General features: G+C 43.8%; 3 protein-coding genes across 5 annotated transcripts in view; 2 read left to right on the top strand and 1 right to left on the bottom strand.

The window, feature by feature from the left end:
• The window catches only part of LOC118094056 (amine oxidase [copper-containing] 3), an 8,349-nt gene extending 4,182 nt beyond the window's left edge, over window positions 1-4,167 (top strand). The window contains exons 2-4 of the mRNA XM_088669111.1: window positions 282-567; window positions 1,980-2,109; window positions 2,340-4,167. Of these exons, the coding sequence (XP_088525237.1) occupies window positions 282-567; window positions 1,980-2,109; window positions 2,340-2,624 (701 nt within the window). The 3' untranslated portion in view covers window positions 2,625-4,167. The remainder of the gene's footprint in view (window positions 1-281; window positions 568-1,979; window positions 2,110-2,339) is intronic.
• Window positions 4,168-11,291: 7,124 nt separating this feature from the next.
• Window positions 11,292-18,423, top strand: STRIT1 (small transmembrane regulator of ion transport 1). The gene is made up of 3 exons (XM_035134032.3): window positions 11,292-11,304; window positions 18,041-18,141; window positions 18,226-18,423. The coding sequence occupies exons 1-2, from the start codon at window positions 11,292-11,294 to the stop codon at window positions 18,133-18,135; spliced, it is 108 nt and encodes a 35-aa protein (XP_034989923.1). The 3' UTR covers window positions 18,136-18,141; window positions 18,226-18,423.
• A 14,860-nt stretch (window positions 18,424-33,283) lies between these two features.
• MME (membrane metalloendopeptidase) lies at window positions 33,284-107,015 on the bottom strand. Of its 3 annotated transcripts, none has more exons than XM_060274462.2 (23): window positions 106,513-107,015; window positions 93,717-93,886; window positions 91,459-91,494; window positions 79,301-79,462; window positions 76,921-77,001; window positions 74,259-74,354; window positions 74,032-74,150; window positions 72,585-72,650; window positions 69,686-69,820; window positions 68,716-68,817; window positions 66,376-66,512; window positions 66,176-66,269; window positions 60,941-61,069; window positions 58,756-58,854; window positions 57,839-57,919; window positions 57,458-57,561; window positions 55,251-55,309; window positions 49,691-49,810; window positions 48,088-48,221; window positions 45,696-45,761; window positions 42,065-42,160; window positions 40,104-40,180; window positions 33,284-35,297 (listed from the first exon to the last, which is right to left on the bottom strand). In XM_060274462.2, exons 2-23 carry the CDS (start codon window positions 93,874-93,876, stop codon window positions 35,198-35,200), a joined length of 2,253 nt encoding a protein of 750 aa, XP_060130445.1. In that variant the 5' UTR covers window positions 93,877-93,886; window positions 106,513-107,015; the 3' UTR covers window positions 33,284-35,197. The 3 variants fall into 3 exon arrangements, with proteins under 3 accessions (XP_060130445.1, XP_034988843.1, XP_034988845.1); XM_035132952.3 differs by lacking the exon at window positions 106,513-107,015 and adding an exon at window positions 94,096-94,226; XM_035132954.3 differs by lacking the exons at window positions 93,717-93,886; window positions 106,513-107,015 and adding an exon at window positions 80,571-80,680.
• Window positions 107,016-144,179: the final 37,164 nt, after the last annotated feature.

The raw sequence follows: 144,179 nt of genomic DNA, 5'->3' as shown, positions 1-144,179 counted from the left end.
TGCCACCGGCTGCTTCCCCCACCCCACCCCATATGGTGGGAGGAGAAGGAGCCACCAGCCACCAAAGCTGCACCACGCCTGGCTCCACATTTGCCCTCCTCTGCCATCTGAACATTGGGGATCATTAAAAATATTTGGGGGACACAAAGTGCCTTGGACCCTAGGAGTTGGCACTCATGGTTGCATTTCCATGTCAACAAAAGCTGCGCTTGTGTGGACATGACCAAGCAGCTGAAAAACATGGTGTCTCGACAGTTGTCTTCATTTGTTTTCTCTGCTAGGTGTGAAAAATTCCCTGGTAGCCAATGACATGGCTTTTGAGACAGTCAAGGCCCCTTGGAGCCCAGAGAATAAGATCCACCGGATGAAGATAGTAAGGAAAGTCTTGGACACTGAGAACAAGGCTGCCTTCCGCCTTCACGACAACATGCCAAGGCACATATATTTTGCCGCCAACAGCACAAACAAGTGGGGCCATAAGCAAGGCTATCGGATCCAGATGGTCAGCTTTTCTGGAGACCACCTGCCAGAAACAGATCCAATGGAGCGAGCCATCAGTTGGGGAAGGTAAGTGACTAATTTTTAGATGCTGAAACCCAAATGGGAAACCCAGGGACATAGGTAGCTGCCTTATACTGACCTTGGTTCACCTATCTCAGTATTGTCTACTGTACACTGACTGGCACGTCTTCTGGATGTCAGACGGTGTTCTCTCCCAGCCCTACCTGGAGATGCTGAGGACTGAAACCGAGGCCTTATACATACCATGGCCCTTCTTCATGAAATTGAGGCTCCTTAACTCCAAGGGTGTTGAGATTTTGAGTGCTTTGGTTTGTGTCCATCACTCTGTCTCTCTCCTGGCTCCATCTGAGTCCCTGCAAACTTTGATGATGTCTGAAACTTTACCGGGGGGGGGGGATGTCCAATGCCAGGGCTCAGCAGAATATGTAGTCATGTGGTCCAGGAAACAAAATTTAGGCCACTATGTAAGAAGTTGAAAACTAGGACGTTCAAGGTCGCTTTCTCGGAAATGCTACCTGTTCCGTGTACAGTAGACAGGGCAAGCTAGACAGGCACAGCTGAGACGTCTCAATATGTGGTGTCAGGAGGAAGGTAAAGGATTTGTTATGCTCTGGGGAATGTACAAAGGAGAGGAACCAGACTGCTGGTGTGTGATAGAGATAGATGATAGATAGATAGATAGATGATAGATAGATAGATAGATAGATAGATAGATAGATAGATAGATAGATATAGATATAAAGTCACAGAACCACTTTTATTCTGATCATGGGCTGAAAGCCAACAGAAGCTGACGAGGGTCCAGTTTGGGAGGGTGAAAATGTTAATGATTGTCCAAAATGTATAGGGGAGAACTAGACATTGCACAGGAGCACATGATAGAAGTTCAAAGCACTGCAGGGCAAAACACGCATGCCAAAGATATGTGGAGAGACACACAGTGTATATGTTTTGATACGGTTATGCTAGAAGCCTCACAGTCAAGCTGGGATGTTTGGTCTTAGATAAAGTGGGTATAATGGGAATCTGGTAGCTTAGTGTAAGCTGGTGGGACATGGTTATTATCTCTGGATACTACTCAATAGGAAGGACAGGGAAGAGCATTCTGGAGGTGGTGTTTCTGTTTGTCAAAGAAGATATGGATTCTAACAAGCTAGAAACCCCCAAAGTCGCAGGCAGCTCTAGAGAAGCTAAATTTGGGAGCCTATCCACCTTCTTGAGAGAATGACCAAAGTCAAGCACTACCACAACTGTGGGGAACCCGTGGGCTTCTAGATGTTTTTGGACTACAACTCGCTGCCGGCCATTGACCATGTTGGTTGGGGTTGATGGGAGTTGGAGCAGAACACCTGGAAGGCAGCATACTAACCACCCCTCTTCTGTAGCTTACTGCTGGATCTCCTTCTTAGGGTAGCTGGGATTCCATACAGTAGTCTCAGCTGTGAACTGCTTTTCAGGTACAAGCTGGCTGTCACCAAACGGAAAGAGAAGGAACCATTTAGCACCAGTATCTATAACCAGATGGACCCATGGACACCTTCAGTGGCCTTTGCAGACTTCCTAAACAATGAGAGCATTATCAATGAGGTGAGTCGTGATCCCTATGGGCACTGACAGATCTACGCTATCACCCTGAATCCACACAGCGACTGGAAACTTTGGATATATTTAAAAATATACAGGATGAGCAGATATCATGGGAGTGCATCAACAGCAGCTCATTTTATCTGAAGCTTCTCCTGCACCATCCTTTTCTCTCACCAGGCCTTTCCCTTGGATAACCCTTTAACATGGTTCGTTGTGTCTCCCTCTGGCAGGACCTGGTTGCCTGGATCACCGCTGGCTTCCTGCATATTCCACATGCTGAGGACATTCCCAACACTCCAACGCTTGGGAACGTGATTGGCTTCTTTTTGAGGCCTTACAACTATTTTGACGATGATCCTTCCATGGATTCTCCAGACAGCGTTTTCTTCAGCAGCCAGCAGGACCCTACTTCCTGCGACGTCAACTACCTCGCCTGTGTACCAAAAACAGCTGCGTGCTTGCCCAGCTTCCCACCTTTCACTTATGAGGGCTTCCAAAACATGACGGTGCTCTGATGCCTTCTAATTTTGGGATGGTTGGGGATGTTTTGAGTTAGGGAGAGGGTGGGTGGCTGCTGAACAGCTCAGCATGAAATCTGTGTATACCAAGAGCAGCGAATCCCAGCTCCATCCAGTGTCTTTGAAACCCAAATCTTAAGCCTTGCTTCCACACATTGCACATGTTCGCTAGTTGCATTTGCAAGAATCTTTTGCTGGGACACTGTGCTGGGCAAACAATTAGATCACCATGCATTTTACATCGCTTGCTGTTTGCCAGACAAAGCTGCAGTGTGCCTGCGGTTGTGATAGCACAAGTGACCATATTTGCCTAGCATACTATCAATTTACGATGCCATTTGCCTTCCAGTAAACTCAAGCCTATTACCAAGAAATTTAGTGTGTGGCTGCTCACAAATGGCCTGTCAGGAAGATTTATGCACATCAGTTCTGTCAGTGTCAATCCAAAACCAGATTTGTTTAGCAAAAAGCAGGGATAGGGTAGAAGGAAATGGAAGTCAAAAGTTAAGCAGTACATTGGGTTATTCTTTTTAATACACCTGAATTATATGTAATTTTTTAATTTGATATTTCTGCAAGTAGCAGTACTGATTATAGTTTTAATGGAAGCACACCTCCAAAACTCAATTAATTTGGTGTCTTTGGCACCGTTTTGCTGAATTGCTTTTCAATTTGGTAAAAGGCAGACTAGATTGCTATGCTTAAGTGAATGGGGTTTTGTAGTGTCTCATTCCACAGACGTCAGGAGAAGTCAAGCATCACTCCACCTGTCTGGCTCAAAATTTAATCCCTGTCATTTTTTTAAACACACTGGGGCACCTTTATAATGGGCACTGTCAAGCTGCCACATTGAAAGACTCAATACAGGTTTTATCAATAATTGTGTATCTGTTTCTTAGACATATGTCCACATCTCCCGAGCATTGAGAATTGCAAATGTTATAAAAAAATGTATCTCAATCATTCTTAGTGGCAAAGAATCTTTCAGCGGAGGAAATGCAGGTTTACTCCCTCTGACCGCCACTGGGAACCTGAAGACATTTTCTATTTCTGAGTTTGCAGCTTTCCCAAGACAAATATGGTACCTTTCTGGACATCTGGGCAGTCTACATCAATCTTTGCCAACCTGGTAAACATATGCATTATTTAGACACATCTGGGTTGACACCAGCATCCTGCAGTCAGGATAGAACATGAGACTTTTAATCTCAGGGTTGTGAGTTTGAGCCTCACTTTGGGTGAAACTTTCCTACATTGCAGGGGGTTGGATGGCACGACCCCTTTGGTCCCTTTTCCATTTCTGTGATTCATTGAGCTATGATCCTTTTAACCCACTAAAACCCAGTGAAAGAGAAGGTCGGACCTCTTCCCGTGCTACTCAGAATTATGTCTGAACCAGGAATTGTGCTTTGTTTCACTCAAACAAACCGTGATCAGTCAAGGTATGTTATTGGCTTAGAATTATGGTTTGGAGTAAACAAACCATGATCCCTGGTTGGGATGTAATGTGGGGATTATAGTTTCTTTCTCCCCCACATGAATTGGGAGCAGCTGCAATAGCTGCAATAGCTGCAATAGCTGCAATAGGCTAGGAATGGGAGGCTCCACCAATTTCAGTTTCTCATTTTTCCAAACTTAAATTCAGCTCTCTACATTTCCATAGCTGCCAAGTTTTCCCTTTTCTCGTGAGGAAGCCTATTCAGCATAATGGAAAATCCCTTAAAAAAGGGGATAACTTGGCAGCTATGCATTTCTGCATCAGTTTCTTTTTTAAAAAAAAGTGCTCATAAAAAAATCATTTGTTTTTTAGGGCTTATTTCTCATATTCTGGGATCCTATGGGAGGAAGGGTGAGATATAAATTTTACAAATAATAATCTAAACATTTAACAAGCCTCCCCCCCCCCCGAATCTATGCATTTAGTATGCCATTTTCACTAATACATACATTTTTGCACACATTATTTGGCTGGGAAACAGCATCACAAAAGTCAAAGAAGTGTGAATTTTGAAGGATGGCCGTGATTCGGTTCACACATGGTTTCAGGAAGCACAAATTGGGTAGATCAGCCTTTAAATGCAAACTGGAACAAATTCATCCCCTGTCCTTCCAATCAGCCCATGCACAGTAAACAACGGTTCACTCTGATGTCCAAACTTGGCCAGTGTACTTTATTATTACATTTCAATTGTATCTGATAAGATATGATTCATGGCACAATACATCCATGCTTTAAGTTTAGGACTGCACTGCTTTCCTTGTCTAGAAATTGCATGCTCACATATAGCAGGTCTTTACTTCTTTACTCATGTAGATGTCAGAACAAGTGTTTACGGTCAGGCATGCCAACTCGTAGGGGACAAGGCAGTTTTGGCCTCCCCAAAGTATTTTTTGTGGGGGCTGAGCCCCCTCAATATTCAGTTTTGGCCTCCCCAAAGTATTTTTTGTGGGGGCTGAGCCCCCTCAATATTCAGGGGGCATTTGGCTCCGCCCCCTGGCTCCTCGCAGCATCACACATGTGACATCAGGGCATCGAATGGTGTTGCACACGGCCTCCCTCAATCGTCCTAAGAAGATGGCACCTCTGTTTAGTCCAGACCACTCCGTATTTACAGAAGCTGTCCCAGCTTCTGAGAATGTCCCACTTTCCCTTTGGACGTCCCTATTTTCATCAGAGAAGGTTGGAGGGTATGGAGTTATCAGATCCCGAGCCATCTGAAGGCAGTCCTGTATAGGGAAGGGTTTTTGTTTTTTAAAAATGTTTTATTATGTTTTATGTATGTTGGAAGCCACCCAGAGTGGCAGCCCAATCAGATGGGTGGGGTATAAATAGTAAAATTCTTTTTCTTATTATTATGGAATAAGATGTCCCTATTTTCATCAGATAAATGTTGGAGGCTATGCAAGCCATTTCTGCTTCACTTTCATAACTTTCCTAAAATGGCTTGCATTATGTCCTTAAACTTTGCAAGTTCCAGGTCCGGTTTTGCTGATCTGCACCCCCCCCCAGCTTTTAACTAAATGAACATACTTAAATAAACTGCTGCTGGGAATGTTAACTCCATGCCCTTGCTCAGAACAACAAGGACTGGAAAGGAACCAATCTCAAAGGTCAACACGTCTTGTTGGGAATACATTGTTCGCGGTAGAAATTATTTCCACTAGATCAGGTGTGTGTGGTATATAATTAGCCGGAGCACAACAGATAGGGCTGGCATGGCACAAGAGCACCCTGGCCAAAGAGGTTCCTTTGACCCATATTTGACCCATATTTCTGTGTTATAAAGGGAACAGAACCATATATCTTTCTACAAGGACCTGGATCCTATTCTCTAAAGGTCTGTTATCTCCAGTGTCAAATTTAACCTGCTTATCCTTGTCTCCTGGCATGTCACAATACACCAGGCATCACTCGGCATATGTTTAGCGTGAGAACACAGAACAACAGCCAGTGATATGTTTCTCAGACTGTCTGAATTTATTCAGATTTGACCATCATTTAATTTGCCTCTGTGCCACCTCCTGTGGAGGTGAAAGCAATCATTTCATGGCCACTCCCACCATTAGTCAAAGCAGGGGCTGGGAATTTCAGGCCTGGGGGTAGACTGTGGCCCTTCAGGCATCTCTATCTGGCCCTTACAGTCCTCCCTAAGGAACACCTTTGTCCCAGACCACCCTGATCATCAGCCCTGCTCCACACCTTCTTTGACTGCTTCTGTCTGACTGAAATGTGTCCTTGGCCTGTAGTAGTGCCTCTTGCCTGCCTGAGTGAAGGCGTCTGTCTCTGTATATTTATCTATATCTATTAGGGTGATGAGCCGCAACCCCAGACTGGACCTAATGGTCAGGGGTCCCTTTACCTTTACCTTTATTAGGGTGATGACTCTATTACAACCTCATTTCCCTGTATCATAATTTGATGAGCTTTCATTAAAGATTAGATAAAATATTACTTTCAAAAAGATTTGATTAAGAAAAACCTCACGCACAAAATGATTTAAAAAATTTTATTTATCAGTTTTTTGACCATTTTTGAAGTCACTGTAAGCAGATATAAAATTGAACCCAAGCTTTAGAGTCACATAAATACAACATTATATAGGGTCATCAAACACACAAGGAAGCTTTTTTCAGCTGCAGTAACAGTATAGACGCCGCTAGAGGACGATGTTTTGCTACCTCTCCTATAGGTTCTTTTCCCAGCATGCCCGGCAGGGTCTGCTGGCTGAGTTTTGAGGTCCCAAAAAGGGGCTTTTACCTTGCGCAGGTGTGACATTTGTATACCTTATGTTGCTAAGAACACTCCCCATTGTGGAATGTGGTGTTGTGTCCAAATTTGATACAATATATATATAGAATTGTTAATACAATTTTATGAAATGGTAAAACGGCATACAAAAAAATTAAAAACGGTTTGTGCGTGACCCTTTTTAAATATTTCAATGGAATATACCTCATTTTAGTCATTAATTTGCAAAAGTTCATCCATTTGTGCTACAGGAAATAATTTTTGAGAAAAAAATATGAAAAAGTCATCACCCTAATATCTATATATTTCTGGGTGTTTTCCCCCAAGGGTGTCTCTGGCCCCACAAACTAGGGGAAGCCCAGCCAGATGGGTGGAGTATAAATAAATAAATTATTATTATTATTAGTTCCCAGAAAACTACCCACAAGGCAATGTGGTCCTTGGGTTTAAAGTGGATCGTCATCATGAGGAAGTTGGTTCAGGCAACAGATGCTTTGAGGTGGTGCTGATAACAAGAACCAGCAAGGTTTTGAAGGGCACAACTATGTGTGCTATCCAGGCTGGTCTGTTCCTCCTATGTTCCAGTGCTACCCTTGGGTGAGCTAAAGGATATTGTCCTATCACCCATGTTGAAATAAAATTCAACCAGGCCTCCTCCAACCAGGGCTTGGAATGCTGAAATAAAATTCAACCAGGCCTCCTCCAACCAGGGCTTGGAATGCTCTGCCCATCATTACCAGGTCTAGAGCTTTTTCAGTTTTGCTCCTCTGGGCTTGTGGACTTCCAATTCTTAGAATGAATTTAAGAGACTAGTAATCACCTGTGCAACAGACTTCTCTATACTTCTCTGCCTATTTCCCTGTACTGTACTTAATGCCTAATATCAACATTCCTTGCTTGCCAAGGAGATGGACATTTTATAATGTGCCTGCTTACTTCTTTTAACGCTCAAGGCGTTAAAAACTTTATAGATGTCTACTGAGGGAACCAGTCAAACAGATGTTAATGCCATTAACAGCATGAAAGTGTTTGGCAAAAGAGGATTTTGACCATTAAGGTCATAAGTTGTAACAGAATTAAAATTTTCTTGCAGAAAACAACAACAACAACAACAACAACAACAACAGGGGGGGCAGACCTTGGTCTTTCAAATTTCAATGGTGCCCTGTGTGGGGCCAAAATTTGGCTCCTCAAGTCTCGCACCTCAATTTACTATGTCATCATAGCTATGACATCTTGTGGCACCCCCAAGGCTAGGTGCCCAGTGCGGTAAAACCAGTCATACTGCCCTAAATCCAGCTCTGTTGAGGACAGGGGTGTACCCAGGATCAGAATTAGGGGGGGGCAAGGGGCAGGGGCAAGGGGCGGAAGGGGAGGGGCCACAGTGGGAATGTGGGCGGGGCTTCGTGGCCTGCGCCTCCCAGCTCTTCCGAGGAGGCGGCCCCAGGCTCCCGCTCCCGGCGCGAAGCTCCAGAGGTGCGTGGGGAACGCGAGCCTCTGGCTGCCTCCTCCGTTTACGCTCCCCGCTCCCGCTTAGCGCTCCTCAGCTTATGCTCCTCGCGCGCCTCTGGAGCTTTGCGCCGGGAGCGGGAGCCTGGGGCTGCCACGCTGCACCCCTCAGCCTTTTGCTTTGGGGGGGGGGCAATTGCCCCCTCCTGCCCCCTGCCTACGCCCATGGTTGAGGAAGGATACAATTTGTGCATCTCTCCAGGAAATAATTTTTGGATACAATTTGTGCATCTCTCCACTGGGATAGATGTGTATAACTGATTTTGCTTGAGACTGAAAGCCTTAATCAGCTGTGAATCCTGTTCCTGCTTCTGTCTGATTGTCACCTCTGAAACACCCAAAATATTACTTATTTACTCTTTTACTTATTTACTACTCCTACTCATAAATTAATAAAATTATTACCCATTGCTCACCAGCAGGTCCTAGGGAGAGTGACAACAATTCAGAATTAAAACCGTTTTACAGCCACAAGAATTTTCATTTGTTGCTAGAAATGGATCATTTCACTGATGTCTTTATCATGACAGTTTTTGAATTATTTGCAGTATAAATGTTGATATCAAACATATCCAGAGCAGTCATCAGAGGAGTCTTTTATAGAGATTTATGTACAGTACTTTCTTCCATTTTCCCCAAGTGTTTCAGTCCTCATGCAAGTCTCTCTTTGCACTTTGTGCCCAAAAGCTATAAAATAGAATTGCATATCAGATCCATTTTTCCAGATACCACACAATGTCTTGTCCAAGCTTAAGTGCTGTCAAAATACATATATATATATACACAGTATGAGAAATAGTATTTCATCTAACAAAATGTGCCAGCCCCTCTCACTAATCTTCATTTATATACAGGATCCTGCTTAGTTGTTCTAAGGCAGTCAAATCATGGATTAGATTGCTCATTAGGGCTTAAGTGTAAGAGGGAGTGGATTTTGTCCAGCATAATGAAGGTAAATCTGGGAAGCCTGAGAGGAAAGAAAATGCAATGAATGCAGTGAATTTTAAACTGAGACCAGGCAGAACTCTACATGCAGATTTATTCATTTGCTGCTTTATTCGTTTTTCTGTCTGAAGTAACCCCCCAATATCTAGGTACATAGGAACCAAGGCTAGTCAAGTTATTTTTGCATCTGAGGTGGAAAATCCTATAAGCACCTCATGTGTAAGGAAAACATAAGAAGAGCCTTGCTCCGTCAGGCTGGTGGTCCATCCATTCCTGCATCCTCTTCTCACAGTGGCCAACCAAGATGTCCATGGGAAGCATGCAAAGCAGGACCTCAATGCAGCAGCATTCTCCCCATTTATGATCCCCAGCAATTGGTATTCAGAGGTATACTGCCTCCGACAGTGGAGGTGGTAGAACAGGCTTCCTCAAACTCGGCCCTCCAGATGTTTTGAGACTACAATTCCCATCATCCCTGACCACTGGTCCTGCTAGCTAGGGATCATGGGAGATGTAGGCCAAAAATATATGGAGGGCCGATTTTGAGGAAGCCTGTGGTAGAACATACAATACAGTAACAATAAACTATATGACTAACAATCTGGTTGCTTTTCATGGTACCCAAACTCAGCTGCCTGAAATGGCCATCTCACTTTGCCTAAGGGTAGGGCTGGCCCACATAAGTACTCAAACTGAAGAATGTTGAATTCTGCACCATAGTCTAAATCAGGCACCCCCAAACTGCGGCCCTCCAGATGTTTTGGCCTACAACTCCCATGATCCCTAGCTATCAGGACCAGTGGTCGGGGAAGATGGGAATTGTAGTCCAAAACATCTGGAGGGCCGAAGTTTGGGGATGCCTGGTCTAAATCCTATGCAATTTAATGTGTGGAAAATTACATTCATATCAGACTTGGTTATATCTAATGAATTCAAGCCAGCCTTTCCCAACCTGATACCATCCAGGTATTTTGGATTACAACTCCCATCATTCCTGACCATTCCCATGCTGGCTAGGGCATGATGGGAGTTGAAGTCCAAAATATCTCAAGGGTACCTGGTGTGGTCATTAGCATTACACCAGAACAGAGGATACCTCCTAAAATAGGAACAGAAGCTTACGGCATCCAGAGTTTTGTGATTCCTTGTTCCCATAATCCCTATTCTCCTTTTGGTCCAGCTAAAGTTTATTCTGTTTTGGCCTGGTGATAAAAGTGAAATGACACTCAAGATGAAAGAGTCAAATATAAGTCCTCCACTTTGGAGCAAAGTTTTAAGCAAAGCTTCATTTAATTCAGGCATCCCCAAACTTCGGCCCTCCAGATGTTTTGGACTACAATTCCCATCATCCCTGACCACTGGTCCTGTTAGCTAGGGATCATGGGAGTTGTAGGCCAAAACATCTGGAGGGCCGCAGTTTGGGGATGACTGATTTAATTCCTAATCCCAGTGAAAAAAAGCATCAAGTTCGTGGTTATATCTGTGCAGGGATAAATTGCAGCATGACATGTTCTGTAGCTCAGGGATAGTCAATGTTGTGCCCTCTAGATGTCATTGAACTACAACTCCCATCATGCTTGACCATGCTGGCTGGGACTGAGTTGTCATCCAAGAACATCTGAAAGGCACCATTTTGGCTACCTCTGCCTTAGCTTTATTAGAGTCATTATAAAAAAAGGTACCAGAACTTCCTTGACTGACCAGTGAAAACACCACCTGAGAATTCTCCACTGCTCTACACTAATAATGGACAGAATGACCTGTAAAGTGTAAGGTCTCAAATTCCTTTCTTTTCCAACCATTGAATGCAGATAACTTACAGCTTACACTAGTGAGAGAAGCAGGTGCAATGCATTCCAGATTTTGCTCTATTTAAAGCTCCAGAAGCCTCAGAGATGTAACAGAGATGTAACAGCAGAGTCGAACATTAAATCAGTTCTGCTTAGACACACAAGAGAGGAATGGAAAGATCAGGTATGGTGAAAAGCCAAAATGTTTTAGAATTGTTGATCACATGTGTGCAAAAGTGATATATAAGCGTTTAGTCCTTCCTCTTTAAGATTGTGGTTGGGGCTCTTTTATTTTTAGGGTACTGCAATCTCATTTATTAGCAACCTAGTCTTGTTTTCCATTGGATTATTTAAAAAGTGCTTTTTATTTCTTCTGCATTACTTTATTGTTTGGTAATTCTACAAGCATCCTTTCGTAGGAGTGAGAAGCTGAATGCTTTTCCTTTCTCAACAGAAAGCTAAAGTTACTAGCTCTATGGATGAACCCAATGCATGTAATCTTAAATGGTACTCTGATTTAAACGTAGCTACCATGCTGTAAGAATTAAGTTTGAAAACGTACCCCATGTAAGCACAGTACATTATGTACCTTTCAGGAGAATTGAGCATCACAATTCTGCTTTACATTGCTTTTGGTTATCGATTAATAATAGAAATTGAAACTGTGAACAGATTTCTCTTTTAGTTTCAATAGCAAGTAAGACAGAAATTTGGCATTTAATATTTACCGACACTTTCTATACCGTTTTTGTACCACTCCCCGAGTGGAGATAAACTTAGATGAAAGTTGCAGACTAAAACATGATGCTCTGTTGTATCTTTGTCTTTATAGCATTCATTTGAGCCCCTTGCCCAGCAGCTGATGACATGCTGGGACTCTTCTGTCCCCCTGGCCTCTATCCAGCTGTGGCGGAGGTGAGGTTGGTGCAGTGCAAACACAGCAATGGAAACGCAGTGCTCCTGCTGCCACATTTGCAATATGCCAACCTTGCCACCACCAACCCTCCCCCTCTCCATCCAGGTTTGCTGCAGCAACCCCGTTGGATGGAAGTTAGTGACGCAGCCTCCCCACGCCATCCACTGCCGTCCTTGCTGCTACTAAATGTTCATCAAGAAGACAGGATCATTTTTGTTGCAACAAGCTGTCATTCATCCTCTCCCCATCTAGGCTTATTTTTGTGGTTGGCATCCATTTGTCTTGGGAGACAATGGAGGAGTATGCCTTTGGGAGTGAAGTCAAACCATCGGAGAACCACAGTGCTTGCTGTGGCTCTAGAGACTGATGCAGGAGAGAAATGTTCCGTTGCGGCTGGGGCAAATGAAGGCGTCTGGTTGTGCCACTGCAGACGCATCATGGCATTTCTTCTCTCTGCGCTCCTCCCACTGGTCATTCCTGCTCTGGTCACTGCTGTGGATACGTGACCTGCTTGTTCAAATCGTACCTCCTTAAAAAATAATCATCATTTATTTGGTTTTTCAGATTAAAATTTTACAGTCACATCTCACATCAAGGAATCTCTTGGACTCCCCTCTTCCCCTTTGTGGGTCCTATTGTAAATCATTTCCTCCTGCATCTTTTATAATAATCCAAATCTTTTATCTCTACATTGTACCCAAAATTCACCATTAAACTACAAGTGATATTCCAATCGTAGTAGCAATTTTAACTGTTTACAATGGTCTTTAAGATAAGTTATAAATTTCCCACATTCCTTATTAAAATTTTGGTTTTCCTGATTTCTGACTCTTCCGGTCATTTTAGCCATTTCGGCTGAAGTCCATTAAATTCATCCGCCATTCTTCTCTGGTAGGAACTTTATCTTCTTTCCATCTCTGGGCCAATAACATCTGTGCAGCTGTGGTTGCATACATAAATACTCTTTTCTGCTCTCTTGGAATTTCGGCACCTAGGACCCCTAAAAGGGAAGCTTCAGGTTTTGTTGCAATCATACCTCCTGTTACCTGGGAGTAAGCTCCACTAGTTTCAATGGGCTTACTTCCAAATGGGCATGTATAGGCGTGCACTGTAACCTGGTAGTCTTTATGACCATTTTAATTATTATTTTAAAAAATGCACACTTCTTCAGAAAGCTCATACCATGACAAACTTAGTTGGTCTCTAAGGTGCTACTGGAAGGAATTTTTTTATTTTGTTTCGACTACGGCAGACCAACACGGCTACCTACCTGTAACTTTAATTATTATGTTTTCGTATTGAAGTTTTGTTACCTGACAGAGAGAATGCACAAATATCATCTCTGGGATGAAGAAACCAATGAACTCATTTTATGTATTATCCTAGAGGGAGTGGCTTTGGGGGATATTTATTCTGGCAACCTGCACTGATGTCTGCCCCATGTATTTGTGTGCCATTGGCAGGCCTTCATGCCTTTAATGATTCCCCTGAAACAGTATCTCTCCCAGGCAGCTGCTCATTGCCTCATGACATATGGTGGGTGTTTCATCGTCTCTGACTCTTCCCCTTTCATTGTCTTCTGTCAGCTAAATTGGATCTTGGTTAAAGAGCATGTTTTACGGCTTTGCTCTCTTAGAACGCTTCTGCAGTTTTCCACCACCCTGTTACGGAATATTAAGTTAATAACTCTTTTTATGTTATATATATGAGTGAGCGCAAATGAATGCTACAGTGATGAACTGGTGTATGTAAGGTTTGCATATTGCAAAAATGTCTGCAAAGTGCATTGCATTTCTGGGTGCTCTATGCAGCCTCAAGCAGCAGGATCCTTCCCAATGTTGCACAGGTAACCCAAGTTTAGCCCGTGTTGCAACAGTGTCAAAAATAGTACCATTACACTGTGTCATGCAATCTTGTGATGAAATTGTTCGCTTAATGCAGAACACAAGACTGCCTAGACTGCTGTACCAGTCCCAGAGCTTCCTTCCTTCCTTCCTTTCCTTTCCTTTCCTTTCCTTTCCTTTCCTTTCCTTTCCTTTCTTTCTTTCCTTCTTTCTTTCTTTCCTTCTTTCCTTCTTTCCTTCTTTCCTTCTTTCCTTCTTTCCTTCTTTCCTTCTTTCTTTCTTTCTTTCTTTCTTTCTTTCTTTCTTTCTTTCTTTCTTTCTTTCTTTCTTTTTAAATAAATATCAAGCCCTCGTAGAATGAAAGTTATGCAACAACATGTTCAGGCAACATTCAGAGCAATTGCTTTCTGCAATATTAACCAGTTCCCTTCTTTTGTTGTATTTAACAGAGTTGTGATTGCCTCTGAAATTCCCTTCTCCAAATAATGGAGAAGGGATTTCCCAATTCATTTTGAAGCTCTTTTGGGGCTTTCCTTGCTATGTGTGACTCTAATTTTTCTCTAGATTCAAACAATGTGGTACTGCCAGGTGGAGATTAGTCTGATGCAAGACCTAATAACATGAACCTGGAGTTCTTTGCATGGTTTAGGGTTGACGGGGCCCTTGTACCTTTAACAACTTTGTGGCACACAGACATTCAAATGTGATATATATATATATATATATATATATATATATATATATATATATATATCAGAGACGGAGGATTTCTAAAGGAGCTGACACACCTGAGACACCTGACAGGGCAGCAGTGCCATTCAGACTGGATATGTGAAAATTCCAGGCAAATAACAGGCAAATAAGACAGTACCAATAAGTCCCCAGTGACTTCATGCCAGAGGAAATCAATTTCAGCTGCAGTGCTGAAAAGCACTGTCTCTCAGCCTAACCTACATGGTTATTGCGAGGATAAAGCAGAAAGGAAGAAAAGTACATCACCTTGAACTCACAGGGGTGGATGGGCTAGATGTGTAATATAAATAATAAATACACAAGGAGACCTGTGGAACGAGACTTTTTAAATCAACAGCTGTTGAATTGATGTTGGGTTTTTTTAATAAAAAAATTGCTTATACAGCTGGATGTAGCTGGGGCTGTTATGGGTGGGGAACAGGGGAGAACCACAGTATAATTGATTGTGTATTACTGTATTTGTTCCTAACGTACACTCAAAATGAATTTTAAATAAATAAATAAATAAATACAGTGGTACCTCTACTTACAAATAACTCTACGAATTTTTCTACTTACAAATGGAGCTCCGTCCGCCATCTTGGATGCGGTTTAGATAGGATTTTTTCTACTTACGAATTTTTAGATAGGGTTGCTTCGACTTACGAATTTTTTCTCCCAATGCATTCCTATGGGATTCGACTTACAATTTTTTTCGACTTACAAATGTGTGTTCGGAACGCATTAAATTCGTAAGTAGAGGTACCACTGTAAATAAATTGGCAGTCCTTTCAGTGGGCAAAAAGTGAAATCTCTTCACTGCACATAGTAATGACTATTGCTTATATCACCCACCTCTTTTAGCAACCAAACTAAGCTGCTGTTTTACCCACTATTAGCAAGCAACATGTCCGGTACAAAAACGGTGTCAAAAGGTGATTATTTAGCGCCTGAGCTCATTGTTTTTAATTGTTAGTTGTGGTTTTAAAAGTGTGGCTTTAATCGAGGTTCATATATTTACTTTGTAAAATTTATACCCTGCTGGATGGTAGAACAACAACCACCACCCATCAAAGCGGTTTACAGAAGTAAAATTACAGGTGAAAATGGTTAAAAACAACCACTTAGAAGATAAAGATCAGCAGCAAACCAAAAACAACATTCATCACCATTCCACATATCTATATATGCTGTTTATATGCTGTTTTAATTTGTTATATTGGTATGTGTGTGTTTATATGTCCCACCCTGGGACCATACAGTGAAGGTGAGGTTGTAAGTATTTGTAACAATAAGTAGATCCTTTTGGTTTCAATAGGAGAAATGTAAGCAAGTGCTTCCTCCGTGTTAGGAAACTGGGTGGATTGTAAAGTGTTTGGGTTTGTGGGGACTTGGATCAGAGCCAGCGCCAGGCTACTGATGCTCGCACAATGAAGCTGTGCAGCATTCTCCCCCTACCCCTCTTGTTCTTGCCATGGTTTCCTTGAAAAACTCCCCCCTGCCAGACCTCAAGGTAGTCGTTTTAGCAATGGGAAGGTGGTGTCGCCACTTCTGAATGTGAGCCAAGGATAGCTCCCTTTTGCAAAGGCAGCGCCTTAACTTACCCCAAATGAAAGTCCACGGACTATAGGTCAATGGAAACAACAGCTTTCATGATCTATATGGCAGGGTAATTGGAATTTGGATGCCTTAACCATCACAGTGGATGGGATGGATGCTTGGCTCCCAAAGTGGTACTTCCTTTTAAAAAATAAATAAAAAAAATCTCTTTATTTATATTCTTTAAAATATTACAAAATAGAATCAAATAAACAGAAAGAAAAGGAAAAAAAACATACAGAATAATAAAGAATAATAACAGAAACGCATAGAACATGAAATTCTAATCAAATAACATTAACAAATAATGAATAAGAACAAAGAAAAACAAACCAAAAACATAATTTACAAAGCAAATAAGACAAAACATAACAAAAACAAAAGTTGACTCCCTAAAGTTTGTACACCGCTTCTCTTTATTTAACTTTCCCTTGTATTGCTTTATCTAAATTCTTATTTTCATAGATTCTCTATATTTCCCTGCTTATCTTTCAATTTAAGCAATTTCACCAATTCAATATTCATATCTTCTTTGATCAAATAGTCCTCAACACATTTCCATTCAACTTTACACTTCTGTTTGGGGATATTCCTAATTGCAGCAGTCATTTTGGCGAGGTTCATGAACTCTTACCAGTTTTTCTTGCCATTCAAGGACCGTTGGAATTTTTTCACCCTCCCAATTCTGGGCAATGAGAAGCCTAGCTGCTGTGCAGGCATGCAAGAGTATATTTTTCCTATCTTCTGGGGCAGGGGTTCCCAACAAAATTTTCTCGAGGACCCCTCATCGAGCCGCTATTGTGACAAGGCCCCCATTAATTCCTAATCCTAAAATTAAAAAGTGAGAGCCAAATTAAGAGTCTTTTTATATTTTATATTTATACGTTTTTTACAGTTACGATTTAGGTTCAATGGACACTGACAAGATCGGTTCGAGAGTCACTGACTTACTTGCTTGAACATCAAATGCATTATCTTCCTCTTCATCTGCAGGCCTTTGTCGTTTTAACGAACCACTTTTTAACCAACGGTCCATTTTTAACTACGCGAACTGTAGCTTCCGCGAAAAACAACGCTTTGTTTACAAACACTACTGTTTTGCAAAGAGGCAGCGCACGCCAGGGAGGAGGGAGGGGAATGGAGAAGACAGGGTACCTGCGCAGTAGCGCACAAATTAAGCCGATGTGCGCAAAGCATCTTGAGGAGGTGAGCGTTAGTAGAATGTGCGCGCTGCCTCTTTGCAAAACAGTAGTGTCTGTAAAGCGCCACCTAACGGCATACAGCAGAACTACTGCCTCTATCTAATTCTAGTTTTGCGCTAGACTCTGCTCATGCAGGAAGCGGCCAAAACAAAAAATCTGTTATCATACGAAATATATTTAATATTTTTTTATTCTAATAGCATCTTGCGGACCCCTCTGGCATAGCTCGCGGACCCCTGGGGGTCCCCGGACCACCTGTTGGGAACCACTGTTCTGGGGAATCATCTAGTACCATGCTCAATAAGAATAATTCTGGCTTCTTTGCAAATGTTATTTTTAGCATCTTTTTTCAATTTTAGCAGGCGGAAGTACCCAAAGTGGTACTTCTGCCTGCTAAGGCAGAGAACAGTGATTGGTGGTACAGCTGGGTTGAGCCACAGAGAGACTCTAACTGAACTGACTGACTGCTGGTGGCTGACCTGACTGGGCTGGCTGGCTGGGAGAGGTATCCTTTTCTAAACCTTTGGTGGGTTCCCAGTCTCTGTAATCAAAATATTCCTCTTGAAGACCTTCATATGTTATGTCTCCAACCACCATGTGAATAAAACCTTCATTTTCTTCCCCCAGAGCCAATCCCGTATTCCACTTACGTTGTACCTGCCCTCCTCTTGCTTGGATGGCTTGCAGGGTGCATATTAATGGTTTGGTTTGTCTTCTCTTAAAAGAGGGTAAGTAAGTCCTCCCCTAGGTGTAGCAGAGAAGTGTTTTCAGGTCATCACTATAATTTATTAACTGTTGTTTCTGTTCTGCAGGAAAGAAGCCTTTGCAAAAGAACTTCGGGAACTGGAGGAAGAAATGCCTATTTCTTATTTAAATATACTGTGCAAACTACTGCATGTTACAATGGAGACATGACATATACTCTCTGCCTGCAAAGTGCTTAATGCAGAACTAATAACCAAAGCAATTTTGTAGCCTTTAAGAAACTTTTGTATTAAAACTGAATTGGATGTTTGGGGTTAGAATGCTATTTGTTCATCTCTTTTTTATTTTTTTTAAATATTCTTTAGTTAAACAATGGCAATTTTACAGAAAGAAAATAAAAGAAATTATCTCAAATCAAATACATACAAATCATGTATATACAACATATATAAAAGAAGGGAAAAGATATAATAATAATAATAATAATAATAATAATAATAATAATAATATGAAAAGAAAAACACAAAAACATCAAAAGAAAAAGAAGAAAAGCAAAAAGAAACACCCTCCACCCTGTGGTGACTTCCAGCCATTTCTCTATTTCGGTTTCTATATCCAAAATTCTCTGTATACCTTTTTACCTATTTCCTTCCATTTTTGTTTAAATCACTTGGGCCATTCACCTGTCTGCTAAGAGGTTAGCATTTTCCACATGGTCTGCCATATAATTGTTAAATTTTCTCCAATCTTTACCAATTTGTTGTTCTGATATGGAATGCCGTTTGTTCATCTCTTGCTACCAACTTCGTTTTTCTCGTCCACGGAAACAAGCATTCCAATGTGTGTATTCAAAGGCAGTATAAAAATTCCTCCTTTGCCCTGGTTATGGTTGGAAAAAATTGGATTGTTTGTACTTAATCCTACCACCCTATCATAGATAATTTATTTTCAGTTATTATACACAACTGGGGTGTAATTAACCCAGTCAGTAGAGCACGGGACTCTTAATCTCAGGGTTGGGAGTTTGAGCCCCACATGGGGTGAAAGATTCCTGCATTGCAGGAGTTTGGACTAGTTGATCCCTGTGTTCCCTTCTATGATTCTGATTCTGTATCTTAAGATTTGCTTCTGGCGCAGGTGGGGAATCTGTGGTCCTCCAGATGTTTCTCAGCTGCAACGCCCTGGCCATTGGCTTTCCTGGCTGAGGTTGATGGAAACTGGAGTCGAACAAAATCTGAAAGGCCACAAGTTTCTAAGGACACTTTAGGTAAAGGTAAAGGGGCCCCTGACCATCAGGTCCAGTCGTGTCCAACTCTGGGGTTGCGTGCTCATCTCGCATTATTGGCCGAGGGAGCCGGCATACAGCTTCCAGGTCATGTGGCCAGCATGACAAAGCCGCTTCTGGCGAACCAGAGCAGCACATGGAAACACCGTTTACCTTCCCGCTATAGCGGTTCCTATTTATCTACTTGCATTTTGATGTGCTTTCGAACTGCTAGGTTGGCAGGAGCTGGGACCAAACAACGGGAGCTCACCCCGTCACAGGGATTCGAACCGCCAACCTTCTGATCAGCAAGCCCTAGGCTCAGTGGTTTAGCCCACAGCGCCACCTGGGTCCTCAAGGACACTTTAGTTGTGTTCAAATGTTCAAATGTTCAAAAGGGATTCGAACCGCCGACCTTCTGATCAGCAAGCCCTAGGCTCAGTGGTTTAGCCCACAGCGCCACCTGGGTCCCCAAGGACACTTTAGTTGTGTTCAAATGTAGTTCTAGGAAACAGAGCTATTTAAAATGTGGAAGCCTGATCTTTAAAATATGACAGAGGATTCTGGGGGCATAGGTGTGCATGACTAGGTGGGAAGGGTAATATAATTTGGAATACATTTAACTAGATTTGGTTTTTGCGGATTAAAGGCTAACCAGAATAATGAATTTTAGGTAGATTAGTAAGAGAGCTTCTTCTCGTGCCCTTTGTTTCGATTGCACTTCTATCATATTCCTATGGTGTAGACTGGGAAATCCTTAAACACACCCACACTAATGCCATGGATAGGACAAGACTTCCAATCAATAATCATGATTCCACCTCACAGAAACCCCTTGCTCTTAAACTATAAGCTCATTGCCCAGGAAGACTATTTTTCTCCCAACAGAACTCCCACTATCTGGCGTTTTTGAGGAGTGCTGCCCATCTGCTGTGTTGCAGTGCATGGAGTGGAATAATCATGGAGAGAGGCTCTTCATGCCAGCCTAATCACTTGTTCCATCTCATTGTTTTCCTTTTCTTTTGTTTCAATAGCCCTCTGTGTAAAATGCAATCTGAAGTCTATTTTGTACCTAGCACAGCCTAGCCTAATTAACAGTAGTAAGTTCCAATGTACTTTCTCTGGGCACAGGACTGCATTGCAGTTTAAGACTCCAAAACACACCCTGCACTCTTTCGTGAGACTGTTGAAAATTGCAGGCCTGCCGAGATTCTTCCATTGTCACTATTTCACTTAACAGCCAACCTGAAGAAGAGTGCTGGAGGACTCAAACGTTTGCTCGGTATTTCAAGGCATTTTGTTTGGCTCTATGGCTATTTAACACCCTTCAACATTCTCCAGATGAAAATCAGGATGCACATCTTCTGGTGCCACACTGCTGCATGAGCCAGTGCCTGACGGCAGCCATGACATTGCTTCCCTGGAAACTGGAGGCAAGGGAGGAAGGGGAGGAGAAGTGAAGCAAATGCAGCCCTGTTTAGGGGAGTTTTAAATGACTGATGTTTTAATGTATTTTTAATCTTCTGTTGGAAGCTTCCCAGAGTGGCTGGGGAAACCAAACCAGATGGGCGAGGTACAAATAATAAATTATTATTATTATTATTATTATTATTATTATTAGACCATCCCAGGAAAATCATGGCACTTGAAGGGTATGATATATTAACTAGAGACAGCAGGAATTCAGCCTGGGACTTTCTGCAGGCCAGTAATGTATTTTACCATTGAATTATGGCCCCTTTCTTTAACAAGCTTTCTTAAACAAAATAAAATAAAAATCTTCTAGTAGCACCTTAAAGACCAACTAAGTTTGTCATTGGTATGAGCTTTTGTGTGCATGCACACTTCTTCAGATACCAACGAAAGCTCATACCAATGACAAACTTAGTTGGTCCCTAAGGTGCTACTGTACTGGAAGGAAATTTTTTATTTTGTTTTAACTACAGCAGACCAACATGGCTACCTATCTGTAACCAAAGCTTTCTTAAATTAAGACAATTGGACCTTCTGATCCAGTACTGTGGAAAGGATAACCAGTGTGGTGCCCTCCAGATGTTGTTGGACTACAACTCCCATCATCCATGACCAGAGCCTATGCTGGCTGAGACTAATGGGCATTGAAGTCCAACAACATTTGGATGGCACCATAAGGACATAAGAGGAACCTGCTGGATCAGGCCAGTGGCCCATCTAGTCCAACATCTCTTAGTGGTCAGCCAGATGCATGTGGAAGACCCTCAAGCAAAAAGCAGGTACAAGAAATTCTCTCCTCCTGCAGCTTCCAGCAATTGGTTTTCATAAGCATCACTGCCTCCGTGGTGTCTACCATCAATCTATGGTGACCACGACCTGCTTTTTTTATTAATTTATAGCCCGTCCCTACACATTCTATAGTAACGCAGGTGGCGCTGTGGGTTAAACCACAGAGCTTAGGGCTTGCCGATCAGAAGGTCGGAGGTTCAAATCCCCATGATGGGGTGAGCTCCCATTGCTCGGTCCCTCCTCCTGCCAATCTAGCAGTTCAAAAGCACATCAAAGTGCAAGTAGATAAATAGGTACTGCTACAGCGGGAAGGTAAACGGCATTTCCGTGCGCTGCTCTGGTTCACCAGAAGTGGCTTAGTCATGCTGGCCACATGACCCGGAAGCTGTACACCAGCTCCCTCGGCCAGTAAAACGAGATGAGCGCCACAATCCCAGAGTTGTCCGTGACTGGACTCTAATGGTCAGGGGTCCCTTTACCTTTACACATTCTATGATATAAGTTTGAACAGTACGATCTCTGACTCATGGAATATATAAGGCATTTATAGAAGAAATTGCACACCTCAAACCATTTTGCATGGTGTTTAACGAAAGACAAGATCAACACGACGCTACATTGCAGCCTTTCCCCCATATGAACGACTGGTATAGTAATCGCATTGGCCACTGTCTGCCACAGGGTGGGGCTGCGTGCTTCTAATATCACTTTTTGGAGCAATGCATCTGGAGCCTATCAACCAGTAGATGGCACTGCCTTTGCACTCATCGGCTGCTGTGCAACAATTAACAAAACGCAAGGAGGTGTTTCATTTCTCTCTGTTTTATTTATGGACTCTGGAGGCTATAATTAAAACCCCATAAACTGAAACTGAAGTGTGAGGAAAAGAGAGAAAATGTTTTGTTGATGTGAAAATGTTTTGCTTTTCGCTTATGCCCTGCTAAACGCAGGAGGGGAAACACATATCAATTTTGAAAACACACACACACACACACACACAATACCACAACAAAGGCAAAGTTCCAAAAGCAACTCCACACTCTCACATGTATGTTAACCCTTACCATGTATTCAGATCCCTCTCCTCACCCACCCGGAATTTCCATAATATATATCACCAAAACCACCTTGTTAATGGTCACACTGTCAGTATTTTGTTTTATGGCATTGCAACTGCTCATTATACATTTTTATATCCCTCGGATCACTTTTTCCTCTTTCTCCTCCCACCCCAAGCTATATATTCCTGACAATTTAGGATTACATTTCATGGCTACGATATAGAGGTCCCTAATTCAGGAGTGAGCAGACACCAAATTTGCAGGATCTTGTCTTTATACTGCAATCTCGTGGATGCTGGCCCATTTGGGTAAATGGGGAACTTCCCTACCAACTTCACTCTGCCCCAGCCAGCACCTACTTTCCTACCATCTTCCTTACAACCCATCCAGGGGGTGGAACTGGGTGCCATCTTCCTCCTCAATCTCAGTGTTACCTGAGTGAAGAATTCAGCAGGGAGGTAGATGAGGACAAAACTAGGATGAGTTGGCTCTGCCTGTCATTGGTTCTAGCCTCACCTCCTGTGGTCCTCCTGCTTTCTGCCCTACCAGTAAACAGCATATGTCAGGGGTTGGCTTTTTTTAAAAAAAGTCATTTCGATTTTCTTTGCATCAGGTGGGGCCGTAGCTATTTCTACAACACATGCCCTTCCTATTCTTCTGCCCACTAACCTGCCTGCTGAGTGACTTTTTCACAGTCAGTCCTTGTTGTGCCGGCTCCATTCTCAGAAAAGCCTACGCAAGATTCCTTATTCATAGCAAAACAACAGCATTATGTCTCTGAACACCAGTTGTTGAGAATCACTGGCAGTGGGCAGAATGCTGCTGTGTTCATGCCCATATTGCTGGCTTCCCACAGGTGTCAGGCTGGCCATGGTGAGAACAGGATGCTGGACTAGATGGGCCATTGGCCTGATCCAGCAGGCTCATCTTGTGTTCTTTATGGTGCTTCCACTTCTGAGGTCTGTAGAAGCCTGGCCTTGCTTTAACAGTTCTTCATTCTGTACACCTGCTCTGTCTGCACTGGCACTAGCTTTACAGCCTCCATCTGTGCATGAATCCTGCTACCTGCCTCGCCCAAGGCCATGTTGACTGCCTGATGGCCATAACCAAAGACATGGTTATGTTGCAATTCTCATTCAGCATCCTGATTCTGCACCACCAAATCCCAAAAGGAACTTGGCTGGCAATTTTAACAAGAGCAGAGCCTAGCCTGCTTTCGTCCTGAAAAGTGACGAGAAGTGATTCATGATGTTGAGCACCCTCAATGGTAAACAAAACTTCTTTTTTTAATGTTCAAGATTTGATCTCTCTAAGCAGGAGGGAAAAAACACCTGCAAGCATCTTTCTGACATCATGAGGCCAGTTCGCACAGGTGAGCAGCCCACCTTTCCCTCCTTCAATGCTGTTTTGTCCCCTCACAGATCTGTGTGAAGAAATGGCACGGGACCTGGCAAATTGCCCTCTTCCAAGGAGCTTATAGCTATTCCTGCTCTGCCTCACCGCAATAGGGTGGGCTAGGATGGTAGTGGGGAAAACAACTGGACCTGATTGGGCCTGATCCTTTTGTGTGATGATATGAGAACAGCTTGGGATCCAGCAGGTCCCTGGCTGTCTCATCCTTGGCCTCAGACCATCCCACTTGGGGGCCTTCCTCTGATTAGCATCTGTAGGCAGATTGCCAAGAATATCCCTGCTCACCTGCATGTTCAACCACTGGTGGAATACCTCCACTTAATCCACACACACACCCCTTAGCCTGGTATAAGCAGGGTTGGATTGATCTGTTTTTTTAAAAATCCATCTAGAATTATAACAATGCACTCATCGTTCACCGTACTAAATAGTCAGCTTGTGTATCATTATGCAGCCCAATTGGCAGGCCTCTGGGGACCACAATCAGGGCCGGCCCTAACATTAGGAAGAATGAGGTGGCCATTTTGAGTGGTGGATGCTGGAAGGATGAGGGGTGGCAATGAGGTGTCGGAGGACAGAGCTCCCTAGCTTGCTGCTTGCTCTTTAAGCTAGACTGCTGGGGTGATGTTGTTGTTGTTTAGTCGTTTAGTCGTGTCCGACTCTTCGTGACTCCATGGACCATAGCATGCCAGGCACTCCTGTCTTCCACTGCCTCCCACAGTTTGGTCAAACTCATGTTCGTAGCTTCAAGAACACTGTCCAACCATCTCGTCCTCTGTCGTCCCCTTCTCCTAGTGCCCTCAATCTTTCCCAACATCAGGGTCTTTTCCAAGGATTCTTCTCTTCTCATGAGGTGGCCAAAGTATTGGAGCCTCAGCTTCATGACCTGTCCTTCCAGGGAGCACTCAGGGCTGATTTCCTTAAGAATGGATAGGTTTGATCTTCTTGCAGTCCATGGGACTCTCAAGAGTCTCCTCCAGCACCATAATTCAAAAGCATCAATTCTTCGGCGATCAGCCTTCTTTATGGTCCAGCTCTCACTTCCATACATCACTACTGGGAAAACCATAGCTTTAACTATACGGACCTTTGTAGGCAAGGTGATGTCTCTGCTTTTTAAGATGCTGTCTAGGTTTGTCATTGCTTTTCTCTCAAGAAGCAGGCGTCTTTTAATTTCGTGACTGCTGTCACCATCTGCAGTGCTGGGGTGATATCACCCCTTTAAGAATGGTTTATGGGAATGGGCTAGAACCTCAGAAATAATGAACTTACATACAGCTGTTTCCTGTTAAGGCTTCAAGGCTGGTGTCATAAGGTAATTGGGTGGAAGAGGTGAATGCTCATGGTCTAAGTTCCCATAAAACCTGGAATGGTGGAAGCTCTTGTCAGCCAGCCAGCCAGTCAAGTGTCTATTTGGGCTTTTGATAGCATCTTGCCCCCTTGCTGAGGTTTAAGTGTAAGCGTTTATGTTAATTAGCTGGATAAGTCAGTATTTGTTATTTTCTTACCTTCTGAGCTATTTTAATCTGTGTAATCATTTGGAGTTTTCCCTCTCTTGTAGAGTTTTGTTGTAGTAAAGTCCGTGTATGATTTTATGAAGCTTGGTCTGGTCTGAGTTCATGAACCCTTCAATTTTGACGACGCTTTTTCGAGCAAGGGTCATTCACCACAACTGCTGCTTTCAGATAGGATGGGGGACAATCCCCTGCCCCCATTGTCAAAGATGCATTCAACTGTCATCCCAGTCAGCTTCTTCATTTGTAAAGGTGACACCTACTTGGCCATGGTCTCAGGGAGCAAAAAGTCTCTGGCCAGGCCTGCACATTATATATTCATTTGCAGTATGTCTTTCCTCTTAGAAAATCCCAAATTGGGCCACCTCTATGATTAGGCAGAGTGAGGCAGCTTCTGGATAATTCAACCAATGTTGGGCTTCATGAAAGGGCAGCAAATTTTTAGTTATTTAATTTGTCACTGGTGTGCTTTGATTGCCGGGGAGGGTGAGGAGTGGTGCCAAAATAAGGTAACATGAACACAAGGATGGCCCATAACAGGGCCGTCTTAAACGCCCCTGCCGCTGTGGTGCGCCGGATCTCTCCGGCCCCCTCCCGCCCGTTTCCCAGCGCGGTGGGCGGGTGGGTGCAGCGGCGGGCGGGCGGGCAGGCACAGCACGATCTCTCTGGTGCCCTCCCGCCCCGTTTCCCAGCGCGGTGGGCGGGTGGGCACTGCGCGCCATGCGGCACCCACAGGCGCAGCTGCGTGGCGGACCGGCGGATCGGCCGGCCAGCGGGCAGGCGCAGCTCGCGGCGCCTTTCTGGCGGGCCGGCGCCATGGTGCCCTGCGCCACCAGGGGTCCACCTAGAGCCGGGCCTGGCCCATAATATGTATAAAATGGTGCTATGCTGCGCTCATGAAGGTGTTAGTCCAATACGGTACACAGGGCATGTTCTGAGGGCATGGATTACGCATTGTAAGGCTTCTCTGTGGTTCCTTTCCAGACTTCCTAACATAAGGCAAATGTTAAATAACTTGCTCTTAATGTTGAAAAATGATCTGCTATCAGAATTGTTTTGTTGCTCTGCATTTTCCCAGGCAACTTGTCATTGTCGCAAAGAAACTGCGAGGTGAATGGAATAGGTGGGGGGGGGGGCTCACCTTGAACAAGTCTCCTCAAGGCACATTGAGGGGAGATCTGGGAAGCAGGACAATGGAATAAGAATGACCACCCCACAGAATGGATTCCAGTATTAAGCCAGTGTGATCTATAAACCATGCTAAAGAGGCTCATTTGAATGTTTGGAACTGATGATGGGCTGTAGTTGGCCTCTATTTTTAGATTCTGTTGAAGAGCCAGGCTCCTTTCCAAAGAGCATTTCAAGCGTTGATGCTTCCCTTGTTGATCCTTTTAGATCCCCTGTCTCTTGCGCTTTGGGCTAAGCGTAAATTTATATGCCTGGACACCACGTACAGGCTGCTTAAATAGTTCCATGCAATGAGGGCTCCCAGCAGTTGTGGACTTTTCTTTTTTGCATGTTACTAGTAGTTGTAGCTCGCCAAGGAATAATAGCTATTGCACCAAGCGATCCGAAAGCAGTTTTCGCTTGGGAGTTGAAACATGTAAGGCTACATCCACACCATAAATTTAAAGCACAGGGATTCCCCAAAGAATTATGGGAGCTGTAGCTTTCTGGGAATTGTATCTCTGTGAGTAGAGTTCCCAGGATTCTTTGGGAGGGGGGAAGCCATTTGCTTTCGACACTTGAGATGTATATTTTTAGAACCCATGTTCCTTCTGTGATTGTAAGTTGCTCTAAATTGATGTGACCTGCCTTGGGACCTTGGGATAAAGGGCAGGTTAATAATAATAATAATAATAAATCTAAATTATCTAGAATAAAAAACCGAATCACCTGCATTTGGGAGTGTGGTCACAGGCTTTATAGTCCTTAGCTCTACCCCTAGGGTCCTCTTTGACCACCTTTTGCACCCGCCCAGCCCACTTTTTCTTCTATTATAGGATTTCTAGTCCCTTTGCAGCCAAGGAGGAATTTTTTGCCTGCCCTCAAAATGGCTGAGGTGGGCAGCTTTTTTTTGCCTACTCTGTATTTGATTCTGGGAGCATAGAGGTTTAGGGGTGGATGCAGTTAAATAGGTTAATTTGGTTGCAAGATTTATTTGCCACGTTGTTGGCAGGAAGGTGTGGGAAAAGTTAATGAAGGGAAATGTATGCACGCTTAGGCCCCTTTGAAGCCAGCTGCTCTGGGCTGTGGGACCCTTAACCTGAATATAGGCTCACATGCTGTGGGGCTCCAGGAATGCATAGGGCAATAAGGCCTTCCTACTCACCATAAAGTGGGCCCCAGGCTTTGAGGCTACCTGTGTTTCTCCGAAAATAAGACACCGTCTTATATTTATTTTTCCTTTAAAACCCCCACTATGGCTTATTTTCAGGGGATGTCTTATTTTTTCTCCTCCTCCTGCCGCGACTGGCATTGCTGCTGCGCCTATCACTATGTCTTATTTTCGAGGTATGGCTTATATTCCTTGAATGCTTAAAAATCCTGCTACGTCTTATTTTATGGCTACATCTTATTTTCAGAGAAACAGGGGATACCTTGTCATGCCCCTTGGAATGGGCAGAGTTTGGCTCATTCGAGGTTGAGTTTTAAATTAGCTTCCTGCACTTCTCATTTCCCTTATTATTAAAAAAAGGTCCCTTGTTCAACCTATTGTTTGTATTTTCCCTGTGTTTATTACCGGGTCCTGTCAAGGGGAAAGTATTAGGCCTTCTCTGTCTCATAGACCTGAATGGGACGTAGAGCAACTATATTTGGTCCGTGACTTTTGGCTGCTTTCCAAAGGCCTTGGCTTGTTTGGGCAGCCCTGGTGGCATGATGAATCAAATGTCAAAACCGAGAATTGAGTGTGTAGCCTGATACAGTAACTGATCAGCTGAAGCAGCTGCGATTTCCTGGAAGTGTTTGCAAATGTGTGTGCAGAACACTGAAGATCTGGGGGTCACCCCACGCTGTAGCGCGCCTCTTCATTGGGGCACAAAATTGCATTCCCCGCTTCCTGTTGTTGTAAGAGATGCTTCTAGCAATTAAGCCTGCCATGCATTGGCCTACAAAATGCATTAGTTAGCAGTGACCTTGCTTGCTCCAAAAGGCATGAGCCAAATACCAATTACAAATGTTGAATTGCAAACTAAATTACAAATTAGGGGAATAAATCAAAGGCAGGCCAAGTCCAGTAACAACTGCATTCGCGATTGACATATTTGCTGCCATCTCTATTTATGAGAAATAGAGTAGTCTGTACCAAATGTGGCAACATACCAATGCTCACCTCCCCCCACCCCAGTCATGGGTACATTATTTGGGCACCAAAGGTACCCATCCCTTTAAATGTGTTGTTGATTATGAGACAAGGACGCTGTAGTATCACCTGACAGACCATTAGTCCACATCACGCCTTCCCACTATGGTGAGGAGGACTTCAAGTGTAGCCCAGAGCAGCAAGCAGGGGGCAAGCTTAAAAGGAGAAGGGGAACGGGAATTGCTTGGAGAAGCAATGATTGCCTTGTCTCAGGGTTCAGTCACTTGTCTCCCATGTTTGTACCTACCAGGTGCGCCAACTTTAGGGAGTGGAGGTGTCTTCAGTCCCCTCAGTATTTGTTTGAAGTGGGCCCAGACCCCCCTCCCCCTTGTTGAGGGGCCCATCGCAGAAGGCTGCACCATGGGAGACACCATGCGGACTGGCAAGGCCTGGCGTGAGGCCGCACCGACCTGCACAGCGCCTCTCTATGCTGCTGGGACTGGTGTGATTTAGCGGAAGGCTGCACCGGCCTGCACACTGTCAGCAGACGTGTTGCCTGTCACGCATATGCTCTCACCAGCACGCAACATGCGCCGGTCCCACCAATCTTGGGGGCAACCCGGCGCCTCTGGGACCTACTGCCCTGTTACAAACTCTGGATTTGACTACAAGTGCTTTTCTCGATAGGCTTATTCGTTTTACTGAAATTAACACTGCAGCCATAGCCTTTCCTTCAGCTAATTCTAAACATGGCACTGACTGTTGAGTAATTCAATGTACAGTGGTACCTTGGTTTACGAACATAATCCATTCCGGAAGTCAATTCCAAAACCAAAAGCGTTCCAAAATCAAGGTGCGCTTTCCCATAGAAAGCAATGCAAAATGGATTAATCCATTCCAGACTTTTAAAAACAACCCCTAAATCAGCAATTTAACATGAATTTTACTATTTAACAAGACCATTGATCCATAAAATGAAAAGCAATAATCAATGTACTGTACTATAAAATAAATAAAACAGTATTGTAGGTGATTTAAAAAACTAAAAAAAAACCTTACCTGCACTGATGATAGTCATTGTTTGGATGGGGGGCTTTTATCCATTTCCGCAGTCACACAATCAATCAATCAATCAATCAATCAATCACTCAATAGCTGAATTGGGATCCACACAGATCCCCCCCAATGCTCCTGTGGGAAATGCTCCCTAGAGCTACTGTGAGAACAGATTGCTGGAGTCAATGGACCTTTGGCCTGATGCTACAAGTGTTTCTTAGGTCCTTAAGTTTTGTCTGAGGTCTGAGTTCCTCAGTCACAAGGTGGATTTCTCAGCTTTTCCTGCTGTCTTGATGCATCACTGTTTTCATCTGCATAAAAATCCATCAAATCATGAAAATCCAATAAACCTGGCATCTGCACTTCAGAGCAGAATGGTTCTTAGTTTCCATATGTTGGTGGCATTTACATCTAGGGACGCAGCTACATTGGTAAAGAAAAGGCGTTTTAAATGCGTTATAACACTGTGGCACCAGATGGCGCTGTGGAGTTCCATCTTTTGGCAACGTGATTTCCGATTATGAGGGTTACAATGCATTTTCCTGAAACTTTTTTTTATGTGTCTAGATCCAGCCTAGTTCATATATGCATACATTTTCTTCATGCTGTTTTGGATGCAGATAACCAACAATGTGGAGAAAAGTGTTTATGACACTAAGTGGATTTAATTGCACAGCCAATTCTGTCTTCATGGCTTGGGGAAAATATAGTGGCAATTTCAGAAGCAGCTGCTGGCTGAGTGTTTGTGTGTGGTGGGCCACCTGCTTCACACCGGCGTTGCTGCAAATGGCTTCTGTGATTCTGTGTATGACATCATGTGGAGAAAATAAGCATGCTGAAGTCTATGAACCGGCTCTTTGTTCAAGTCCTCAACGTTGGGCTTTGAGGGTCAGTTGAAACAGAGCAGCTGAAAGGCCCAGGAAATGAAGCAAGGCTCATGTGCTCCTTCCATGTTTCCCCTCAGCAGGTTGCTTGTCCTGACAGGAACTTTTTGGACCTCTATTTTAGAAAGTGTGAACAAAGTACTCAAAGGCACTCTGAACAACATTCCCTCTGAGGTCCATCATGTCTAGGGAGAGTGGAGAGAATTGTAGAGTTGTAGAGTTGGAAGGGACCTTACTTCCAGAAAGTAATTCCTGGTGTTTGGTTGGAATCTCTTGTAATTTGAAGTCATTGGAGCAGGAGAAAACAAGCTCGCTTCATCTTGTGTGTGACAGTCCTTTACATATTTGAAGATAGCTAGAATGTCTCATCTCTGTCTCCTCTTTTCCAGGCTAAACGTACTCAACACTCTCAACCATTCCTCATAAGCCTTGGCTTCCAGAACCTTGATCATCTTGGTTGTCCTCCTCTGCATGCGTTCCAGCTTGTCATTTTGAATTCTGAGTCTGCCTTCTGCGGCATTAGCAGTTTGGTGTCACCTGCAAATTTCATGAGCACCCGCCCAATTCCTTCATCCAAGTCATTTATAAAGATGTTGGAATGGCAATGGGCTCAGGTCAGAATCCTGCAGCACCCCACTTGTTACTTTTTCTCCAGAATTAATGAGCACCCTGTGGAATGAGCACCCTGTGGAATTCAATTCGGTTGTCATTTAAATGTGAACCTATGTCATTTGCTTTACCTGATACAGGGTGCCTACCGAAACAGAACAATCCTTCAAAATTCACACTCCTCTGAATTTTGCAGTGCAGGTCTCCAGGCAAGCAATGAGTACAACAGTGATATACTAGGATAAAGTGTGCATAGAAACACATATATTCATGAAAATAACATACAAAAATGCAATATATATGGGGAAATGGCTTGAATAATTGTGCCTACTAGGCAGAATCGCATACAAAAATGTGTATGTGATGGGTGAAATTCACCCTAAAATGTTGCTGGGTTTTCATGAGAACTGTTTTTTGTTTTTTTTAATGATGTGGGAATGTGAAGAACTGAATTTAAGCGGGGGGAAATGAGAAACTGAGGGAAACCTAATTTGACAGGTTAATTTATCTTTGAGCCAATCATTCTGCCCAGACTAGTGATCAAGAAATATGTATATGATCTCTCATTAATCATTTGTTCCTCCCACACTTTTCAGTGTATTTCACTATTACTTTCCTAACCACAAAAGTTTTGGGTTTTTTAAAATAAAAAATAAAGTGGATTTTCTGTGCCAAGGTGACACAAATAATGCACTTCAATTGTGCAGATGTACAATTTTCAGCCATCCTGCCTACAAAATACTTAGAGTCTGGAGGTGACCTGAGTCCTTTCTTGGATTGAATTGAATCTAATAAATATAATTTCTAGAACTAATCCAATAAATAATTTTTGTAGGTCTTATTAGGCTGAATTGGAACAATACAGTGAGTTTCTAGGACATGTTTTACCCGATGGTTACTATAGCAATGTAATCATAAGACAATCAGCCACAACTGTGTTAAAATAGAGTTGACTTGAAATATAATTACTCACGAGGAGTTGGTCTGAAACCTGGAGGGAGGTGGGCGTTCTTAAGATATGTACCTGGTTCCCTGTGTCAACTCAATAAACTGAAGGTCATTGCATGCCAGACAGAGGTGTTAGTGGGAAGTTCCTCTGCCCATTTATAAATGCTATTTAACTCGGATGGGACTGAACTTCTGCTAAAGCAGATTACTGAAACACATTAACCCCAGTGACTATTCTGGTCTGCAAGGTGGATCCTTTGCCTTCGATCTCAGAGGGTTTCTGTCCACAGGCATGAGGATCAAACACAACAATACCAAGGTGACACAGGTACCCCTTAGAGATTAGAAAAGTTCAGACCTAAGGGTGCACCCCACCCTCAGTATTGCTGGAGAGGTGTAACATGCCAATTTGACAAAATGAGATGGCACTGAAGCCTGAAGAAGAAAATGAAACAAAAGGGCAACCATAGAAGCAGGTCACCAGACACCTTCACTGCAAGCAGAAGTCGAAATTTTCCAATTCATCACTCAATGTACATTGAAGAGATTTATGATGGCACATGGAATTTCAGCTTCTGAATCTCAGAAATCATGGCAATGAATCTGATCATTCTTCCGCCAAGGAAAGCGGTGTAAACCCATGTACAGGGCACGCTCCAAGAGCCACTTTCCTCCAACTTAATAGTGTCAAATGAGTGTGTGTGTGTGTGTGTGTGTGTGAGAGAGAGAGAGAGAGAGAGAGAGAGAGAGAGAGAGAGAGAGAGAGAGAGAGAGAGAGAGAGAGAGACCCTTCCATGCCAAGCAAAGATGTACTGCAACAGTATAAGCAATAAGGGACACGTGGCTTAAATTTAATTATCACAATGCTTTATCAGATGACAAACTTGAAAATAAAATTTTTGCACAGGCAGTCCTCAAATGCTCAGAAATGGACCCATTCGAGTCATCAGAGGTATCAAGTAGTAATTTATTTGGAAAGATCTGTGTGTTTCAGTGCCAGAAGCAGTATGTTCCTTGGCCACCTGCAGGAGGGCATTTGAAAACTATTGTAGAAGATTTAAAAGGTTTATCACTAGTAAGGGTCCACATAATGTAAATGCCTACATATGTACCATTATTACTGAAGCAAAATGTCCTGTTCGTTCAAAGGAATCACAAGCAACTTTTGTGCTACATTTGAAAGTCCTAACATTTGTAGAACCGGCTTCTAGAAGTTCTTCTCAAAACCAGTCAGTCAGTCTGTATATCTTATTAGTAGAGACTTAATCATCTGTTGAATGGTTTGTACCTTGACACTCTAACAAAACGCACCCATTGTAATGACATTTAACAATTCATGTCCGGTATAATTCAGAATTAAATATAAAAAGTATGGTGATATATATTATTACAAATACTTTTTCGTCCTCTTCTTTGGAAAAAAAAGACAAAGCTTTGAGAAAAAGCAGGAAAATCTTAGAAAAAACATGGAGTTTTTGATTACAACTGCAGTGATTACAACATATGCTAAAAAAATTCCATAAATTATCTACAGTGTAGGTTTTGGCTGGAAAGCAGCAAACAATAAATTTGGTCAACAGTTAATCCCTTAAGTAGATTACACTTTCGTCTTTGGGTTGTTCTCACGACGATGGCTTCACAAAAAAGGAAAAGGAAAAGGAACAGAAGAAAGCTTGGAGACGAGTCCATGGGGTGAAGACGTCTTGTATGGGCAAGGGTGCCATATGTAATATGTAAGTCAGAAGCGCTTTGCACCACTACCTGCCTCCCAAGAGGATGAAAACAGTAGTGAGGAAGGAGAAGATCTCCTTGGTGGCTTTGCCTTCATCCAGTGATTGTGGATGTCAAAGCAGAGCATAGGATAGTGCCAACCACAACTTCTCAAGAAACAGCACCCATAAGCAGATGTTTGCAGGCAAGCATTGCCATCTCACATATGGTTCCACATCTCACCTGTATTGTAATGCTCACCTGTTCCCTGCTGATCCTGCACGTCTTTTGTTGTAAATACAGAAATTCCTTACGTGTGACAAGCTTTCTGCCACTATGGCTGGGGCCATTGGTGTTGTCTAGATGCAAATTGCTTTTTTTTTTAAGGGTGCACTGAGTATTGAGCATTTACAAATGGCAAATCGCTAGGGTCCCTTATAAGGTTCTTTTTTCCTCCAGGCCCTGCAGTTCCCAAGGCCACGCTGGGAGACACAAGCATTTGGTAAAGCACGCAAGCCGTAATAGGAGATGTGTGAGAAACCACACCGTAGGCTTTTGGCTCACTTGACACATGTCCAAGCTAATGTGTTACTTGGTGCTCCCTTCTTTCATCTGATTTATAAATATCGGAACACCTTCACGGGACAGCAGGTCATTAAGGCTGAATGTACTTTCCTGGAAACAAGATTCACTGAAATCGGTGGGACTCACTCTCACAGAAAAAACGTGGCGATGGAAAGGGTAAAACATGAAATAGAATCTGCAGGCGAAATGGAAAGCAGGATTAAAATGGTAAGATCATTGCAGGGAAAGAAATGAAGAACGCTTAAGTACGCAGTGATTTATCATTTCCCGAGTTTTGTCAGAGTAATTGTTGGCAGTAGCTGCCTTAGCGAGGTTTTCTCCTCCTCCTCCCTTTCTATAAAATGCATCGTTTGGTATGTCTCTGTTATCGTTCCTTTTTTTTTGGTGACAAATCCACTCTGGCCATCCTCAAAACATTCTCGATTTCTGGAAAGCTTCTCCTCCTTCAAGTCCACTCTACGTAGCTTCATCACCAAACACGGCACTTTTTCACGGGATCCATGTATTCCGTATTGGTACACTTAAAGGCTTCAGAAAACTCTGCTGTGTTCTGCAGTGTTCCTAGGACCCTTTAAAACAAGAAGAGAATATGTTAGTTCCGCTTCGTAAATAACTACACCCAGGGCAGCAACTTCTGCTGCTTGCTCAGGAAGCATAGAGTTTATAGGGAGACGACTATGGTATCTTAGCACTGCGTGAAGAACATCCCAGTATCAGTCCTCAGCACCTTCAGCTAGGGCTGGGAGAGATGATTTTGAAAAATTGGAGAGCTGTTGCCAGTCACTGTAGGCAATACTGAGCTAGATGGACCAATTGTCTGACTTGGTATAATAATAATAATAATAATAATAATAATAATAATAATAATAATAATAATTTATTATTTATACCCCGCCCATCTGGCCGGGTTCCCCCAGCCACTCTGGGCGGCTTCCAACAAAACAGAAATTCTAAAACACAGAAATCCATCAAACATTAAAATACAGAGATCCATCAAACATTAAAAGCTTCCCTAAACAGGGCTGCCTTGAGATGCCTTCTAAAGGTCTGGTAGTTGTTGTTCTCTTTGACCTCTAGTGGGAGGGCATTCCACAGGGTGGGAGCCACTACCGAGAAGGCCCTCTGCCTGGTTCCCTGTAACTTGGCTTCTCGTAATGAGGGAACCGCCAGAAGGCCCTCGGAGCTGGACCTCAGTGTCCGGGCAGAACGATGGGGGTGGAGATGCTCCTTCAGGTATACCGGACCGAGGCCGTTTAGGGCTTTAAAGGTCAACACCAACACTTTGAATTGTGCTCGGAAACGTACTGGGAGCCAATGTAGATCTTTCAAGACCGGTGTTATGTGGTCTCGGCGGCCGCTCCCAGTCACCAGTCTAGCTGCCGCATTCTGGATTAGTTGTAGTTTCCGGGTCACCTTCAAAGGTAGCCCCACGTAGAGCGCATTGCAGTAGTCCAAGCGGGAGATAACTAGAGCATGCACCACTCTGGAGAGACAGTCAGTGGGCAGGTAGGGACTCAGCCTGCGTACCAGATGGAGCTGATAAACAGCTGCCTTGGACACCGAGTTGACCTGTGCCTCCATGGACAGCTGTGAGTCTAAAATGACTCCCAGGCTGCGCACCTGGTCTTTCAGGGGCACAGTTACCCCATTCAGGACCAGGGAGTCCTCCACACCCGTCCGCCTCCTGTCCCCCACAAACAGTACTTCTGTCTTGTCAGGATTCAATCTCAATCTGTTAGCCGCCATCCATCCTCCAACCGCCTCCAAGCACTCACACAGGACCTTCACCGCCTTCACTGGTTCTGATTTAAAAGAGAGGTAGAGCTGGGTATCATCAGCATACTGATGGACACCCAGCCCAAACCTCCTGATGATCTCTCCCAGCGGCTGCATATAGATGTTAAAAAGCATGGGGGAGAGGACAGAACCCTGAGGCACCCCACAAGTGAGAGCCCAGGGGTCTGAACACTCATCCCCCACCACCACTTTCTGAACACGGCCCAGGAGGAAGGCGCGGAACCACTGCATGACAGTGCCCCCAGCTCCCAAGCCCTCTAGACGGTCCAGAAGGATGTTATGGTCGATGGTGTCAAAAGCCGCTGAGAGATCCAGCAGAACAAGGAAACAGCTCTTACCTTTGTCCCTAGCCCGCCGGAGATCATCGACCAGTGCGACCAAGGCAGTTTCAGTCCCATGATGAGGCCTGAATCCTGACTGGAAGGGATCCAAATGGTCCGCTTCTTCCAGGCGTGCCTGGAGTTGTTCAGCAACCACTCGCTCAATCACCTTGCCCAAGAATGGAAGATTTGAGACTGGGCGATAGTTGGCCATATTGGCCGGATCTAAAGATGGTTTTTTTAGAAGCGGTTTAATAACCGCCTCTTTCAGCAGGTCTGGGAAGGCTCCCTCATGGAGAGAAGCATTTACCAACCCGCGAAGCCCATCGCCCAGCCCTTCCCGGCTAGCTTTTATAAGCCAGGATGGGCAAGGATCAAGGAGACAGGTGGTTGGTTTCACTCGTCCAAGCAGCCTGTCCACATCCTCGGAGGTAACAGATTGAAATTGATCCCACAAAACTTGACTAGACAGGACTCTAGCACTCCCCCGCCCCGGCCCTGCTCCCACGGTGGAGTCTACCTCTTCCCGAATCTGAGCGACTTTATCTGCAAAAAACTTTGCAAAATCATTGCAGGAGATCATGTGGCCCATACTGGGCCCGGATGGAGCAGGTGGTTCCGCTAAATTGCAAACCACCTGGAAGAGTCTCCTGCTGCTGTTTTCTGCAGATGCGATGGAGACGGTGAAGAAGGTCCTCTTCGCCGTCGCCATTGCCACTTGGTAGGCTCGAAGTTGAGCTCTAGCCCGTGTCCGGTCTGATTCAAAATGAGTTTTCCGCCACCGGCGCTCTAGCCGTCTCAATGACTGTTTCATCACCCTCAGCGCTGGGGAAAACCACGGGGCTGTCCGGGCTCCATGCAATCTGAGAGGGCGCTTCGGAGCCAGACAGTCAATAGCGCTGGTTAACTCCGCATTCCAGCGGGCCACCAGGGAATCAGCTGAAAGGCCATCGACATGGGATAAAACATCCCCTACCACTCTCTGGAAGCCAATTGGATCCATTAAGTAGCGGGGGCGGACCATCCGAATCGGTCCCACCTCCCTGCAGAGGGGAAGGGTTGCGGAGAAGTCCAATTGCACCAGAAAGTATGCAGCAGTTCCATGAAATATACCAGGGACGTCCAACTCCCAATAGACTGCGATCTACTCACAGTATTAAAAAACCGGCAGTGATCTACCCATTGTCATAAAAAAATCTAGCAGTGATCTACCCAAAGTTTTTGAGCTTTCTTGGGAAGCAAGATTTGTTTAGCTTTTGTAGGAAGCCAAAGTTGTTGTTGTTGTTGTTGTTGTTGTTGTTTTGCATTTTTTTTTTTGCTTCTTCTAAGGAATCATAGAATCATAGAGTTGGAAGAGACCACAAGGCCATGCAGTCCAACCCCCCTGCCAAGCAGGAAACAGCATCAAAGCATTCTTGACATATGGCTGTCAAGCCTCTGTTTAAGACCTCCAAAGAAGGAGACTCCACCACACTCCTTGGTAGCAAATTCCACTGCTGAACAGCTCTTGCTGTCAGGAAGTTCTTCCTAATGTTGAGGTGGAATCTTCTTTCTTGTAAGATCGCTGGGAGATCGCTGGGGGGCCAGAGATCAACCAGGATCTACCAGGAACACCCCGTGATCTACCAGTAGATCACGATCTACCTGTTGGACATGCCTGAATATACATTTTTAAAAAGCAACCATCTTCTTTGCAATGTGGCTGTCATTGCAAAACCACTCCCCCCCAGAGCTAGCTCTCACTGTGCACAGGGCAGTTTCTTGGTGGAAAGGCAACAAGGAATGGGAAGCTGGAATGTATAGCATAAAGGCAGGCCAGGAGACCTGTACATCCTTTCCCTCGCATAGATTACCAAGGAAGGCGGAAATGAATGCTGCCATCCCACAATGCATAAGTGATGATGCCCTCCTACTCACCACTAGGAATTACTACCCAGTGGTTGTAACAGTTACTATTGGCTGAATGAGTTGTCCAAAGTGGAGTGCATATATTTACAGCTATCTCGTCAGTAATGAAATGCAGTGCTTGTTACAGAACTCTAAACCGTGTCCAAACAAAAGATATACAATGATCTCAAAGAATGAATCAGCAATGCAAATGGAGAAAAGGCACACCAGGCAAATGTCCTGGGAACTGCCCCATCCAAAGCAAACACTGCAGCTGAGAAATTCAGCTGAGTGTAGGATTTTGGAATATAATTGCATCAGGGAGAAAGTCACAGATTTCCTGGAAAAACAACAACAAAGCCTTGAGAGCACACCCACATGAAAATACCATTCTGAGGCCAGCTTCAGGAACAGTTGATGCATTCAATAAATATTTGGTTATGCAGGGTATAAAGTGAGCATTTGCAAAAAAGAAAAAAAAAGGAATACTGACGAGAAGTATACCAGGTAGGTAAAAGCACAGGCTCAGAATTGTATAATAGCAGCACAAAGGCATTCACTTATCTATCACAGTATCTTTATATTTTCCATTATTAATCCACTTTGATTTTAATAGAACATTGCATTTCTCAAATGATATTTATCTGGACCACCCTGTGAACTCAGAACAGGTTGGAGAAACCGATGTCTTATGACGGGTAATCAATGTATACAGTACATTGCAAACTGGATTTTTTTTCTAACCTGTTCAGGTATGAACACAATTCTAAGGCCACATTTCCGTGTGGCTCTCCACACAACACTACTGGTGGCAGTAGTACTGTTGTGTACTGTTGAAGGGATGGAGACGATTGTTGCTCTCCCACACTATGATGAAACACAAATTGTTCCAGGAAGCAGACATTAAAAAAACATGTGGTGGAAGCCATTTGAACCTACGTCTTCTGTTCTAGAAACAAGCATCTTAGAATGCAGGGAATGTGTAAGTGGTGGACCTGGGTAATATCCGCGCCCCCCCCCCCAGCCCTTGTGCTGCCTTCCCTTGTGACGGGCTTTGGAAAGGAGGCACAAGGTTCTGGCAGGGTCCTAGAGCCTTCTTACCTTCTTCCCAAAGCTGGGAAAGTGCTAACTAGGCTTTGGGAAGGAGGGAAGAGGACTTTGTGACCCTGTCAGAGCCCTCACATCTCCTTCCCAAAGCCCTCTTGTGGGCAGTTAACAATTACTGCATGTCAAAGAGTCTTAAAGATGAACATGTTTAACTATGCTGTTGACTTTGGTGAGAAAAGTGTGCATTTGTGTGTTGTTGTTGGGTGTGTGTTTTTTTAAGTAAAAAAACTCTGCTTCAGAAAATGGATGATTTAAAATACTAACCTGAATTTGCCTGGGCTGTGGACGTCTGTTTTAATAGAGTTGACAGCATATTCCGGCCTGTATGTCCCACACCATACCTTTAAAAGAACACGTGCACACACACAAAAAAGAAATATTGCAGAAATGATTATTTAAAAGCAGTGACACATTAGTTTTGATTTCCAGAGCATTGGTCATGTTAATCTGTTGCAATTGTAGCACATGACCTGCCATAGGGTTTAAAGACTAACAAAACGTATTGTGGCATAAACTTCAGCTGTATTTTCCTGTAGTGGGGATGTAGAAAAGCTGTCCCATGCAGCTCTTCTTCTTCTTCTTCTTCTTCTTCTTAAGTGAAGTCTCTCTCTCTCTCTCTAACACACACACACACACGTGTGTGTATTCAGTGCTTATTTTTTTAATTAAAAGAAATTATTTATCTTAGAGAAGCAAAACCAGCAAGTGCATCGACTTCAGGGGTTCAGTAGGCAGCCTCTGTTATCTAGCAATGGATAGCTCAGTTGGTTAGAGCATGGTGCTGATAATGTCAAGGTTGCAAGTTCGATTCCCATACGGGACAGCTGCATATTCCTGCATTGTTGGGGGTTGGACTAGATCAGGCACCCCCAAACTACAGCCCTCCAGATGTTTTGGCCTACAACTCCCATGATCCCTAGCTAACAGGACCAGTGGTCGGGGAAGATGGGAATTGTAGTCAAAAACATCTGGAGGCCCGAAGTTTTGCTGACTTTTTCATTTTTTTCTCAAAAATTATTTCCTGTAGCACAAATGGACGAACTTTTGCCTATTAATGACTAAAATTAGGTATATTCCATTGAAATATTTAAAAAGGTCATGCACAAACCATTTTTAATTTCTTTGTATGCCGTTTTACCATTTCATAAAATTGTATTAACAATTCTATATATATTTCGTATCACATTTGGACACAGCACCACATTCCACAATGGGGAGTGTTCTTAGCAACATAGGGTATACAAATGTCACACCTGCGCAAGGTAAAAGCCCCTTTTTGGGACCTCAAAACTCAGTCAGCAGGCCCTGTCGGGCATGCTGGGAAAAGAACCTTACAGGAGAGGTAGCAAAACATCGTCCTCTAGCGGCATCTATACTGTTACTGCAGCTAAAAAAAGCTTCCTTGTGTGTTTGATGACCCTATATAATGTTGTATATATGTGACTCTAAAGCTTGGGTTCAATTTTATATCTGCTTACAGTGACTTCAAAAATGGTCAAAAAACCGATAAATATTTTTTAAAATTTTTGTGCATGAGGTTTTTTTTTAAATCAAATCTCTTTGAAAGTAAGATTTTATCTAATCTTTAATGAAAGCTCATCAAATTATGATACAGGGAAATGAGGTTGTAAAAAACGTCATTACCCTATTGGGGATGCCTGGACTAGATGGTCCTCAGGATTCCTTCCAACTCTACAATTCTATGATTCTATGTATATTCCTTCACTTCAATTAAAGGCCAGAGGAATATGTCATGAGGTAACTGTGCAAGCAGGGATGCTGCAAGGCACTGGGAGAAACTTTTAATGGAAAGAAAAACACCCACTCACCACCCTCAGCCACCTCACAGTGGAAAGGGAAGCTATGGAAATCATATAGACATTCTAAAGAGCCCCCAGAATGAGGAAGAGAAGCAGAACCATTTTCCTCTGGGAAGAAAACTTTCAGGAAATCAGAGAGCAGGTTCCCTCTCGGCACTAGTACATGACCACACGTTAACTGCGCTTTACAGACTCACCTCCTGGATGCCTCCGTGCACTTAGCTGCGATTAACTTAATCTGACAGGCCACTCTCCTCTCGGCCCCGCTGCCATGAAGGCTGCTCGATTTAGCAATTCTGCCAGTTCACATTAAAAGGAGAAAAGCCAGCCTGCTGTTTCCAACTTAGCTGTGAAATTGCAACTCAAAATAATTTCCAAAGCTTTCAGTCAAGCAGAGTATAATACCTGTGCAAAGTTCAGAAAGAACAGCTGCTTATGGTTGAAGTTGAGTCCGGGGAGCAGCTTCTCATCTCCATTCTTCTGTACAAACTTTTCGTAGGCCTGCCAAAGGAAGAGGAAGGGGAGAGAGATGATGGCCAGCTTGAAATCCAACCGAGCTCGAACTGCGATGAGAATCAAGCACAAAACTAGGGAAGGAGAAATCGTAAGATTTCTGGTTGGTGCCACCTCATGTCCTTGTCTATGGGCACCTCCAGGAACATTATGCTAACATGTTCTTGATCCAATAACCGTGCATTAGTGGTGGGCTATTATTATTATTATTATTATTATTATTATTATTATTATTAGGGACCCAGGTGGCGCTGTGGGTTAAACCACAGAGTCTAGGGCTTGCTGATCAGAAGGTCGGCGGTTCGAATCCCTGCAACGGGATGAGCTCCCATTGCTCGGTCCCAGCTCCTGCCCACCTAGCAGTTCGAAAGCACACCAAAGTGCAAGTAGATAAATAGGGACCGCTCCGGCGGGAAGGTAAACGGCGTTTCCGTGCGCTGCTCTGGTTCGCCAGAAGCAGCATTGTCATGCTGGCCACATGACCCGGAAGCTGTCTGCGAAAAAACGCAGGCTCCCTCGGCCTATAGAGCGAGATGAGCGCCGCAACCCCAGAGTCGGACACGACTGGACCTGATGGTCAGGGGCCCCTTTACCTTTAACTTTTTATTATTATTACTCTGTGTTATTAGTTGCCCTACAATTCTTCTACAAAGCTGCCACATTTTGGGGTGGGCAGTGGGGGGTGGGCTATAGCACAAAGAAAGCAGGACAAAGACAGAGACAACATGGTATGAAAAGGTTATGGGATTTCAGGAGGAAGTTACAGAGCATACACCAGTTGGAAACGAAGCAATGTGACCATTCCAAAACAGCTGTTTTCGTCAGCTGATGAGCAGACACTTCATCCCTGCTGGGTGCTGCTTCAGAGTGCAGGGATCACAACGTGAGCATGAAGATGGCCCAGTGCCACCTTCAGAATATACGGTATGTGGATGCCACACAACTCCTCCAGCACAATATAAGGAGAAATTTAAAAGCAAGCCAGTTTTCCCTTGCGGAAGATATCGCACAACTCACAACGCACTGGGACCCATTAGTAAAAATGGCTTCCTGTATGCTGTGGAACCACATTATACCAGTATAAAAACCACATGGAAGGAAGATGGCTTTTATGTCTCTTATGTTGGCATAGTTCATCTTGCTTTACTGTGAGTACACACTTGGGAAAACCTTTGAAAAACGTAAACGAAAGATAAAAGAGCCATAATCTCAGTACAAGCAAAGAATGACAGTGTGGCTCTTACTAGAATGCACTTTGTCCTGGACATTCGGCTAATAATTACTGTGTGTTCTGTACTCTTAATTAAGATAACAGGAATAGAAGGGAGGAACTGTTTTTTCCATGGCTGCCCTTGAGAAAGATTCACATCGGAACAGTATTTCACAGACAGAATATGCTTTCCTTATTTTTTTAGCACCATTTATTTACCTACTACAACATTTTCCCAATTCTTGCTTAATGCCACAGTGATAGTCCAAGCTTCCCACCTCATTAAGAAACATTCTTCCCAAGACACATGACTAAGTTAGGTCCCTTCATGCTCAGGGGGGTCTACTCTGAATAAAACTTAGCTGATTACCACCCTGTTTCTTGTTCATGTCAAGTCTGAGTTGTGTGCATGTAGTTTAGTTTATGGAAATGTCATAACTCATTTCTTCCTGAGAAACCCACACAATTTTGCTTTTTAGATATTTAATACTCTGGAGCAAGCTTCCTCAACCTCTGCCCTCCAGATGTTTTTGGCCTACAACTCCCATGATCCCTAACTAGCAGGACCAGTGGGAATTATAGTCTCAAAACATCTGGAGAGCCGAGGTTGAGGAAGCCTGTTCTGGAGGGTCTCAGCAAGTCTGCATGGAATTGGAATTTAATTAGCATAGCCTAAAAGCAACTTCCACAAGCATAGCAATGATGATGAGAAGAAGAAGAAGAAGAAGAAGAAGAAGAAGAAGAAGAAGAAGAAGAAGAAGAAGAAGAAGAAGAAGAAGAAGAAGAAGAAGAGGGTTCTTATAGTCCTCATTTGTGGACAACTGTGGAAAATTGGAAAGTTCTTGGTATATAGCTTTGGTGGGGACCCTATTGATTTGACTCATCAAAATTATGTTTGGTGATTTCGTTTTATGGCGTTCCAAATTCCACAAAAGAAGCATAATTGTAGCTTAGAAGGACAGAAAGTGTGAGGCATGGTATGAATGAGTTGCCTATAAATGGATGTGGAAATTCTGAGGCAATGGGGAAAGAGAAGCATAACTCATTTGGCTGCTGCCCCACTTTCTCCCTTCATGATTTATGTGTGCATTTGCAAATTTACAAATGCAACCAACTATACAATTTATTTTTTTAGATACCTAGGATTTTCAGTATTGTAACAAGCTACCTGGGCACTGTGCTGCTCACCCTTGTTTGAATCTGGGCAGACTGAAGGCTTACAGGAGCTACTTCCTTTCTCCCGGAACTTTGAACCTGAGCTTGATGCAAAAGCACAAACCTACACACTTAGAATTAAAGAATTGTGAGGCTAAGAACCTGGCGACATCTTTTGTTTTAGTACCAGAACTCAACAGAACTCACTGTTCCTCAACACAAAACTCTACTCTGGGTTATCACCTCTTCTTGTGTTCAGCAGTTGTTGTTTTTCTTTAGGGCACAGGAGTCGTCATTTTGTTGTTGCTACTGTTAATCAACTGGTGGTCAAAAACGCTTGTTGATCTACTGCAGATCACCTGGAGGTCCACCAGTAGATCCCAATCTACCTTTTACCCACCCCAGTTGCTGGACCATCTATATCAAGGATGGAAAATCTGGTTCAGATATTGTTGGACTCGCTACTGCTATCAGCACCATGGAGCATGGCCAATGGTTAGGAATTATGGGAGTTTTAGTCCAACAATGTCTGGAGGGTCACGGGTTCCCATTCCCTGCCTTCCTTTCCTGTCCAGCCACTGATGGTGCTTGCAATTGCAAAAAAATAAAATAAAAAATTATTCCGAACCTTCCTCCCGGAAAACAGGTAAATTGTGGCACATGCAATAAATGAATAAATGAATAAATAAATAAATAACTATTTATTAAATTTGGGTACTACCCTTGATTTGAGGATCGCAGAGTGCTTTACAATTCCCTAACTCTCTTTGTAAAGTTTTCATAATGAAGAGGGAGAATGAAGGACAGGGAGAGGAGAGGGAGACTAGGGATGAAGTAGGAAATGAGGGATGTGGTCTTGAAGGGAAGAAACATGCATAAGGAGGAAGAGTTCTGTTGTACTGAAGTGCTACTTGAGGGTTTCCCCTAGGCATCTGGTTGGCCACTGTGAAAACAGGATGCTGGACAAGATGGTCCGTTTCTTATGTTCTTATGAGTACTGATTAGACCCTGGAGGCCAGGTAACTAAACTTCAGGGGTTTAATAAAGCAGCATATAATTATTATTTTAAAAAAATTTAAACCCCAAACAACCCAACATTTTAACGAATCTGCACCAACTAAGAAGCATATGAAGTAAGAGAAAATGGGCATTTCTTACTCTGTATGCTTGTCTGATGCCACCATTATCGGCAATGTTTTCACCAAGGGTATTGATGCCGCTGAGCTGCAGAGAAAAAGGAAGAAATGAAAATGCTACTGACTTTTTTTTTTTGCCTGAGTGCAGAATGAAATTCTTGGAAGAACAATGAGTCATGGCTTGAAGGTCAGAAAATGGATTATTCCCAACCATCTCTAGATGTGGAATTTAGAATATGAAGTCTACAAGGCAACATCCAGAGGGCTATGACAGTCAACAGGGGGAGAGCTACAACCAGCAGAGCTCAGTGGGAGCTCTCCATGGTGCTGTTAAGACCAGACTATAACTGGTCGCATCTTGCCAAGTCCAGCTACTTTATCGTGAACCTGTCTTTTACCTTGATGTGACCCTGCTCACTGAGACGTTACATGACATGACCTTTATGGAAGAGTCTTGGTTGCATGGGAGATCTGCCACCACTTCCTCCGATCACCCCCCGCCTCAGCAAAACAGCATTGCTGAATTACTGATTCTTTGTCATTTTCTATTTTGAGTCGTCTTTTTCTTTGGCGATCACTCGGAGCCGAATAAGATTGTCTTCCATGAACACAGTCTTAACAGTGAGTCTGTAAGTGACTGTGGAGGCCAATTCTGGAGCCACACGTCCCATTAGCCACAAATTGGCTGTCTTTGAATACAACACTGAACCATTGTTTAGTGCTACGTGCCCAAGCAGCAGTTAGCCTGAGCTTTATCAGTGAGCCTTTGACTCGTGCACGTTCCCCTCTCCTCCCTCCCTTCAGAGAGGCCATGAGGAGGAGATTGAAAGCTTTTGCTTCCTGTTCTAAATTAACTTGCTTTGGCTGATACACCAGGAACCACCATAACTGGATAGAAATGAGCTGGCCACACTTTCTGGAAACCTCCTGTTCAGACTATTGCTGTGTGTTGGCCTTAAAATAGTCTAGGAACTGAAATTGGTCCAGAATAGGGCCAGGAATATATTGATTGGGACTGGATGTTTCAACTATATCACACCTGATGCTCCCCAGTCCATTTCTGGGTACATTTTAAACTGCTGGCTTTAACTTTAAAAAGCCTTAATTGCTTGAGATTAGGTTACTTGTGAGATTGCCTTCTCCTGCACATACCTACTTGAAACCTATCCTCTAGAGCAGGCATCCCCAAACTGCGGCCCTCCAGATGTTTTGGCCTACAGCTCCCATGATCCCTAGCTAACAGGACCAGTGGTCAGGGAAGATGGGAATTGTAGTCCAAAACATCTGGAGGGCCGCAGTTTGGGGATGCCTGCTCTAGAGAGATCCTGCTCCAAGTGCCTTGTTCAAACCTCTCTAGGTTATTCCATCACTGAGAAGATCCTCTTTCTAGTGGTCACGCCTATACTTCTAGGGGTGACCACTACGAAGAGGATCTTCTCAGTGAAGGAATAACCTAGAGAGGTTTGCCCAGTGGATGCTGCCAATCTCTTTATCTTGGCTTTACAGGAAGATGAGATGGGAGGGCATAATGTGCAACCAAAAGATCACAGACATAACACTAGACCATGATTTAATGATATATCTGAACTGCAGCATTATTTCTTGGACTTTATCTGTGAACCTTGGCAAAGGCACCTCTGGGAATACAAATCATTGAAATGTAAGGGGTTATTTGCACCTATGTAAATGTCTTTGTTCTATGGAAGTGCAAAGTTTGGTGGCTCAACTACCATCACAATATGCCACTACTAAATGAATTGCACTGGCTGCCAATTAGCTACTGGGCTAGGTTCAAGGTACTGGCACTGGTTTGCAAACCCCTACAGAGCTTGAGACCAGGATACCTTAAAAATTGTCCCACCCCAACCAATAAAAGCTTTTTTCAGGAAAGGGCAGTCTGGAGGTACCATCCTATCAGGATGTCCAATCAGCATGATGTTGGAATTGGACTTTGAGTGTGCTGGTACCTGCCCTTTAGAGTTTCCACTGCATAACAGACAGGTGCCTTTTCTATTGGTTTTGTGCACCTGCTAAAGATGTTCCTCTTTCAACAAGTCTTCAGAAATCTTTATTTCAATTGGGATCTGTCCTGGACCTGACCTAACCTGGTATTAAATTTATAGTTTTTAATTGTTTTTATGTGCAATTGCCTTTACATAACTGTTTTATATATGTCATTATATTGTAAAATGCTTTGAGATGCCTCATTGGGAGGAATTCATAAATGAAAGAAATATACAAATATTAATAGAAACTAAATTTGGCCTACAGCAGGTCTGTTCACAGAGTTAAGTTTCCTTTTGAAGCTGTTCAGTACCATCTCCCTCCATTACCATGTGGAATATGTTTCATCTAATAAAATAAAAGAATGTGCATCAAAATGTAAGCATTTCAATAAGAAAGAAGGGACATACATTTTGTCCACCAGCCAGATCCCATTTGAAGTTTCCATACTGGTTTACCATGCACTCAGACTGCTTCTTAAAATTTGTTGCAGATGATTGACTCCACCAGTCTACAAGGTCCCCATTCTCATTGAAATTTCTACCTGAAATAACATATACACATAAGAAATTTGCAATGATAGTCTTGAAGACACTGGAAATACGAAATTGCCTTGTGCTGTAGCAGACTATTGATCCATGGAACAATATTGCCTACTCAGAAAGGCTCTCCATGACCTCGGCTAAAGGTGCAAGGATTGAATCGAGGATCGTACACACCAGGTTGGGAAACTTTTTGCCTTCCAGATGTTGCTGAACTCCAATACCAAGCAGCCCCAGCATGCATTGCCAGTGTCAGATATGGGGATCTGCTACTGAGAGATAGTCTTCTGCCTAGCAACAGGAGTTTGCACCATCAGCACACACTTCCAAGCCAACATCAGTAGTATGTGCAGTGCTTGACTCAAGCACCACTCACTTTCAGCACCATCGCCAATCCTTTTTGTATAATGTTCTATCATAATGTATGGAGGCATCAGACAAAATATGAAGGTCTTTGACTTTTCTGATGGATTAATCCGATTCCAGCCAGGTGCTCTGCTTGATTCAGGAACCTGGGTTCCTTAGCATTCACCAAGCTTGTTTCCCAATGTAGGCAATGATGTACTCATCCAGTGGTTGGCAGGAAGCTGCCATTTGCACATTCACTGATCCTTTGGAATCTGTTCAGTGGCTGGCCAAGACCACAAGATCATCCCTCTTGGGAAGATGTAGGGGGATTGGAAGAAAAGAGGAATATTCGGCACCATGGCGTGACTGATGTTTCATTCAGCTGCTTTGTTTATAAGGTGCTGGTTGTGAATGAGGAAATGTTATGTTGCTGGCATAAATCTTTCGGTTCTTGCTTTATGGTAAGGGTGGGGAAGCTGTGGCCCTCTAGAGGTTGCTAGATCACAACTTCCCTCATCCCTGGTCATTGGCCATGCTGTCTGCGGCTGATAGGAAATGGAGTTCAACAACATATGGGGACTACTGGTTCCCCATCCCTGTTTTATGGGCAGTATCATGTAATGCAAGAAATGCCAAGAAGCACACAAGCGAGGGCCTTGCACACTTGCTGTTTACAAGATAATAATAATTGGTGCTTCTGGTAAGATGTAAAGCCACCCTTAGCTCATGGGAAACGTATAACAGAGATATTATAAAGCACACTGCCACACACAAGAAACAGGGCTTGATCGTAAAAGAAATTAAATCAGGATTGTCTCTCTTCATGCACCATACAGATTAGGTCAGGGCCGTCTTAAACGCCCCTGCCGCTGTGGTGCGCCGGATCTCTCCGGCGCCCTCCCGCCCCGTTTCCCAGCGCGGTGGGCGGGTGGGCGCAGCGTGCAGCGTGGCTCCCACAGGTGCAGCTGTGCGGCGGACCGGCCGGCCAGCGGGCGGGCGCAGCTCGCGGCGCCTTTCTGGCGGGCCGGCGCCATGGTGCCCTGCGCCACCGGGGGTCTACCTAGAGCCGGGCCTGGATTAGGTAAAGTAATACCAATGGTGAAACATGAGTTCTCTTTCTTACCGTTATCGTCAAAGCCATGCGTGATTTCATGCCCAATGACCATGCCAATGCCACCATAATTCAAGGATTTAGGCTGAGCTGCACTGAAGAAAGGTGGTTGCAAAATGCCAGCAGGAAAGACTGCAGAGAGAGATATGACACCATAGATGACAAGTTAATCTTTGGTACCAGCTCAAACTATTTGCAAAAACACAAGCTCAATGAAATAAACACCCTGGAAATTTTAGCCAATGATGTGGCTGATTAATTCAAACTACCTCTCCTTCCCCTTCCACCCGATTGTCTTGCTCTTTGATCACCAGGTGCCCTTCAAATTCATGCTCAACTGTACGGGATCCAACAGCATGATGCAATCCAAGGCTGGAGGGGAGCAGCTGTGAATAATGTGACCCCTGCAGGTAGGGCCAATGGTGCGAGGATGTAATTGAACGTCACACTTAGTGCAAGGATTTTTCTGTCCTTCTCCTCTCCTCACCTGCCTCTTAAACCTGCTCTAGGAGTTCCCCAAACTCAACTCTCTGGACCTCTAGAGTACATTTGGGGAGCACGTGGGACACATGTGTGGGGAAGAGAATGGGAACACCCCACTATACAAGAGGAAATCCTTGCTCTGATGGGACATGGTAGCTGCATACCTCTCTAAGTCTTTCCTATGAAAATGAGAGACATACCAGGGTAGGGCTGGGGAATTTGTGTCCCCCCCATGTTACTGGACTACAGTTCCCATTATCCCTGTCTTTGGCCATGCTAGCTGATGGAGTGCAATACTACCTTTTACCTACATGATCTGCACTGACCACATGGTCATATTAATTATGACCACATGGTCATATTATTTCAGCATGATGCTGAAACATTTGCTATTTTCTGGGTCTGCAGGTTCAGGGCGCATGAGTTCCCAAAGCCCACCCACTCCTTTCTTGCCCAGAGCACAATGGCTCTCCTGTCCATAAGCCATGGGTGTGGTTTTCCCTCTGTTTTCCCTCAACAACATGCATTTCCCATCCTCCCCTTCCTTTCAGTTTCCTCCACTTCCTAGATTCCAACCCCTCTTCTCAGCCTATTGCCTACTCTCTTTTTTTGTATTTTGTTTTCAAATATCCTGCTCTCCAAAATTGCAGCTCTCCTGTCCCATAGCTCCCATAAGTTTTCCTCCAATGCTTCAAGCTGAAATTTCAGGATCTGATTAACAGGGCCTATTATGTTTCTTCCGTAATCACCCAACTCTCAGAGGAACTGGTCCAGATGTTGCAGCCAGCAACTGTTGGCTTCTCCAACCCTTTGCTAAGGTCACACTAACCATCTGTTGTCTTGTGGCGCTCCAAAAATTAGGGTATTGCCATCATTGGTTGTTTAGAAAGGAAAGGGAGCTGCTTCCAACTTGTGACAATACACCATGGAGGCATTCCATTTCCCATGGTTTTCACAAATTTTAGGCTGTGATTGGCAAGCACAACCCAGCTTACCAAGGAAAAACAGAAGGTGACCATTGCCTCAGGGAATAAAAGTATATTGACTTTAGGTTAAACCACCTCCACCACACATTGGTTTAGGGTAAAAGGATACACAAAAATAAATGCACCAATCCCTACACATAGGCTTATTGTGTTTCCTTTGCAATTTAATGAACTGCTTCACTTTTCATTGCAGCCCTTGAAAGTGTCAAAACATTCTATTAACTCTGTTAGAGAAATGCAACTCTAATGAGTGAGATGTTTATTGCAAGCTACTTCATAGCAAACCAATGCTTGCTTATAACATTTGCAAAACTTGAGCAATCTCCAGCAATGCCAGAGAGATGAGAATTATTCCTATGAGGCTCCCCCTTCCTAACTAGTAAAACATTTGCCCATATCCACGAGCCATATAACTGTGAAGAGGGAATTGCAATTCTTTTCCCGGCTGCCCATTTAAAGACTGCCAGGAATAGAATCCAAATTTCCTAAATTCTTGTAACTTGAGTATGTCCACAGAGACTTTTGCCATAATATGTTTATGCACTGAATGTGGGCACAGTGGAACTAACTCTTTTTGTTAATGGATGAGTAAGCATTCCTGCTAATGTGCTGCTCCGCTCTGTCTTGCTTCTACATAGCACGGCATTTCGCTGTGCTGCACTAGAACCCTAAAGTTTTGCGGCTTCATTTTGACCTAAAGTACGGTATATTCCAACCTATTTCAGTTTATTCCAACAGGGCCAAGCTCTCTTCCTCAATGTCCATCAGATTTCACACCAACTGTGACTAGGATGAATTTCCCACAGCTGTATCAAGGTTGTCCTCACTTAGCCATGATTTCAAGCATGATATTCTGCTTGTTCTTCTTCAGAAAGAAAACAGCTTTAGGCCTATGACACCAGAGGCCTAAAACTGGTGTGTGAAGAAGCGTCAGGAGCTGTTTCGATCTGTGGTCAGCTCCTTCATACAGTCAGCCCCTGAATTGCAGGTGGCAGCTTCCAAGGAGAAATACCTTCAGGTCCTAGGCAGAGTCTGTCCACCCATAATGTTCATTGGGTCCTTCAGGACAGGAAGGAGTATAAGAGAACTTCTTGTCACAGTTAATCCTTGACTGCAGAACTGCATTGCAAAATTCTGAGAACTGTGAATTTTAAAGGATGGCTTCAATTTGGTTCACTTGTTTCAGGAAGTGCAAATTAGGTAGATTCACCTTTCAGTGGGAACTGAACTGAATTTCTGCCCCATCCCTAGTCTAGATTCTTTCACTTTCTTGATTCTGTCTGCATTCATAGGTGATTTCACTGGCTCCAATGCAGCTAGGCTTGATGCACAGAAGAATCAGTGTAGGATTTTGTTGGAGATGTTGTTTGGATGCCTAATTATCATCTTCCAAAGCAACTACTCTATTCCGAACTTAAAAATGGAAAGCGTAATGCTGATGGTCAACAAAAGAGGCTTAAAGACTCTCTCAAGGTAAGTCTTAAAAAAAACTGGGAAGCACTGGCCTGCAAGCGTTCCAGCTGGAGAACAGCCTTTACCAAACGGGTCATAGACTTTGAAGACACTCAACTCAGGACAAAAGGGAGAAACATGCTAAGAGGAAGGTGTGTTTGGCAAACTCTCACCATGATCAACTCCCACCTGGAAACCTAAGTCCCCACTGTGGAAGGACGTGTGGATCCAGAATTGGCCTCCACAGTCACTTACAGACTCACTGTTAAAATCGTGTTCATGGAAGACAAACCTACTCGGCTACAAGTAATCACCAAAGAAAAAGAAGTCCATCACAGTGAACTCAGATGTCCTTGTTTAGGGTAAATTCCACTTTCTGTTGTGTTAATAAAGTGTGAAAATATGGTCCCAGAATAGTTGCAAACCATCACTTTCATTTCAGCATTACAGCTGGCAAGGTCATCTCGCACAAAAACTGACATCATTCTTTTTACACCCCTGCTATGAAAGTTCAGCATGCAAGACTTGCAATCTGGTTTGAACCTGGCTGAATGCTTATCTTAAAACCTGAAAAATTCATTAAAGAATTCCACTTTTACTGGGCAAGGACTGCAGGGTCACAACTCATGCTTTTCTTCTATGTCTGTCTGTCTGTCCAAATGTCTGTCTGTCTATCCTAATTTTATACTATTTAATATAGCAATAAAATCTAAGTGTTTTAGATAAAAATCCATAAAAATGCAACAATGACATTCCATAAAATTCCCTAAAAACTAGATAAAAACTAAATGCAATATTAAAACAAAGTAAAGCTATATCTCACAAAAAAAAACCTGAGCAGTAAATACCGTAAGAAATACATGGCTGACGTCTGTGTTCACAGGCACTTCAGGTGTAGAGGGCTATGCTAAAATATTACTTTTAATACTAGTGGTCTGTGGAGAAAACATATTGCAGAGGGATAGAGAGCTTTGATGCTTTCTTTCTAAGCATCGGGGAGGGGAGGGGGAACCCTACCCTCATCATCTTGTAAGTAAGTAAGTACAGTGGAACCTCGGTTTATGAACACCTCGGTTTACGAATTTTCGGTTTACGAACGCCGCGAACCCATCTGGAACGGATTAATTCAGTTTCCATTACTTTCAATGGGAAAGTACGCTTCAGTTTATGAACGCTTCAGTTTATGAACAGACTTCCGGAACCAATTACACCCATGCTTCGGGTTAAGTACGCTTCAGGTTGAGTACTCCGCGGACCCGTCTGGAACGGATTAATTCACTTTCCATTACTTTCAATGGGAAAGTTCGCTTCAGTTTATGAACGCTTCAGTTTATGAACAGACTTCCGGAACCAATTACACCCATGCTTCGGGTTAAGTACGCTTCAGGTTGAGTACTCCGCGGACCCGTCTGGAACGGATTAATCCACTTTCCATTACTTTCAATGGGAAAGTTCGCTTCAGTTTATGAACGCTTCAGTTCATGAACAGACTTCCGGAACCAATTCTGTTCATAAACCGAGGTACCACTGTAAGTAAGCCAGCCTCCCTTATCCCGAGAAATGAACAGAACCCCCCCTTTTTTTTCAATGGAAGAATGAGGTAAATAAAACAGAAAGGCAAGTTTAGTCCAGCACTGAATCAGGATGCAGGCTTCCCCCATTCTTCCAAAGAGTTGGCAGTAGTGACTGCATCAGTAAATTGAATACAAAATAAATAAGCAATAGATTAATTCAGCAAAGGCGAAAAAGCACACGCTCCAGTAAAATGCTTCTAAATCACCCCCATCCAACTTGATTTGTGCTTTGTTGAGTGTGTCAAGTTGATACTCTCATATTTTCCAAAGGAAGCAAGAATGAAAACGATGCTTCCTTTGCAAAAGCAGCTCATCTTTAAAGCATCTGGCCAATGTCAATAGGACCAGAAACCAAGGAAACTACGAACCAGAACATGTTTTTGAACGTCTGTAGTAGAACAGCATTTCGGATAACAAGATTGCTTGCTGCAGACACACAACAACAAAATTATAGTATGGCATGGTGTAGCAAGGTCCTCTAGATGTGGTTGGACTAAAATTTCCATCATCCCAGACTACTGGACTTGCTGTCTGGGGCTGATGGGAGCTGGAGTCCCTGATGTTATTGTACAGTGCAGTACAGCATAAATCTGCTGAGCCGGTAGGGAGACGGAGACTGTGTTCATACAGCAATTTATTGCATTTCCCCGGTGGTTCCCTAACTGTTAATTTCCGCATTATATTTGAGCTTTCACATATTGTAAAGCCTGCTTCTGTAAACATAGCCTTATTATAGCATGAGTTTAGAGCTCATTCACATGTTATTTGGGGGGAGAAACAGATATTTTTTTCCAGAAGCACATGACACAGAAATGGATACTAAACTTGTGCTATACAGTACTCTGCTATATTTCTGGAAGTAGCTTTTACATTGTGTGAAAGCTCAAACAGGGTGCAGAAATCAAAAGTTAGGGAAACATCAGGAAAGCAGAATAAACTACCGTGTTGAAGCAGCCAGAGAGATGAACAAGTGATTAAGTCCACTTTCTGACCTGATCTGAGTTGAGACAGGGGACAAGAAATAACCTGTTTCTCACTACATGGCCAGAAAGAGTTTCTAAGAGAGAGACAGCTTACCAATTTGATTCCTGCTTGCTGAATAAAAAGCATTGACGACAGCTGCTCCACTTATCCACCTATGAAAAATTGAAGAGACATGGAAATGTTGATGCTGGATGGCATCAGGGCCGGATTTAGGTTTGATGAGGCCCTAAGCCACTGAAGGTAATGGGGCCCTTTATATGTCCAGCTGTCCTTTGTCAACAACAGATTGTCACTGTTTTTTGTGTTGAATATACATGCTAATGAATGCCTAGGGCTTGCTGATCAGAAGGTCGGCGGTTCGAATCCCTGTGACGGGGTGAGCTCCCGTTGCTCGGTCCCAGCTCCTGCCAACCTAGCAGTTCGAAAGCACGTCAAAATGCAAGTAGATAAATAGGAACCGCTACAGCGGGAAGGTAAACGGCGTTTCCATGTGCTGCTCTGGTTTGCCAGAAGCGGCTTTGTCATGCTGGCCACATGACCTGGAAGCTATACGCCGGCTCCCTCGGCCAATAATGCGAGATGAGCGCGCAACCCCAGAGTCGGTCACGATTGGACCAAATGGTCAGGGGTCCCTTTACCTTTACCTTTACCTTTATACATGCTATATGGTAATTTATGGACCTAATAGGTATCTAAAGCCATTTGCACATAACAAATAGGAGCCTACACAACACAAAACACTGTTGCTTTATGTAGGTTTTATTTTATTTGTTTTTTATCTTATATTTTGGAAATGTACATCCAGAGGTTTTTTTTCCCTTTAAATTTTTTGGGGGGGCCCAAGACAGTGGGGCCCTAAGCTGTAGCTTGTTTAGCTTATATGTAAATCCGGCACTGGATGGCATCAGCAAGTGGGGAAAACTGAATGACATTGAATCTCTCTAAATCTGAATCTCATTTTTTTAAAAAAAAGAAAAGCCCCCCCCCATAAAGTAGAACCTTAAAATTGTAGAGTTGGAAGGGATCCCGAGGGTCATCTAGCCCAGTGTTTCCCAACCTTGTGCCTCCAGCTGTTTTCGGACTACAATTCCCATCATTCCTGACCACTGGTCTTGCTAGCTAGGGATGATGGGAGTTGTAGTCCCAAAACATCTGGAGGCACAAGGTTGGGAAACACTGATCTAGCCCAACCCCTTACAATGCAGGGGTCCTGGGTGGACTCAAAACACCAACCTTCTGGTTAACAGCTGGATGCACTGATGCAATGTGTCACAGGAGGCAAAATCCCACTGGCATGTTTTCCTGAATTTCAAGTCTCGTTGAACTGAATGGATGCCATGGAGGAATACAGTACACCAGGGTCCCCAAACTAAGGCCCGGGGGCCGGATGCGGCCCAATCGCCTTCTGGTCCAGGAATCAGCATGTTTTTAGATGAGTAGAATGTGTCCTTTTATTTAAAATGCATCTCTGGGTTATTTGTGGGGCCTGCCTGGTGTTTCTACATGAGTAGAATGTGTGCTTTTATTTAAAATGCATCTCTGGGTTATTTGTGGGGCATAGGAATTCATTTCCCCCCCCAAAATATAGTCCAGCCCCCCCACAAGGTCTGAGGGACAGTGGAAAAGTTTGCTGACCCCTGCATGACTACACCCTACTGTGAAAAGACTGAAAGCTTGATTCAGCATTCAGTTCCCTGGCATGCTTGTTTGCCTGTCAGCTCAGCTGGGCAAATGGGTGGGCAGCATGACTAAGGCCACTGCCACCCATGGAGGCTCCCTACCGACATGCTAATGAATGCCCATAGATCATGACAGAGGCTGCTCCCTAGCACATGCATTCAGTTTTACTCCTCCTGGACCTTTGCAAGGAGCTCTGGTTTAGTGGGAAGCTGAGTTAGCATTAATCACAGGTCACATTGGTGCTGACATACCACTGAACTGCAGTTAAGGTCAACGGGGGACAGTTTAGGGGAATTGATCCTGAGAATGTGTGTGCATTGCCCTCCCTGCAAGACTTTTCCGTTCCAGTCCTTTCATAGGAACAGTGCACACAAAGAAATTATGAGGTACAGTATTTCATTTCCTGTTTGCTGTGATACTAGGAATAGAATCCAAGATTCCCCAACTTTGTCTTAAAATCATGAGACCTGGTGCAAAGGCAAGAATATCTCCTTTAACATGAAGTTGCTGCAACCCTTCTGGCTACCAACAGGCGCCACTTTTGCAAATAGCTAGATGGAACCATAATATTATTATTTTTTAAGCATTGCATTCACAGTGCAAATAATTTAAATACGTACTCTTCCTTGTCCACTTTTTCTCTAAGCTTCTTCAGCCTTTCCTTCTGGCTAAAGTTTAAGTTCTGAATAATGTTCTCAAAATATTCGTCTTCTTTGTAGTGCAGCTTACAAGAAAGAGAGAGAAATGCTCGTGTTATTTGCTGGAGGGTAGGGAAAAACTAGAGGGGCGTTGTTGCTCGAGTGGTATTCTTCCCCAACTTCGTACTCCCCATATGTTTTGAACTATGGCTCCCATCAGCTGCAATAGAGGAACTTCTGTGTGGACTGTGTAATAAGGCATAAGGCTTTTCACTTATACCTCCAATGTAGACACTTGGTACCTGCTACAATTATATCTTAAACACTCTCTGCTGTCCAAAATAGTTTTTCATATGTACTTACATCTTTGTATTCTTCATTCAGCTTATTAGTATCTGTCAGAATCTCATCAGGGTAGCCAATCCTTTCTTTGATTGCTTTAGCCTAAAAAATAAACCATGGACACCGGTGAACTGGAATCAAGTTGTACATTCAAACATAATAGGGTTGGCCAGAAGTCACCAACAGGCTTTTCAATTTGCTCTTCTAGATTTTGCAAACCAGATCCAGTCACTGGGTGGTGGTCTAGGCAACTGCTACTTTGTATATGATACCAGTTCCCAAAGTGTTCTTGGAAGCAATGGAAAACTCAAGTCTTCCTTGTCCTCCTTGTATGTTGAAGATGCTCTTCTTTGCCATGGCCTCGGACACATGAGATATGTATTTTTATGGTTCACTCTGTTCTTGGGACTGTGATATATTTTAACTGTTTTTCATGTTGAATTTTAGATGGCTGTAACCTGCCCTGTGACCTGCTAGTGAAGAGCAGGTAACAACAACAACAATATCACCCAAGTAGGGCTAGGAGAGCAATTTGCCTGAAGCCGAAGGAAGTCACTGGCAGTCAACACAGACAATACTGATCTACTGGTAGTTGGACCAGTACAAAGCAGCCTCCTATGTTGCTACGACCATGAAATAAGCCCATATGTCACACCAGGGCTTCCCAAACTTGGGTCTCCAGCTGTTTTTGGACCAAAATTCCCATCAGCCCTGACCACTGGTCCTACTAGCTAGGGATGATGGGAGTTGGTCCAACAACAGCTAGAGACCCAAGTTTGGGAAACCCTGTGTTACGTGAAGAATGTTGTACCTGTTCCTCTCTTTGCAATGAATTATTTCTGATCTTCTCTTTTGGATAAAGAAAGTAACAGGCTTTCATTGGCCTCCAAATTACTAATTCTATTTTTTTAAATACATATAAAAAATTAAAAACTTGCCTTTTCTTCTGCTTTCTTTTTGGTTTCTGCATCCATCCAACTGAGCTCATCAAGTGTGTGTATAAAAACCTCACGAATCTGAGTGATCATCGCTTGCACCTGAGGATGTACAATACAATAAGATTAAATCACTCAATTTTTATCATACATGGGTGAGATCCTGGCATGTTGCATCCCAGTTGCCACTGATGGAAGCATCGGCTTTTGTTTTTCAAAAAAGACTGACAATGACTATTTTAATTTTTCAGGGTCAAATTATTGCAAAGCCAAAGCTACCAAGGAATGGAGTTATTGCAAAAACAAAAACAAAAACATTTGTTACTTAAAACATTTCTATGCCTTCAGATGGAAATATAGTGGTATATCTATGTAGATCTATATTGTTTTAAATACTAGTTCAGCTGCCATGGCTTCCACTAAAGATTCCTGGAAAGGGGAGTTTGGTGAGGTTGCTGAGAATTTGTGGTCCTAGCCTCCTCCTAACAGAACCATAGATGCTAGTACCAAAAAAGGTAAAGGACTTTTGAGGGTTAAGTCCAGTCAAAGGCAACTATGGGGTGTGGCACTCATCTCGCTTTCCAGGCCAAGGGAGCTGGTATTTGTCCACAGAAAGGTTTCCAGGTCATGTGGCCAGCATGACTAAACCGCTACTGGCTCACGGAGGACTGTGACAAGTGCCAGAGTGCACAGAAACGCTGTTTACCTTCCCGCCGCAACGGTGCTTATTTATCTACTTGTGCTGGTATGCTTTCAAAATGCTAGGTTGGCAGGAGCTGGGACAGAGCAACGGCAGCTCACCCCATTGTGTGGATTTGAACTGCCAACCTTCCGATCGGCCAGCCCAAGATGCTCAGTGGTTTAGACCATAGTGCCACCCATGTTCCATAGATGCTAGTATCCCTTAGTGAGAAGTAAATACTATTAAACCAGCAGTAGCTTGTAGTTTAGAGCCAAACTAGATGTGACTCGCATGAAAACCCATAATGTGCACATTTTTGTTATGTAAACAGGAGCCAAGCTGGGAAGCTTGAAGAGCCTCATAACAGTGAGGGTGGCTAGTTGGGCTGAGGATGCTTAATTCTTTCTCTTCCTGCTGTGGCCCTGACTAGAATAGGTCATGGGTCGGGACAGCGTGGGCCCAATCACAGGGATGAGCCGGGGTGGGGGGAGGAGGGGGCGGGATAGGTCATGGGTCGGAACAGGGTAGGGGGAGTCACAGGGATGCGCCTGTGTAAACATAACATGCGTAAAACAGGGGGACTCTGAAGGTGTGGTGAGTCTGAAGGGGGAGTCTGAGGCTTCATTTAACAGACTGAGCCACAGCAACGCGTGGCAGGGCCAGCTAGTAATCAATATAATTCTTCCAGCCACAAACTCAAAGGTATAGTGCCAGGTGGCAATACCTGCTGCTCTGCTTATGGAGACACCCCCACCCCCAGTTGTGGGAGTAAACGTCCCATCTTCCATTGACCATCTGTTCAGCAGGAAGAAGACAGAGCTCTGCAGATCACCATTTCTTTCGTGGATACACAGATCAAGGGGAATTGTGATTATATTAGGACTCATGATTAGCTTGGGATACATTATTCTTATTGGCATGTTTCCTTATTGGCCATTGCTCCTGTGAAGAAGGCTGCAAACCCCAATCATTTCTTTTGAAGCATTAGACAGAATAAAAATAAAATGGTATTTGGAAATCTATTCTAAGACTGGGGGGGGGGTCAATTTACACACCCCTTCCCAGAGTGCATTAAACTGAGTTTCCTTTCCTGTAATCTACTGTTCTTTAGCACCTTCACTCTACAACATGCAAGGACTTCTAATCTGCATCATTAGCTAATAACTTGGCTTACAGTCCAGGAAGAGCTACATAATCCCATCATCAGCCTGTCTGCCAAAAAGATGTCTCTTCCAGCTTCTTAAGCCTACTTTTCAAAAAACTCCGTGTGCGAGATGTAAAGTTTCATCTTTGCTTTTGGCACCAGAGTTCTGTCCTACTGAGTGCCAAACAGAGAGAGAAACGACTTCATCCTCATTCACCACTGCACTAGGGGGAAAAAGTGACTTGAAGTATTTTGTGCTGCAACAACATCACTGCTTGTGCCATTCCTACCAATAATCCAAAGCTAATGTCTGTTTAAATACCCAGTAAATAAATAATCAGTTAATGATCTAAGAGTGTTACCACGTGTTTACTGTCTCCAGCAAATGCTTCTTGTACATACAGCCTTCCCACAGCATTCTCCATGTTGCCATTGACATAGTTTGCGCAACGGCGCCAGACAGCAGCATCCGAGGTTGTGCCGTAAAGCACCTGTTAAGCATAAGCATTTGAGAAATTAGTGACAAGCAAGAGGAGAGACTTTGTAGCATTACTAGGTGCTTTCAATTAGACTCAAGGGTTTGGTGTTAATAGACATTAAGTGATATTTAAACAGGAACACAGGTTAAGTGAGCCCATGCGAGTCTCTTTGCATCTTCATGTTTGCAGCTCTGAAATGCTTTCCCGCCCCCATCTGCTGCTCCTGCCATTGCATTAGCACCGCACCACCCACTTGGCCTCCTCCTCCTCTTCTTCTCAGTGAGTGACAGTAACCCACCTGTGGAAAAGCTAAAGTAGTGGCTTTGTCCCAACCAGTGAGCCTCTTCTGGATATAAACCCACTTTCTAGGTAATATGGAGGGCCCAGTGTGGAGACACCATTCAGTCAAGACTGCATCCTACAGGGGACCTAGACTGCTGCAGAACAGCTGGCTGGGCCTGTGTTCACTGCGTACTACTTTTTGATACAACGGGAGTTCCTTCTTTTCCCTTTGGTGGATGCTGGGGGCAGGTAGTTCAGTGGAAGAGCAGTGGTTTTGCATGCAGAAGGTCCAAGGTTCAATCCCCAACATCTCCAGGTAGGGCTGGAGAGGTCCTCTGTCTGAGGACCCTACATAGCCACCACCAGTCATTGTAGACCAGGAGTATTCAACGTGGTGCCCTCCAAACATTGCCAGAGTCCAACTCCCATCTACTGTGGCCAGCATGGCAAATGGTTGGAGATGATGGGAGTTGTAGTCATGGAGAGTGTGCCACGACAGCAGCTAGATGATCCAATGACCTGTCTCGTTACAAGGCAGCTTCATCTGTTTATATGTTCCTGCGAGAAAGCTGGCAGGATATTAAGGGAGCAGAACTCAGTCTCAAACTCAAAACTCTGGCAACAGGTGGGCTGAGGAATTTCCTGCAGAACTGGTTTGCAAGTGCCATACGGATTACTGTCATATCTCTCCCCTGCAGAAAGAGCTCCCAGTCAATTTCACAGCTCTGCATGCAAACCATTAGAGCTAGATGAAACTTTGCAGCTTCAGTGAAACTTACTACTGTTTCATGTGCCTTCTATTGCCTGCAAAGAAAGCAGTATCCTTGGGCTGTGTAGATTCTACCTTCAGTGACCTTGCTGCACTAGGTGAGAAGAAGCTGAGGCTTAAGAACTACGCTATGATAGAGAAATCTGATACAGTCGTGTTAGTAAGCATCAAAGCAATCTTCTGGCAAGCTGAGTTCTTAGTTCCACAGCCCACCACAGCGGTTTTCTTGCTTTATATTTTGAAAAGAAGTATATTATTATGGAAGGGTCAGTTATTCTGACTTCAGAAAGATGCTGGCTTTGGGGTGATGGCAATGTAGAAATTTTCATGGTTACGTTCTGGAATGCAGTTTTTATTCACCAGTTTTTAATTTTAAGACAATTTTAAGACAAACAAACATGAATCCATTCATTGCTTTGTTTTCAACTGTAGCCCACAATAACCCTTAAGGTCCCATTATCTCCTACCATATCAGTGTACTGTCAAAAGAAAAAAAACATTCTTTAGGGTCCAGTTTTGCCACAAGACCTTGAAACAGTGTATGAGGGAACTCTTGGAATTCTACTGCTTATTTCTGCTTGGATACAGAGTGATTCTGAAGCCTGCTCACTCGCGGTCCGCTCGGCTGGCCCCGCCTCCACCAAAGCCACCGACTGGATTATTTGAACCGGGGTTTGACAGGAACCCCCAACAACTGCGGCGTCAGGGAGGCAGGCCAGTACAACCAGCTCGTAAGTCTCATGTGGCTCAGGGGTGCTGTGCGAGGTCCCACAAAGGGCGCCCACAATCAGAGGGGTGAGCGTTCATTCTGGTGCCACTACCAACCTTGGCACAGCACCAAAAGTGGGGGGGAGCCCACTTTATCAGCCACACATGTTGCCAACAACCTGTGCATTTCAAAAAACCTTCATTGATCACGGTAGAATCTTTCCAGAATATATCCAGTGCTACATGGGGGTAACATGGCCTGTGCTGAGAAAACTGTTCACCTCATCTGGCATGGCCAATGGTCTGTGATGATGGGAGCTGCAGTTCAACAGCCTTTGGGCATTGCCCATGCCTGGCTTACAGCTTAGTAGGTAGACAGTGAATTAAGCAAGCAAGCAAGGATGCAAAAATGATGTTGTTTCCCCTCGCTACTGAAATAGTTCTTTCTGTATCTTTCTCCACAGTTGCCAGTTCACTTGACCTTGTGTCTGAAGTTCTAAGTAATCATTTATGAATTCCACCCTTTGGACGAAATTAAAGGCGCTGTAAAAAATAGGTTGTTTTCGATCCTAATAAGTGCATAAAGAACAAGGCAGAGAGGAGGCGTTATCAGTAAAACTGGAAGAAAAGAACAGTCTGCCTCTAGTCTAACTCCCTTGAAGACTGCATTGTTCCAGAATCCCCCCCTTTTTTCTTTTCAACAGGCCTGTGATTTAGTGCTGCAAAGGAATATCTGAACAGAGTGGGGCCATCTTTCGACTTCTAATTTGTTTCGCCCCTACAAACACTCATATAGACACCTCAGATCCCGAATTAAAGACAACAAGGGCTGCAATCCATCCAAAGTTAAGCTCCTTTTGGCCTCCTTATTTCAAGAGAACAACATGGCTCATGCACGCTTCCCCGCTGAAATCAATGGGACTTAACTTTGGTTGGATTGTGCCCTGTGTTTGTAACACAATGCAGCATATAGTGATGATGGATTTGGTATTTCTATGTTTCATTAACTGCCTTGGGCACTTTTTCTTAAAGATGGAGTAGCAAGCTATGAATCGAACACATAATATAAGCAGGACCCATCTGCTATGGTCAATTCACTAGTGGCCATGAAAAACACAGCACACACACACACACACACCACGCACAATTTTCCTTTGGGTGCAATCTCCTGTTTAAGAAGAGCAAAAGAAACTCCAGTTTTCTGGACAGAGAACTAATGGAGCAGCCTTCTTCAACCTGGGGCAAGAAGTCGGGGAAGGTTGTATTAGAGGTAACATTTACCATTCTGTATCCACCATCTGAAAACATGCATGGCCACAATCCAATGACAGTGCATTTTTCAGAAGAGAAATTGCACATGAGGTTCCTGGCTCTGCCTTTGTTTATCCAGCTATACTGACTTATCTTTCCTTCTAGAGATGTGCTGGCCCAACTCCATGACTCCTAATCACAATGACATGTCGACACAGCCCAGCTTTTGCCCGTCTCCATCCAGCCAATGTCTGGGCACCCCCAACAACCACATGTACTTTCACCTCTATGGATTCTGAAACCTGTTTATCCAGTTCAAGAAGAGGACAAGATGGACTTATATAAACCTCATGCCCCTTGAGCTTCTTGGAGAAAAGGCAAGGTAAACAAACAATTGCCTGTAAAATAAAAAAAATCCTTCAGTAGCACTTCTGAAGAAGTGTGCATGCACACGAAAGCTCATACCAAAATAAAAACTTAGTTGGTCTTTAAGGTGCTACTGAAGGAATTTTTTTATTTTACTTCGACCCAGACCAACACGGCTACCTACCTGTAACCAAAACAATTGCCTGCTTTTTCCCTTGAGTGATTTGCAAGAGCTGTTTAGGTCAGGCATCCCCAAACTGCGGCCCTCCCGATGTTTTGGCCTACAACTCCCATGATCCCTAGCTAACAGGACCAGTGGTCAAGGAAGATGGGAATTGTAGTCCAAAACATCTGGAGGGCCGAAGTTTGGGGACGCCTGGTTTAGGTGATCAGGAGGGCACCTGTGTAGGTCTCAAAACTGTATGGGACGTGTGTCCCTTGGGATTTCAGAGAACGTTTTAAAATCTGTTTTCCAAATATTGGCTCACCCATATCAATTCTACATGCCTGTCCCAATGCAGTTTTTGTTGCGCTCAGATTTATATGTGCCAGAGCTTAGATAGGGATGTGCTGTTTTGTTTTGTTTAAAAAATATGCATTTCATGAGGACAGGTGCTCCTTCAGGTATTTGGGACCCAAGCCATTTAGGCTTTAAAGACCAATAGCTGCAATGTGCATTGGGCTCAAAAGGAAACAAGACACCCAATGGTGTCATTATATATTAGGTTTGATGTGCATGGACCTGGTTGCATTACCAGCAAGTGGTATGAATGCAGATGCTTGTATATGCCAGCAATACTCTTTATGAACGCCTACAGCTCCCTCAGACGGAATAATCTAGCTTGGCATTGTCTACACTGACATTGGCTCTTCAGGGTCTTGGGTTTGATATCCTTAAGTGAAGACCGCTTCTTTAAAAAAACATCTTTAGATACGGTCAATATGGCCAACTATTGCCCAGTCTCAAATCTTCCATTCTCGGGCAACAACAACCTTGCCCAACAACTCCAGGCACAACTGGAGGATGCGGACCATTTGGATCCCTTCCAGTCAGGATTCAGGGCTCATCATGGGACTGAAACTGCCTTGGTCGCACTGGTCGATGATCTCCGGCAGGCAAGGGACAAAGGTGAGAGCTGTTTCCTAGTTCTGCTGGATCACTCAGCGGCTTTTGACACCATCGACCATAACATCCTTCTGGACCGTCTAGAGGGGCTGGGAGCTGGGGGCACTGTTATACAGTGGTTCCGCTCCTTCCTCCTGGGCCGTGTTTAGAAAGTGGTGGTGGGGGGATGAGTGTTCAGACCCCTGGGCTCTCACTTGTGGGGTGCCTCAGGGTTCTGTCCTCTCCCCCATACTTTTTAACATCTACATGCAGCCGCTGGGAGAGATCATCAGGGGGTTTGGGCTGGGTGTTCATCAGTATGCGGGTGATACCCAGCTCTACCTCTCTTTCAAATCTTAATATTATGTTGGAAGCCGGCCAGAGTGGCAGTGGAAACTCATCCAGATGGGTGGGGTATAAATAATAAATTATTATTATTATTATCATTATTATTATTATACCTGGGCATATTGTCTTCTGCCAAATATTAGGGAAGGGCGATTCCTGGACTGTCCGCAGGCTGGATTTAGAAGGCGATTGGGCTGGATCTGGAACCCAGGCCTTAGTTTGCCTACCCATGGTTTAGACACTGCAAATCTTAAATGTTAAATATAAAACAAAATATGAATTTCTGCACCTTACGGAAATTATTCCTTGTGTCCCTGTAGGTACGACTTAGTGTGTTTACCATATCCATTATGTATCGCCAGCTCACGTAGTTCTGAATTTCTCTAAATAATAAAACAAGAAGAAGAATCTGGTGACATTTCTATTTAAACAGTGGAACATATTAGCAATGTAAAAAGCAAAACTTTAAAATGTATCTTGCATACTTACCTGGGAGAGTATTTATTAAGGATAGCTTTTAGCTTGTTGAGATAGTCTGGAGCATAAACAACCACATCTTCAGTTTCACCAATATTAATTTCCACAGTTGACATGACATGATTTATGAATGTTAACCAGTTGAATTGCTGGAAGAAAAATACATGCACTTTAAGTAGGTTCAACAGGTGAACAAAAGTGTAAGAAAAATGCATTGGTGATCATTAACTCTTTTATGGTTTCTTGTGCTGAGTGACTTGTGTGCCTTGGGAAGATTTCAGGCTGCAATCCTCTACACCAGGCATCCCCAAACTTCGGCCCTCCAGATGTTTTGGACTACAATTCCCATCTTCCCCTACCACTGGTCCTGTTAGCTAGGAATCATGGGAGTTGTAGGCCAAAACATCTGGAGGGCCGCAGTTTGGGGATGCCTGCTCTTCACTCATTTGGGAATAAGTGTCATTGAACACAAGGAGACTTTTTTTTCTAAGTAGACATGCATATGTCTGTCGTCTTCTGTATTCCTTAATTATATATTGGATTTACATTTTGCCAACCTCACCTGGGATGGCTTACAAGCAAAACCAACATGCCACAACTATAATAGCAATTTAATATTATATGTTGGGGTGGGGTGGGGGATCTAGTGAGAATCAGAAGTATATTATATAAAAATTGAAATTTTGAAAAAAGCAACCATTTTTAAAAGGAAACAATGCTGTCCTCATCATTTATGAAAAGTGCCATTCGCTTTTGCCTGTTGCCTTTTGGCTCTCCACAGCCAGACTGCTGCTGTAAACAAATTCATCATACATAACAAAGGGGGCGGGGAGCCCATTTGGTAGATAACAACAAACCTCTGTCCAGTCATGTGTCTTGGAATCTCTTGGCCAATAGGCAATAAACTAAACTGAATTCATTTCAATTAAGGTTAATGAGCTGTAAAACAATCCTAAGTGCCCTTATGTTTTGATAACTCTCTTGATAATCAAAGGGACTTCCTGGACATGATCCAACCATAGTTGATTTGGGCACTCTGATTCAAACCAATGATTTTATTTTATTTTTAAATCAATGTTGGATGCAATTTTATATTTCTTTTTTTTTCTTTTAGGATTTGATATTTGAGTTTGAGAACTGTTAATTTGGCATGAAAAAATTCGTATTTGACTGTTAACATGTTTACAATTTCCCCGCCAAATGGTAAAAGAATGGATGAAATTTACCGAATGTTATTGCAAATGTCATGTCCAATGTTGACTACTACATGATAGCTGTGTATACTGGCAAATACAGATTGCTATTCAGCTATTGGATGCTAACTGTTGCTGATGTGGAATATTGATGTTTTTGAGGGACAGGAATTCATTTTAGTTCCAAACCTGATTTGATGAATCTGCTCAGTTTGCCACCCTCCCTTCCCCAAAGTCACTGTTGGTTACCTGGATGGGGCCAGAAAGGGGTGGCAGCAAAGTTGGGGCCACACAGTTGTACCGACAGGTAGTATTGTAATATGCCCAAGACCCATGAAATATTAGTTTTGTTTTATATTTTCTCTATTTTTGATTAAATGCCTCCCCCCCTTTGCATATAAACACGTAAAAAAACCAAAGCAAAACATTAATATGTTGAAAGGCAAGTTCGCCAACACAAAAGTCCCTTAATCAATTGACAGGCTTATAAATAGATTACAAAGGCCAAGGACCTCAGCCTTTGGACTTGCTGAAAGTGTTGTATTAGACTTCAACCATTTTTGATAGAAAAACAATCCCTACCAGTAAACTTTGTCTAGCTGTCAAGTGTTTGACTTACAAGCATGAAACACTTGATATATTTTCTGTGGATCCTGATCTACACAGCAAGATATGCATGCCGAAGGAGCCTCATTCATTAGCATAGTTCCAAGGCTTCAGCCATTCTTAATCTGGCTTGATGCTTGTATGTTTTAGATCCCCCTAAGTTCCAGTAAAAAATAGAATAAAACCTGCTCCCACTTTCCTGAGATATGATGCTGTGGCAAGGTTGGGGCTGCATGAGTGCGCCATTGAAATCACTCGACTGGCTCTGTTCAGGCTTAACCTCAGCACTACTTCATTTCTAGTAAGCAGCAGCTATGTGCAACTGGGAAACCAGCACTGCAGCCCTGCCTTGCTGGACAAACCACTTCTGACTATTTAGCATGATCATCAATTGTTTCAAAGGGCACCACATGCACACCTCTGTTGTCTTTTTTCTTGCTTTCACCACAGAATACAATACATTTTCAGTTCAAAAAACGAGTTCATGTCACAATACTGCATTGATTATAGCCAGTCACTGAAGGTGAAAAAAACCTTGTTATTGATCTTTTACCTGGTGATTAACTTCAAAAGTGAAGTTCTTCTGGACACTGGCAAGTGTCATTTTATTGTACAGCAGGAGAGGGTCATTTCTGTCATCAGCTTTGGTTGTAGCCTAGAAAAGCAAATTAGCAGGACACAGAGGAGATTCTTTGAGGAAGCAGCAGCAAAAACAGAGACACGGAGAAGCATCAAACAGACAGGCACCAAGATCTCTGAAGGAATATAATGGAAGGTGCTTAAGCTGTCTTGTTAAAATATGGCAGAAATCGGAAATCACATAGCTAGCTAATTTTATCAGTCAAATGATGTTGTTGAAAAATAGATATCCTGAAAAAGTATCTGCCTCTTTCCCTCCTGATCTGTTTTCCTAGGCTCTCAGTTGTAATAAGCTACATCCCCGAGAACATAGGAGGATGCTGTCTCCAGGAGCCCAGAGAGACAATTGCAGCAAGGAAATTATCTTCTCCCCCACTTGGGCACCTGTTCTGCCCTCCCACCTCATGTGGTAACTGCGAGCATCATCAGTCTACTAAAGCAGGTATACAATTCTTCTTCTTCAGAGGTGTCATCAAGGCATGACTTTGGGACAGAGGTCAAAATGCCCATGCAACAGAATCAGCAGGGTTGGGTTTTCAGTTAGAAATGAATGAACCAATACATATTATCATCTAAAGAAGGAGCCACCCCACCCCACATAAGACCATTAGTTCCATAGTGTGCCCCACTGATTGTATCAGTTTGTAGAAGGAGAAGGAAAAGGGCTGAATCTAATTGTGTCCTTCCATTCAAAGCAGGGCTTTTCATCAGCTCCATTAGCAAAAATAGGTGAGGAGGGTATTTTGACCAATCTCGCCCTCTCCCTGAAAATCAGTTCCAGTGGGTTGGGTGACCCTCCAAAAAACAGCTTAAGATCCCCACACTAAACATTTTAACCTTAATCTCTGTTAATTGTGTGCATGAAAACAGAAGAGCTTATTTACATTTGCAATCTCTTTCTCAAGATCCATAACTTTGTTCATTTCTGTGGAAATGTGGTTCTCATCGATCGCAAGACCTCTTTCCTGGCGGATCAGCTTTGCTACGGAAATCATGAAATCAACATAGGCTAAACATGCCTGTAAAGGGGAAGGGGAGGAGGGGAGGAAGGAAAAAAAAACAACACTTTTGCAAATGCATGTTGGATGTTATGCAGAACAGCCAAGTTGATACATGTGTGATGTAGTCACTGTCTTTTTCTTGAAGCTTAGGGCAGAAATAAACTTGGCATGGGGCTGCCACCCAAACCAGCATGCCTGTATTGGATTCTCTATATTTCCCACAAATTGTGTTGAATTTCATGACATGGTTTCCCCTCCCTTTGTCTGCAACAGCGGCAGCTGTTGTGCAAAAACAACAACAACAACAACAACACACCCCACCAGATTTTTTTCTCTCCAGTCCCAATACTCTCCAACTTGTTTTAAAAGTGCTCTGCAAAATACGAAAAACAAGCATAAAAATAACAATCTATCCCACCGAGCTCAGTGCAGATCAAGTTACAAGAAAGGAGATTCCGACTAAACATTTGGAAAAAGCTTTCGGATAGTAAGAGCTGTTCAGCAGTGGAACAGACTCCCGCACGAGGTGGTGGACTCTCCTTCCTTGGAGGTTTTTAAGCAGCAGTTGGATGGCCATCTATCATGGATGCTTTAGCTGAGATTTCTGCATTGCAGGGGGTTGGACTAGATGACTCTTGCGGTTCATTCCAACTCTAAGGTTCTAAGATTCTGTGATTCTATCATTAAAAGACAAATACGAGACTAAAGGCACAAGAACACAACGTGCCCAAATTAACCACCAGCAGTTTACATTCATTTACTTAAATAGGATGGGGAAATGCACAATCTGGTGAGTCCCATTTGTGGGTAAGTGAACTTACACAGGATGGGGAGGAGAGAATGTGCTCTAGGGATGCTGCTGTCTGCACAAGTCCTGCATTGAGCACTGAACTAGATGTGATGCTAATCATGACATTTGTTCTTAAGTGCAGGATTTTTCTTTCAGAAATAGGCAGGGAAAGGGGGGCAAAATATGGATCTGGATCCTGGCCTAAGGGACTTTTTAGCCATTTGTCCCCTACTGTGATCCTGAGCCGAATCAGGCCTCTTATATATTTAATTTGCAGGAGAAGGAAAAAAAACTCCCATCTGAGTGAATGGGAAGTCCAACCTTCCATGGCAGGATTAACATGGCATCTGGATTGACTCACAGTGTTCTGTGCCATTCTACTTTATTTTACCCTTTCTCTGAACAATAATTTCTTTTACATGCACCATGTTTTCTTTGCCCTTGGGCATTATATTTTTAAACAGTCACAGCTTTGTTAAATTACTATTATTGAAAAGGAAAATGAATAGTTAGCTCAGGGTGTGGGTGGGCGGGGGACTCACAACAATCCATGTCAAAACAATGTTAACAATAATAACAAACCCAACTGGCAAATGGTTATATGTCTCTAATTAAGACCAATCACAATGCTGTACCAGTCCTTCCTTATGAGCATAATTACATATTTCCAAGTGTGTACTTAAAACCTGCTGCATGAATTGCAGATTTCCTAAGCAGCTTACTTAATTAGAGTTTCTGAAACTGTGGTTTCTAGACTGCGGCATCAAGCGGATGAGCTGATGCCATATACTCATTACAGGAACAATGATTCCTGTGTAGTCAAATAACCAGTGTATCTTCTTCAGGTATCTGTAGGAAGTTCTGTGATCGGAGCCGACCCTACCATAAGGCAGAATTATGGGATGGGAGGTGCTGCCCCATCCCCAGTGCTGAAGGACAACTGAACTGTAGGTCCAGTTGGATTCCATGTGCGAAATTAAAGGGTGCTATCTTACCTTTGGACTCAGGCAGCAGAATGTCTTGGACTAGCCGTGCCTGTGATGGATGTTCTGCTTCTTATCAAAGATTCTACTCCCAAAGTCAGACCATTGGCCAATCTAGCTCAGCATTATCTACACTGACTAGCAGAACAGAGGCAGATTTAGATCAGCACAACCAGTTCCACCACACCGGGTGCTGGCTCATATGCAGGCTTACTTCTCATGCATATGCAGGGTAAAGGTAAAGGGACCCCTGACCATTAGGTCCAGTCGCAGATGACTCTGGGGTTGTGGCACTCATATCGCTTTATTGTGGCACCCGTCCTGTGGAACGCCCTCCTATCAGAGGTCAGAGAGAGAAACAACTACCTGACATTTAGAAAATACCTAAAGGCACCCCTGTTTAGGGAAGTTTTTAGTCTGTGATATTTTAATGTATTTTGATGTGTGTTGGAAGCCGCCCGGAGTGGCGGGGGAGACCCGGCCAGATGGGTGGGGTATAAATATTATTATTATTATTATTATTATTATTATTATTATTAGCCAAGGGAGCCGGCGTACAGCTTCCAGGTCATGTGGCCAGCATGACTAAGCCGCTTCTGGCAAACCAGAGCAGTGCATGGAAACACAGTTTACCTTCCCACCAGAGTGGTACCTATTTATCTACTTGCACTTCATGCTTTCGAACTGCTAGGTTGGCAGGATATGCAGGGTAGGTTCCTGCAAAACGGGGCCCATGTGAATGAGGCCAGCAGTGTTGGCTTGAATTTCCTGTGCCAGGTGTCAAAGTGGCATAACTTGATGTGACAATATGAACATAAAGAATTTCAAGATGTGATGGGACAATTTCATTTTAAATACGGAAGGAATTAAGGTATAAAGAAACTAGGACATCAGAAAGGTGGTGAAGACATATTAGCCTCAGTGAGGCTTCAGAATTAGTTAGGAAGCAAGCAGTTTTAGAGCCGCTCTTTTTAAGAGAGAGCTGTAGGAGATCCTTGTCCCAGCATACCTCTTTGTATACTCCAGCACATTCATAGTAATCGCGGGAAGGGAGTCCAAGTCCAGGCTGATCAATCTATAAAACCAATATTAAAAGATGTTCACAGGCTACAGAAAGAATGGCAATCCATGGACAGATAAATGTTTGGGGACCATGGCACCTACTTTCCCCACAGAGATGGCTGCTGGGAAGGACTGGCGTCATAAAACTAGCATCCCATCAACTACATTGCTGTGCTTACTGGGAGGGGTTAGGGATGAGTTGTTGGGGAGGTGCATGTGCAATGGCAGAGTTAATCTGGTGCAAGCGTAGCACCAGCCCTGCACTGACCTCGCTGCGTCTTGACTGTCTCCTGCCAAGTAAGCAATGTGATGCAGCTGATGTGAGGCCAGATGTGTGGTGATGCCCTTCCTCTCCCTATCAGCCACCTTGGGCTATGTTTTGAGACATCATCAATGATAGGAGGCAGCATCATGTAGGGTCCCATGACATGGGCCCCAAGTCTTCACAGGGCTGTGATTGTCAGCCCCAAGCTGTGTGCTTCTATGGCACACTCTTTTGTGGACTACCACTAGGAGAGGGGATGGAGGCAATATAGAACCTAAACCTGAGATGGGGAGCCTGTGGCACTCCAGATGTTGTTGAACTACAGATACCATCTCTAACCATTGGCCATGCTGGCTGGGGTTGGGTTGATGGAGTCCAACGGCACATGGTGGACCACAGGTTCCATATCCCCATCTTAAAACATGGGGGAAAGGAAATGCAGAGGAGGTGGCATTGACCCATGCACCTTTCTGGTATTTATATGCCCCCCCACAACAAACACATTGTAGGCAACACACATTCTGTTCACCTAAAAGTCAACTCTCACAGTGTAAGAGTATTGGTGTTGCTGTTACGGAATTCGAACAGCATTCTCAGAGAAGATCATGTCATCTTGACTTAGCCTGACTAAGCGTATTCCGTACATTGCCGGGAAAATGGGAGTACGTGAAACCTGAAATGGAATGATTGATTGAAACAGGTTTCCCTTAATAATAAAATATGGCTAAACAAGAAAAATGAACAAAAATACTAAGGGTAGCTAGCACAGGGCGCTCCACAGTGGACTACAACTTCCATCATATCTGATCACAGGCCACGCTGGCTAGGGGCTGATGGGAGCTGGAGTCAACATCTGGAGAGCAAGATGTTGGCTATGCCTATGTGCTCACAGAGCATGAGCTAGTTGTATATATGCATGACACTCCTTCAGTGACTGCCACACAACTGTCTGTAGGCGAAGAATAGATGGCCACTGCTGAACTCACACCTCCTTGTGGTTGTGTGAAGCTGCTGTCTGCACCTCTGTCCATAAGGTACTCATAGCATTCCCAATTCCCATCATTGTGGCAGCTTGGTGGAGCAGGGGAAAAGAAGTATAGAAAGGCCTTTCTAAGCATGATCAACTTACATGGATTACATGTTGCGTGGAGTTTTTATCATCTGTACCAACATACAGGCTAATGATGACCTTCTTTCCATACTGAGAGTTTAATTCTGCAATAGACTTCTCCACGTTCCACGAGGTGCCTAAAACAGCAAAAACACCCTCACACTCGGCATTTTGACACATGTAACCCTACCCCTCATGCAACCCTACCCCTATTTGGAAATGGAGCTGGAGAAGAACAGTCCTACCGTAATCGACGTCCCAGGTGTCTGATGCCACAGGCCAATCAGAAAAAGTTGGCAAGATGTCAATGAGTGGTTTGCCTCCTCTGCTATCAATAGCGGCTTGTGGGTGGAGAGAAAGACTTCCATGAGTTACTTATCTTAAAAGCACATGACACTGACATATGGAAATAAGCCTAAATACACACACACACACACACACACACACACACACACACACACTTCTTCAGAGGCCTTCTATCCCCTGGCAAAATTTATTTGAGACCAAATAAATTCTTGGGGCTGGGGTGAGGAAATTGGTAAGCAAAAAGGGAAATAATAGCTAGCGGATAGAATATGACAGAGAATATGGTGTTTTTAGCACTTCCTTTCAATTGTATCCATTCTAAACCCATTTGAGACGAACTTAGTTGGTCTCTAAGGTGCTACTGGAAGGATTTATTATTATTATTATTATTATTATTATTATTATTATTATTATTATTTGTCTTGTGTTAATTTCCATATGAATTTATCCCCTACTGTTTCTTCTCCTCTCATCCTGGATGGATATACCTGCTAAGTTGTTGCAGTCCCTTCTTTTCTATTGTGACTTGTTTCCACATATTTTGAGTGGATTCCTACAAGAATGTATTTTCAAGTGTTGGCAGGACCCTCCTAAGAGATCCTGCTAGCTACTTGCATGGGAAACCCATCAACTAAGGCTGTGTACACACTATCCCTTTGAAGCGTATTGAAAGCACGCACTTTCCTGCATAGAATTATGGGTACTGTAGTTTACCCATCTCAGAGTTACAATTCCCAGCAATCCTTAACAAACTGCAGTGCCCAGAATTCTTGGAGGGGGGAAATGGACTTCAAATGTGCACATGCAGCCTTAGAGCCCTTCCAGATTACTTGTTTATTGAGCATGCATCCTGCTTTGTTTGCAGGGAAATTAGACAAAGTTGGCTATTTACTGAACATTCGTCCTGGTTTGTTTGCATGGAGGCTAGATGGCGTTGCACCAAAGCAAGCTGTATTCCACACTTTCTTATCAGTTTCCTTTATCTCAATAAGTTTGACCTGTGGGGAAAGTGGGTTTGCTGTGCAAGAGCTTCAAATGTGCAGCCAGAATTTGCTGGTACGTGATTGAAACCCACCACAAAATGGTGAGATGCCAAAATGTGGAAGAGCTATTTTAAAAATTTCTATTGGCCTTTCTAAATGCCACCTCAATGTTGCTAGGATATATTGAAATTTGCAATCAGAATATTTACATATCATAATATTCTACAGGAATGATTTTAAAATAAAATAAAATAAAATAAAGAAGCATAGAGGGAATAAGATAAACCAATCCCTTTGTTAGTATTAGTTTAAAACAGGTTCTACTGTACTGCACTGATCATATTGTACGGAAAAACCCAGGTATCATCAACAGCCACAGGACTCTGGGACACCTCTATTTTCATCAGCTCCTGAAGTCAGTCTGGTTATACTTTGCACCACTTGTTCCTGTTAATATTTTAAATTCTAGAGTGCCTTGGGTGCCTTGGCAGAAAGGCGGTATATAAATGCAAATAATAATAATAATAATAATAATAATAATAATAATAATAATTCATTTATTCCCCGCCCATCTGGCTGGGTTGCCCAAGCCACTCTAGGCGGCTTCTAAGACGTAATAATAATAATAAAACATCAAACATTAATAGTAACAATCTGATCCAATATAAAAGTCGCAATAACTTTAAAATCAACACACAACATTCAACAATCCATCAGAATCTAATAGTAAACAGTAAAATTAAACACCAGCGAATAATAGTTAAACAGTTCGCCCGCAATAGAGAACTACCAATCTATAATCAATAAAAGTAACAGCAAGTCACAATGCATAAAATACAACAAAACATACAAAACCACGTAAAAGGATCAAATTGAGAAATAAAGAAGCACAACTTATAAATACCCCTGAACTCCTCTCTTCTCAGCTGCTGCTGTTGTTCTCAAAGTCATAATCTGGGGCAAGGCAGGTGGAAAAGCCGTTGCCTCACGAGGAACAGAAAGTCTCTCTCCCCTCACAGTTCATACATGTCTTTATATTGACCCTACCAGGGTGCCACAGAGCCATAGCTGTCAAGTTTTCCCTTTTCTCGCGAGGAAGCCTATTTAGCATAAGGGAATTTCCCTTTAAAAAAGGGAGAAATTGACAGCTATGCACAGAGCCAAATGGAATATTTTTTGCTATTGAGTGGCGTTATCTGGGAGCTGCAAGAACACAGAACAGAGCTCCATACCCTCCAACATTTCTTCGATGAAAAATAATAATTTTATTATTTACACCCCAGCCACTCTGAGCGGCCTCCAACATATATAAAAACAGAACATCATCTAAAAACTTCCCTCTACAGGGCTGCCTTCAGACATCTTCTAAAGGTTGTATATTTACTTATCTTCTCAGCTCGGGGGGTCAGATAACTCCATATCCTCCAACATTTCTCTGATGAAAACAGGGACATCCTACCATACCCTCCAACATTTCTCTAAACATTCCTCTGTCCTAAGGAAAAGCGGGACATTCTGGGATCAAATCAGAAACTGTAAATCTGGGACTGTCCCTGGAAAACAGGGGCAATTGGAGGGCCTGTGTCTCTCCCATGTGACAATCTGCAAAGGAACTTACTTTCGTTTACACAAGACCTGTAGAGCGTTTTTGCTTTCTTGACAGCTTCTATATCATCACTCTTTTCCTTGTCGAGGACGTCTGAAAAGAAGGGGGGAATCAAATGTCAATTAGAATTGGAGAAAACTCAGGCCCAGAGGCCAAATGCAGCCCCCCAAATGCAGTCTCTGTGTGTCCTCATGACTGCTCCCCATAGCCCTTCCTTTGCCACACCCGCTCTCCCCGGCTATACTCCTCAACTGCCTTGCTCTGCACCCTCCTGGGGCGTCCATGCCTGGTTGAAATGTATCTTGGAACTTGGATCATGCATCTTGTTTTGCTGGGGCAGAGGATATAGTAGGGTGTGCACAGAAAAACTATCCTACGGCACAAGGCCAAATTCCCATGTGTTGCTGTGATCACTTTTGTCTCTAGCCCTGCTCACTGCTGGCATGTGGCCCCTGGGAGGCTGCCGAGAAGACAATGCGGCCCTTGGGATTCAAAAGGTTCCCCGCTCCTGTTATAATGTAATTTAAATTGTTCCGTTCTGCAGGTGTCGGTTCACACTGCACCTTCAGTAACAATAACTGACAACCTCAAACAAAGAGCGTAATTTGAAGCCTCTTAAGTTTGCAAATGTTCTAAGGTCCACTTCACATTCTTATCTAGCCTCTCTTCTCAGCCTCACTGGATGTCACAGCTATAAGTAACACGGACAGCGTTCCTAGAACTATTTTATCTAATTTGGAATGCAGGCTGCTCTTCTTCTTCTTCTTCTTCTTCTTCTTCTTCTTCTTCTTCTTCTTCTTCTTCTTCTTCTTCTTCTTCTTCTTCTTCTTCTTCTTCTTCTTCTTCTTCTTCTTCTTCTTCTTCTTCTTCTTCTTTTTAAAAATGCATGTAACCAGATGCACTAGAAACATCATATTTATATGCCTATAAAACATTTACAAACACCCCCAGTGTGTTACATGGTCAAATTACACTGCAACATACAAAGTAACTTGCTAGAGTCTCTTTCTGACGCTCTCTTCTCTGCAACAATTGTTTTGGTCTTTAGCAGCGTCTTTCAACATATGCAACTAACTATGAACGTGTTGCCTGTTTCAGAAACTGTTTATAATGGAAGCTTCCTTTCTACAAATCCTTTATTGATTACATTGCATGCATGTTCAGTACTCTGAACAATACATTTAATAGCAGGTACTGGAGGTGAGTTTATGGAACTAGGTAGTTGGTGGCTAGAAAAAAAAAAAGGGAAAACACTGTTCTAAGAGAAGTTTGAGATGCAAACCAATACAGTGTTTGCTTCCAAGCCAGAATTTACTTTCCTCCTTTTTTATGTTTTGAAAAGATACATATCTTGATAGAACTGTCATATGCTTATGTTTAGAAAATGCCTAGATTACCATACCTAAATGCAGGATATATAATAATAATATTTATACCCTGCCCATCTGGCTGGGTTTCCCCAGGCACTCTGGGTGGCTTCCAACAAAATATTAAAATACAATCGTGCATCAAACATTACAAGTTTCCCTAAACAGGGCTGCCTTCAGATGTCTTCTAAAAGTCTGGTAGTTGTTTTTCTCTTTGACATCTGGTAGGAGGGTGTTCCACAGGGCAGGTGCCACTACCGAGAAGGCCCTCTGCCTGGTTCCCTGTAACTTGGCTTCTCGCAGTGAGTGAACCGCCAGAAGGCCCTCAGCACTGGACCTCTCAGCCTACATACCAGATGGAGCTGTTAAACAGCTTCCTTGGACACAGAATTGACCTGCGCCTCCATGGACAGATGTGAGTCCAAAATGACTCCCAGGCTGTGCACCTGGTCCTTCAGGGGCACAGTTACCCCATTCAGGACCAGGGAGTCCTCCACACCTGCCCACCTCCTGTCCCCCCAAAACAGTACTTCTGTCTTGTCAGGATTCAACCTCAATCTATTAGCCACCATCCATCCTCCAACCACCTCCAGACACTCACACAGGACCTTCACCGCCAACATTTGCTGCCAGTAAATTTAGCATCATTCCCGGCTGAGTTGGCCTGACCCCCCCCCCACCTACTTCTCACACCTAGGACAGCTGTCCACTCTTTCAGGGTCACGAGGACAGTGGATTCAGCTGTTCAGAGAGTCAGAATGCAATGCTGTGCTCTTCCTTCAGACTAAGACCAAAATTCCCCCGAGTCTGAAACGGTCTCTGTTTGCTTTTGCCAGACACAACAGAACAATTCCTAAGCTTGCGTCCGCATAACAGAAAAACAGACTAGGGTGATTTTAGGCAGTCTGGAGTATGGAAGAACTTCTATAAAATGCATGACCTGCTGACACAAAGTTGGAGGAGTGGAAAAGAAGAGAAGACCAATGGTCCCAAATGTTTTGTTCACAAATTTATATCCCACTGACCTTTCAAAACAACTTCGAGTTCATCTCTCAAAATGTCAAAGTTACTATAACGGGAACTCGTCTCTGGAATGATGTTCTTCTTTAACCATCCTCCACAGGCATACTGGTAAAAGTCTTTGCAAGGCTCTGAAGTAGCATCCATGTTTTCAATGATTCGGGCAGCTGACACAAGAAACAGACATGAAAGAAAATTAAAAATAAAAATGAGGGATTTTATGGAAGAAAAACAAGACAACGTTTGAATTACTAATACAAAAGGGATGAAATGTAGTTGCATTTTTCTAAAGTAATGTTTTCCTATAGATCTTGGTAGCCTTGCAACTACACGCTTTGTTGAGACTTAGTGGAGCATACTTCCAAGCAGAGATTGATTCATTGGTTTGTACCTACACTGGGGAATAGCTTTCAGGATTAACACAATGAATGTACTCAGTTACAAAGTTACTGTATTTCTTCCATTCTACCCTGAGAAAAAGATTGTGAACAGAGAGGGGAACTTTACAGCTGATTCATGTGATTCAGAACTTGGATCACATCACAAACCAAACCAGATCACTTCAGATGGATCTGGCTGAAAGACAGCCCCTGGTTGCCCCCGGTTGGGTCAGCTTACTCAGAGCAATTTGGAAGTGTCAAGAGATTGGGGTGTGGGGGGGGGGGAAGAAAGGCAGGTGGCAGGCCTTGCGAAAAGCTGAATGGGGCTGTTTGCAATAAAGCTTTCAATAGCCCTGCACTGCACTTTGAATGTATGTGCCTGTTCCTGGAGGGGAACACATACACACACAAACAGCCAAACAGCCCTGGATAACTCCGACCTGATCGGCAGTGATCTGGGACTGCCTCAATGCAATTCAGCTGGAATTGAAATTTCCCTGAATTATCCCAGTTCTGTCTGGGATCAGGAAGTTGACTGGCTCCTACCTTTCAGGTGTACTTGTATAAGAGAGATTTTTGGCGAGCAAAGTACGTCAAAATTACTTTGAAGCAGCAGGCAGAACAATCAGCACACCGCATGGTTAAAGTTTAGAGCAGGGAATACGGTCTTTCCCATGAAGCTATGATGATAGGATATCTTTAAACCACAGGTGGAAATCCTGCAGCCCTCCAGATGTTGCTGCACCACAGTTCCCATCATCCATGACCATTGGCCATGCTCGCTGGGGCTGATGGGAGTTGTAGTCCAACAACATCTGGATGGCAGCAGGTTCCCCGTCCCTGTTTTAAACTTTTGGAGTTCGCTGAGAGTTCTAAAAAAGAATAGGTTAGTCACCTGGTGGTTGAGGAGAGATTGCCAAAGTGAGGGCTCTTCCAGACAATCTGCTCATTCATTCATTCCTTCATTCATCCTGATTTGCTTGCACAAAGCTTACAGAGTTTGATCTATGGTGAACAAACATTCTGATTTGCTTATATTACAATGACCGTTCATCCTTCACGTTTTTTGCAGGGCATTTACATGTCTTTCTGTTAATCATTCATTCATCCCACTCTGAATTCTGCCAGTGACTTGAATAGTTTCATACAGAAGTTAGACTTCCCGCATAAACTTGCCCATAGACAAAGATTATATTCAGAATCGGTCTCCAGAGGTTAAGTAACGGTTGTAGAGCAGTGTGCCAACCATACCATTAGGCAGAGTGAGGCAGCTGCCTCAGGCGGCTGATTTTTTGGGGTTGTGAAAGGGCAGCAAGTTGTTACTTGCTTAATTTATTTATTACTGTTGTATTTTTACTACAAAGGAGATATTATCGGAGGAATTTCTGCCAACAAACAAACAAACCTTGGCTGGCCTTCAGTAGTGTGCACCTGAAGGAGAAACCATTTATATAGTAAAGAGTCCTGTCATCTTTGGGTGAAGGGTGGTATAGAAATTTAACAAACAAACAAACAAACTGCTCACTCCAGCCATGGAAACAATGTCTCCATGTTTATCTTGTATGTTGGGTGCATACACACCATATTTTAAAGCACATTTAATGTGCTTTAAATGTATGGTGTATACACAGTCCTCCTCTTGCGTCTCTTCTGGTACTGGGCAAAGATTCTTTCTTTCTCTCGGGTCATTTAAACTGTAGGAAATCTTACAGCTTTTATTCTGCTCCTTGGTTTTGCATTTGTTTCTTAATTGCCTTGCTGTTTTTACACATGAACTCTGTTTGAAATTATACACTGAACATTTTTTATGGTTTCCCCATTTATTAATGCTTGGGAAATCCTAGAAACCTACTAGGCAAGGGGCCTGTCGCTCTTGCACCTCTGGGTTGCTGCACAGCATCGCCTGTGGAAAACTAATTTATTTTATCCTATTCTCCACACTCAAATTGTCAAGATGAGGTTCTTCCTTTTGAATGGCGATGCTCTTTTAAATTATAGTTAAGGACTCTCTTCTTTCATGGAGTGCAATGTGACTTGAATTATTTTGTGATTTTCTCTCGGGAGATGGAAAGGTATTTCAGAATGCATCTGAAGAGAGCGTAATGAGCCTTACTACCCATGGATGTCCATTTGATGAGCTGGAATACTATGGATTTGCTTTAAAATAGCAAATTAAAAAGTCTGCCTGGCTGGCCCTCTCACTCCGCAAAGGATCTTAGCCTTGGTTCAGGTGTTCACCTCTGTGCATTCTCAGAATGCATGGGAGGAAGAGCGTAGAGCTGCAGGATCTTGATCCATCTCCAAAATCCTCATCCTTGATGGCTCAAGCTCTGACCTACATGCATTGAATTGGAAGGTTTGAAAGGGGGATTCTCTGAGCATTTCACAGAAAGTGCTTAGAATCCTCCGCAGGTTTGGGAACTCTGATCATGCAGAGTTTCCAGTCATGTGCAACATTCTATACATGCCCTGATGAACCCTTCACACTCAACACAGGAAAGCTACAGCCGGTGAGGAAGGAGGCATCATGGGTAATGCTGGCATGTGAAGTCCCATTAGTACCACCATGTGTTCTCAGGCCAGTGCACTCCGAATTCATGTTGGAGGGAGGGCATTAACTTTTGAAAGGGGGCATTTTTCCAATGGCCAACCCACTGAACTCAAAATTGCAACAGATGGGTTCACACCTCAACTTTGAATATAGTGGGCTACTAAAATACTTCTCAGCTCCTAACTAGGTAGGTAAAAGTAAATGACTCCTGGATGGTTAAGTCCAGTCAAAGGCGACTCTGGGGTTGCGGCGCTCATCTTGCTTTCAGGCCGAGGGAGCCGGAGTTCGTCCACAGACAGCTTTCCGGTGCCATGTGGCCAGCATGACTAAACCGCTTCTGTGCAATGGAACACTGTGATGGAAACCAGAGTGCACAGAAATGCTGTTTACCTTTCCACCACAGCATTACCTATTTATCTACTTTCACTGGTGTGCCTTCGATCTGCTAGGTTGGCAGAAGCTGGGACTGAGCAATGGGAGCTCACTCCATCATGGGGATTTGAACCGCCAACCTTCTGATCGGCAAGCCCAAGAGGCTCAGTGGTTTAGACCACAGCGCCACCCGCATCCCCTACCTACCTACCTACGCCATCACAGGTGTAGTGCACAGAACAGATAAGGTATTAGAAATGCCTGCTAGAACAGTGGCTAGCCGCTAGCCTGTTAGGACCATCAAACAAATGGAAGTATTCCTGCTCTCTCTCCTATAAGGTGAGGTCCGGTCCTGGCAATGTAGGTGGCTGCATCCACACCTGCCCAGTGATGTTGTGGGTAGGCATGCCCCAATATTGTGGTGACCACTTCCTTTTTCATTCAGCTGGAGCATGTGCAGGGAGAAAAAGACGTTGATAACCTAATCAAAGGGAGGGTTGTCAGGAGGCACACCCAGGCTTGTGGATGGCAGAATCTAGAATCAATCTAAATTGAAAGCAGCATGTTGGATTCTGTATTGAGAAAAAACTACTTCTTTGTGCTACAAAGGAGTACCAAGTGCGTGCATAGGCTATATCTAGGCAAGTCTCTCTCATAATCATGGAGCCTACAAAGCAAACGTCCTAACAGAGAAAGTTACAGGTAGGTAGCCGTCACATACAGCTCCCAAGTTAAAACAGCCACATACAGCTCCCAAGTTAAAACAGGACAACGCATCATCAGAGATCTACAGCCTCTCCTGGACAACGACAGCTCCCTTTCTCAAGCTCTGGGAGGAAGACCTTTCATTGCCTACAGACAGCCACCCAATCTTAAACAACTCCTCACCCACAATGATACAACCACCAGACTTAACATGGACACTGGTACCAGAGCCTGCAATAAACCCAGATGCCAACTTTGCTGCCACATACACCCGGACAACATCATTACTGGCCCCAACAACATCCAACATACCATCTCAGGACTATTTAATTGCTCATCTTCTAACATTGTGTATGCCATCAGATGCCAACAGTGCCCTTCAGCTCTCTATATTGGACAAACAGGCCAAACCCTACGCCAAAGGATAAATGGACATAAATCTGACATCAGGAACCACAAGACAGAGAAACCAGTAGGAGAACACTTCAATCTCCCAGGACATTCTATACAAGATCTCAAAGCAGCTGTTTTATTACAGAAAATTTTCAGGAACAGACTGGAAAGAGAAGTTGCTGAATTGGAACTCATTACCAAGCTTAAAACCATGGAGCCACCTGGGATGAACAAAGACATAGGATTCTTATCTCATTATGCATGATCTAGCTTTCTTTAGCGCCTCAGCCCTTGCTTTCCCCCCGCAGGACCAATTGTAGTCATCAGCAGTCGTTAACAGCAATCTACAGCTTTACCACTCCCATCAGCCCATCACCCATTCTCACCCACCCCCACCACCCTCTGTATATACATAAGGGTCTGACTCTTCTGTTTCAAGTGTATATGAAGAAGTGTGCATGCACACGAAAGCTCATACCAAAATAAAAACTTTGTTGGTCTCTAAGGTGCTACTGAATGAATTTTTTTTATTTTGCTAACAGAGAAAGTGAGTCGCTGCTGGGTAGACTTTGCAGACCACCTATTAGGAAATTTAAGTAGTGGATCACGCACTTTCAGTCCTAAAACTATCTAGCATTCACATTTGGTTAGATAATAGCTAGGCCTTCTATTTCATCCAAGTGACAAAGACTTCTATCTTAAGTACAACAACAGAAAAACCTGTGGTGGAGGGTTCTGCAGATGAGGCAGCTGCAGACAGATGGCTTATAAGCTTTATGGTCGACATTGCCAAGTTGTTAATTCTGTGAGACCAGAACAAATAACATTGAGGGAGGTATTTTAAGGCAGGCATGGTTTTTGGGGTGGTTTCCCCCCCCTTCTGCTTCCATGACGAACATGGATTCCTCCCAAATAAGATACAAGGGTGGGAGTCAAAGGAAGATATGCTTGGCAATGTCGAAGGTGAGAAGAAAGAGGTCTGTGAAAAGACGTTCAGATCTGAGGAGAAGGAAGTAGGCGGGCACAGTTTCAATCACAGAAAATCCAATCAGAAATGGTCAAGGCAACAGCTGGAGGTCAAAACGTAAATCGGCAGATACGCCTGCATGCACGCCAGACATTTTAAGCACATTATTTCGCCCAAAGAATCCCAGTTGGTTAAGGGTGCTGGGAACTGTAGCTCTATGAGGTGGACACCCTCCAGCAGTTAGCAGCTGGACAGCAGACTGAGCAGGCAGGCAGGTTATCCTTTGCACACAAGGGTGGCTTCCCCTCTGAAATTTGGCCTAAATTTGCTTCCATTCATATAAATCATCATATGGAAAATCTATGCAAATTTTTGCCCTAGGCTTATGTCCTGAGTTCTTTAAGCAGGGTCCCAGAAGCCTCCCTGAGGTGCAGAGAAGGCAAGCTGTCTATGTCAGAGGCACAGCTGCCAAGTTCTCCCTTTTTAAAGGGAAATTCCCTTATGCTGAATAGGCTTCCTCGCGAGAAAAGGGAAAACTTGGCAGCTATGGTCAGAGGTGTAGAACCTCTCAATTTCATCCCCCACCCCCAAAAAAGATTGACATCAGGACAAAACAAAAAACAGGAGGATGGGGTGTGTGTGTGTGTGTGTGTGTGTGTGTGTGTGAGAGAGAGAGAGAGAGAGAGAGAGAGAGAGAGAGAGAGAGATGCCTCTCCAATAACTTTCTAATTTAGCCCTACTAACTGTCATGTGGAAGACAGGAGTGCCTGGGGTGCTATGGTCCATGGGGTCACGAAGAGTCGGACACGACTAAATGACTAAACAACAACAACAAACAGGGGCGTAGCCAGGATCAAAACTAGGGGGGGGGCAAGCCATGGTCGTTCAGGGGCGGGGCCAAGGCACGGAAGGGGAGGGGCCATGAAGTGGGCGGGGCTAAAGGGCCAGCGGGCCTGATGACATCGTGGCGGTGGCAGCAGCGGCCACCTTGTGCTTCTGGGGCTGGTAGCGTTGGCGGCTACCCTGCTTGGCTGGAGAGGACGGGAGGGTCGGGCAGGCGAGAGGGGGTGGCAGGGCGGGCGAGGGCGAGGCAAGACACGGCCGCAGCCACGACGGCTCCGAGGCGTTGCTGCATATCAGCATAATATTTCAACCATGGTTCAATCCCCACCTTAGGAAAAAAAATCCTGCATTGCAGGGGGTTGGACTAGATGACCCTTGTGGTCCCTTCCAACTACAATTCTATGATTCTATTGATATATTACCATAGCATATGCATCATTCTGCTTTCTTGAATTGTCCTACTCCTAGGCATAGCATCCAACTCCTAGAGGCCTAGGTGCCCCCCCCCAATTACTGGTAAATACCGTATTTGAAAGAGTCATCCCCCCCATGTTGATGGGCTTTCTATGTGGGGCTTATCTGCCCACCCCCCGTATTTTATTAAGGATGGAAGAGGGAGGGAAGGAAGGAAGAAATAGAGAGAGGGATAACTCATATTTGTGGGTGCCTCTGGGTGACGCTGTGATGCTGGAACTCTGCATGTACAGGAGCCTTGTAAGCAGCTTTCTCTCTGCTTGATTTACAGCAGGCACGTCCAACAGGTAGATTGTGATCTACCAGTAGATCACTGGATGTCTGTGGTAGATCACTGTTAGGTCACTGGCACCCCTAAAAAAAGCTCACCCAAAATTTTCCTCCTCCCTCAAAAAAGTTGAACTATGACCTGAAGCCCAAAACAAAAATGGGCCTCCCTCCCTCCTAAAAGAAGCTCAACAAGTTTGACCTAAACCCCAAAAAACAGGGCTTCCCTTCCTTTAAAAAAAACTCAACAGCTTTGACCTGAACCCCCCAAAAGGGGGTAGATCACCCCCAGTTTTAAACTCTGAGTAGATCAGAGTCTCTTGGGAGGTGGCCACCCCTGATTTACAGTATACAGATGCAGGAGGAGGGGCAGACTGGAACACCAATGCTTTTTATAAACATCACTGTGTCTGTCAAAGCTACAGCCTCCCCCCTTTCTTATTCACTTCTTTTTAGCCTTGCAGAGCCACCTTAGTCAAATTGAATCCTCTGAGTCTGCACCCTCATTAAATCGCCAATAGAACTCTTAATGCTCCTGAATGCTCATTAACAACTCCCACTTAAGAACAATAGGGTGAAATGGTCAGCTATCGAATCTTGCCTGGGGATATATGCTCCATTGTCTTAACTGCTTAACTACTGGTAGCCACTTTGCTTTATTTATTTGATGTGTTTTTGTTACTGCTGTGTCCCCCCCCCCAGCAAGCGGAGACTTAGCTGCTCTTGCTAAAGCAAAGCCCTTTCCACTTCAGTTTTTGGAGGGGAAAGGTGCTGGTTATGGTCTATAAAATACATTAATTTTTTTGCTTCTGGGGGGGCAGCTGCCCCTCCTGCCCCCCTGCCTACGCCCATGACAACAAACTGTCATACTTCTTGATAAACTACCCAAGAGCTTCAAATATCTCTTTCTCATTTTTCGATTACTCAGCACAGAACAACCTTGTCCAATCCCTCTACGGCAGGCATCCCCAAACTGCGGCCCTCCAGATGTTTTGACCTACAACTCCCATGATCCCTAGCTAATAGGACCAGTGGTTGGGGTAGATGGGAATTGTAGTCCAAAACATCTGGAGGGCCGAAGTTTGGGGATGCCTGCTCTACGGCATATGGCTTGGGCTTATTTTAAAATAGTAAACAGAAAGGGGGGGGGAATCACACAATTCCTGTGTTTTAGAGCTTCCTTCCAGGAGAATTGGTTCCAAGAATGGCGGCCACAAATAGAGTGATCCTGAGACACTCCCAAAGTCCAACTGAGGCACATGGTAATAAGTGTGGGATGATGGGAGAAGGAAGTCAGCCCTTAACAGCTTAAGCCACACATTCAATCAATCCACTCTCACTGTTTGCCATTTAATTATTTTAGTGCCGCCCCCTCCTTTTCCTCCCAGGAAAGAAAATAAAAACAACCCATGGTGGGAATGAATAAGTCTCATGAATTTAGCTTAGCTGTGATTAGTAGAATCCCAGAAGGCTGCACAGGCACCATGCATTGCAGCCAATAGCCAACGGGCACTTGGCATGGTGTGGCTCAGCGGGGCAGGCAATCTGCTGCACCTATTGCTACACCCACATGCTGCCGAACACCAAATGTATGTATTTCTGCATCCCTGGGAACCCCCTCAGTACCACTCCTTTATTTTCGAGTTGCCTAGCTTCACTTCCAGGCTGAAAAGCACTTGAGTTTGCTGTTGAAAAGAAATATATGAATCTTAACCAGTGGAACAGTCACTCCCATCTGCAGTCCGATAGTATTCAAAGAGGCTATTAGAAAAGTAGTCTTTTTTTAATTTTAAAAAAATCCAATTTAAATCCCCCATAATTGCAGACGGGAAGAAAGAACATGGATCACAATCTGAAATCCTGGTATTATTGCCATTGTCGGGTTTTTTTCATATATTACTTAGCAAATGCTGTGGTTCTTCACAACACTGAATTTATCCAATTCATTGTGGATTGCTTCACCTTGCACTGGTTCCAGGAAAATGGAATCTTTGATATGACCTGGCTGAATGCCTCTAGATTATCGCTGCAAGCTGTAACCAGTTTAACGGAGTACTGTGCTGGAAATGTCTTTTTAAAACAAAACAAAACAAAACAAAACCACCCACCATCAATTAACGAGAGAAAAAAATGCATTATTATGAATTTGGGAGGGAGGTGGTGGAAGAAGGCTGTATGTGAGCTCCTTCTAACCCCTGGATTCAGCAAGTATTAAAATATAAGCCAGGCTAGCTTCCTGCATTGAGGCGATAGCCTGGGAGATGGGCCATTAAGGGAAACAAAGGAAAGGGACAAGGCAGAAGGATGAGGCAGAGTTTAGAGCTGAGATTCAGTGACGTGACCCTAGAAGTAAAGAAGCAAGCTGGAGAGAGAGTCAGAGAAACTTTTGAGAGTTTGATTTCTGTTGGCATCCAGTGCTGGGCTTATGGAGGAGGCAAGACTGTCTTGGCATATAATGCTGGGAACCCCTCCATGGTAGGTTTGGGTTGCATATATGTGTAAACAAACCATATATCATAAAGACACCACAGTTTTCGCAGTGTCACTTTTCCATGAACCCTGGCTGAGTGCCTTGAACCCATGGAATCTTGCAGCACTCAGAGACTGGGGTTGCAGTGGCGTGCAACATTATTAAAGGGGATAAAAAATGTTGGCAAAGTTCTCGTGACTGGGGTTCAGGCTATTTGTTCCCCTTGCCTTGCTTTTTTTAGGCAGCTGAAGGGAGTTTGTGATGCGTTTCCTTTATTTCACCCTACAAAGCATCTCGCCAGCGGTCTGCACTTGGCAGCCTTCCTTGGTGCCACAGTTTAATTGAAAACCCTGAGCAAGACACATCAGGAGAGACATCTCCTTCCATGAAGCATTTTCAGATCAGGAAGCACAGAGTGGCTGCAAAGTCCTAAAGAAATATTTGCAATCATTTACCTATTGATCAGTTGTTTACACAGCTGAAAAGGTTTAAAGAGTTTGTATCGCTGATGGTGATTAATTTAGGTTAAACAGTAGCCTAGTTTATCAGATAGATAAGCTACCCCAATAAGCAAAATAATCACAATACCTGCATCAACTATGTCCCATTGACTCATGGAAACCTGATAGTGTGACCTTGGATAGTCAAGATCCAGCTTTGCTGTCGCAGTTTAGATTAAAATGTATTAATCATCAGATGTTCTTTTGACCCCATGTAGACTCATCATGGATATAAAACTTCTATCCAGTATAAAAATGGACATCAGCCACATTTGGCAATATTATCAGCTCTGCTTGGAGTTGTGTGTTTCTAGTGACATTCATCACAAGGTTCTGTATTTGCTGAAATCTGTTCAGAGTATGTGCCATCTCCATACATATTATGCAAAATGTGTAGCGTTTTGAATTTTCTTTAATCAATTACAGGTGCAAGGAGTGGGAGAATGGGCTCCAGGTTCTTCAAGGGACCACAGCAAGCAGGGAGGAGAGTTTTATCTCTTCCTTCCCAGACAAATTCCACACACACAAAAAAACCTTCCCAAACCCACAGCTTTAGAGATAGTTCTCATTGGTACCAATTAATAAAAGGAACAAATGACCTGAAGACATAGCTGTATGTATGGTACTCAGTTTGTGACCCTGCACCCTGTGCCACTGGGCCCATCACCTCCTGGCAAATAGAAGGGGAAGAAATGGAGGCAGTGAGAGATTTTACTTTCTTGGGTTCCATGATCACTGCAGATGGTGACAGCAGTCACGAAATTAAAAGACACCTGCTTCTTGGGAGAAAAGCAATGACAAACCTAGACAGCATCTTAAAAAGCAGAGACATCACCTTGCCGACAAAGGTCCGTATAGTTAAAGCTATGGTTTTCCCAGTAGTGATGTATGGAAGTGAGAGCTGGACCATAAAGAAGGCTGATCACCGAAGAATTGATGCTTTTGAATTATGGTGCTGGAGGAGACTCTTGAGAGTCCCATGGACTGCAAGGAGATCAAACCTATCCATTCTGAAGAAAATCAGCCATGAGTGCTCACTGGAAGGACAGATCCTGAAGCTGAGGTTCCAAAACTTCGGCCACCTCACGAGAAGAGAAGACTCCCTGGAAAAGACCCTGATGTTGGGAAAGATGGAGGCGAAGGGGACGACAGAGGACGAGATGGTTGGACAGTGTTCTCGAAGCTACTAACATGAGACTGACCAAACTGCGGGAGGCACTGGAAGACAGGAGTGCCTGGCGTGCTCTGGTCCATGGGGTCATGAAGAGTCGGACACGACTAAACAACAACAACCCTGTGCTAACCCAGGGGTCCCCAGACTTACCCGCCTTTGGGCTGGTGCCCGCCGTGCCGATCGTGCGGCGGGCCGGAGGGTGGGGGAGTGCGTGCGCAGTGAGCCGGAGGGCAGGGGAGTGCGCACCTGTGCGCATGCGCACACACATTTACTGGCGCGGTGGCCCAGTTCCAGGCCGGAAAAAACGCCGAAAATTGTTTGTGCGCATGCTTATGGCCCCCCCACCCGGAAGTGCACCTCCCCCGACCCGGAAGTGCACCGGAAATGACCTCTTCTGGGTCGGGAGAGGCCCATACACATGCGCAGAAATGATTTTCAGCGCTTTTTTCAGATCTGGAAGCGCGCTGCCGCACAGCGCACCGTAAGAGCGGGTGGCGGGAGCGGGTGGCGGGGGTCATCGCGGGCCGGATTGGGAGGCCAATTGGGCTGCGTCTGGCCCGCGGGCCATAGTCTGGGGACCCCTGTGCTAACCTGATGTTTCTCAAGCCACACTAAATTAATCCATCTACTTTTTGTGCGTGAAGAAAGCATCAACTCCTGATTTAGAAAAAAGCTCCATTCTGTTAGTTCCTAGCAATCCATTGTCTCCAGTATGACCGCCTCTTCCCATATAAACCAACCCAGATCCTCAGATCATCCTCTGAGGCCCTTCTTTGTGTGCCTTCTCAACTAAATACAGTATGATCCTATAGTTGTATTGTGCTATTGTACTATAGGCAGCTTAAGAGGGTTTTCACAGCCTAGAAATATTCTAAATAAACAAACAAACCATATCTCAGTTTTAAAAGCAGTTTGCTATATTGAATGGGAGTGGAAGGCGGGGAAGGCAGTCATTCAAGAAATGCAAACCCAGAGCCCGTTTTATTCATATCCCCAAGATACATTACTTTCAGGAAAACAAGTTGAAATGTTACAGTAAAAAGAAAAAAAAGCTTTGTAAATCTTACCTGACTTTATACAATCTGAAGTTTTGCAAACACCATCTGGGGGAAAATAAAATAAACATATTTATATTGTTATTAAAACCCCTAATAAACTTAAAAAACAGCTTAACAACTTGGGACCAGTTTACCTACCAGATTGCCTTACCCCACCACTTGGCCATTCAACTGCTTCAATTGGCAGAGTTGGCACTATTGCCAATTCGATTGGCAGAATTGGTGCCACATAATACCTGTTTCACATTTGTAAGAACCTGATCGTTTAGTGTGGCAGCACCTGCACTTTGGGAACTCCCAGCCTATTGATATCAACCAGACTGTATTCTTTTCGGTGCCTGCTAGAAACAGTCTCGATTCGACAAGCCTGCCCAGATGCTTAGAAATGCTGGTACAAATTTTAATCTGTTTTAGTATGTTAACTTCTTGTATGTTTAAAAGTATTGTTTTATTCTCCCCCCCCCCCCATTTTATGGTTTTCTCTTCTGGGGGTGCCATGGAGTGCCCGGGGACAGGCAGTCAAGTTGTGTATCCACAGCAGTGACCAGAGGAGAAATGACCACTGGGAGGAGCACAGAGAGAAGAAATGCCATGGTGCATTTGCAGCAGCACAACCGGACGCCTTCATCTGCCCCAGCTGCAACAAAACATGTCTCTCCTGCATCGGTTTCTACAGCCACAGTAGGCACTGCAACCTTCCAACAGTTTGACCTCACCCCCAAAGGCACGCTCCTCCATTGTCTCTGGAGACAGACGGATGCCAGCTCCACCTTGGGAGGGCAACTGCATTCATAGATGGTGATTTAGAAGGCAGTTAATAAACCAATGTCAATAAAAATAATAATAATAATAATACTAACCCCCCTTCACCATAAGGTCCCAGGACAGGTCACAACAATTTTAAAATAACAATATTAAAACAGTTTATCCATTTGGGACAAGCAATTTACAAGGAAAGGGAATAGAAAACATCTTGGGAAAATGTGTCAGAAAGTCTTGAGCTTCATTTTGCTTGGCGTAATCTTGAACATTTCCTAAGTTATTGTAAATTGTTTTGGGGGGGTATGAGGGGGGGGAGATGGAAACCTGAATGAATTCTGCTGCTGATTCCATCTGGTCTTGTGGATTATAAATTGAGATTTGAATAGAAACTGCAAAAAGGGAATCACATTGACATATGCAGTAGTAAAAGCAGAAATGACCATGTAAGACTGAGCTTTCGTTTTACCGGTACCAATTGTGTACATTTTCTATGACCGTTTATGGCTTTCATGGGAAGAGCTGCTGTTCTTTTTTTAAACAGCTCTGTGTGCAGGATGGAGAGTTTGGGGTGTTTGGGATGGACAGGAAAGGTCCATTGGGGTGAGAATGTCCCTGCACATGTTCCTTAGTAGCCAGTGACAAAGTTGCCAGACATACCTTCTGTTAGGGAAATTACAGCTAAATGGCCATGGGAGGCTAGAAGGTGATTGGAGAAGATGAGTCATCCTTATTCCAGTCTCCCTCTATCTATAAGGAAGTGGCAATCTAGGTGTGAGTGGAAAGCAACAGAGACCAGGCAGAGCTTCAAAGAGTCATATAATGTTAGAGTTGGAAGGGACCCTGAGGGCCCTGCAATCTTGCTCACAGTGGGTGGGCTCGAACCACCAACCTTCTGGTTAATTACTGTCACTGAGGAATGCTTTTGAGTCAGAAACAGAGAAAGAGAGAGGGGCAAGGGCATTCTATGCTCTCGGGCATACTGTTTGTGATGATCTGATATTGGGCAATGAGTTTTCCTGATGGAATGCACAAAGAGAGGGCCACCGAACTTGTATATTTGCAAATATACAAATACAGCATGAATACTCGTTACAATCTGGAGGCATAAACCTCCAGTGACTCCTTCCGAAGGAAGCTTATCAGTGCTTGGAAAAATAGGACAAGCCTGTAAGTCAGCAAATTCTTTTTCTACGTTTTAGGCTCCTGAATCTCAGAGAAGCCAGTCCCAAACAAAGGTTTGTCGAACCATTCTAGGCATATAGTTATTACACAAAAAGCACAACACAGTTTTTAAAAGTCAGCTTGCTTCCCAAAAAGAGAGAGCATTGCCTCCTTCTAAATACAGAAGCTAAAACATCCCAGCAACATCCCAGCTAACAAGTTCAGATGTACGGTACTAAAGCATCTTACCAGGGTATTTTAATCAACCCCTTTTCAAGGTGATGAAATTTTGTGTCCGTGCTTTTTGCTCCCCCCGCCCCCGAAGTTCAGGTTCTTCTACTCACCATCATAGGTTGCATACAGAATGATCATGGTGACAGCTATGATAGCAAGGAGAGCAACGACAACGGCAAGCCCGATTTCCAGTGCACTCCAGCGCAGTTTTTTCTTTTCTTTTGCAAGGTTCATTTCAGTTATATCCATCTGACTTTCTGACTTGCCCATAACCTAGAGTCTGGGACAAAGAAAGAAAACAAAGAGCAGTGACTGAAATGCTTATGGAAACTTCCAAGTTCCTCTTACCTAAGACCCATTTTTGTTCCAGTGAGGAAGAGGAAGTATTGGTGTGTGTTTTTTTTAAAAATAAGAAGAATCAAAATACATCTGTTAGTCATGATGGCAAAAATAAATAAATGACAGTCCAATTGACACTTTGCCACTTACAATCCACAGAACAATGTCGTCCTTACACACACGAAGAGCAGCTAAAAAAGGGGATGAAAACAAAGCAACACTTGGTTTTATTGCTAACATATCTACGGTACTTTAATTGCACTCCTCTGCCACAAGAGTTCACAGGCAAGCGAAATGCAGCCCTTACTCATTGAATAAAAATTAACCTAACCTTTCAAACTTTGATCCTTTGCCAATGATCAAAAGTGTTCCATTTTGCCTCTCTGGCATTTTCCAAGTCATTTCAACTATTAACGACTGATGGCTCCTAAAGTAGCTGAGGGAGGGAACATCATCTTCCCTCTGAACTCAAGTCTGGCAAATTGCCATTTGCCAGACTTGAGTTCAGAGGGTGGTTGGGAGCAAATGTGTCCCCCAAGTGTCCTGATTTTCCAGGGACAGTCCTGGAATTATGAAACCATCCTGGCTTCTGATTTAATCCCGGAATGTCCCAATTTCCCTTGCCGGTGTTGCTGGGAGGAGGCCGAACTAGCACTTGTCCTGAGCGGCGGCAATAGCAAGGAAGGATCCTGTTGTCTCTCCATGGTTGCCGCTGCTGGCCTCCTCCCTTTGGGCAGCTCACAGCCGCTGCTGGAGAGTGGGCAAGGAGGAGGAGAGGCTGCAGCCACTGTGGCCCAGCTCCGTGCTCTGAAGGGCAGGAAAAGCACAGAGCCACCCTGGGCAGGGAAGAAAACGGGAACAGAGTAGAGCACGGGTGTCAAACACAAGGCCCGGGGGCCAAATCCGGCCCGCCAGACCTCGTCATGTGGCCCGCCGAGCGCCCCAGCCAGCGGGACCCAGCAGTGGGACCTTGCTGCTGAAGCGCCGCGCCAACAAAGCACCGACAAACAGCTGGGGCCAGGGAAATGCTTTTTGCCCCTGGGTCCCTTCGCGCTCTTTTCTGGCGCTGAATCAAGGCGGCGACCCCCCCTTCCCTTTCTTTCTTCCTCTCTCTCGTTCTTATTCTTTCTTTCCCTCTCCTTCCTTCCTTCTTTATCTCTGTCTTCTCTCCCTCTTTCTTTTTCTTTCCTTCTTTATTCCTTCTTTCCTACTCTTCTTTCTCTCACCTCTTTCCTTCCTCTCTCCCTCCTGCTCCCTCTTTTCTTTCTTTCTTTCTTTCTTCCTTACTTCCTTCCTTTCTCCCTTCCGTCCTTCCCAACTTTCTTCCTCTCCCTCATTCTTATTCTTTCTTTTCCTCTACTTCCTTCCATCTTTCTCCCTTTCCGTCTTCTCTCCCTCTTTCTTTTTCTTTCCTTCTTTATTCCCTTCCTTATTTCCTACTCTTCTTTCTCTCCCCTCTTTCCTTGCTTCCTCTCTCCCTCCCACTCCCTCTTTTCTTCCTTCCTTCCTTCCTTCCTTCCTTCCTTCCTTCCTTCCTCCCTCCCTCCCTCCCTCCCTCCCTCCCCTCCCCTCCCCTCCCCCTCATCAGAAACATAGGATGCTGCTTTATACTTCTGGCCCTTAAACCCTGGAACCAGGAGAGCAGCTCCAGTGAGTCAACCTCAGCCAGTCCCTTTGGTGAAGGGTGGTGGCTCACTGGCAGAACATCTGTCCTGCATGCAGAAGGACCCCAGCATCTCCAGGTACTAGTAGCTCTGCAAAGGTCCTGCATGAAACCCTAGCGAGCCTCCACCACCCAGTGCAGTTACCAAAAATCATTTTTCAATAAATTGTACAATAATTGTACATTTGAATATCTACTTGCCATTATTCTGACTATGTTTCTGCTTTCAGAGCTAGTTATTACTTACATTATTACAAAAAACAGTAATAATTGAATGCAGTGACAATAATTTATGATAATAAAGAGTGGACACGTAGTCCTACAGGTACAACTGGCCCTTTGAGGGTGACCAAACTGCTGATGCGGCCCCCGATGAATTTGAGTTTGACACCCCTGGAGTAGAGCATAACACAAGGAAACTTGGTTTTTTATTTTAAATTGCTTTGTGCATCTGTGTCTAATCTTGCCCATTTCCAACATTTATTTCTTGGTGCGTGTTTTTCTTTTTGTAAATCTACGAAAGAATAATAAGAGAAAAGATAAAATTGGGACGGAGGGGTTTTCTCAGGACGGTGGAGGGTGTGTGTGCTGTGTCCCATTGGTGAAGTGGTGAATGGTGGAGAAAACCCCCCCCTCCTGAACCTTCCAGAGAAGAGGAAGAGAGTATAGATTTACAACAGTGGTTTGAGGAAGGTCATGGCTCAGATGTAGACAAAGAGCAGTCGGGAAATAATGGGAGAGGAAGTGAGCAGAGCCGGAGCAGCTGGCTGACATGTTATCACTAGAAAGCATTCCAGTCCCCTCTTCTCCCAGAATCTGGCGGAAGAGCAAAGGGCTTGTAGGCAAATGGCCCTAAGCGGCCACCATAAGGTGGGTGGTGCTGGTGACGACTGAGGAGAGAAGGGGGAGGGGGAGTTTACTTGGAGGAAAGCTATTACTCCAAGAGGCAGCATTCTCAGCCTCTCTCTGTGAATATTGAATAAAAGATACTGGTAAGAGCTTCTTTGTCTGTCAATTCCTGGCCACCTGTCCTGGGGGGGGGGGGGGAATTGGATTTCCTGATGCCTGACAGTGTGCAAAAATGGGGCGTCAAGGAGGGCCAATTGCTGAGGAGTGAGAAATGTCCCGATTTTCATTTAAGGAATGTTGGAGGTTATGCAGCAGAGGACCACAAACTCTGCTGTCCTATGGACTCCCTTCATTCTACACATTGCTAAAGCAATGCCTCCAATGATGCCATCACGAAAACATGAGCTTCACTGGGGCGATATGCACTCATGGGGAAGAATGACTAGTCAGGCTTCCTATGATGTATGGGCCTCACAGCGGATTCATCAGACAACAGACAACACTCCAGTGCTTGTCGTTATTGTTGATGTCAGTTGCATTGTAAATTTTTGAACGGACAAAGCAATAAATGCATCTATATTATATATGAGTTGAGTGGGGGGGGGAATAGGCTGTACGCAGAGACCCACCTAAACCCCTGGATCTAGCAAGTGTTACAATATAAGCTTCCTGTTGCTACTAACATGGGTCTGACCAAACTGCGGGAGGCAGTGGAAGACAGGAGTGCCTGGCGTGCTCTGGTCCATGGGGTCACGAAGAGTCGACACGACTAAACAATAACAAAGCTTCCTTTTGAGGTGATCACCTGGGTGATGAGCCATTAAGGGAACAAAGGAAGTGGGTCTGTGGGAAACTGTCAAATGGGAGGGTTGCCTGATAGTTAGAAAAAGGCAAAGGCAAAAATTGAGAGTTGTAGTGAGGTGCGCCAGAAGATATGCAGCAAATAGGAGAGATAACATTGTTTGATTTCTGTTTGACTCCAAAGCTGTGGCTGTGGGAGAAACAAGGCCCTCTTGGGGTGATAATGCTGTGAATGCCTCCATCGCTTAGGTTGTCTATATGTGTAAATAAAAAATATATCATAAAGACACCACCGTCTTCGCTGTGCCCTCATTCCCAAAAGAAACATGAACTTGGGGGAAGCGCCTTGAACCCCTGAAATCTCGTAGCACTTGGAGATTGGGGTGGCGTGCAACACTACACACACACACACACACACACACACACACACACTGAAAATGATGAATGTGAGAAAAATTACTGCAAAATCAGCAACAGCTGAATACAGCTGAACACAGTCCAGCACTACCCCAAGGTACCGTAAATCCTGTTGAATTCTGTGAGGTAAGTGGGACTATGATTGCTTGGAAGAAACAGAAAAGATCTCTGAACTTCTCATGGTGCTCTGCTGGGTATGTTTCCCCCCTTTGGATTTTGTATTTATCCAAAATAAGCTGCAGAGGCTGAAGTCTTGAATGAACGGCCCACTGATGACTGAGGAGAGCGGGGAGAGAAGAGGGAGATTAATGTTGGGCAAGTTTTTGTTGGCTGGTTTGTTGCCAGAGGCATTCAAAATCACTCCTCCTCCTGCTTTTGTTTTTGCCATGTGAGGGAAAAAAATAAGGACTCTCATATCATTTCCTGCTCATCTCTTTGCTGCCCCTGCCATTATCCTAACATACCTAACATTTCTGAAAAAAAACATCATTTCATGCGCTGGTCCAGCCCACCCAATGCTATAGCACAGCGTCTCCGAACTAAGGCCTGGGGGCCGGATGCGGCCCAATCGCTTTCTCAATCTGGCCCACGGACGGTTCAGGAATCAGCATGTTTTTACATGAGTAGAATGTGACCTTTTATTTAAAATGCATCTCTGGGTTATTTGTGGGGCATAGAAATTTGTTCATATTTTTTTCAAAATATAGTCCGGCCCCCCACAAGGTCTGAGGGGCAGTGGACCGGCCCCCTGCTGAAAAAGTTTGCTGACCCCTGCAGCATCTCCAGCTTTTCCCCTCTTCATAACTTGTTCATGCCCTGATTGCTGCTTTAATGTTGCATGGCAGTATTTAAAAGCTGGCATTTCTGTTTACCCATACAGTGATTTTTATGAGCCTTTTTATTGTGTGTGAAATATTCCGGCCTCCTGAATGGATCACGAAAGGTCACGTTTTGAAAATATAATAATTGCCGGCACTCTGGAGGGGTTCTGATGAGCGACAGCGACTTTCGGAGGTCTATGTGCATCGGCTCCCATTCTGCGAAAGCAGGAGGGGTGAGTGCATTTGAACAGCGATGCAACACTGGCTTCCGGACAACAGCATCTCTGCTGCTCACTGAGATGGTGTGGGGATGGGACAGGGCACAGGTGAGTGTGAGTGGAGGCTGCCCTGCACAGACCCAATCTTACCACTCCTATGCCAGTAAATGACAATGCTGCCACTGTGTCAGAATCCTGCCTTGCATCCTGCCCCCACCCCTCCCTCACTGCCAGGTGCCAGGTGCTGAGATGAGCACCACCACCACCACACCCCCACCAGACTGTCTTCTACTGGGCATGAGAAAAATTTTTAAACTTAGGCCCGATTTTTTCCCATGTGATCGGGTCACATGAATCCAGCCTCAATTATTCCAAGACCAAAACGACCTTGTTAAGCATGGTAAATGTATCTTCTCTCACATGAGCAACATGTGTCTAAAATTTCAAAGTTTGCAGTAAAGAACTGTCTCGTTACCCCTTTTGGGAAGAGTACAACTTAGTTACAGTATTTTTCGCTCCATAAGACGCACCTAGTTTTTAGAGGAGGAAAACAAGGGGGGGGATTCTTTTCTAGAGAGAGCCACGCAGAGTGTGTAAGTGTCTCTCCCTTTGCTTGCTTGAGCTGGGAGGAGGGGCGGAAGGGGCTCCCATCCGCCCCTCCTCTCGCCTCGCTGTCAAGCAGGCAGACCTTGAGGACAGCCTCAAGGTCCGCATCCTGCCATGCATTCTACGGAGGGCTGCCTCCAAAGACGCTTCGGACACTTCAGCCAGTGCAGAAGTTGGCAGCCAGATTGCTCACCAGGGCAAGGCGGGTTAAGCATCTGACAAGGATCCTGGCTTGACAGCAGCAGCTGGGACCAATTCCAATGGCTGCTTTGGCTTCACAACAACCCTGCGAAGTAGGTTAGGCTGAGAAAGTGCCCCGCTTGTCTCAAGCTACCAAGGGCCATCGCCATTCCTCTGCCTTCCATGAACCACCAGCAATAAGTTTTAGAATCATAGAAGCGTAGAGTTGGAATGGGTCCCCCCAGGGTCATCTAGTCCAGCCCCCTGCAATGCAGAAATCTTTTGCCCAATGTGGGGCTCAAACCCGCAACCCTGAGATTAAGAGTGTGTCTCATGCTTTGTCAACAGAACAATCCCTTCCTTGCAGTGAACTTGAATGAGAATGATTGGGGATGTAAGCCCGGGCATTTTTCCACATCTAAATCTAGCATTTGAATCACTGCAACATACAAATTCATCAGATAATTAGATCAGCATTCTCAGATGCAAGCAATGGTGTTTGAAGGTGGGGGTATGTCACCCCCATTTTATCCATGCTAGAGAGACAGTGTGTCACAATGGTTAGATCGCCAGACTATGGCTGCATGCACACCATCCATATAAAGCAGATGGCTCCCCCCAAAAAATCCTGGGAACTGTAGTTTGTTAATGGTGCTGGGAATTATAGCTCTGTGTGCGGTGAACAGAATTCTCATAAACAGTGTTCATTTAGTGCAGCCACTGTTTAGCTAAGGAATTTGGATGAATCAGAAGAGGTGAATCCAATGAATTCATCCCATCAGCAAATGAGACTCCTTCTCCTCTCTGCATGTATCCCCTGCACACACACACCCCAAATCTGCTCCAGGGAGTTGAACTGGGGAGAGGGCACCAGAGGCATGTGGGGAGAAGAAGGAAAGTCCCATTGCACAGATGGAAGTCCATGAGCTTAGATACAACCCCTTACACACACTCTCCCGCCCCCCATTAACTGGTGATAGAAAGCAGGAATGTGATGGGATTCTTAATACCCAGGTTCTAGTGACCACATAATATTTAAGAAGGTGAATTGGAACATACAGTATCTGAGTCAAAGTTGGGTCACCCTAATTTGCAATGTATGGATAGTCATAGCAACCTGCTTTACAGTAGTTGCTGTCAAGGATTACTGAATGTAAGTGAAGCACTTTGCACACCCCAAACAACTGCACAAATCAGCCTTCTCTATGCTGGTGCCCTCTTAGTTTTGGGCTGCAGATCTAATCATTGCTGACCACTGGCTGGAGCTGATAGTGATTGTGGTCCAATATGTCTGGAAGGCACCAGGTTGGAGGAAGCTGACATGAATTCAAAGTGTGATGGGTAAGTTATTTAATCACATGGCGCTGTGGGTTAAACCACTGAGCCTAGGGCTTGCTGATCAGAAGGTCAGCGGTTCGAATCCCTGTGACGGGGTGAGCTCCCGTTGCTTGGTCCCAGCTCCTGCCAACCTAGCAGTTCGAAAGCACATCAAAATGCAAGTAGATAAATAGGAACCGCTATAGCGGGAAGGTAAACGGCATTTCCATGTGCTGCTCTGGTTTGCCAGAAGCGGCTTTGTCATGCTGGCCACATGACCTGGAAGCTGTACGCTGGCTCCCTCGGCCAATAATGCGAGATGAGCGCGCAACCCCAGAGTCGGTCACAACTGGACCTAATGGTCAGGGGTCCCTTTACCTTTAACCTCAAATAAGTTTGCCATCAAGGCATAGGTGGGGATCACTTACAAGATCACTGACAATTCAGTTTTTAAAAGGTAGCCCATGCTGTTAGAAGGAAGCAACACCTTTTACATTTTCTTATTTCTTATTTCTCAATTATGATAAACCATAACAATAAAATCGCTTCCAAAGGTAATCAAGTGTGCCCTTGAATCTCAACCCAAAAGATCAGATGTTCACGTATAAAATCTCTTCACTGACAAAGTAGCTGAAACTTTAGGCAACCCATCTCCCAATTAAAGCATGCAGATTACGGCTTAAAATGGTTCTTGTCTATGCATACTCACCTGGGAGTAAGCCCCACTGAACTCAAGAACTTGTATATCTGAGCACACATGTATAGGATTACATTGCAAGACAGCCAAACCCGTCCTTATCATACGCCAGTCAAGCAGAAAGTTCGATCTTCAGTCCTTAAACTGTAGGTGCATGAAGTCAAAATTACAAAATGCCTCAGCTTCTTAGTTTGGTGAGTGCTTTAATGTTCCTAAATTGCAATTTATTTGCACACCAAGAATCACCTGCTTTGACATGCAAATGTGCTCTGTGAAGACAGCATAACTTCCCCAAGGGAGATAGTTTTTATTATACTACTGCTGGAGTGTTTCCATTATTTAAAGGCATCCCACTGATTTGTTCTTACCTGCAGCTTTTTAAGAAAACAAGCGAACACTATAGGCCACCTAGCAAAGGTCTATTTATGTGATCATTCATTTATACCACCAAGACCTGGGCATAATTAAAGCAGACAGGAGCTTAGGTATTAGAGTTCTGTTCTATTTCTCCTAGGGCTTCAATGATACTCCCCCAGTTGCCCTCTAAAGTGTAGGCAAAACAGGCAGCTCCAATTATTATGTTTGGCAGCAATGGAAATTAGCAATCTGAGCTTGAGTTTTCATTTTCAGTCCACCTGCTTCAATCTGACTTCTTGGAGCGGCCTACATGTTCTTTGAAATATGCCAGGCCAGGTGATATGGACTTGCTGGGGGTGGGAACACTATTCCTTTAGGTTAACTCATTTAGAAATGCATTTCCTTAGCAATGGATGATTCCAAACACTGCATTGGCAGTTGAGGCTGAAGTTGGCTCCTGCTTCCTAGTTCCTTACTCAGTCCAGGTGCCTTGTGGGATATCTTTTTGGGGGGTCGGGGTCAGGGAGGCTAAGGAGTAAATCCTATACAAATCTGGGATGGAGTCCTTAAGATGGTTGGATAGCACCTTGTATGCCTCCTTCTGGCAACTCCTGCAGCTAAGATGGTACCAAACATATTGCTCTACTTTCCTTTGGAACACATCAGTGAGGCCTTTTTTTGTCTGGGCAGCCCAGGACCTCCATATATGGTAGCTTGCTCCCTCAGAAGGTCACTTGGGTGCTGCTAACACAGTGATTTGATTTCACCCACACAGGTGCACTCCATTGTCTCTTGAGACAGATGGATGCCAACAAGCTCAATCCAGGCATGTGGAATCAGCCAGAAGAAGCAAGTACAGTGGTACCTTGGTTCTCAAACACCCTGATACTCAAACAACTTGGAACCCAAACACTGCAAACCGGTTTGTGATTTTCCCCCCCGGAAGCTGAACATGCTTCGTTTTTAGTGTTATGCTTCCGATTTGAGTGATACACTTCCGTTTTGAGTGCCACACTTCTGTTTTGAGTGTTATGCTGAGGTCTGTCTGTTTTTGCTATTTATTTTGCATTTTTGTTTTTGCGGCTCTTTTTTGTTTCGTTTTTGTGACTGTGTGAAACCCAGATCAGCTACTGATTGATTGATTGTATGACTGCAGTACATTGATTACTGCTTTCATTCTATGGCTCAATGGTCTCATTAGATAGTAAAATTCATGTTAAATGGCTGTTTTAGGGTTGTTTTTAAAAGTCTGGAATGGATTAATCCAAAATGGATTACTTTCTATGGGAAAGAGTGCCTTGGTTTTGGAACAGACTTCCGAAACGGATTAAGTTTGAGAACCAAGCTACCACTGTATGTGCATCTCTGCTCCCTAACATAACCTTATAAAGGTAAAGGTAAAGGGACCCCTGATGACTCTGGGGTTGCGGCGCTCATCTTGCTTTACTGGCCAAGGGAGCCAGCGTACAGCTTCTGGGTCATGTGGCCAGCATGACTAAGCCGCTTCTGGCGAACCAGTGCAGCACCCGGAAACGCCATTTACCTTCCCGCCGGAGCAGTACCTATTTATCTACTTGCACTTTGACGTGCTTTCGAACTGCATGGTTGGCAGGAGCAACGGGAGCTCACCCCGTCGTGGGGATTCGAACCGCTGACCTTCTGATTGGCAAGCCCTAGGCTCTGTTTGTTTAACCCACAGCGCCACCCGCGTCCCCACATAACCTTATATGTTACCACAAATTCATTCCTGCCAGCAGGACACTCTCCATTATAAGATGCCAAGAATCATGTCTGGCTGCAAGTGGGAAGCAATTGCAGCCTCATGTTTATTACCCAAATAAGTGTTTTTGCATACATAAAACTTATTTCAAGTTTGAAGCTTAGGTCAAACATTTAAAGGTAACATAAACTGTGTAATGTGCTTCTGGGAAAATCCCATTTGATAGCTTGTAGTAGCTTGTGTATACATGTGTACCAGGGATGTGCATTCATACATTTCACAATTTATGAAAATGCATTTCTTCAGGCCACATATTGACATGTATTGAAGACATACATAGCAGATAGGTGTGTCGGTTTCATTTCAGAGAAAACGCTTTTGCAGGAAAGCGATGTCTCAAGGTGAAATTGACATGAAATTGGCAAATAATGGTATCTAACCAAAACCGAAACTTTCTAAGGCAATTAAGGTCATGGCATGAATTGTTACCAAAAAGTTGGGGGGAAAAACTCCTTCCATTGAGAAAGGGTATGGCTACTGGGAGAGTTGAAATTGTAAGATTCAGATTGCAGTCCTTGGTCATCAATTGACTTGTCAAACAGGAATCTAAGGTGGTTCTCACCTTTCAATTTAAATGCATGGAATCAAATCGTCCTGCATCTAAGGTGCAAACATTGACTGAATGTAACACCTTCTGAGAGAAGAGCTGTGAACTGTGATACCTTAGGAGACACAATTAGTTTGGAGCGTTCTCATTCAGCAAATACATTGGTATCTGAAAATAAGAGGCATTTTTGGTTTGGTTTCCTTGTGTTACTCATAAATAGGGGGGGGGGAGAGAATGATGATTTAGTAAAACAGGTCAGCGACTTTCTGGAATAAAACACCATCACTTGATAGAAAGTTATGTGGCAACTTTTCAAAGAAGCAAAGATAATTGCATACACCTACAGTTCCCACAGAGTTTGCTACAGGACATATTTGAATTTGTTACTGATAAAAACAGATAATGCATCCATAGCAACACTTCCCTGTTCCTGGATTTCAGATTTTATTCATTTCAGTGTTCTCCTGAATGTTTATCTGCAGAGTGAACAACTAACAAGACTGGGTAAAAAGATGTCAAGACTTCTGGGGGCCAATTACTACTGTTTCAATAACATCATCCATGCATTCAAATATGATACCCAAGAAGAACAATATAAATGGCAAGGCAATAAATTGCAAAAATGAGAAAGAGAGCGAGAGAAGGTTTCTTGGTGGGGAAATTAAAACATCAGCTTGTGGGGTAGTGCCAGGGCAAATTTAAGCATCAAGGGTAATGGAGATGGATAAAGTATTGTAAACACACACTACTAAACTCTGGTGATCAGATATTTCAAGAACCACAACAATCTATTGTTCTCTTTGTAAATATCTGTGTGACTCTGAGCACGTTTCATGTTTCCTTAAAAGCCACAGTAAAGGTTGCAATTGTAATTCTTTAAAATGCTTCAAAGAATAGGATTCAAATAAGTGATACAACAAGCAGTGAAATGTTTGTGGAGGGGAGAGAGATTTGAAAAAGTTATGTTAAACAGCCCATATGTTGTTGCTGTTATAAAAATATTTAGTACTGAGTTAATGAAGCAATTTTTTAAAAAATAGTAATGCTTATTTTCTAAGTAGTACATAATTGCTTTTAAAAATTGGCAACGGTTAAACATTTATAATAAAAGTATGAAAAACAAAGTTTCATTTTTAATTGATGAAGAGTAACTTCATGATTATAAATAATTCCAGGATCTGCCGCTGGTTCAGATTCTTACGTCACACTTACAGGACAGTGCCTGTTGATTCTAGGTTAACCAAGAATCTATCAGCTTGGCGTTCTGCACTAGATATCAGCACGACATATGAGAAGTTCCACTTTGCACATAAAATAGGCATTGGAATTGTATGTGTAAATGTAACCTTTTGCTGCATTTTAACCAAACCCACACAAGCCTGCTTCCCAAGAGAAGTGAAAATGTAGTTTTACTCCCATGAGCAACTGTACAGGAAGATGAGAGAGCTCACCCTGCTCTCTGGGACAAACAGAGCCATCACACTCTTCCAAAACTCTCCCAACAACTTGCAGCCTTAGGACAATAGAGTCTCGACAGCCAAAGTTTCATGCTTACAGAAATATAGCAATGTACAAATTTACTGATGCTGTTGGGAAAATGTCAAAAAGAAGAAGGTATCAATGAAATGAAAGCCTTAAATTTAGTTCTCTGCTTGCACTTAAGGCTCGGGGTGAAACGCATTCAAAAATACACGGAAACCAAGTTTGGAAGATAAGCTAGATGCTATGAGTCTACCTCTGAGGCAATATGCATGCTGAAGTTAATCAGAATCAGATCGCTACTAAACAGCCAGAGGAAAACATGGGGTGCTTTGAAAAGCTGTATAAGTTGGCGGAAGCAATACCTTTTCTCTGCCACCCCCCCAAAAGAGAGAGACGTAGAGGCTCCAGTCTGCTAAGAAGAGACCCCCTTTCTGCTCTCGAATCCCAGAGGGCGTGGGGGGCTGATTATGACTGCAAAGATGCAGCCCAGGGAGAAAGAGGGGGGTATATGGAGCACTCAGCACATGCTCAGAGGTACCCTTCTCCATTCTTGGCAATGCACAGTGATGAAAGGGCTGAGATTGGCTCGAATGAAGCCCAATACCTGCCCGGCTCCTCTCCTGCTTTCCCTCCTCTGCAGAGAAGCTGCGCTCAGATATTCTGGAGAAGTGATGCCCCGCTCTTCATGCCGGGACTGCCCTCCTTTCCACCCCTCTCTGCCCCCTCGCCTTTCTCTAGTCAGGATCCCGCTTCTGGGTGTCACCGTCTGTACCCACCCACTCTCCTGTTCCACGGCTCGCCAACTCTACCTCTCCGGTCTCTCTAGACTTACCGAGCTGTTCCTGGGAGAAGTTCGGGGCTGATGTAAATAGACACATCACCGACCGATGGAGAGAAGAAAGCGCAAGCGGAGGGGGGGAGAAAGAGGCGCCGCCGTGGGAAGACCCAGGAAGGAGGAGGAGGAAGAAGAGAAGAAGTCAGCCGGCAAGAGCCTCTAGGGAAGCGGCGGCGCTCAGGTCCGCGAGACGGGATGGAGGGGCGGAGAGGGGGCGGTGGCAGGCGCTGCGCTCCCGGCGCCCCCCCTGGACTCAGGCGGCGGGTCGCGCGAAGAGCCACCCAGGCATTGCCAAGCCAGCCGAGGCAGCCGCGGATCAGAGAGAGAGAGAGAGGAGAGAGGGGGTTTTACTCTTCCCTTGCAGGAAGAGAGAGAGAGGTGGGGGGCGAGCTGCGCTAGCTGGTTGTGATCCAGCCTCTCCGCCAAGCTTCGCTATTCTCCGCTGTTTCTGGGGACTTTCAAAAGGTCTTGCCTCTTATCCTGATTTCTAAGCAGAGACTGGGCTGGGGGCAGGAAAAACGCACAACTCCTCCTCCTCCTCCCCCTCTTCCTCCTCCTCCTCTTCCTCATCTCGCTGTCTGTCTGTCTGTCTGTCTGTCTGTCTGTCTGTCTGTCTGTCTGTCTGTCTGTCTGTCTGTCTTTGGGGAAGCCCAGATGAGGCCAGGAGCGAAGCTTTTGGTTCCTATCCCCACAAGATTAGTCAGGCCCTCCAAGAAAAAGAGGGACCCAATGGGTCATAGAAGCCAACTCCTAGGAGCCAAGGGGTCTTCACCCCACTCCCATAAAATATATGAGCGGGTCGCACCCACCCCAAGTTGATAGGCATTGCCATGTCCCGCATTATGCAAGGTGGTGCTTACCTGTAAACAAACCCCCCCCCAAATATTTTATTTAAGTTGGCACCCCTGCCACAAGCAATCTGGACTCCAGTTTGGCTTTGCTCCCATGGCCCATGAAGAATGGGAGGTGCCCTCACCTTAACAGGCAGGCAAGACTTTGTCCATACATATGGGGTAGTAAAGGACGATAGCTCAGTGGCATAGCACCCTTGGTTCGAGGACTAATCCTCAACATCTCCAGGTAGGGATGGGAGATGACCACATTTGAAATCCTAGAGAGGTGCAGCCAGTGAATGTAGACAGTACACTTACTAGGTGGACCAGTGGTATGAGGCCTCTCCTTCATGCTTCTGATGCAAAGCAGGGAGAGCTCTGCTGGGAGGCAGCTTGAAATCCACTTTTTGGGAAAGAGCAGTTTAAAAACAACTGTCCTATTTTATTTTATAAGAATTGGGTTGGTTGTGCTGAGTTGGTTAACTCTCAAAGGATCTTCCTTAAAGGCTCCACCAGGTCTATCTTTTTAAAAAAATTAAAAATAATACTTTATTCAATCTTTTAAAAGGTACAAACAAACAAAGACAAATATAACAACATAAATTCAAACAACTTAAGCCACCCAACATAAAACGATACCTAAATAAACCAAATTAATCCAAACCCATTGGGCAAATTAAGCAAATTGAACAATAAACAAATTAACAAATCAAAACAAACCCCAAAGTAAAAATATAGGATCTACACATATAAACATAAAAATCTATTCAATATACAGTAGCTTAAAATTGACTTCCAATCGTTAGTATATCGCTTCCCTTAATACATATACATAGCTTGCTTTTCCTCGGCTCCACCAGGTCTATCATGGGTAGGTGAAATATGGTGTGGCCAAATGTTAGCCCGCCAAACCACTATGGAGGACTACAGTGAACCCAAGGTGAAGTGATGGCGATCTTTCACTTCGTTATAATTGGATTTTGGATCTTCTTCTTCTTCTTCTTCTTCTTCTTCTTCTTCTTCTTCTTCTTCTTCTTCTTCTCCTCCTCCTCCTCCTCCTCCTCCTCCTCCTCCTCCTCCTCACATGCTATTTTTTCCTTTCTTATGATTCATCATTGTGGTATAAGTTCCCGTGCATTTTGTGCACATCTGTGAAATTTATTTGCCATGGATTGAATTCCTTGCATTTCATGGTATTTCTGCCCCACTGTTAACATTTTCTCCCAACATACCTCTGTTGATCTCTCTCTGTAACTCGAAGACCTTGTTGGTCATTCCACAGCTGGCAGATTGCCTTCGAGTGTCAATGGATAAGTGGACCACTTTCACATGCCACTGACCCTCTGAAACACCCTCCAATAGGTTCATCTGAGGATAATAGGGCTTCCTTCCACATAACTCCTACAGCGTCAACTCCCATTGAGCACACAAAGAGCCCTGCTGGATCAGGCCAATGGTCCATCTAAGACCAGCATCCTGTTCTCACAGTGGCCAACCCGATGCCAGTGGGAAACCTGCAAGCTGAACATGAAGGCAATAGCACTCTGCCTGCCTGCGATTCACAGCAACTGATATTCTGAGACACAATGCCTCTGACAGTGGAGGTAGAACAAAGCTGTTGAGGCTGGGTAAACAATAATTGTTAATTCATTTGCATGTTGTTGTTGTTGTTTAGTCGTTTAGTCGTGCCCGACTCTTCGTGACCCCATGGACCATAGCACGCCAGGCACTCCTGTCTTCCACTGCCTCCCGCAGTTTGGTCAAACTCATGTTCGTAGCTTCGAGAACACTGTCCAACCATCTCGTCCTCTGTCTTCCCCTTCTCCTAGTGCCCTCAATCTTTCCCAACATCAGGGTCTTTTCCAAGGATTCTTCTCTTCTCATGAGGTGGCCAAAGTATTGGAGCCTCAGCTTCACGATCTGTCCTTCCAGGGAGCACTCAGGGCTGATTTCCTTAAGAATGGATAGGTTTGATCGTCTTGCAGTCCATGGGACTCTCAAGAGTCTCCTCCAGCACCATAATTCAAAAGCATCAATTCTTCGGCGATCAGCCTTCTTTATGGTCATTTGCATGTAGTTTCCCCCAGTTTTAACCTTTAAAGCCCTCTACGGCCTAGGACCCTTGTTCCTATGGGATCGCCTCTCCTGGTATGCCCCACGGAGGACCTTACGGTCTGCAAATAACAACATCCTAAAGATTCCAGGCCCCAGAGAGATCAGAATGGCCGGTGGAACGCTCTCTCACAAGAGATTAGGGCCCTGCGGGATTTGACATCTTTCCCAGCCTGCTCACAGGTGCTTATAATATCAGTGGAAACAGTTGGTAACCACCTTCAATTTTAACCTGAAGATTGCCACTTGTCCAGCTATTTTAATTTGTTTGAATTAATTGTGGGATGTATCTTAATTTATTGATCACTTGTTTTTATGCATTGCCTTACTTGTATGACGTTAGCCGCTCTGAGCCTGGCTTTGGCCAGGGAGGGCAGGATATAAATAAATGTTGTTGTTGTTGTTGTTGTTCATGCTTTCCCTCAACATGCTGCTTTCAATTGATATTTATTCTAGAACTGGCCATCCACAAGAGTGGGCTTGATTACTTGATATGCATTTGAAATCCCTTCCCTTGCTTAGGTTATCCATGCCTTTCCCTCTTCGTACCTGGTCCAGGTGAATGATGGAGGAAGCGGTGATGGCAATGATGGTATGTGCCCACTCGCAACATTATCAGGCAAGTGTAGATATGCACCCAGACCTCACACCAGCTACATGGAATGGAAGAAGTGGATAGGGAGACATTCTTCTTCTTCTTTCAGGCAACTAGAACCAAGGGCCATCCAACATTGGAAGATTCGGGACAGGCAAAATAAATTCCTTCTTCATGCAGTGGATGGCTACAGAATTCATTTCCACAAGATGTCGTTACTGATGGCTTTAAAAGAGAATTAGGAAATTCCATGGATGATGGCTGTGCCCTGTTTTTACTCTTGGAGACAGCATGCCTCTGAACACTTGCTGGGAATTAGAAATGGGGGGGGGAGCATTGCTGCGCCCATGTCCTGCTTACATGGACATCTGGTTGACCACAGTGAGAACACGATTCTGGACTAAATAGGCCTTTGCCTAATCCAGATGGATTTTTTCTTAGGTCCTTCCAAGATGCTGAAGGGTGATGGGCATGGCAAGGACAATCAGGGGTGCCATCTAGTGGGGGCTGAGAAGCCTCCCCCCAAATTTTCAAGGAGGGGACTGGGCCCCCTTCAATATCCCCCTCAATGTGTGCGCATGCCACACAATGTGCTGATGTCAGCACATCACATAGCACCGACTCCCTCAATCTTGGGGGCAATCATCATTTTTTCCACAGTGACACAATCAAGGATTCCATGTGTGTGAGGCTGAGGGCCAGAGTCAGAGGTCAGCATTGCCACGTAAGCCATGGTAGTGTCCCTTACCCCACTGAAAAAGCACAAGGAGGCTCTTAGACAAAGGAACCACACGAGTCCATCACTAGTGCAAGGATATGGGAGGGCTTTGGAGTGGAGATGGCGTGCAGAGATCAAAATATAGTGTGATGCAGCAGCTAAAAAAGCCAATGCAATTCTGGGCTGATGGTATATCATCTAGATCAAGGGAAGTAATAGTACCACTGTATTCTGCTCTGGTCAGACCTCACCTGCAATACTGTGTCCAGTTCTGGGCACCACAGTTCAAGAAGGATACTGACAAGCTGGAACGTGTCCAGAAGAGCGCAACGAAAATGGTCAAAGGCCTGGAAACAATGCCTTATGAGGAATGGCTTAGGGAGCTGGGCATGTTTAGCCTGGAGAAGAGAAGGTTAAGGGGTGATATGATAGCCATGTTCAAATATATAAAAAGGATGTCATATAGAGGAGGGAGAAAGATTGTTTTCTGCTGCTCCAGAGAAGCGGACATGGAGCAATGGATTCAAACTACAAGAAAGAACATTCCACCTAAATATTAGGAGGAACTTCCTGACAGTAAGAGCTGTTTGGCAGTGGAATTTGCTACCAAGGAGTGTGGTGGAGTGAGTCTCTTTCTTTGGAGGTCTTTAAGCAGAGGCTTGACAGGCATATGTCAAGAATGCTTTGATGGTGTTTCCTGCTTGGCAGGGGGTTGGACTGGATGGCCCTTGTGGTCTCTTCCAACTCGATGATTCTATGATTCTAGTGTCGCAAATTCCATTATTTGCTTCTTCAGAAATGCAAATGGTGTGTGTATGAGGGTGCTCAGGATTCATTCCTGATATGATGAGCAAATGACCCAGAATGGACATCAGTGAAATGAAGATGGATAGACAGCAATTAAGTCAAGAAGCTGGCGCTTCCTGAAAAAGGATGGTGTGAAAAGTGACAGAACGTTTTCATATACCGAACAGCAAGGAATAAAAACATCCCACAGTGTGTCGAAATGTCTCCATTAAGAAGATGAGCACTGATATCTCATTCTCTGCTAATAAAGCTATAAATGCTGACAACAATAATGATACCCTGACTTCAAAAAGGAGAGGAAGAAATGGCCCCCAAATTAATCAAGACATCTCAATTTCAACATTTTTTTTATTAAGAAAACAACCCACCATGGTTCTTTCAAGCACTGCCACTTCACTTATCACACCAACCCATCTACTTAAAAGGCCCATCTCAATGTCCTTTTTAATGCAGCTTTAAAAACCAACCCCAAGCCCTACCCCATTATCACCCTTAGCTTTCTAAATTATACACAATGGGGAAGGGGGAGTTTGATGGCCAGAAAACCACTTTGGTCTGTACATAGGCCAAAAAGTTTTCCATCTATAAAAACTTAGTTTATAAATCCAGCATAGAATTAAGAGGGAAATGGAAATCTATCTGAGAATATAACTAGAGGAGAGAGAGAGAGAGAAAGAGAGAGAGAGAGAGAGAAGCGGCAACCTCTTCTTTTATTTTTATTTTTTATTTAATGGCTAATGTAATAAAGATCTCTAAACAGTTTACATTTAAATAATAAAAACATTGTTTAACAGTGGCCTCATATGTAAAATATCAACAGGTGCTACCTCCTCTTCTTTCGTATGCCAAGGAAGGCTTTATATCAGGCATCCTGAAACTTCGGCCCTCCAGATGTTTTGGACTACAATTCCCATCTTCCCCGACCACTGGTCCCGTTAGCTAGGGATCATGGGAGTTGTAGGCCAAAACATCTGGAGGGCCGCAGTTTGGGGATGCCTGCTGTATATTGTAAACTGCCTTGTGATCCTCAGATGAAGGGCAGTATAGACATTTAATAAATAATAATAAAGTCTTCACCAAGACCAACTTTAAAACAGGCACCCTGCTGGGAAATTATTTTTACTCTCCAAACATCACTTCCTCCTGTCCTGAGGTGCCTACATATGCCTCACGAAAATAGAGGGATTATCTGTAACAGCAACACAGGAGGCATTTTTTTCTAAGGACTACAGCTTGGGATAAAGAGTTAAGCTTCCCCTCCCCGCATATTGCAGCCTCAATTAAAATTGTCCTTCCTGCCACCTATTATTAAATAAAAAGTCCTAGACGTCATTGCTAACAAAGTACTTAGCAGCACATCTGTAATTTGTCCCTAACACTATTGATTTTCTTTGGGGACTCCAGAATCATTATCAATCCAATAACTTTAAAGGAATGCGCTTTATAGTTCTTGATTTGTAAAAAGTCACATTGAAAATCCATTGCAGAGTAACAAATGGGCTTTAAGGATGGAACTGTGGCTGCAAACCTCTTGGAACATAGATGGAGTCCCTTTTGAGTTGATGGGCAGAAGAGGGGGCTGAATGAGTTCGATTCAGAAATGTGACATGTCCAGAAGTGCAATTGCAAGCATGTTTACCTGGAAGTTAGACCAAGCGAGGTTGATGGAGCTTACTCCCAAGTCAGCGTGTGAAAGATTGCCTAAGACATATTGAAATAATTGGACCTGAATTGCACTGCTCAGTACTTTTATCCATGGATTTCAGTCCCTGGGTTGTGCTTTAAATGCCAGGTTCCCGCAGTTCACTTATTTAGGCGCATTACTTCTCTGTTATATACCCAAGGCAACTGTTCCCAACTGCTAGTGTGCCATGAGAAATTGAGTAATAAAAGAACAAAGGTTTCCTTAAAAGCTAAAGCACCTATGAGCAGATGAATTTGTCCTCTTCATCTCCGCACAATCGCTCTGCATATGACTCTTTCCAACCAGTGGCTATGTGGCTTTTGTTTCTGTTAAGGTGATTCTGAAGCAAGGTGCTTGGGAGGGATTCAGGGCTTGTTTAAAGTGAGCTGGGATCTGTCACTCACAATTGAAATACTGTACTGTAGGTTTCCTGAAGCACTTCATGGTGCCTTGGCAACCTGAACATCCATAACAAACACTACAGACAACTCTGCTAAAAGCAAAACTAACATCCCTAAAACAGCAAGAGGGGTTGTGGGGGGTGAGGTAGAGAAAAATCCAGGTGGAGAGCTGATTGGTCAAACTTGTAATTAGAAGGAATGATTTATTCAGACTCTCCAATCCTGGTGTTTTGGGAATGGACAGTGAATCTTCTTTTGGTTCTCTCCCCAACCACATCTACTTTAAAGTTGCCTAGCATGAAAATAACCAGACTGATTTGTCTGCAGTTGATAAGTTTCTTACTTAGGAGCATCTCCCTGATGTCAGCTATTTCCAGGCTAATTGACTGGGGGGAAACAAGGGGAGATTAAGGGAAACCCTTTTACCCACACCGAAATTGTAGAAGCAGTGTTTGTGATATTTCAAAAAAAGACACCCCGAACGTTGTTGAGCTTTTTTTTTTTTTATAAAAAACAAACAAACCCCAAAGTTGTTTTCAAAATGACTCACCTAAGACCCAGCACAAAGCACCACTTTTGGAAATTCCACCGGAAGTCAATTCCCCCTTTGAAATCCCGGTAATGTCTGGAAAAATCCGGACGCATGGCAACCCTAGTTTGTGGGGAAATCACTGCAGACTTCCTACTGAAATTTGGCAGGATGAATCCCTTCAGGAGGGGTCCCCAGGCATGAAAATGCCATCCAATTCCTCCCCAAAGTAAAAGAAGTTACAGATATTCTGTTTTTCTTTTTAAAAAACAAAACATTGAAGGCACCCAGCACTGTCTCCTGATTCATGGTTTACAGAAGTAGATGGCTGATTCTGTCCCCACAGTGTTACAAATTAACATTCAGATAATTGTGTTGTTTGCACTGATTTCCAAATTTATGTACATTGGTTCAAATTTATGTATATTGGTTCTGTGTGTGTGTGTGTGTGTGTGTGTGTGTGTGTGAGAGAGAGAGAGAGAGAGAGAGAGAGAGAGAGTCTTTTGAAATTAGTAGAGCTTGGGGGGGGGATGACTTAAAAACTCCACACCTGTCATATAATAAATAGTACTGCCTGTACACAAGAATGTAGTGGGGGAAAGAAAGTCATTGAAAATCTGTATAGTGTATAATTGGAATTATCCATGCAAGGAGTAAGGGGAGGGGAGGAATCGATTCTGCCTTCAGATTTCCCCCCCTTTCCCCCCCCCCGTTTTAAAACCCCTCCCCCCATCATGTTCATGGTAGGCATGTGTGCACAAATGCTTTTAAATTATTGTAACTAAATGCTTTTAAAATAGGTTGTTAATACACATGTGCCATTTAACCCTGTGATGTGAAGGAAGAAGTATGAACCACCCACCAAGTATTGTTGTTTAGTCGTTTAGTCGTGTCCGACTCTTCGTGACCCCATGGACCATAGCACGCCAGGCACTCCTGTCTTGCACTGCCTCCCGCAGTTTGGTCAAACTCATGTTCGTAGCTTCGAGAACACTGTCCAACCATCTCGTCCTCTGTCGTCCCCTTCTCCTAGTGCCCTCAATCTTTCCCAACATCAGGGTCTTTTCCAAGGATTCTTCTCTTCTCATGAGGTGGCCAAAGTATTGGAGCCTCAGCTTCACGATCTGTCCTTCCAGGGAGCACTCAGGGCTGATTTCCTTAAGAATAGATAGGTTTGATCTTCTAGCAGTCCATGGGACTCTCAAGAGTCTCCTCCAGCACCATAATTCAAAAGCATCAATTCTTCGACGATCAGCCTTCTTTATGGTCCAGCTCTCACTTCCATACATCACTACTGGGAAAACCATAGCTTTAACTATACGGACCTTTGTCGGCAAAGTGATGTCTCTGCTTTTTAAGATGCTGTCTAGGTTTGTCATTGCTTTTCTCCCAAGAAGCAGGCGTCTTTTAATTTCGTGACTGCTGTCACCATCTGCAGTGATCAAGGAGCCCAAGAAAGTAAAATCTCTCACTGCCTCCATTTCTTCCCCTTCTATTTGCCAGGAGGTGATGGGACCAGTGGCCATGATCTTGGTTTTTTTGATGTTGAGCTTCAGACCATATTTTGCGCTCTCCTCTTTCACCCTCATTAAAAGGTTCTTTAATTCCTCCTCGCTTTCTGCCATCAAGGTTGTGTCATCTGCATATCTGAGGTTGTTGATATTTCTTCCGGCAATCTTAATTCCGGCTTGGGATTCATCTAGTCCAGCCTTTCGCATGATGAATTCTGCATATAAGTTAAATAAGCAGGGAGACAATATACAACCTTGTCGTACTCCTTTCCCAATTTTGAACCAATCAGTTGTTCCATATCCAGTTCTAACTGTAGCTTCTTGTCCCACATAGAGATTTCTCAGGAGACAGATGAGGTGATCAGGCACTCCCATTTCTTTAAGAACTTGCCATAGTTTGCTGTGGTCGACACAGTCAAAGGCTTTTGCATAGTCAATGAAGCAGAAGTAGACGTTTTTCTGGAACTCTCTAGCTTTCTCCATAATCCAGCGTATGTTTGCTATTTGGTCTCTGGTTCCTCTGCCCTTTCGAAATCCAGCTTGCACTTCTGGGAGTTCTCGGTCCACATACTGCCTAAGCCTGCCTTGTAGAATTTTAAGCATAACCTTGCTAGCGTGTGAAATGAGCGCAATTGTGCGGTAGTTGGAGCATTCTTTGGCACTGCCCTTCTTTGGAATTGGGATGTAGACTGATCTTCTCCAATCCTCTGGCCATTGCTGAGTTTTCCAAACTTGCTGGCATATTGGGTGTAGCACCTTAACAGCATCATCTTTTAAAATTTTAAATAGTTCAGCTGGAATATCATCACTTCCACTGGCCTTGTTATTAGCAATGCTTTCTAAGGCCCATTTGACTTCACTCTCCAAGATGTCTGGCTCAAGGTCAGCAACCACACTACCTGGGGTGTATGAGACCTCCATATCTTTCTGGTATAATTCCTCTGTGTATTCTTGCCACCTCTTCTTGATGTCTTCTGCTTCTGTTAGGTCCTTACCACTTTTGTCCTTGATTATGGTAATCTTTGTACGAAATGTTCCTTTCATATCTCCAATTTTCTTGAACAGATCTCTGGTTTTCCCCATTCTATTGTTTTCCTCTATTTCTTTGCATTGCTCATTTAAGAAGACCCTCTTGTCTCTCCTTGCTGTTTTTTGGAAATCTGCATTCAGTTTCCTGTATCTTTCCCTATCTCCCTTGCATTTTGCTTGCCTCCTCTCCTCCGCTATTTGTAAGGCCTCGTTGGATAGCCATTTTGCTTTCTTGCATTTCCTTTTCCTTGGGATGGTTTTCGTTGCTGCCTCCTGTATAATGTTACGAGCCTCCATCCATAGTTCTTCAGGCACTCTGTCCACCAAATCTAAATCCTTAAACCTGTTCCTCACTTCCACTGTGATAAGCAGTGATAAGCAGAAGGATGGTGTATTTCAACCTCACCCCCTTTCACTCAACAATAACAAATTACCACACACACCATTGTGGCAATAGTAGAGACTGCAGTTTCTTGGGTAAAAGGGAAAAAAACAAGCCATTTTTTTCCTTTCAAAAGGGGAAATTAAAACACTTATGACAGAAGTAATTTAATATTTATATACTGACTGGTTACAATTAACACCCCCACCCCAAAAGGGTAAGATTTATTATGGGTGCTTGGAGACATATATTGCAGGATTTTTTCAATATGTCAATATGTCATATTCCCTCCAGGTTCCAGGTACTTCCCCCAGAGGGATAGGGTAGAAAGAGCAGTAGATATTCTCAAGGGACTGATGATGAAGATTTGTTGTTGTTTAGTCATTTAGTCAGGCACTCCTGTCTTCCACTGCCTCCCGCAGTTTGGTCAAACTCATGTCGGTAGCTTCGAGAACACTGTCCAACCATCTCATCCTTTGACGTCCCCTTCTCCTTGTGCCCTCCATCTTTCCCAACATCAGGGTCTTTTCCAGGGAGTCTTCTCTTCTCATGAGGTGGCCAAAGTATTGGAGCCTCAGCTTCACGATCTGTCCTTCCAGTGATGAAGATACCAACTCACAAAAGTAGCCATTCCATTGATATGGAAAGTCTTCTAGTCCCTGGCAGTTGATTATGTAACTCAGATTCTAGGCTCTGCCCTCCAGAGGGAAGGCAGGTGGGCTCAGGGGTTGTTCCACGTGAAAGCAGTACATAAAGAACACTTGGAGTTATGAAATCTGAAAACCACAGAGAAAAGCAGGGGAGACAAGCAAGTCTAAAAACACACACACTAAATTATCTATAAAACTATTGCTTCAGGGGATACCTCACCATCACTAGCCAGGGAAGATCATAAAAACAGGGCTGGTTCCTGGTTTAAAGTGGCCCTGGGTAAAATGATCTTTGGTGGTTTCTTTCTTCTGCAGGGGGGGGGGGGCTTTGGTGTTTTTTTCTGCCCATGGGGAGAGTCTGTAGGCAGATTTTATTTGCATTCATTTGAATGCAAGTAAATAAATAGGGCACAAGGAGAAGGGGACGACAGAGGACGAGGTGGTTGGACAGTGTTCTCGAAACCACCAACATGAGTTTGACCAAACTGCGGGAGGCAGTGGAAGACAGGAGTGCCTGGCGTGCTATGGTCCATGGGGTCACAAAGAGTCGGACACGAGTAAACATCTAAACAACAACAAAGACAAATAGGTGGTGGAAAGGTAAACGGCATTTCTGTGCGCTTTGCCATCTGTCACAGTATTCTGTTGCACCAGAAGTCATGCTGGCCACATGATTCAGAAAGCTGTCTGTGGACAAACGCTGGCTTCCTCAGTCTGAAAGCAAGATGAGCACCGCACCCCATAGTCACCTTTGACTGGACATAACTGTCCAGGGGTCCTTTACCTTTTTTTAACCTTTACACCAGGGATGGTTGGAGCAGGACTTCCGTGCACACCCCTGTCACCACGTTTTTTTTTAAAGATCACACACACACACACACCCCATAATGCATTATTGCAGCAGAGCAAAGACCCTGTGGAATGCCCTCCCATCAGATGTCAAAGAGATAAACAAGTACTTGACATTTAGAAGACATCTGAAGGCAGCCCTGTTCAGGGAAGTTTTTAATGTGTGGCATTTAAATGTTTGTTGTTGTTGTTGTAAGCCGCCCAGGGAGGCTGGGGAAACCCAGCCAGATGGGTGGGGTACTAATAATAATAATAATAATAATAATAATAATAATAATAATAATAATAATAATAATAAGGTTGGATATTGCCCTTTATATGTTGTTCCAGAACGTAATGAAGACCAGAGTTCTAAAAATCTTTCTGGTTGCTCTTGCTTGCCCTTATTTTAAACATTGTGTGTTCAGACACGAACATAGCTCTGGAACAGTATCTGCATTCATCCTCTGTTTTGGAGCTGCAAGTTTGCTTTTTATGACAGCATTTTCCATCACTGAATGCTTGTGAACTTAAGAGGAACTTAAGAACAGCAATGCACATACATAGTGTCTGAGGGTTGCTTTTTTTTTTTTACAGTTATCATCCACTTTAAATAATGACAAATTATGAATACTCCAGCCATTCATTACATCAGAGGGGTAAAATGAGAATGACATCAAGAGCCTTTTTCCAACCACAGTGTATAATCATGGATGACGATGACATAATCACAGTAAAAACAACTGAGAGTCCTTGTGGCACCTTAGAGCCTCACAAACAGCACCATGGGCGAAATGAGTTTCTGTTGACAATAGCCCACTTTGACAAAGCCATAAAGGGATGGCTTTGATTAGCAGGTCATGTAATGCAAAGGACAGCTGTAATTTGCTCTCATTTATTTGCAGAGCCCAATTGTAAGCAAAAATAAGAATAAAGGTAATGTACAGAGATAATGAATATAGCAGTATTTTGTTTTAATTGTGGAAATATGACACGGGGGGGGGGAGCAGTTTCATAATTCCTAATAGTCCTTAGGGTAAAGGTAAAGGGACCCCTGACCATTAGGTCCAGTCGTGACCGACTCTGGGGTTGCGGCGCTCATCTCGCATTATTGGCCGAGGGAGCCAGCGTATAGCTTCCAGGTCATGTGGCCAGCATGACAAAGCCGCTTCTGGCAAACCAGAGCAGCACAAGGAAACGCCATTTACCTTCCCGCTGTAGCGGTTCCTATTTATCTACTTGCATTTTGACGTGCTTTCGAACTGCTAGGTTGGCAGGAGCTGGGACCGAGCAACGGGAGCTCACCCCGTCGCAGGGATTCGAACCGCTGACCTTCTGATCAGCAAGCCCTAGGCTCAGTGGTTTAACCACAGCGCCACCTGGGTCCCTAGTCCTTAGGGTAGGGTTTCTCAAACTGTAAGCCAGGACCCCCCCCACTCGCACCTAGTAGGCCTTGGGCCACTTTCAGGTGGGCTTCAGTGGCATGGATTGCCCAGGGCCTCCTCCCTTGCCTGCCCAGCCCCCTAAGCCATGCTGTCACCATTTGGTTAGACTAATGCCAGCGCCAAGAACTCATTGCATGCTGAATAAAGGTATCCATGAGCTAGACAAATCCAGAGGGGTGAGGGGTGGAAAGGAGGTCTCCCTCATGTGAGGGGGAAGGGCCAGAGGATGTGCTGAAGGAAATTTGAGAGATAAAACCTTCATTTACATTATTATCATGAAAAGTCAACTGGGAACAAAGATGAGGAAGGAGTGAATGTAAAAGAACCAGGCAGGAGGGGTGAAAGAAACTGGATTATTTCTGGCGAGGAAGGTACAAACTGGCGAGGAAGGTACAAATTGAGTGTGAAAGGAGAATAGTTACCTGGCTGGCTGGCTAGTTCCTAAGCGACCAAATCTGTGGATATTTCATTTTGCACACGAAAGCTCATACCAATGACAAACTTAGTTGGTCTCTAAGGTGCTACTGGAAAGAATTATTATTATTATTATTATTATTATTATTATTATTATTATTATTTGTTTCATTTTTAATGGATATCTGAAATAAGTAAAAGCTGGCATTTTGTCCAGCAGGTGAGATATGTATGCTCCACTTCTGAAATCAGTGGTGCAGCGAATCAGAATTTTGCTCAGAGGCCACATCCATACCCACGATTCTGCACTTTTAAAAAGAGCTATCCAGTTCTTATAGTCCAGGGGTCAGCAAACTTTTTCAGCAGGGGGCCGGTCCACTGTCCCTCAGACCTTGTGAAGGGCAGGACTATATTTTGGAAAAAAATATAAACGAATTCCTATGCCCCACCAACAATCCAGAGATGCATTTTAAATAAAAGGACACATTCTACTCATGTAAAAACACCAGGCAGGCCTTACAGATAACCCAGAGATGCATTTTAAATAAAAGGACACATTCTACTCATGTAAAAACATGCTGATTCCCGGACTGTCCGCGGGCCGGATTTAGAAGGCGATTGGGCCACATCCGGCCCCCGGGCCTTAGTTTGGGGCCCCTGTTATAGTCTATTCTGCTGTCACAAAGGAAGTGGAAGGAAGAAACAGGTCAAGTCAAGTCTGGGCAAAAGCTGAAGGCAGTTATGTTAAAGGCAGGTCAGCACCCTGGGCAGCTCCCAGTGAGTCAATTTGCTAAACCTTAGAACAGGGGTGTCAAACTCAAATTCATCGGGGGCCGCATCAGCAGTTTGGTCACCCTCAAAGGGCCGGTTGTATCTGTAGGACTATGTGTCCACTCTTTATTATCATAAATTATTGTCACTGCATTCAATTATTACTGTTTTTTGTAATAATGTAAGTAATAACTAGCTATGAAAGCAGAAACATAGTCAGAATAATGGCAAGTAGATATTCAAATGTACAATTATTGTACAATTTATTGAAAAATGATTTTTGGTAACTGCACTGGGTGGTGAAGGCTCGCTAGGGTTTCATGCAGGACCTTTGCAGAGCTACTAGTACCTGGAGATGCTGGGGTCCTTCTGCATGCAAGACAGATGTTCTGCCAGTGAGCCACCACCCTTCACCAAAGGGACTGGCTGAGGTTGACTCACTGGAGCTGCTCTCCTGGTTCCAGGGTTTAAGGGCCAGAAGTATAAAGCAGAATCCTATGTTTCTGAGGAGAGGGAGAGGGAGAGGGAGAGGGAGGGGAGGGAGTGAGGAAGGAAGGAGGGAGTGGGAGAGAGGAAGGAAGGAAGGAAGGAAGGAAGGAAGGAAAGAGGGGAGAGAAAGAAGAGTAGGAAATAAGGAAGAGAATAAAGAAGGAAAGAAAAAGAAAGAGGGAGAGAAGACGGAAAGGGAGAAAGAAGGAAGGAAGTAGAGGGAAAGAAAGAATAAGAATGAGGGAGAGGAAGAAAGTTGGGAAGGACGGAAGGAAGGAAGGAAGGAAGAAAAGAGGGAGCAGGAGGGAGAGAGGAAGGAAAGAGGTGAGAGAAAGAAGAGTAGGAAAGAAGGAATAAAGAAGGAAAGAAAAAGAAAGAGGGAGAGAAGACAGAGATAAAGAAGGAAGGAAGGAGAGGGAAAGAAAGAATAAGAACGAGAGAGAGGAAGAAAGAATAAGAACGAGAGAGAGGAAGAAAGAAAGGGAAGGGGGGGTCGCCGCCTTGATTCAGCGCCAGAAAAGAGCGCGAAGGGACCCAGGGGCAAAAAGCATTTCCCCGGCCCCAGCTGTTTGTCGGCACTTTGTTGGCGCGGCGCTTCAGCAGCAAGGTCCCACTGCTGGGTCCCGCTGGCTGGGGCGCTCGGCGGGCCACATGACGAGGTCTGGCGGGCCGGATTTGGCCCCCGGGCCTTGTGTTTGACACCCGTGCCTTAGAATATGTTGTCTCAGCAAAGCATCTCTGTCCTTACAGCAGTCTGGCAAGGCATATACAGTGGTACCTCAGGTTAAGAACTTAATTTGTTCCAGAGGTCCATTCTTAACCTGAAACTGTTCTTAACCTGAGATACCACTGTAGCTAATGGGGCCTCCTGCTACTGCCGTCCCGCTGGAGCACGACACCGGAGCACGATTTCTGTTCTCATCCTGAAGCAAAGTTCTTAACCCGAGGTACTATTTCTGGGTTAGTGGAGTCTGTAAACTGAAGTGTCTGTAACCTGAAGCATCTGTAACCCGAGGTACCACTGTACTGCTGTTGGACCCACCTTCTTGAGAAGCTATCTGTGTTGACCATTTTCCCAAGTGTTTTCTTTCACAATTTGAAAGGGATTCGTCCTCCAAGTCTGAGGAAGGCAGGACAGCTGCATTGTCAGTTTGGGAGGGCCCGTAAGGGGGAGGGTACTAGATGTTTCCTCTTGAGTGAGGCAACATAATTCCATATCACTTGTATCTCCCTCAGGGTAATTTATGGGACTGGGTTCAGGGACCAAGACATCTGACTAGTTTAGCTATTACAGTGGTACCTTGGTTCCCAAACTTAATCTGTTCCAGAAGTCTTTTCCAAAACCAAAGCATTCTAAAACCAAGGCATGCTTTCCCATAAGTAATGCAAAATGGATTAATCCATCCCAGACTTTTTTTAAAAAAAACCTAGAACAGCAATTTAACATGAATTTTACTATCTAACAAAACCATTGATCCATAAAATGAAAGCAATAATCAATGTACTGTACTATAATTAAAGAAGACAGTATTGTAGATGATAAAAATTAAAATTATTTTTTTCTGACTTGCATTGATGATAGTCATTGTTTGGATGGGGGGCTTTTTATCCATTTCTGCAGTCACACAATCAATCAATCAATCAGTAGCTGAACTGGGTTCCACACAGTCACCAAAACCAAGTCACAAGCCACAGTCACAAGTCAGTCCCATAAAATGAAGAACAAGTCACAGTAAAAAACAAAAAAGCTACACCAACAAGAACGCAAAAAAGAAGCAAAAACAAAAGCTCCAAATATCACCTCTGTGTTGTGTGGGTGCTTGGGACTCAACAGCCGACAGACTCAACAGGAAGCCTCTGATTAGCAGCTGGGGACTCAATTTACAAACAGAACACACTCAACAGGAAGAGGAACATGTTCAGCTTCCAAGGCAAAGTTCACAAACCGGAACACCTACTTCCGGGTTTGCAGCATTCTATTTCCAAGTTGTTCATAAACTGAGCTGTTCTAAAACCAAGGTACCACTGTATTAAATAAGATTTAGCCTCAGAATGTTTATTGGAGAAGAAAGGCAAGTTGTCTAACTGTTGAGAGCTCCCCAAAGAGTTCCTAGATTGCAGGCACTCTAAAAGGAGCTGTTATATCAGAATATAGTTTGCCACATCAGAGAATATGGGCCACTTAAATTCTAGGGCACATTAGATATTGTTTTCTCCCATATGAACTTACTGATGCATTAGAATCATTCTTGGGGGGGGGGTCTCCTTTATGTGCCCCCCATTGTCTGATGAACATGGGGTGGCTGCTCTAAAGCAGTCTTCCTCTCTTCACCTTTGCATGCTTTTAGTTACTAGGTAAATTGGTTTCTTTCTTTCTTTCTTTCTTTCTTTCTTTCTTTCTTTCTTTCTTTCTTTCTTTCTTTCGAATGGCTTTTGAAGTTCATTGATGATTTTTGTTACTCAGCAATAATTGCTGCTGTCATCTTAATTCTGCTGCTTACTATGCTCCTGAAAAGAGGATGCTTTCGTAACAAAGTTTATATAGATGCCATTCCCCAAAGCAGATTTCTATGGTGAAAAACAGAACTGCTTTCCTGTTGGCTGTCACATTTATAATTCTGGTTGTGCAGACAGTAATAATAATAATAATAATAATAATAATAATAATAATAATAATAATAAGTTTATTTATACACCGCCCATCTGGCTGGGTTTCCGCAGCCACTCAGGGTGGCTTCCAGAATGATATCCAAATACAGTATGGTGAAAGGTCCAATGCAGGGGGAGGCAATGTAGTGCCTTCCAGTTGTTGATGGATTCCATGTCCCATCAGCCCCAGAAAGTATGGCTAGTTGCTAAGGATGATGGGAACTGTAGTCCTGTAATTTAAGCACCACCTGTGATTTTTACATTGCGATTATAAAACGTGGTTTTAAAACATCTCTGAATTGTATGCATGAGAGATGTTTTGTGATTTTTTTAAAAAAACAAATGTGCTTCTGTGCTCAGTGCAGCTGCACAGATCCGGGGAGAAAAATACATCAACTTTGTTCTACACAACATTTTTGATGTCATTTTTGGCCACCATGACAGCACCAATCTGTTCTGTAGTTTCTGAGTCTCAGGAAAAGCTGCTCATGACTCTTGGGGCATAATTGAGAGAAACATACTACTCAAACCCTGTGACCACCTAGCTTGAGATCATAACAATCCCCATTGTTTGGGAGCCTATTTAGCCATTGTGAAATGTGTAAAATAATAATAATGGAACAGTCCTGAAATGACACTTAATCCAAGTGTGCAATATGTATATTATAAACTTAGGGTGGTATCCAAGTAACTTCTTTCAGCACAAAGATTTCTGTTTGTGCAATGGGACTCCCCACCCCCATCTCCTTGCACACATCCTTTACCCTTTCCTACCCTGTTCTGGAGGATCGGAGGAACCTCCAGAACAGTTTTTGGAGGGCCACGGATGGAGGAGGTGGAAAAGTTCCATTGTGCAAATGGAAATCCTTACACTGATGGAATGAGGAAGCTGGATACAGCTCATGTTGGTTACATCCACATGCTACATTTTTAGCTTTAAACTTAAATAAGCTGAGATATATACCTCATGAATGTCATAGCTGAAGAGTTTCTTTTCTGTCTGTGAGCTTCTGCTGTTGACCGACGGTAACAAACAAGCACAACCCAGTCGCCCTAAAGGAAGAGATTTCCACCCCAATACTCTGAGTGAAAGACTCACTTACCTGCTTCTCATTAGGGTCTTGTTACAGCTAGCCTTGCTCTGGTGCTTCTGGGCTAGAAGTGAAGTCCTAGAAGTGTGGGCAGATGTACACCCTGCGTCTTCAGGACAAGCACCCTGGAGAACAGCTTGAATGAAAGCAGCAAGCTGATCCCGGTTTATGCCTTGAAAGTGTATTCTGCCGATCCTTATACAGGAGGTGGGGTTGCCTGGAACCTCCTTTCGTTCAGTGGATCGATTGACACTCAGGTCCAACCAGTTCTTCAGCGGGGTTGCTGTTGACTCTTGTTGGATGCTTCTCACCAGGGCATGTTCTCCAGGGGTAAAATCAGCAGCCCTTTGTCAGAGTGATAGATGGTTCTCTGGCTCTCACCGCAATCTCTACTCATGTCTCTATCGGTTTTCCAAGCCTGTGGTTTGGGGTGTGAGTCAGCAAGTGGCAGTTGGAGTTTGTGGTTCGGGTGAACTTGCAGGACCTGGGACAAGCTTTCTCAACTAGTTCTGAAGAGATGCAAACAGTGAACCGGCACTTTACAAAGAAATGTTATTTTCTCTCTCTTTCTGCTGCTTCAAGAAGATAGGTTAGGAAATGTTTGCTTGGCCTGGCTGCCGAGCGAGTCTATCACTTGCATAATATGTGGTTTTACATTTGGCAGAGATTTCCAGCATCCCCTTTTCTTTCTGTTTTGTTAGGTGGGATTTTTTTGGTGTCTTCTGTACTTTAGCACTAGCCTGGGGCTACCACGACATTATTTATACTTGCAGCGTCACACTGTAATGTGCAGAATCCACACTAAAAATAGCTGGAGTCTGCTCTTCCATTTAGTTACCATTTGAATTCTCCTCATGTATTTTACTGGCGCCCCATCTTAATCGCAATTTGTTTGCTTACATTAAAGAGCATCTTTTAATTTATTTATTCTCATGATCCTATCTTTTATAGTCCTATTACAGGACTGTCTGTCTCCCCAAATCTCTCTGGTTGCCAGCGCTTACATGCTTTGTGACAATGTAGAGTTACAGATGGTCCCGATACTGTTATTTTATTATGTTTGGCATGGCAAGAACACATTTGTTCCCTTGTTATTGTGCTGTGGTTGACTTGGCTTCTATATTTCCTGCTCCACAACCAGAGATTGTGCTTAGTATTGTGTCTGATTGCTCCGCTGTGACATATTAAAATTATGTAATTAACATGAGGTGCTGGAATCTGTCTGCTCAGGGCAGTCTTGAGCAGGTTGGCCGCCCTGGCACTGAGGGGCGGAGATCGCTCCGGTGCCTCCGCCCTCGCAGGGTGCAGCATGGTTGTCGCGCGGCTTCACTGCGCGGCGCCCTGCCTACCAGCCCGGTACCCTGGCGCACCGCGCCACCGACGGTCTACCTAGAGCCAGCCCTGTGTCTGCTGAAATGCTGAGCACCTGCCATTTTAAAAAGGAACATTGGAACACCATGCCCCAGATTCGAAGTGCCACACTTGCTTTGCTAATAATGACATTTGCACGGTCTTGTCAGTGTTAGGAGGTCTCCATGCTGAGAATCCAGGTGTGGAGCTTCCTCCCCCATCAAGGAAGGAAATTCCACATAAGCACTAGTGCACTTCTTATGCCAATGAAGGTCAATAACAATAACAACCACTGGTGCACCTGTGCATGCAAGGAACATCAGGATTTCATTACAACTCATGTAATACTTAAGTCTTGTCTTTCTTTGCGATTAGCAAATGCTGGTTGATGTCCTTCCAAGTAATAAATCATGCTTCAAATACTGGTTTTTTTGGGGGGGGTGAGGGGTGCATATCAACTGAGACGAAACAGCATTTCTATAGCCTGTTTTCCTTAAAACAACAGGCAACAAAAAGGACATGTTTTCCATTAACGGCTTAACTATTCTTTTCTGTTAAATGGCTAAAGCTTATACATGGCACTTAAGTGAGGTGTGTCTCTCGCTGACCTCATATCCCCCATAAGCACAGCTCACACTGATTATTAGCTGAACAGAGAAGAAACAAACTTTTCGACAAAAGAATAGTCAGGATAAAAGAGGAAGGAACTGAAGCTGAGCCAGAACCCAGTCGAATCTAGAAGACATGCAGTATTCATACAGAGGATGCCTGGGAACCCATGCAAAGTGCCAATGCAGTGAATAAGCATAGTTAGCATCTAAGGCGTGTCATTCCCGTTGTTGTTTTTCCCCCCCTTGTTCTTCCACTCCTCCAACAGCTTGTTGCTGGTAGCAAGAGATTGGTTTTTTAACCCATTATGTGCTGGTTTTTTGCGCTTTGGCAGACTATGTCGCTGTTGCGTGTTACTTCCAGCGAAGGTATTATTCGTCATTTATTTCTGTTCTCTTTCCCCCCCAAAAAGCGCAACAGCTTTGGGGCATCCCCCCAAAAAAACCTCCAAAACTTTGGTTAGCAGCTCCCCCAAAAAAGCTCAACAACTCTGGGCACTTTGTGATAAATAAGGGGGTTTTGGTTTGGTTTGGTTAAATAATTAGTTTTTGGTTTATTAAATACAGTTATATATTACAATTATACATTTTTGTTATTTAAACTATAAATATCGTGAAATTATGTTTTTTCCCCCAAAGTGACACACCACCCGTTATGCTCGGTTTTTTTGGCGAATATTGACACACCAAGCTCAAAAGGTTGCCCATCACTGATCTAAGGAGCTCAAATCAACACCCAAGGGGACTTTGTTGCAATAGGAGGTTTGGGCAAGAAAGCCTGCACATTTGTACATTTTAATTTTAACAGTTGATTTCTAGGAGGGGATGCGGCAACACAGAAAACAACCACCAATGTTTTACTCACATTGGCCGCCCTGCTGACATCTAACTCTCAACTGACTAGAACTGCCAGCTAGAATCAGACTGGTGTCTGCTGGACCAGTAACAGAATTAACTCTTAATGATCCCTGTTGTACTTCCAACAACCTTTGGGTCTGCTGGATCAGGCCCATGGGGCATCTAGTCCCTCATCCTGTTCTCACAGTGGCCAACCAGATGCCTATGGGGAAACCCTTCTTGCGGTTTCCTGCGACTGGCATTCAGCAGCATTGCTGCCTTCCTTTGTACTTCATACAGAAAAGTCAAATGCAACCCAATATTTTTCTCTTGTTAAAAAAAATATTTAAAGTGAATCTGGTTTTAGCTTTGAAGGAATTCTTTTCGAAACTTTAGCTCAAACATCTCCACTTTCCCTCAGTTTCTGCTGTAAGGGCACAAAACTGTGAGGAGATTTCATTGCTTCCAACGTAAGAGTTAAAAGAGAGGATTGGTAGGAAATCAAATATGTCAGATGCTGGAAGGAAGCAGGACGTTAAATGAAGACATACATACACCTATGCTAAGATGCTTTATGTTTTCTAGTTGCTCATGTTTGAGCCTTAGATTATTATTTTTTTAATGGAAAGCTTCTAGATATTTTTAATCCACAGCAGTTTCTCAAGAACAGCAATGTAAAAAAGATAATCAAGAAAAGGGGTGTTATTTTAACACCATTCAAAAGAAAGGAGAGGAGGCACAGTTTGTTGTTTGTTTATTCATTCAAGTATTTCTATACCACTGCATCATAAAATAGCTCCTCCTGCGTACGGCATTAAAACATCAAACACCATTTAAAACAATACAGATCATCATTAATGTGACTGGCTAATATAAACTAAAGTAAAAATTAAAAATCTACAAAGGGCAGGGTCTTCAAGAGATGCCTGGACTGCAAAAAGATCAAACCTATCAATTCTTAAGGAAATCAGCCCTGAGTGCTCACTGGAAGGACAGATCGTGAAGCTGAGGCTCCAATACTTTGGCCACCTCATGAGAAGAGAAGACTCCCTGGAAAAGACCCTGATGTTGGGAAAGATTGAGGGCACTAGGAGAAGGGGACGACAGAGGACGAGATGGTTGGACAGTGTTCTCGAAGCTACCAACATGAGTCTGACCAAACTGTGGGAGGCGGTGCAAGACAGGAGTGCCTGGCGTGCTATGGTCCATGGGGTCACGAAGAGTCGGACACGACTAAACGACTAAACAACAAAAAGTATCAAAGACTTCCCTTCTTCTCTTTCCATGGTTAATTTTGCATACCATAAACCCCTTACGTAAACTAAACCATTCAATATTCCATTATTACATCTGTCAAAACTTATTTACACCGTTGAATTTATCTTAATGCTGCCAACGTTTTCAAGTGTACACAATTCCCCCCCATATATTCAATAAACATTTTCCGATCTTCTTTAAACATATCTTGTTCTTGTTCTCTTATTTTATATGTTAAGCCTGCAAACTGTGCATATTCTATCAGTTGCCATTCTTCTTTAGTTGGGACCTCACTCGTTTTCCATTTGGGGGCTAACAAAACACGGGCCACAGTAGTGGCATACATAAATAACCTTTGCCCCCAACATCCTGGTGAGTGACAGCACCAACGCTGCCGGGGGGCGGGGGGGCGGGACGGACAGTTGCTGCTTCATCCACCCACACATAACACCACCGTACACGCAAACACATTCTTTTCCTGTCACCTTTCAAGTACTTGCGTGGAAGCAAACAAATCAAGGCTTAAAAGCAAAGCTGAAGCAAAATATACAAATGCCACCCTAGGTTCATTTGGCAGCTTGCAAATTTCATAATAAATGTCAGAAAGAGTTCAAGGAGATCAATACCTGTCTGGTTAGATTCGTGTGTGGGGTGATGAAGCAGTTTGACTGGAACAGTGACCAGACCTGTAACATGTTCCCTAGTGCTCTGCAAACAGAGTGTTGATTTCCATGATATGCCGTTTCTTTCCCGTCTAGTATTGTTTGAAACGATTGGGGGCAAGATGCTATTTAAAGCAGAGCCAGTGCAATTGAATTTCTTGTGGATTTTTTTAAAAAAAAATTAATAATATTGCAAACTGCTGTGGAAATATGGAGAACTCATTTTAAGGTTTGGAAGAATGAAAAACTGAGAGCAACCCAAATGGTCAGGTGGAGCCATCCCTACATAGGAGTGGCCATGTCGCACCCCTGCTCTCGTGCTCACACAGAGAGGCGTGCCTTTTAGAACAAACACAACATTGAATGGAATGCAGAAGGGATGAGTTTCCCAACGACAAGACAACAAATCAAGGAGTGACATAATGAAATGTGCAGGCTAAGAAGTAAGACAAGGCGAAGAATGAAAGACTGAATGGGAGACCTAAGATGAGATAAGGGCAAGTTGACTAAGGATTTATAATAATCCAACGGAGATAAAATGAAAGAATGCAGTCAATAATGGGGACTGTCAATCAGAAAGTCAAAATCAGAAAGATTAAGAAACTAAAAGTGAGGGCTGGACCTTAGCAGTGTAGAAAACACGAAATGATTTTTTTATAATTACTTAGAAAGTATCTTGAAAACAAGAGAAGAGTGCAAAAAGTATCCTAAATGCAGAATTAATAACAGAAGGAGAGGAAGAGACCAACGTGATTTCATTTACCAGTATTTGGTCTAAATAAAGTCAGGTCACTTTTCTGGGCAAATACCCATCCAGAATGACTTACAAAAAAATGAAAATTAGGGGAGGCATGCAAAACCCTCTGTTCTGAAAGTGTGGGAGATTCGAAAAGGCTTTTGCAAGCCTCCTCCTATTTTCCTTTTAAATAAAAAATGATTTTGACATATGGGCACCTAGCCCACCTGTCAATCATGTGATGCCATAATGTTGCAAAATGATTGAGAGGTGAGCAGCCTCACCCATCTGTCAAATTTGGCCTGAGAGGTGGATTCTGAGAAGTATCTGGCCTGAGAAACCAGAAAGGCTCCATACGCTTGGTTTCAGGTGCGGAGCAGGTAAAGGTGCATCTTCCTTCCAAAAGTGCTCTAAAACTTCTAAGCCTGTTCCCCTGAACTGGGAGTCCTGTGTTATCAGGACTGCTGAGCAGAGCTTCCAATCAGGTTCAGCCACACTCTAATAGATGCTTCATTCAGACCTTCCCTCTCAACATGGGAAGTTCAAGGGCGGAATAAGTAAACTTAGCACCCATGGATATATTTAGGGTGGGGCAGATGTGCATGCCATGCCCCCTTACACATTTTTGCCCTTTCACGTTCAGGCCGAGAGTATTAATTGGGCTCCGGCAGACCTAGCTGCAGACCGAAAAACAGGATCAATATTAAATGAATGAGCAAAATGCTTTCTGTTGTAGATATATAAAGATCTTAATGGGAGCAGTTTACTTATGGCAGAGGTTTTCAACCTCTCTGAATCCACGGCTCCCGTGACCAACTACATTCTTTCTGCAGAACCTCTGTGGGACGCAGGAGCCCAGTTATGTCACCCCTTGCCTGCAGAGTTGGCACCCTTTTACAAAACAACCTCCCATAGGAAGGGTTCCCCTCAGACTCCTCTCTTCTCCCCTCTCCTTGGGAGTCCTCTGGGCAGCCACTGCTGCCGCCTCTGGTCTCTGAACTGCCCCCACCCCACCGCAAAGAGAGGTGCCTGCTCACACTGCCCCACAGGGGCCTGGGACTTGTCTGTCCATTCCCAACAGCAAGAGCTGGTGGACTGGTTGGCTGGACTCCCTTGCCTGCTTGCTTGCTTACTCTGAAGTCACCTCAGCTCCTGGCCAGCCCCAGAGTCACTATTCGCCTGCAGAGCTTGTAGCCAGGGCTGCTGCAAAAAATAGCTGTGCAAGCCTTTGGGAGGCAGAGACACAAGAGGACATCAGTGGAGGGAGGGAAGGAAAGAGGAACAGAGACCAGTGTTGCCCACAGCACCCCTGACCATCATTCAAGGCACCCCAGGGTGCCAGGGCACACTGGTTGAAAACCACTCACTTAAGGCATCTTTTTGCCCAATACATGCCTATTTGATCACTTTGATCTGCAGAACTCACTTTTTTACAAGTCCCACATAATGCCCAGTTTATCTTTTACTGCGTCAGCACCTTTAAAACTCCCTGTTTTTATTGACATTCGGCAGGCTATCTTCGTTTAGAAACCACCTGAAAACTTTTTTGTTTGTCAAGCCTGCCCAGACATACATACTTAGATTTGTTTTTTTAAAAGTTTTTATTTCATCTTTGTTTTTAATGATGGTTTAAAAAGCAGATCCACAAGGAATATTACTTAAACCATATATATATATATATATATATATATATATATATATATATATATATATATATATATTCTCACTTCTTTAATCTATATATGTTACACAACTCACATAGTTTTTACTTATTTTCAAATTCTCCCACCCTCTGTGAGTGTTGACAGATTTTCCCATGCTTAGAGATTTCCAACATTTTCATTATAACACAGACTTGGCTAATCCAAGGAGGCTGTTTCCCCCCACCCACCCCCCACCAGCCCGCCTGCCGAATTTCATTATTGTAATCTTAGCCATAACAGAAAGCAAAATTGGACCGATATTATATTTCTAACACCAGTAGCAAATGATTACATCTCGCTGAGAAATCTCCTACGTAGTTTCCAACTATGAATCGGAAGAGTTTCTAAATTCCGTTTGAACATCAAGTGCACACTCCCCCTTCCAACTTTCCTCAGTGAATTGGCTTTTGAAAGGCCAAGGGCTGCTGGCTGCTGCTGAGATAACAGGGACCAAAGAATCTGCGACAGGTGGTACCAACTGTTCAACTTCAACTCCCAGCCAAAACAATCTGACATCCCATTGTGGAGGAAGGGGAGGAATAAGAGCAGCAGGCAAGTCTGGAGGAAGGGAAGGAAGGAAAGCCTGACTTTCTTAAAGCACCCTGTTTCATTTTCTCCCCAAATCAGTGTGGCATGCCATGTTGAAATTTCACAACCCTCTCAACTCCTGCAGGGAGAGAAAACATGCCACATAAATGCTGCATTTGCAAATTTGGGGCAATGGGAAAATAACCACACAATCCTATGCAGACGAAGCAGGTAGAAAGTTGCGATCCTGTGCCCCTATATGTGAGTCCAGTTAATGCAGCTGAACTTACATTAAAAAGGTAAAGGGACCCCTGACCATTAGGACCAGTCGTGACCGACTCTGGGGTTGCGGCGCTCATCTCGCGTTATTGGCCGAGGGAGCCAGCGTAGAGCTTCCAGGTCATGTGGCCAGCATGACAAAGCCGCTTCTGGCGAACCAGAGCAGCGCATGGAAACGCTGTTTGCCTTCCCGATGTAGCAGTACCTATTTATCTACTTGCACTTTGAGGTGCTTTCGAACTGCTAGGTGGGCAGGAGCAGGGACCGAGCAATGAGAGCTCATCCCATTGTGGGGATTCGAACCGCCAACCTTTTGATCGCCAAGCCCTAGGCTCTGTGGTTTAACCCACAGCACCTCCCACGTCCCACATGTAATGTAGGTGAGACTTACATTAGGGATGGACAAATCTCTCAATTTTAGTTTCTCCCAGTATCTTGGTTTTATAATCTGAAGCTCCGTTTCCCACATTTCCACACTGGTTTGCATTTTTTTTTTTTAAAAAAAAAGCCATCAAGAAGAGTCACCAGCATTTTAGCATTCCTTCTTTTAATACGAATATTTGCCCAACACGGAACTTTTTGCAAGTATTTTTTCCTAACAGAATGCCTTTTTGTATGTTATTGACATTGATATTTGTGCTTTTATGCACACTTTCCCCTAGCATAAATGCATTTTGTCCACATTCTTTGACTAGAGAACTCTGATGGAAAATTTTGAAGGAAATCTGTGATTTGGTTTGCATATAACCTAGGGAAGTGTGAATTGGATAGGGTTGCGTTGAAATGTGGAGCAAACTGAATTTCTCCTCCACCCCTACATCTGTAGACACACACAGGATTTTTATTTTATTTTTAGCCCACTGAAATTGGGTTCTCTCTTATTGAAATAGATGGGGCTTACATACTTAAACTGTAATCTAAAATGTTGGATCCCTCTCCCTATTGTCTTGCTATATGCTGAATGGCATAAGAAACTGGCACCTTACATTGGGTTGGTCACTATCTCAAAGCCAACAACTTGCAGGAGGGTCATTCTATATCAAGTGATCCAACTTTTTTTTTACTTTGTGGCATCCAATTTTCTTAATATTTTGTACACTTGTTGAATGATCAAAACTACGTTTCAATCTAAAAATTTAATTTTTCATCTCATCCCATTTTTGAGTTATGAGAGCTGAGTTATGAGGTTAAAGTTATGAGTTTGAGTTATGAGGTTAAAAAAAGTTGGATCATTTGATATGGAATGACCCAGGAATGTTGCTGGGAGCAAGGGGAGGTAGGTGAGACAGCAAGTATTCTATCCTGACTTCTTAGGTGCCAACTCCCTGGGTCCCTGGGCGCACAAGCACCTACAGAATTCTCCACGAAGGGGCCAGGCACCCACAAATTTCAGTTCCAGGGCCATGTATGCTGCATGGCACCCACGACGCCAGGCAATCACTGTAACGGGGCCAAGCTGACACTCCTGTCTGACTTTCCTGAAGGAAAAATGGACTGAAAACGTATTAATTAAATGATAAAATGAAGCGGGATTTCCCCCACCAAATGTTTACATTCCCATAGAAAGGATGACAATTTTGTAAGATAAGTTTACAATATACAGAACTTCAGAGAAAAAGTAAAATAAATATTTAAAAAGATTCTCAACTATCCAAATACACCTCAGGCAGCCTTCCAAGTGCTTCTCCCCTTCTCTGGCATTAAGAATCACAACATCAATGAATCAAATGGCTAATAATTTAAGGTCATTTCCTGACACCCCAAAACAGCTGTCTGAAGTGGTCATGCCAGTCTACCTAATGATAGGGCTGGCCTTGAAAATGAAAGCTGCTCAGATGAATTTGTTCCAGCTGCATTGAGAGATATTCTATTTATCAGGGGGTATTTCTTCCGATGCTCCTTTAAAAAATGAAAAGAAGGAAAGCTGCCCTTCCAGGGAGTGACTTTCATTGATGCTCAACAACTTTTCAAAGATATGATCAATGACTCTAGAATTGCCTCACATGAGAAAGGCTTCTAATTCCTCCCGATTGCAGCCCCACACTGCACAAGGCATCACCTATATATTGTCATCTGCAACAAGGGCCTTTAAAAAATGGATTTGCTGAAGTGCAAATAAATTCATTCTCAGAGGCTGCTATAAATAAAACATCAGAATATACCACTTTGGGTTATGAATGAATGGCTTTCTTTGCAGATTTTTGAAATATTATTCTTGCTTTTGTGAATCACAGAGCTGGCAAGTGAAATCTGTAATACAGTTCTAAAGCAATTCTGCATTTTTAACTATAAAGGTGTATGTCATTTTCTTTACTTTAAATCAGGCATACTTTGATAAGTGATGTTGCACTAGGGGAGTTTTTAACTACTTTCCCCGCGTCTTCTCCATATCAACATATTCCCCTCCCCAAAGTTGCAATTAGGGGGGAAGTCAGTTTTTGGATTGGAGGGATAATTTACTGTGAGAAAACCATGTGAAACTGCTCCCTTTCCCAGGGCTGCTTTCACAATCATATTAACTCAGCCACTGCCACTCTGGCTGCTTTGAAGCAATGGGGAAAGTGTCAGAGTTGGTCTTGAGAAATCGGCTGTATTTCTCTGTTTTCAGCAAACCAGAGCCCCAAACCAAAATCTTGCTTTACTAATATTTTATCATGCCACTGAGATATATTCTATTTTCAGTCTGCCAATTTCACTCTTTAAGGGCATCTTGATTAGCATACAGAGGCTTTAGATAACATACATCACTTCGAGAGCCAGTGTGGTGTAGTGGTTAAGAGCGGTAGACTCGTAATCTGGGGAACCGGGTTCGCGTCTCCGCTCCTCCACATGCAGCTGCTGGGTGACCTTGGGCTAGTCACACTTCTCTGAAGTCTCTCAGCCCCACTCACCTCACAGAGTGCTTGTTGTGGGGGAGGAAGGGAAAGGAGAATGTTAGCCGCTTTGAGACTCCTTCAGGTAGTGATAAAGCGGGATATCAAATCCAAACTCTTCTTCTTCTTCTTCTACATCACTTCATTAGGCTGAATGAGAATTGGGCTTTGATTTTTAAGGAAGAAATAATGCGAAATGTGGAGCTGAATGAATCTCAGTGAAACTGCACAGGCAAAAAACATAAGAGCCTGGCTGGATCGGGCCAAAGGCTTATCTAGTCCAGCATCCTGTTCTCACAGCAGCCAGCCAGATTCTCATGAGTAGCCCCGAAGCAGGACTTGAGTGCAACACATTCTCCCCTTTTGTGATTTGCAGAGAGAATACTTCATAGTCATGTTGCCTATGATAATAGAGGTAGAACAAAGCTGTTGATATACTTATCCTCCATGAATTTGTCTCTCAGTGTTTAGTGTGATGTTCAGGCAGGGTGGCATTCCACACCTGGCTTCCCAATGCCAAGTGCCACTGCTGCTTATTGACAGGGGATGGGGCATCTTGCATCAACGCTGCTGAAGAGTGCACTTCACCTGAGGACAGCAGGAAATCAATGTTTCATTGTGTTTTTATATATGTTGAAAGGTGCCCAGAGAGAGGTGGGTGAGTGGGGTATAAATAATAAAATTGCCGTTGCTGCTGCTGCTGTTATACGTCCCTATTTTCATGGGAGAAATGTTGGAGGGTGTGTTGCTCTCCAATGCTATACACAATAGGGATGTTTGGAGCCTGCTCACAGCACAAGCACAGTACCGGTGTTATAGAGCTCTGATCCTGTTGTTGTTGTTTAGTCGTTTAGTCGTGTCCGACTCTTCGTGACCCCATGGACCATAGCACGCCAGGCACTCCTGACTTCCACTGCCTCCGGCAGTTTGGTCAATCTCATGTTCGTAGCTTCGAGAACACTGTCCAACCATCTCGTCCTCTGTCGTCCCCTTCTCCTAATGCCCTCAATCTTTCCCAACACCAGGGTCTTTTCCAGGGAGTCTTCTCTTCTCATGAGGTGGCCAAAGTATTGGAGCCTCAGCTTCACGATCTGTGAGCACTCAGGGCTGATTTCCTTCAGAATGGATAGGTTTGATCTTCTTGCAGTCCATTGGACTCTCAAGAGTCTCCTCCAGCACCATAATTAAAAAGCATCAATTCTTTGGCGATCAGCCTTATGGTCCAGCTCTCACTTCCATACATCACTACTGGGAAAACCATAGCTTTAACTATACGGACCTTTGTTGGCAAGGTGATGTCTCTGCTTTTTAAGATGCTGTCTAGGTTTGTCATTGCTTTTCTACCAAGAAGCAGGCGTCTTTTAATTTCGGGACTGCTGTCACCATCAAGGAGCCCAAGAATGTAAAATCTCTCACTGCCTCAATTATTGTTATTTTTAACTACAACTCCTATCCCAGTTCTGGCTGGAGCTGATGGGAGCGGTACTCTGAAACATCTGGAGCATACCAGGTTGGCAAAGGTTGGCGTAGTAATTCTAAACTTGACACAGCATAAGGCAGCTTATCATGTAAAGGTAAAGGGACCCCTGACCGTTAGGTCCAGTCGCGGATGACTCTGGGGTTGCTGCACTCATCTCGCTTTACTGGCCGAGGGAGTCGGCATACAGCTTCCAGGTCATGTTGCCAGAGTGACTAAGCCACTTCTGACGAACCAGAACAGCCGCACGGAAACGCCGTTTACCTTCCCTCTTGGAGCGGTACCTATTTATCTACTTGCACTTTGATGTGCTTTTGAACTGCTAGATTGGCAGGAGCTGGGACCGAGCAATGGGAGCTCACCCTGTCGTAGGGTTTCAAACCACTGACCTTCTGATCGGCAAGCCCTAGGCTCAGTGGTTTAACCCACAGCGCCACCCATGTCCCTTTTTAGCTTATCTTGTGCCATTTAGCAAATCCGAATTGTACAACACAGCCAACCACTCATTTTGGAAATAGACTCCAATAAATGTGTTATAAAGAGGGCAAGTAAAGATTTGGTATTTCTTTATTTTTTATTAAAAAACCTGTAGATAAATAAGACATGCTGTAAGAAGCAAAGTCTATCAAACCCAGCGAATCTGCTCTAATGTGACCTTTTGCTGCATGTGGTCTGAATTAGTCATTTCTGCTTCACCCACAAAGCCTTGGTTTATGTCAGTAAGAGATCATTGTTTCCCTCCCCCCCCCTACTCCCACCATGAATTTAACATCTGCATCAGCCAAGGTAAACAAGTAATTAACTTAAAAGGCATAGGCTGAGTACTAAACTATTATCACTTGCATTCAGCCTCCCCCAAAGACCATCATTATGCTAAGCCAAAAGGATGATTAGGCCACAGGAGGCCCAGCAAAAGAGTTTGGGAGACTCATGAATCTTAAAGATAAGGCCAAGATTATTGTGATCCTGTGCCTTTCATTTCAATTGGGCCCTGCTGAAATCTGCAGAGTTAAGTTTTTAATCAGTGCCAATGAAAGATAATGTCACTCTGCGGCAAATGATTTTATTACAAAACTTGTTATTCAGAATAAGGTTTTGCTTTGTAGCCGAGAGCATCAGACCACATGAATTGGTTATCTACCCGTAGCATGAGGTAACGCACACATAGACACGCACATTGACTGAAGATGTTTTCAAAAAACTGTTGTATGAATACACTTCAAAAGCAGAACGTGTGCCTTTTATTATTATTATTTTTAGTCTTGGAAACTGCATGGTTCTCTGACTGTAATGGGTGATCCTTGAGAGTTTCCTCTTGTGAATGGCTTATCAGCTTGCCCATGTTTTCCTGGTGTGAAGCAGCCCGCCTGCCAGGAGGTACCAAAACCTGCTTTTACATTATCTTTTAAAAAATAGTAATATAAAATTATAATTTTCATTTATATACATTACAACAGTTTGACCAAACTGTGGGTGGCAATGGAAGACAGGAGTGCCTGGCATGCTCTGGTCCATGGGGTCACGAAGAATCGGACACGACAACAACAAACAATTATTTTGCCAAGTTTTAATATACGTTTCCGAGCACAATTCAAAGTGTTGGTGCTGACCTTTAAAGCCCTAAATGGCCTCTGTCCAGTATACCTGAAGGAGCGTCTCCACCTCCATAGTTTTACCCGGACACTGAGGTCCAGTGCCGAGGGCCTTCTGGCGGTTCCCTCGCTATGAAAAGCCAAGTTGCATGGAACTAGGCAGAGGGCCTTCTCGGGTAGTGGCGCCCGCCCTGTGGAACTCCCTCCCATCAGATGTCAAAGAGAAAATCAACTACCAGATTTTTAGAAGACATCTGAAGGCAGCCCTGTTTAGGGAGGCTTTTAATGTTTAATAGATTACTGTGCTTTATTTTTCTGTTGGAAGCCACCCAGAGTGGCTGGGGAAACCCAGCAAGATGGGTGGGGTATAAATAATAAATTATTATTATTATTATTATTATTATTATTATTATTATTATTATTATTAAATATTTTAAATTTTGACTCCCTTCCCCCTCTTTCTGCAGTTCCTTACATTTATTTTTATCCTTTCCTGTATTCCCCAAATTGCCTTAACTTATTCTTTTAATCGTCTATTAATATATATATATATATATATATATATATATATATATATATATATATATAACTGCAGGTTTTTACAATAATCCTGCCAATGTCTTGATCTATTTGCAGTTTGTTTGTAAATACTCAGTAAACCACTTCCTTCTCCTTCTAAAAAGTTTGTTGTCTTGATTTCTTATTCTTCCAGTAAGTTTTGCCATTTCCGCATACTCCATTAGTTTCTGTATCCAATCTTCTTTCGTCCTTCCACTTTTGGGCAAATAATATTTTTGCTGCTGTAGTTGCATACATAAATAAATTTCTATACTGTTTGGGTAGTTCTAATCCTATAATTCCCAAGAGAAAAGCTTCTGGTTTTTTACAAACGTTATCTTAAACATCTTATTCAATTCATTATATATCATTTCCCAGTAAGCTTTAACCTTATTACAAGGCCACCACATGTGAAAAAGTGCCTTCCATCTGCTTTTACATTATCATGCATATTATTCTTTTGTGATGAACAGAAACAACGTACATTCCAAGCCACCATTTCTCTTCCTGCAGTCTCCCATTCATCTCATTTCTGCTAACTTGATTACAGAGTTGAGTTTGTGTGAGTTTCGATTATGCACAAAGTTGCATTCTAAAAAAAAACTGGAAGCTGACACTATCGCTGCTGTAAGTGCAGGGAAATATACTTGTGCAATGGTGCGTGTGCGTGCAAATGCACATATCAGGGTCGGCCCACTCATGAGGTAAGGTGAGGTGATTGCCTCAGGCACTTTAAAAAGAACAGCCTGCTAAGAATCTAAATAAGGGGAGACTGGAAATGCCAGAAACTTTGTCATGTAATATCTTTATTGAAGATTAAGATCAGAATAAAAGCTGTCCTGCAAATTCGATACACTATTTTATGTATCAGGTTCTAATTACAGTACAAGTCAGTCCTGAACTTATTTGTTTGGGGGGTCAAGGAAAGAAGATATACAGAATATTGTATTGCAATACCTTCTGGGGTATGTTTGTTTTTGACATAACTCTCCATTTGACAAAAAGAATTCCACCAAGAGCTCCACCTTCAGGTTTGTCTTTCTTTTGGGGAGGGTGTGATGGCAAAAGATGTGAAACATGGTGTTTTAACTAGATATTTCCACTGAGCACTGCGGAACATGGCTTGTAAACACAATGTCAAGTCCCACATCCATTTTCAGTGCAATATTCATCCTCCCTATGTCTGATGCCGAGGCAGGAGAGCCATTGCTAATGTAGTCAAGGTGACACCATCCACAAACATATTGGAGGTATCTGTAGACTTAGGGGAACCCCAAGGCTGGCAAAAGTCTAAGAAATCAAAACCCTAAGCAGGCATGTCCAAAGTCTGTTTCAGGGGCCTAATCTGGCCCGCCGGTCGGTTTAATCTGGCCCCTGTGGCTGTTTATTTCCTGGGGTAAAATCCTTTAAAAAGCCACTTCAATCTTTTTTTTAAAAAAAAGGTCAACAACATTGGTTGGCCCCTTGGTTGGCCCTCACGGTCCTTCACTTCCTCAAATCTGGCCCTCTTTGAATAAAAGTTTGGACACCCCTGCGCCTAATGGGGTACCACAAAAACAGCTCAGTGAGGGTCCTCAGTGGCCATGGAATGTTGAGGAACTCTTGGGAGAAGAAAACGGAAAAAGTGATGGGAGAGGAGGATGCAATGGAGTCTCGTGGATGAGGGCATGGCTGGCTGGATCAGTGAGCAGGAACATTCTACACTGCAACACTGTGTTGCGAGTCCATCTTCTTTATTATGAAGCGAGAGCTCTTAGATATGGTGTTTTAATTGTATAGAGTTGTTTTGGAACTACCTACCACTGGTCCATGGTTCTGAGGCTCAGTCAATTTAGCACACCCCAAGTTTTCAAACCTACTGTTGCATTTCTCTCTCTTGCTGTTCTCTTTCTTTCTTTCTTTTTTATGTACAGATGCTTCTCCTTTCAGTAGGGAACATAATGCAGAAAAATGCTCCCTTGAGGATTTGGTTTCACTTCAACACTGTTCCATTGTGCTTTTCAGTAGATTTTTGTAATGGCTCCGTGACTGTTTAAGCGTAGATGCCTGAAAGTTGGAGCAGAAGTACAATAAAGCCCCTTTCTTCACCCTCTTTCTTTCTTTCTTTCTTTCTTTTTTGCAAAACACCAAATCACAGAAACTGATAGCACAGATGTAGAAAAAGGATTGGCCGTCAGATTTAAAGTGCACTTAAGAAAGGAGACAACTATAGAAAGGGGCTAAATTTTAAATTTAGATAGGATATCTTTGTTCTTAATATTGCACTTGAATATTTAACATTTGAAACTGATATGAAATAGCATTTTCTGTGAAAGTTGAAATGATGAGACTTCTAGGGGTGGCATAGCCTGTCAGTTTGGCTTCCTCGTTTTTCCAGTGCGAAATTCACTTATCCAAGTTTGTGATGCAATTTTATTTGCTTTTTTTAAAAATAAAAAAAATCATGAAAATTCATCAGTGTGAATTTCTCCTAACGTACACACTTTTATATGCAGTTTTGAGTAACGGACACATTTCTGAAAGCACTTTCCACTAATATAATATATAGTACTCTCCTTAATGCTTGTATTTTAATGCACAGTTCACCCCAATATTTCCATTTTTGTATGCATTTTTCTGGCTAGAGAACTTCACCACAACATTTAGAGAAGTGAGGATTTCAAAGAATAGCTGTGTTTCATTTTACTCTTTGAAAGAAAAGAACATGCAAAATAGGTAGTTTCTCATTAAAATGCAAACAAGACACCACACAATTTCTTCTGAGCCATTCCTTTCGCAATGAGAACCTGGAGTGTGATGTTTTTGTGAGGCAGAGACATACAGATAAAAACATATGTGCTCCTAGATTGTGCCACCTTCCTGAGGACAACTGATTGAGGTAGAAAAATCTCTTCAATGCTCATCCTTTTCCTGAACAAACGTGAAAACCACACCACAGCAGCAGCAACAACTTATTGATAGTGTGGGAAGTTCTCAATATGGGAATGTTAGGGATGTGGATTAGGATATATTATTAGATAGATCCTATCCAAGCTTGTGTTAGCAAGCTTCCAATATTAGCAGAGTGACATTCCCCTTTTGTGCGCAGCAAAGCATGTGTGTTAGATTCGCTAGAATCTCTATAACAATATTACACTTTATAGTTCAATATTACACTTCCTGGCAAAGGTCCCCTTTGTCCCTCTTAAAAGAAATACACAACACAGTGTTTATAAAATAAGATAGAGTTTACTTACAGTTTCATCCTGAGTTACAGCATAATCTCAGAAAGGCAGGCTTGCTTAGAAAAGTTACAAGTATATATACATCTAGAGACTACTCAGTAAAGTAAGACTCCATTTGGTCTCACTCTTGGCTGCAGGCCTAGAGTGAGAACCATGCTAACTAGAGATTCTCTGGAGATGTGTCCTCATCGAGGAAGGAAGTAGCTAAGAGAGAGAGTGATTGCAGGCTAGGGCTTTTGTCTAATCCAACTCATTTGCATGTCTGAGGGAACAGGAACTGACCTGTAGTCAGGTGTCCCTCCAGGTGAGTTCCTGTTAGTGGACACTCTAGGAACTGTTGTGACTTGTCTGCCCCAGTGTTCCATCCCACAAACCCCTTCTCAGGCAATTCACAACATTCATTACATACAAAACAAAACATAAGCAACTTTATTCAACCACCCAAGAGTCCCAGCTTGACACGCAGGTTCTGGAAACTCTGTCTTGGCAGGGGTGTGGTTAGGATGTCTGCTGTCATCTCCGATGTGCAGCAGTACGACAGTTCGACAAGTCCATCTTGTATCATCTGGCGAACGTAGTGGTACCTGACCCCAATGTGTTTTGAACGTGCTAGGAACTTCTCATTCTGTGCCAGCTTTAGACAGCTTTGGTTGTCCTCCAGCAGGCTTATAGGTTCCTTTCTCTCCACGCCAAAGTCTGTTAGGAGTTGGTCCAGCCAGGAAATCTCTCTGCACGCTTCTGTAGCCGCAACATATTCCGATTCTGTAGACGATAAAGCTATACATTTCTGTTTATAACTGCCCCATGTGATAGCTCCGCCCCCATACATAAAGACATGCCCGCTTGTGGATTTATAATCAGAATTATCACCCGCCCAGTCAGCATCAGTGTACCCAATGAGCTTAGGGTCACTGACAGCTGGTAACTTTAATTTACAATCCATTGTACCCTTAAGATATCGAACCACCCTCTTCACACCAACCCAATCATGCTCAGTGGGACTACTCACTTTCCTGCTGAGAATCCCTACTGCATTGGCTAA

This window comes from Zootoca vivipara, chromosome 5 (assembly GCF_965207765.1).
Source record: "Zootoca vivipara chromosome 5, rZooViv2.hap1.1, whole genome shotgun sequence".
Taxonomy (NCBI): domain Eukaryota; kingdom Metazoa; phylum Chordata; class Lepidosauria; order Squamata; family Lacertidae; genus Zootoca; species Zootoca vivipara.
This window is presented reverse-complemented; position numbering and strand designations above follow the sequence as displayed.

What these genes read in the sequence shown, in the direction of transcription:
- MME (XM_060274462.2), bottom strand. Translation starts at nt 93,876, where the DNA reads ATGGGCAAGTCAGAAAGTCAGATGGATATAACTGAAATGAACCTTGCA. An exon ending in ACTCGAAGTTGTTTTGAAAG is followed by an intron (nt 77,002 to 79,300) that starts GTCAGTGGGATA and finishes CCTTCTTTTCAG; the next exon opens with ACGTCCTCGACAAGGAAAAG. An exon ending in CTTAATAAATACTCTCCCAG is followed by an intron (nt 66,270 to 66,375) that starts GTAAGTATGCAA and finishes TTTATTATTTAG; the next exon opens with AGAAATTCAGAACTACGTGA.